Below are 142,923 nucleotides of genomic sequence, written 5' to 3' on the forward strand. Positions count from 1 at the left end.
ATGGGTCTTTCGCAGCCTTGAAATGGAGATACTGTATATTCTGTATACTCACTAGATACAAATAAGCCCACATAGTTAACTGACTAGATTTTTTTATATTCTGAATGATATTAACTTGAGGAATAAAAAATACATTCATTATATTGTTTTTGAACTTATTAAATTTAAAATATATCTGTGAGAAACTTTGTCATAAAATAGGAAATTAATGGAAAACTGAAAGTAAAAACAACTAACAGCCCAGAGTCAATTTGATGTCTTCCAGTTGTGTGATCTCCCTCAGTTGTGCAGGAAGCAATTCTCTCTCTCTCTCTCTCTCTCTCTCTCTCTCTCTCTCTCTCTCTCTCTCTCTCTCACACACACCTGCATCACTTCAAGACCGGTTGAGTGGAGTGTGGCAGACCGGGCTCCTGGACTGTCCCCAGCAACATCCTAGCTTCCAGGCACACACACACACACATACGTCACTCATCACTCCGGACAGCAGACAGACGCCTTAATGCCCCAATCGAGCCGTCTGCGGTACTGCTCCCAGAACCGTTTCCGAATTTTGACAGGTCCCTGACCCATGCCAGAAGAGTTCAGCAGGATTGGGACTGAGGGTGGAAGGGAGGCAGAGTGGGTAGTCCAGGGGAAGGGAGGCAGACTGGGAAGTCCAGGGGAAGGGAGGGAGACTGGGTAGTCCAGGGGAAGGGAGGCAGACTGGGTAGTCCAGGGGAAGGGAGGGAGACTGGGTAGTCCAGGGGAAGGGAGGGAGACTGGGTAGTCCAGGGGAAGGGAGGGAGACTGGGTAGTCCAGGGGAAGGGAGGGAGACTTGGTAGTCCAGGGGAAGGGAGGGAGGCTGGGTAGTCCAGGGGAAGGGAGGGAGACTGGGTAGTCCAGGGGAAGGGAGGGAGGCTGGGTAGTCCAGGGGAAGGGAGGGAGACTGGGTAGTCCAGGGGAAGGGAGGGAGACTGGGTAGTCCAGGGGAAGGGAGGGAGACTGGGTAGTCCAGGGGAAGGGAGGGAGGCTGGGTAGTCCAGGGGAAGGGAGGGAGACTGGGTAGTCCAGGGGAAGGGAGGGAGGCTGGGTAGTCCAGGGGAAGGGAGGGAGACTGGGTAGTCCAGGGGAAGGGAGGGAGATTGGGTACTCCAGGGGAAGGGAGGGAGGCTGGGGGAGGCTGTGTAGTCCAGGGGAAGGGAGGGAGGCTGGGTACTCCAGGGGAAGGGAGGGAGGCTGGGGGAGGCTGTGTAGTCCAAGGGAAGGGAGGGAGGCGGTGAAGGGTGTTTTCGTCATTAATAATATTTTGGAACTGAGGAGGGAGTCCAAAAGAGAATAATGACAATAAGATGGTGCAGCTCTAAGACTGGTTAGACTATCTGGCTAGATGTGGCCCTCGTCAGTGATATGTTTAAAGATGTTTCCCTCATCAGTGACACGTTTAAAGATGAGTCCCTCATCAGTGACACCATTAAATATGTTTCCCTCATCAGTGGCACGTTTAAAGATGTGTCCCTCATCAGTGACACCATTAAATATGTTTCCCTCATCAGTGACACGTTTAAAGATGTGTCCCTCATCAGTGACACCATTAAATATGTTTCCCTCATCAGTGGCACGTTTAAAGATGTGTCCCTCATCAGTGACACCATTAAATATGTTTCCCTCATCAGTGACACATTTAAAGATGTCCCTCGTTAGTGACATGTTTTAAGATGTTTCCCTCATCAATGACACCATTAAATATGTTTCCCTCATCAGTGACAGGGTTAAAGATGTGTCCCTCATCAGTGACACGTTTAAAGATGTGTCCCTCATCAGTGACACGTTTAAAGATGTGTCCCTCATCAGTGACACGTTTAAAGATGTGTCCCTCATCAGTGACACCATTAAAGATGTGACCCTCATCAGTGACACGTTTAAAGATGTGTCCCTCATCAGTGACACGTTTAAAGATGTGTCCCTCATCGGTGACACCATGAAATATGTTTCCCTCATCAGTGACAGGGTTAAATATGTTTCCCTCATCAGTGACACGTTTAAAGATGGTTCCCTCATCAGTGACACCATGAAATATGTTTCCCTCATCAGTGACAGGGTTAAATATGTTTCCCTCATCAGTGACACCATTAAATATGTTTCCCTCATCAGTGACACCATTAAATATGTTTCCCTCATAAGTGATATGTTTAAAGATGTGTCCCTCATCAGTGACACGTTTAAAGATGTGTCCCTCATCAGTGACACGTTTAAAGATGGTTCCCTCATCAGTGACACCATGAAATATGTTTCCCTCATCAGTGACAGGGTTAAATATGTTTCCCTCATCAGTGACACCATGAAATATGTTTCCCTCATCAGTGACACCATTAAATTTGTGTCCCTCATCAGTGACACCATTAAATAGGTTTCCCTCATCGGTGACATGTTAAAGATGTGTCCCTCATCAGTGACACCATTAAATATGTTTCCCTCATCAGTGGCACATTTAAAGATGTGTCCCTCATAAGTGACACCATTAAATGTGTTTCCCTCATCAGTGACACATTTAAAGATGTGTTCCTCATAAGTGACATGTTTAAAGATGTGTTCCTCATAAGTGACATGTTAAAGATGTGTCCCTAATCAGTGACACATTTAAAGATGTGTCCCTCATCAGTGACACTTTTAAAGATGTGTCCCTCATCAGTGACATGTTTAAACATGTGTCCCTCATCAGTGACACTGGATATTAGGTAATGAATTCATGTTGAGATGTTATGCCAATGGACAGAACACATAGAAGGACGTTAGCTGATGATGTAGCAAGAAAAGGAAGCCGTGTCTGTTGTACACTTTTTTTTCGCTATTTTCACTTTGCAATTGAAATGTGGCCATATTTTGCAATGTAGAAATGTTGCCATGGAAAGCAGTATATTATTTCCTATGTTGACGACATTTTCTTGGCAACTACGACCATTTGGCAGTATATCTGATTATTGTTCAGAAAGAAAATGTTTTCTCCCCTGAAGCAGTTGATTAGGACGGTGAAAGTAATACTGTGTCGAGCTGCCCGCATGGTCCTGTGAGATATGTAAAGCGGAGGGAAAATCCTGCTACTGCATGTCTATGTAATAGTAGCATAGGCATTCTGTCAGGTCCACCTGGCTGCAGTATTCTCCCGTCCGTCCACTTCCTCCTCCCAACTTTATTGCCTCTAGCACTTCCTGTTAATCAACCATGGCGCTGACTGTTGGCTACTTTTCCACTGTCAATTTCACAGAATAAATATTATGAATAAATAAGAAAGATGAAGGTTGACTGAAACATTGTGTAACTTGACAAATTATACATTTGTGATATTACCTTTCAACAGCCGTCTCGTGTTGCCCTAACCTCACGTTAGTGCCACCCTCGTCAGATCAGTCAAGGCAGTGCTTTCTCATACCGTAGAACACTGAGAGATGAAGACAATAGTCCAGAACTGTGCTGTTGTGTTATTTGAGAACGAGAGGTGTGAAACAGTTGACATGAAATCAATAGGCTTCTGTGTAGATGGTGAAGTGGAGGAGAAGGCTTGAAGAGAGAGAGAAGAATGCAGAGAGAGAGAAAAAGCGAAAGAGAGAGAGAGAGAAAGTGAGAGAGAGAAGAAAAGGGCTACCAGTGAAGAACAAACACCATTGTAAATACAACCTATATTTATGTTTATTTATTTTCCCTTTTGCACTTTACCTATTTGCACATGATTACAACACTGTATATATATATATATACCATATGACATTTGAAATGTCTTTATTCTTTTGGAACTTTTGTGAGTGTAATGTTTACTGTTCATTTTTTATTTCACTTTTCTTTATTATCTATTTCACTTGCTTTGGCAATGTAAACCTATTTTTCCCATGCCAATAAAGCCCCTTAAATTGAGAGCGAGAGAGAGAGAGAGAGAGAGAGAGAGAGAGAGAGAGAGAGAGAGAGAGAGAGAGAGAGAGAGAGAGAGAGATACAGAGAGAGAGAGATACAGAGAGAGAGAGATACAGAGAGATACAGAGAGGGAGAGGTACAGAGAGCGGGAGGTACAGAGAGATACAGAGAGGGAGAGGTACAGAGAACGGGAGGTACAGAGAGGGAGAGAGAGAGAGAGGTAAAGAGAGGGAGAGGTAGCGAGAGAGAGAGGTAAAGAGAGGGAGAGAGAGAGAGAGAGAGAGACAGAGAGAGGTAAAGAGAGGGAGAGAGAGAGAGGTAAAGAGAGAGAGAGAGAGAGAGACAGAGAGAGGTAAAGAGAGAGAGAGAGAGAGAGAGGTAAAGAGAGGGAGAGAGAGAGAGGGGTAAAGAGAGGGAGAGAGAGAGAGGGGTAAAGAGAGAGAGAGAGGTAAAGAGAGGGAGAGAGAGAGAGAGAGGTAAAGAGAGGGAGAGAGACAGAGAGGGAGAGAGAGACAGAGAGAGAGAGGTAAAGAGAGGTAAAGAGAGGTAAAGAGAGAGAGCTAGAGAGAGAGGTAAAGAGAGAGAGAGAGAGAGGTAAAGAGAGAGAGAGAGAGAGAGGTAAAGAGAGGGAGAGAGAGAGAGAGAGAGAGACAGAGAGACAGAGACAGAGAGAGAGGGAGAGGGAGAGAGAGAGGAGAGAGGTAAAGAGAGGGAGAGAGAGAGAGAGGTAGAGAGGGAGAGAGAGAGAGAGAGAGAGAGGGAGAGGTAAAGAGAGGGAGAGAGAGAGAGGTAAAGAGAGGGAGAGAGAGAGAGAGAGGGTAAAGAGAGGGAGAGAGAGAGAGAAAGAGTAGGAGAGAGAGAGAGAGAGGTAAAGAGAGGGAGAGAGAGAGAGAGGTAAAGAGAGGGAGAGAGAGAGAGAGAGAGAGAGAGAGAGAGGTAAAGAGAGGGAGAGAGAGAGAGAGGTAAAGAGAGGGAGAGAGAGAGAGGAGAGAGAGGTAAAGAGAGGTAAAGAGAGGGAGAGAGCGAGAGAGAGGTAAAGAGAGGGAGAGAGAGGTAAAGAGAGGGAGAGAGAGAGAGAGGTAAAGAGAGAGAGAGAGAGAGAGAGAGAGGGAAGAGAGAGAGAGAGAGAGAGAGAGGTAAAGAGAGGTAAAGAGAGGTAGAGAGAGAGAGAGAGAGAGAGAGAGAGGTAAAGAGAGAGAGAGAGAGAGAGGTAAAGAGAGGGAGAGAGAGAGAGAGAGAGAGAGGTAAAGAGAGAGAGAGAGAGACGAGAGGAGAGAGAGAGAGAGAGAGAGAGGTAAAGAGAGGGAGAGAGAGAGAGAGGTAAAGAGAGGGAGAGAAAGAGAGAGAGGTAAAGAGAGGGAGAGAGAGAGAGAGAGAGAGGTAAAGAGAGGGAGAGAGAGAGAGGTAGAGAGAGGGAGAGGTAAAGAGAGAGGAGAGAGAGAGGTAAGAGAGAGAGAGAGAGAGAGAGTAAAGAGAGGTAAAGAGAGGGAGAGAGAGAGAGAGCGGTAAAGAGAGGGAGAGAGAGAGAGAGGTAAAGAGAGGGAGAGAGAGAGAGAGAGAGGTAAAGAGAGGTAAAGAGAGGGAGGGAGAGAGAGAGAGAGAGAGAGAGAGAGGTAAAGAGAGGTAGAGAGAGAGAGAGAGAGAGAGAGAGAGAGAGAGAGGTAAAGAGAGGGAGAGAGAGAGAGAGAGTAAAGAGAGGGAGAGAGAGAGAGAGGGAGAGAGAGGACAGAGAGAGAGAGAGAGAGAGAGAGGTAAAGAGAGGGAGAGAGAGAGAGGAGAGAGAGAGAGAGAGGTAAAGAGAGGGAGAGAGAGAGAGGTAAAGAGAGGGAGAGAGAGAGAGAGAGGGAGAGAGAGGAAAGAGAGGAGAGAGAGAGAGAGAGGTAAAGAGAGGGAGAGAGAGAGAGAGGAGAGAGAGAGAGAGAGAGAGAGACAGAGAGAGAGGGAGAGAGAGAGAGGTAAAGAGAGGGAGAGAGAGAGAGGTAAAGAGAGGGAGAGAGAGAGAGGTAAAGAGAGGCAGAGAGAGAGGTAAAGAGAAGTGGAGAGAGAGAGAGAGGTAAAGAGAGGGAGAGAGAGAGAGAGAGGTAAAGAGAGGTAAGAGAGAGAGAGAGAGGTAAAGAGAGGGAGGTAAAGAGAGGTAAAGAGAGGAAGCGAGAGAGAGAGAGACAGAGGGAGGTAAAGAGAGGGAGAGAGAGAGAGAGAGACAGAGAGAGACAGAGAGAGAGAGAGAGAGAGAGAGAGAGAGAGAGAGAGAGAGAAAGAGAGGGAGAGAGAGAGAGAGAGGTAAAGAGAGGGAGAGAGAGAGAGAGGTAAAGAGAGGGAGAGAGAGAGAGAGAGAGAGAGAGAGAGAGAGAGAGGTAAAGAGAGGTAAAGAGATGGAGAGAGAGAGAGAGAGAGAGGTAAAGAGAGGGAGAGAGAGGGGTAAAGAGAGGGAGAGAGAGAGAGAGAGGTAAAGAGAGGGAGAGAGAGAGAGAGAGAGGTAAAGAGAGGTAAAGAGAGGGAGAGAGAGAGGTAAAGAGAGGGAGAGAGAGAGAGGGGGGTAAAGAGAGGGAGAGAGAGAGAGAGAGAGGTAAAGAGAGAGAGAGAGAGACAGAGAGAGAGAGAAAGAGAGAGAGAGAGAGAGAGAGAGAGAGAGGGGTAAAGAGAGGGAGAGAGAGCGAGCTCATAAAGTAGTGGACCCTGCCATCCGGCATTCAGTGACTGTCTATCACATGTATTTGTTTTCATCATCATACAGACCAAGTTTATTTTCATCTTCCCAGTGAAAAGCCCCAGTCCAGCCCAGACACTGAGAGAGTCTAACTCTATCTCTGAGATTTCTATAGAGCAGAGGGGGGAGTAGAGCAGAGCAGGAGGCCCTCTCACCGCCTACATAGAGCAGAGGGGGAGTAGAGCAGAGCAGCAGGCCCTCCCACCGCCTATAAAGGACAGCCATACGGAGACACTCAGACAGAAATCAGACGTGTATCTGTGTAGAGGCAGAGGGAGGCTAACATCACACTGAGGGGAACTCAGAGGAAACAGACGCTCACAATATAACAGCCAGCCAGGAGTGAAGGAGGGGTCCACCGTGAGAGAGACAGACAGACAGAGAAAGAGAGAGAGGTGAGAGAGTGAGACAGAGAAAGAGAGAGAAAGAGGAAGAGAGAAGGGGAGAGAGAGAGAGAGAGAGAGAGAGGAGAGAGAGGTGAGAGAGATAGGTGAGAGATAGGTGAGAAAGGCGAGAAAGAGAGAGATATCAAAGAGTGATTTAATCTGAGTGTCTTGATCTCTTTTGTCCTCATGTCCAAGGATTAAGTAGAGGATCTACAGTACTGGGGGGATCTGGTCTTTCAGTCTCCCACCTGTCTTGTAGATCTGGACTGATGTCTTTTACGATGGTGCATACGGCTCCCCCAAGCCGCTTCCTCTTCTCCGACATCAGCATGATGTCAGAGGACGAGGAGGAGGAGAACGGCGGCAGCGAGAGCTCGGGCTCCGACTCCCAGAAGTCCTCCTTCCGTCTCCACGGCGGCTCCAATGGATTTCAGATCAAGGTGGGAAGCAGGAAGAGGAAGTTATGCGGAGTTGCCGGCAGGCTGGCGGGGCCCCCGATGGTGGCAGGGGCCCCGGTGGTGGAGGTGCGGCAGCGGAACGTGGCAAACGCTCGAGAGAGGGACCGCACCAACAGCGTGAACACGGCCTTCACTGCTCTGAGGACCCTCATCCCCACCGAGCCAGCCGACAGGAAGCTGTCCAAGATCGAGACTCTGCGGCTGGCATCCAGCTACATCTCCCACCTGGGTAATGTGCTGCTGGTGGGCGAGGCGTGTGGGGATGGGCAGCCGTGCCACACCTCCACACCCCCATTCCACCACCACACCCTCCACAGTCTCAGCCCCTCGCCCGGCCGGGGCTCAGAGAACCAGCCCAAACACATCTGTACTTTCTGCCTCAGCAAGCAGAGGAAAATGGTGAGTGCCACTGGAGGAGCAGAGCTACTGTATGACTGACAGGAGAGTGGTATGGTCTGGATGCTAAGGGTCAAGGGTCTTATTGGTTGAAATCCTCCCAGAGAAAAATAACTCAACTAGGCGTTCATGAAGTCCCTTTAAGTGGCCTTTCAACTTCCAAACACAAACTATTTTAGAGCTAGGTCTGGGTTCTTATTTCAGCATTTCATAACTGTGGGCTGAGTCTTGTGGCCAAACTCCTCATGGCTAAAAGGCTGGGTTTTGGCCCCACGTTATTTGGATAGTCCCCTATAGATAGTCTATATTGGTTCAAACTGTCACCAAACTATCATTAGTTTGATCACAAGAATATGTTAAATTAATAAGGTAGGTTACGGAAAAAAGTTAGGGAAACACTTGGATATATTCACCCTCTTCAATGTTGCCTTTTCATTCAAATCAGTGTAATACTGTAGTTAAAACTATTAATAAGGAGCCAATTTCATCCTAACCTGACCGTTGCCCATCTAAGCTAATCTATGTGGGAATGGTTGACATGGCAGACTTCCAGCAGTGTGAAATCTACACCTCTGTTCCCTACCACTGGTGGAGTCGATGGGATCAGTCAGAGCAGAAACACTGAAGTACAATCTCATCTCTCATTACTTTAGACCTGCATAATATATTCCATTTAGCAGGCGCTTTTTTCCAAAAATTCCGTAAGAATTCATCCATGCAGTACTCACAAATTTGCCTGACGATTCATCCTGAATTTAGTTACGCTGCTCTGTCGACAACTGCATACGTTCATCTTGGAGCAGAAACGATAGTAAGCGTGGCGTTTGGCCGGAGCAATGTGAATGAGTAGTCAGGCAAGTCACAAATACCCTGGGCAAAATAACTACTACAAGCATACAGTCAGCCAAAATAGTCAAATCTGGAGATAGTATTTAACTGTCTTGAGGACTGCTGGAGACATGAATCTCAGTGCTGGGTGAATGATGTAGATGTGCATCATGTCTTAATCTGAGGCTGTTCTCTTCCTCATTCGTTCTGCTGTTAACCACCTTGCCGTTACAACTCTGAGTCCATGTCTCAAATGGAACCCTATTCCCAGTGGTGGAAAAGTACCCAATTGTGATACTTGAGTAAAGGTATGATAATAGAAACCTTAATAGAAAGTCACCCAGTAAAATACTACCTGAGTAAAAATCTAACATTATTTGGTTCTAAATATACTTAAGTATCAAAAGTAAAAGTAGAAATATAAATTATTTCAAATTCCTTCTTTTAAGCAAAACAGATGGCACCATTTTCTTGTTTTTTAAATGTATGGATAGCCAACGGCACACTCCAATACTCAGACATTATTTACAAAAGATGCATTTGTGTTTAGTGAGTCCACCAGATCAGAGGCAGTAGGGAGGACCAGGGATGTTCTATTTATAAGTGTGTGAATTGGACCATTTTCCTGTCCTGTTAAGCATTCAAAATGTAATGACTACTTTTGGGTGTCAGGGTAATGTATGGAGTAAAAAGTACATTATTTTCTTTAGGAATGTAGTGAAGTAAAAGTAAAAGTACAGATACTCCCAAAAACTACTTAAGTAGTACTTTAAAGTATTTGTACTTAAGTACTTTACACGACTGCCTATGGTCAACGGTAGTGCATTATATAGGGAACAGGGTGCCAGAGTCCATAGTGCTCTGGTCGACAGTAGTGCATTATATAGGGAACAGGGTGCCAGAGTCCATAGTGCTCTGGTCGACAGTAGTGCATTATATAGGGAACAGGGTGCCAGAGTCCATAGTGCTCTGGTCGACAGTAGTGCATTATATAGGGAACAGGGTGCCAGAGTCCATAGAGCTCTGGTCAACAGTAGTGCATTATATAGGGAACAGGGTGCCAGAGTCCATAGTGCTCTGGTCGACAGTAGTGCATTATATAGGGAACAGGGTGCCAGAGTCCATAGTGCTCTGGTCAACAGTAGTGCATTATATAGAGAACAGGGTGCCAGAGTCCATAGAGCTCTGGTCAACAGTAGTGCATTATATAGGGAACAGGGTGCCAGAGTCCATAGTGCTCTGGTCGACAGTAGTGCATTATATAGGGAACAGGGTGCCAGAGTCCATAGAGCTCTGGTCAACAGTAGTGCATTATATAGGGAACAGGGTGCCAGAGTCCATAGTGCTCTGGTCAACAGTAGTGCATTATATAGGGAACAGGGTGCCAGAGTCCATAGAGCTCTGGTCAACAGTAGTGCATTATATAGAGAACAGGGTGCCAGAGTCCATAGAGCTCTGGTCAACAGTAGTGCATTATATAGGGAACAGGGTGCCAGAGTCCATAGTGCTCTGGTCGACAGTAGTGCATTATATAGGGAACAGGGTGCCAGAGTCCATAGTGCTCTGGTCGACAGTAGTGCATTATATAGGGAACAGGGTGCCAGAGTCCATAGAGCTCTGGTCAACAGTAGTGCATTATATAGGGAACAGGGTGCCAGAGTCCATAGTGCTCTGGTCGACAGTAGTGCATTATATAGGGAACAGGGTGCCAGAGTCCATAGTGCTCTGGTCAACAGTAGTGCATTATATAGGGAACAGGGTGCCAGAGTCCATAGAGCTCTGGTCAACAGTAGTGCATTATATAGAGAACAGGGTGCCAGAGTCCATAGAGCTCTGGTCAACAGTAGTGCATTATATAGGGAACAGGGTGCCAGAGTCCATAGTGCTCTGGTCAACAGTAGTGCATTATATAGAGAACAGGGTGCCAGAGTCCATAGTGCTCTGGTCAACAGTAGTGCATTATATAGAGAACAGGGTGCCAGAGTCCATAGAGCTCTGGTCAACAGTAGTGCATTATATAGGGAACAGGGTGCCAGAGTCCATAGAGCTCTGGTCAACAGTAGTGCATTATATAGGGAACAGGGTGCCAGAGTCCATAGTGCTCTGGTCAACAGTAGTGCATTATATAGAGAACAGGGTGCCAGAGTCCATAGTGCTCTGGTCAACAGTAGTGCATTATATAGGGAACAGGGTGCCAGAGTCCATAGAGCTCTGGTCAACAGTAGTGCATTATATAGAGAACAGGGTGCCAGAGTCCATAGTGCTCTGGTCAACAGTAGTGCATTATATAGAGAACAGGGTGCCAGAGTCCATAGTGCTCTGGTCGACAGTAGTGCATTATATAGGGAACAGGGTGGCAGAGTCCATAGTGCTCTGGTCAACAGTAGTGCATTATATAGGGAACAGGGTGCCAGAGTCCATAGAGCTCTGGTCAACAGTAGTGCATTATATAGGGAACAGGGTGCCAGAGTCCATAGTGCTCTGGTCGACAGTAGTGCATTATATAGGGAACAGGGTGCCAGAGTCCATAGTGCTCTGGTCAACAGTAGTGCATTATATAGAGAACAGGGTGCCAGAGTCCATAGAGCTCTGGTCAACAGTAGTGCATTATATAGGGAACAGGGTGCCAGAGTCCATAGAGCTCTGGTCAACAGTAGTGCATTATATAGAGAACAGGGTGCCAGAGTCCATAGAGCTCTGGTCAACAGTAGTGCATTATATAGGGAACAGGGTGCCAGAGTCCATAGAGCTCTGGTCAACAGTAGTGCATTATATAGGGAACAGGGTGCCAGAGTCCATAGAGCTCTGGTCAACAGTAGTGCATTATATAGGGAACAGGGTGCCAGAGTCCATAGTGCTCTGGTCAACAGTAGTGCATTATATAGGGAACAGGGTGCCAGAGTCCATAGTGCTCTGGTCAACAGTAGTGCATTATATAGAGAACAGGGTGCCAGAGTCCATAGTGCTCTGGTCAACAGTAGTGCATTATATAGGGAACAGGGTGCCAGGGTCCATTCACAGCATTTATAATGCTGTGAATGGTTTTAATTCAAAGCTCAGTGACTATAAAAATTTTACAACAGTATAATTGGTCATTGGATTTGGACTTTTGGAAACATAGACACATGAAAACATATTCTGACCATATATCACAATAATGAATCCAGAATAAATGTATCCTGGAAGTAATTGGACATTGTTAGAATCATACAGAATAAACCAGCTAATGAGATAATTGCCCTTTAAATGATTGATCCAGTGCTGAAGCCTGTATTCATTCTGCTGCTGGTATTTGAACCAGATTGAGCTAGCTCTTTTAGCTCTTTGATGTTATGTTTAAAGCAAAACTGGTCTCCATAACCGCTCTCACTCCTTTCTCCCATTAAGGCAGTCCCAAATGGCACCCCATTTCCTTTAAAGTGCTTTACTTTGAACCAGGATTCATAGGGCTCTGGTCAAAAGTAGTGCACTACATAGGGAATAGGGTGCCATTTGGGATGCAAACCCAGTGCTCATTACTCCCAGAAAAACACCCCTCAGCCGCCACTCGTTTCTTTGTTTCTAAAGAAGAAGAAAATAATGAAATGAAGCATATGTGAGCTATACAGTATGTAATACGAGTGCAGTTTTGTCTTTTCAACACATTTCAAGACCTGCAGAGTGGGCTGATGAGCTATCGTAGACTGTAGAGAGAGAACACTGTATGTATAAAGTAAAAAATCCTTGTCTCTTCAAGGTTTTCACCAATGTTGTTACCCTCATCTGAGGCAGAAAATGTATGAAAATAAAGTCATACATGCTTAAGCTATAGCGATGACTTACGTGTAGGAGACTTCATGCCTCAACCATATCATGCCTATCGAGTGTACTTTATCAAACTTCATACTAAACTCTCTATTCCATTTGGCAAATGTGCATTTGTCTTGGACAGAGCATAGCCAGCATTTATGAATAGCGTATATTCTAGCTGTAGATTTATAGAATTAGAAAGTGGAAAAACACAGTAAATCTATAGTCTCCATATCAAGGTTAGAATGCCAGGGACCTTGGCTCCATGGGATCTGGGGATGATGCTTGGCAGTGAACACTCCCATTACAAACCAGGCTTCCCCTAAGGGTCCAAAACATTACAGCAGCATTGGTCCAGCCCAGTACCTTTAGTTAAATGGATACTGGATATTGAGTATTAAACTAAATGCAAACTCATAAGAAGCGCTGGTAACACTTTATAAAAACGTTTGAGTAAGCCATTATAAATAATTATATATTTTTACCAATATTGAAATACTTATTTATGAATAGTTAATTCAATCGTTAAATAATCATCCTTATTCATGAAAGTTATGATAAAATGTTACCAATCGAAAAAAACTTGAAGTGAATGTTTTGTGTTCAGAGGAAGCTTGTTGTTGACTGTTGCGTTCCCTCTCTGCTGTGAGCAGTACTAATAGTATGCACTCTAAATGGCACCCTTTTCCCATAGTGCACTACTTCTGACCAGAGCCCTATGGGTCCGTGCACCATAAAGTAAATAGGGTACCATTTGTGACGCAGTATAGAGTTGAGTGCTGTGCAGTGCTGCTGCTCCTGCGACTGTATTCCCATCATGCCTTGTATTGTATTCCAATGATCTTCACTGGGTATTTTATCATGGACAGACATACGCAAGTAGTTAAAGACTAATCCAACAGGAGTCAGTCCTAAATTGCACATTAAATAAATGAGCGTATTTAAATGAATCATTATATTCATGTAATTAGATTATCAGCAACAGGATTGTTGTAAAGATAAATGAAATTGAATAGAGATAAAACATGTAGATGTATGACACTGAGCATGATGAATTTGTTTGAATGAATTTTTCCAACTAGAAAGTCATGTTGTAGTAGTGCCGTCCTATTCAGGACAATGGCCAGGTGTAATCATTTATTTGATTTATTTGACAGAATAGCCAGGACACAACTATTTCATTAAGTGAAAAAGAAAGCGTGGAAAATCCATGCTTAGTAAATCAATATTTTAGATAGGCTACTGTTTCAACAAAAAAAGGGAAATGTGTATAATTGATAAGCCTCCTTGAAGGGCGTATTTAATAACTAATGCAGATGAAACCTCCTTAACCTTAACATAACAATAATATTTATTCAACAAATGATGTCCACATCGAAAGAAAACAGAAATAGATTACAGGAATTTAGCAGATGTTCTTATCCAGAGCGACTAACAGTAGTGAGTGCATACATTTTCATTCTGGACCCCCGTGGGATTTGAACCCACAACCCTGGTGTTGCAAGTACTATGCTCTACCAACTGAGTTACACAGAACCACAATACAGAATTGTATTAGTGTGTAAATCACCCCCAGGAACTTTTATTCTGAACAGAAATATAAGCGCAACATGTAAAGTGTTGGTTCCATGTTTCATGAGCTGAAATAAAAGATCACAGAAATGTTCAATACACCCAAAAAACGTATTTTTCTAAAATTTTGTGCACAAATTTGTTTACATTCCTGTTAGTGAGCATTTCTTCTTTGCCAACATAGTCCATCCACCTGACAGGTATGGCAAATCAAGAAGCTGATTAAACAGCATGATTACACAGGTGCACCTTGTGCTGGGGACAATAAAAGGCCACTAAAATGTGCAGTTTTGTCACACAATACAATGCCAGAAATGTCTCAAGTTTTGAGGGAGCGTGCAATTGGCATGCTGACTGCAGGAATGTCCGGCAGAGCTATTGCCATGAAAATCTAATGTTAATTTCTCTACCATAAGCCAAATTTGTCAGTTCGTCCAACCGACCTCACAACCGCAGATCACATGTAACAACGACAGCCCAGGACCTCCACATCCGGCTTCTTCACATGCGGGATCGTCTGAGACCAGCCTCCGGACAGCTAAGAATTTCTGCACAAACTGTCAGAAACTGTCTCGGGGAAGCTCATCTGCATGTTCATCGTTCTCACCAGGGTCTTGACCTGACTGCAGTTCGGCATCGCAACCGACTTCGGTGGGCAAATACTCACCTTTGATGGCCACTGGAACACTGGAGAAGTGTGCTCTTCATGGACGAATCCCAGTTTGAACTGTACCGGGACAGCCATCACCTCATGACAGGCATCACCTCATGTTTCAGCTTGATAATGCATGGCCCCATGTCGCAAGGATCTGTACACAATTCCTGGAAGCTGAACATGTCCCAGTTCTTCTATGGCCTGCATACTCACCAGACATGTCACCCATTGAGCATGTTTGGGATGCTCTGGATCAATGTGTACGACAGCATGTTCCAGTTCCCACTAATATCCAGCAACTTCGCACAACCATTGAAGAGGAGTGGGAAAACATTCCACAGGCCACAATCAACAGCCTGATCAACTCTATGCAAAGGAGTTGTGTCACGCTGCATGAGGCAAATGGTGGTCACACCAGATACTGACTGGTTTTCTGATCCATGCACCAACATTTTTTTAAATGGTATCTGTGATCAACAGATGCATATCTGTATTCCCAGTCATGTGAAAACCCTAGATTATGTCCTAATGAATTTATTTAAATTGACTAATTTCCTTATATGAACTGTAATCTTTGAAATTGTTGGATGTTGCGTTTATATTTTTGTTCAGTGTATTAACATTCTGTCAGTACCCATAAGATTTCCCCAAAAGCATCAGTAAGAAAACTGACCAGAGCTTGTTTTGAAATCTGATTAGACTCCATTTGACTCCAGGAGCATGTTTTGATTAGGAGTTCCAGCTCCAGCTTAGCTCACATACGGTACGGCCGAGCTCTGACTCAAGAAACAACGCCATTCCAATATCTTACAACCTCCTCACCAAAGTGAATGGACGTAATGCAAGCCAGGTGTGTCACAAAACACAGAGAGGTGAGAAGGGAAATGAGGCTCTGCTTGCTGTTCCCTAGGCTGGCTTCCTGGCCAGACAACCTGGACCCCAAGGAAGTAACCACAGTAGAAAATCAAGGGTGCTCTGTTTTGATAGAACAGACAAATGCTAAACATCCCATTCTGATTCAAACCCTTTATTTTTCACTCTGTAGGCCTAGATTACAATGATGTCATTGTGACTGCAGACTGAAAAATAAGGTGAAATGGAGAGCTGGGCTACATCAGTTCATGCATCTAATGTGCGTCCCAATGGCACCCTATTTCCTATATAGTGCACTGCTTTTGACCAGAGTCCTATGGGCCATAGTCAAAAATAGTGCACTATAAAGGGGATAGGGAGTCATCTTCAGCATGGGTGAAAACCAGGAGGTCTGATGATGTTTTCTCTCTTTCAGAACAAAGACAGAGACAGAAAAACAACTGTAAGAAGATAACGCCTGAAGGACAGAAACATCCAGAGGATAAATATCCAACGCTTTTGTGAAGGATCAGTTCAATTAGCCTATTCTTCAAATGAAAGTTGTATTTACAGTTGTGTACTTAATAAGAATACAATATTTGTGTATATATATATATATATATATATATATATATATATATATATATATATATATATATATATATATATATATATATATACAATTATATATATATTGAAAGCACAATGGTTTATTTAAGACCATGGAGGATTTGATATGTCTGTTAAGGGATGATGTGGCAGCAAAAAGTCCATGTAACATGGGATGATAATTAGACTCATGACCATTTAGTTAATATCTATCCTTAAACTACTGGACATTATAATGAACAGGCAGAGGAGGACAGCTCTCTCAACGGCTGCAGCCCAAATGGCACTCTATTCCCTATATTGTGCACTACTTGCGCTCTGGAAACACAAATGACTCGTTACTGAACCTTCCACGGACTTCAGAGCACCCAAATATGACATAACGCAACTCTAGAACCCTCCCTGGACTGTATGCCCTTCACTCTCATCAATACGTGCTGGATTTTCGTGTTATTGATGTTAAACATGTTGTGCTATTATGCTCATGGATCTGAAGTGTACTGGCTGAATCATGGGAGAAAGGCAATCCTTTAGGAAGAATCAGCAGTAGTTCAGTACCATGCAAACCCCGACATCCCCCACCCTTTCATCAATTACCAATCAGATGGATTGATAAAGCTCTTTTTTTTTTACATCAACAGTTGTTACAGAGTGCTTTCAGAAGCACAAGCAGAAGCACAGCCCTCAGCCTCAGACAGTGGTGATGGTGACTGGCAGAGCAGAGGATCAGATCCTAGATTACATTTGCAGGTAGAGCTCTGGAAGTCTGCCTGTCCCGTCCCCTGACTGTCCTCTCGTTTACCTTTGGAATTCCATGTGCTCCCTCCGTCTCTCCTCCTCTTCTCCTGCGTTCTTCCTTCTTTTTCCCAGGAGCGCTACTGACTCACAGGATCTGTTCTGATGGCTTTACAATGTGTGCAGGGTTCACTCAGATTGCCCTCTGTCCTGCATCTATGCTGCTTCCTTTTCTATCCGCCATCCGTGGCCCCTGTTTGAAGAAGAAAAAGAGGTCCACTTTATTGTGCTATATACATGGATGTCCAACTGCTCCTTGTCTTGTGCTTTTTGTCCGACCCCTCCAAAGACTCACACACACATACTGTGGTTTGAGAGCATTGACAGATTTCAGTCCACCTCCTGAAATATAATCAAGATCTTTTCAGAAATAATTGAACATTTGGAATACTGGACCAATGTTGTGTATTGTTTATGTATTTTTGAGACATTTATTGTTTATGTATTGTTCGATAAAAATATGTTTTATGCTAATGCTCCTTTTCGTGTTATATCATGTGGTCTTCGGATCACAGTCAGTGCAAATCTTTCAAGTCAAATATCTATTGTGTTGCCATAGTAGCTGGGTGGCTAGATTGGCTGAACTGCTTGTGTGGAGCAGCTTCCTGGAACACTCCCACCATTCCCAGACCCCACACCAAACCTCTCAGATCATCACCAGTGACATCAGCTAAGAAAACACAGTCCATAAGGACATCTGGTTTGGGTTGATGATACTCTCTCTGCCCAATGGGAACCCGGTGACCTGTGGACAGTTTAATCAGACCATATAACCCACATCTTTCCCCTTCTCTTTACTTAATCTATCATCCAAAAACAACAAACAGTCATCATCTGTCTGCCCCTGGACTAGTGGAAAGAACCCCTAACTAGACTAGACCACCGGTGACAGACAGTGTTAATGGATTATTCGGACCAGCAGTGATGCTGCTGGAGTGACAGACAGTGTTAATGGGTTATTAGGACCACCGGTGATGCTGCTGGAGTGACAGACAGTGTTAATGGGTTATTAGGACCACCGGTGATGCTGCTGGAGTGACAGACAGTGTTAATGGGTTATTAGGACCACCGGTGATGCTGCTGGAGTAACAGACAGTGTTAATGGGTTATTAGGACCACCGGTGATGCTGCTGGAGTGACAGACAGTGTTAATGGGTTATTAGGACCACCGGTGATGCTGCTGGAGTGACAAACACTGTTAATGGATTATTAGGACCACCGGTGATGCTGCTGGAGTGACAAATAGTGTTAATGGGTTATTAGGACCACCGGTGATGCTGCTGGAGTGACAGACAGTGTTAATGGGTTATTAGGACCACCGGTGATGCTGCTGGAGTGACAAATAGTGTTAATGGGTTATTAGGACCAGCAGTGATGCTGCTGGAGTAACAGACAGTGTTAATGGGTTATTAGGACCACCGGTGATGCTGCTGGAGTGACAGACAGTGTTAATGGGTTATTAGGACCACCGGTGATGCTGCTGGAGTGACAGACAGTGTTAATGGGTTATTAGGACCACCGGTGATGCTGCTGGAGTGACAGACAGTGTTAATGGGTTATTAGGACCACCGGTGATGCTGCTGGAGTAACAGACAGTGTTAATGGGTTATTAGGACCACCGGTGATGCTGCTGGAGTGACAGACAGTGTTAATGGGTTATTAGGACCACCGGTGATGCTGCTGGAGTGACAAACACTGTTAATGGATTATTAGGACCACCGGTGATGCTGCTGGAGTGACAAATAGTGTTAATGGGTTATTAGGACCACCGGTGATGCTGCTGGAGTGACAGACAGTGTTAATGGGTTATTAGGACCACCGGTGATGCTGCTGGAGTGACAAATAGTGTTAATGGGTTATTAGGACCAGCAGTGATGCTGCTGGAGTAACAGACAGTGTTAATGGGTTATTAGGACCACCGGTGATGCTGCTGGAGTGACAGACAGTGTTAATGGGTTATTAGGACCACCGGTGATGCTGCTGGAGTGACAGACACTGTTAATGGGTTATTAGGACCACCGGTGATGCCGCTGGAGTGACAGACACTGTTAATGGATTATTAGGACCAGCAGTGATGCTGCTGGAGTGACAGACAGTATTAATGGGTTATTAGGACCACCGGTGATGCTGCTGGAGTGACAGACAGTGTTAATGGGCTATTAGGACCACCGGTGATGCTGCTGGAGTGACAGACACTGTTAATGGGTTATTAGGACCAGCAGTGATGCTGCTGGAGTGACAGACAGTGTTAATGGGTTATTAGGAAAACCAGTGATGCTGCTGGAGTGACAGACGGTGTTAATGGGTTATTAGGACCACCGGTGATGCTGCTGGAGTGACAGACAGTAAAAATGACTGAACATACTGTTGACGTATGCTCTTATGTCAACTATTAATTACAACTGCTACTATACTGCCTGACAACTTATGTCATATGTTATTACATACTACATAAGAGTCTACATACCAGATGTTATAGCAGGGTGTTATCATTTACCAACCTTTCTGTCACAGTGAATGGAAAGATGGGCATCATAACCATGTCATATGCTCTTATAGAGTGTGCATAGACACCTTAAGTAAAGTGGCATTAGGTGTTATCAAACTATTAATTATACCACAGAATGAGTTGATAGTATCACAAAACATTACCATTCAAAGGATCTCCAAGAAACATGAGCAAATGGGAGCATAGATGTACTTACTCACAGTAATACAAACAAGGGCCACACAGAGTGATCCTTGGTAGTCTTAAGAAAATCTACTTTGAAACAAAGTATACACCTCACACACATGGTTACGGGCTTAAAACAAATACACCTGTACCATGTCAGATACACAAATACATTTTGAGTTTGCATCCCAATATTACACATAATATACAGTACCAGTCAAAAGTTTGGACACACCTACTCATTCAAGTTTTTTTTCTTCCTATTTTCTACATTGTAGAATAATAGTGAAGACATCAAAACAACACATATGGAATAATGTAGTAACCAAAAATTGTTTCAACAAATCAAAATATATTTATATTTGAGATTCTTCAAAGTAGCCACCCTTTGCCTTGATGACAGCTTTGCACAGTCTTGGCATTCTCTCACCCAGCTTCACCTCGAAGGCTTTCCACAACAGTCTAAAAATGGTAATATTATCTTCAGCTATAGATGTTATTTTTGATAGTATTTATTCTTAATGGCGGCCAATGAAAACTATTCTGTGACTAGTACATCCTGAATAATTTCGCTAGTTAAATTTACTCAGTACTGATAGCTTATTAGTGATGTGCGATTCGCAAACAATTAGTAAATTTTTATAGTGACTAAGAATAAATATTAGTCTCTGTGACTCGCTATCGAGACAGTGAATGAGTCATTAGGAGAATTGTTTTAGGTCTAAAACATGCCGCTTTCACATGATGTTGGGAACTCGTAAATATGTCCATCCTACTGGGAAAAACGCACGTGTACACCCCTCCAACTCGTAATTACAACTAAGAAACTCTGGTATTATCTCTGGACCCCGATCTTTCCCACATGCTGAACTCTGATGTCATGCACCACTGAAAATGTCAACAAACATGGCCACGATTTCATGGTCAATGGTGAGAAGCTCTTTCCAAGCACGTGTACGCTCCAAGTCATTCCTCCGAAGTAGACATGACGTTCCTCCGATCAATCCGACATGACAACAGTCCTATTCCTGGGAGGAACAACAACGTACTACGATTGGCTCCTCCTCGGTTGCACAAGACCAGTGGCACAATAAAATAGCGATAAGCGCTTGCTAAGAGGCAGATTGGTGTGAACGGGGGTCGTAAACCACCCTCTTTTTGGAGCCAAAGGTGCTGAGTTAGATATCATCTTAGGGCGCCACTTTTGCCCAAATATCTCAACTTAAGCTAACCTTTACCTAACCTTAACCTTTACCTTAACCCAGGGTTTCCCAAACTCGGTCGGAGGGCTGAGTGTCTGTGGGTTTTCGCTCCTCCCTGTTACTTGAATGATGAATTACGATCACTAATTAGTAAATAACTCCCCTCACCTGGTTGTCTAGGTCTTAATTGAAAGGAAAAACCAAAAACCCACAGACACTAGGCCCTCCATGGAATGAGTTTGACACCCCTGCCCTAAGTAGTCATTTTACATGCCTAAACTTAAGCTAACCAACTAATGTTAGCACTTCCTGTTAACGTCACTCTCTTTTTGAGGTGGTCGTGTTTACATCTCAAGCATGTTCTTTGCAGTTCCAAACCCAGGGAATGGGACAGTTTTATCTCTCCAATTGAGCAATGCTTGAGGCCAGCGAACACTCAGTCATGCTTGAAATTGGACACTGAGTCCCTTTACAATGAACAGGAATCTTGTAAACTGAGTCCCTTTACAATGAACAAGAATCTTGTAAAACCAGCCACTCTTGAATTTCATTCCTTGGTCACCAGGGAAATCTGCCCTGCCATACCCGCACATTAGACAATTGTCACGACTCCTGCCGAGGGTGACTCCTCTCCCTGTTCGGGTGGCGCTCGGCGGTCGTCGTCACCGGCCTACTAGCTGCCACCGATCCCTTTTTCCCTTTTCTGTTGGTTTTGTCTTGATTGTTTGCACCTGTGTATGATTAGTGTTTAGTTGAGTATTTAAGCCCGTTTCCCCACCTGTTCTGTGTGCGGGCTTACTTTCTGTTGTCGACTGGTGTTTATGCAGTGGTACGTGTTATTGGATCATTGTGTTTGTTGGATCACACCCAGTTGTGTTTTTGTGGGTGTACTTTTCTTTTACGGTGCAATTCATTAAAAGCCCGTTAGTAACTACTCCTGTTTCCTGCACCTGACTCCATACCCACTACTGCAATCGTTACAACAATTGAATGAAATTAAGGAGATCAGTCAAAAGATTTGTCAAAAAAATCTTTACAAATAAGTTTAAAATAGTATTTCAAATACTGTTAAAACCGGGGTTGTTTTGGAGCTAAGTATTTATTTATAAAAAATTTAAATCAGAGAAAATAAAATGTTAAAATACAAATACCTATGTTTTATTTGACCCAGGTCTGCATAACTTAACAATAACGTGACGTTAGAGGTTGACTTTACAGCTCATTGATGTTGAAAAGTGGTATAATGCAATATTACGTGTCAATAGGAGTTTTATACTTCTAGGTGAAACTGTAGGTGAACATTTCATTGAAAATGCCTTCAGTTTGTGTACCATTGTGCTGTGTCTGTCTCTACAGGCTACGTGACATCGTGGCTATTCCTGCAGTGGCTGCATCGATTCTTTCATGATTCCGACTAACTGAAACTGCACTATTGAGCCTACCAATGATTGTAGTTCCCATGTTCTTGTTAACCCAAAGTAACAACTTTTTCAAATCTTTTTTTTCTGAGACTACATCCGGGGAACAGGGGCGCAACTTTCACAGGGGATGAGGGGGCATGTCCCCCAGACTATATGAAAATAATAATAATACCATAATACAATACAAAAAGTTATGTTCCCCCCTCTTCTAAAACCAAAGTTGCACCCCTGCCAGGGACATCCCGGCTTTGTTTGGGATGGATCAACCTGCTTGCTGCTGCGAGTGTAGACTGGGGGTCAAAGCCACAGTACTTAAAGGGTTAGTTCATGATTTGAATTATCATATCTGATTTACTACTAGACGAGACTCCTTTCAGCCCATTGGTTATTGAGAAACTGGCAGTATTCTCTTGGTTGCATTTACTTTGCCTAGTCCCTTAATCGTTTATCATTATTTTTGGACTTAGCTGCGAATATGGAGTTTTTGCCCCGGCCCTCTGGAAACCTCTTTCTCAAAGCTACAGATCCGGATCACATTCTACATGTGTTATTTTAAGCATCATTTTGCAAAGTAGCTGCCGCCCACACTCCACCTCCCTTCACGTTTCTCTCTTTCCTTACCCTCTTCTGAACCACGATGATGTAGCCTGTGTCTCTGCCTCTTATTTCGGAACAGCTGAAATAAAAACCCTGTGGATATTTGAACCAACATTCAAGTCCATTATGAAGGCTACAACCTTCTCTGTCTGTTTTAATGGATGTTGCAGTTGTACAAGCAGGACGCAGTCCTTACACAATGCATTGGAGCAAGAAACAATTAGCGTTTTGTGTGATGATGCAGGCTAATCTTTTTAGTTGCTGCCTTATCGTAGCAACTAGCCAGAGTTGCTGAAAAAGAACACTACTACTTTACCCGTCTTCCTCCTGCTTAGCCAATATTTGCAATGATGATGAAAAAATAACATTAAATCTCTAACTAGACTGTGTCTCTGCCTTACTTCTGTATCATATGCTGCCTAGATAGCTGCATGTAACTATCTTCTTGTTTGTAGGAATATGTTGAGCATGTCTTTTGTGTACGACATGTAAATAATTACATGTAGCCTAACTCCCCTCCTAAAAAACAACAACATGAAATCGTGCTTAATGCTTAACAGTGTACTGAGACATGGAATGCAGTAGCTGGAACATGTCCTATGTGTTCAGCATGACGTTTGTAGGCCACACCAGACAAAGGCCTTCATCACTGATAAAAATAACACAGGCAAGACACAGACATGCAGTCTAATTAGCGGTTTAATGTTCTTTTTTCATCATCAAATCCCTCACGTGCAGAAATCCAGAAAATCTGGAAACACAAACACTTTGATTATTTTTCTCAGCTATTCAGGGGGAGGAAGTCAGAGGTTTTGAGAAGGAGGTGAGGAGAGAGGACACGAGGAGTATGCAATTGAGATTCTCCCAGGGTTTGGCAGCGCTTCAAACGCAGACCCGATCAGGTCAATCAGAATCCTTTTAGAAACCAATGGGATGGTCTAACCTATGTGGGTTAAGTGGTTGGGAGGTTCAGCTTCATGAAACATTCTCATTTAACCATGCGTCATTTGTTTATTTTGCACCCAAAATACAACAGGCCCCTCTGCCTCCATGCCCTCAAATTCTTTTGTAGTAACCTTGTGATCTTTTTTTTATCATTAGGGTCTACATGAACATGAACATAAGACCCTTGCAGCCTACTGTGGGATCCTCAAAAAGAGACATCAGCACGTTCACCAAGACCTCTGACACAGCAAAGGGAGCCGTTGGTGTTTTCACCTATGAGATGTTCAGTCCCTCCAAGAAGAAGCACACTGAGATAATAGCTGTCATGTTCTCTGTGCCCTATGACTAGAATTGGTACTCAAACTGGTTTGCAGTGGGAATCTTCAACAAGGACAAAAGCTGTGATGACACTCTTTGTGATGAGATGTATAACTGTGGGCAGAGGAAATGTGTCAGAGCAAATGGCTCCAGTATCGCTTATAAAAGCCATCATGTGACCATCAAGGCCTCAACGTCAAACAGTGGCTGTGCAGTCGTGAAGGTGGAGGTGTGTGACAATTGACAGCGCAGACATTACTAAAGTTAAATCACTGATGTGTCCAACTGTTTCTACACAATTTCTATGGGATTTTTCCAGAATAACTTCAACTCTAATCAATAAACGGCAAACTAAGCTGAGCTTGTGTTTGGTTCTGAGTTTCCAAAAACAAAGCAAACATTGTATTGAACTTTTGAAATGTGTTCATTTCTAGAGTATGTTGTTTTTATTGCCACTCAATAGCTGACATGACTCCTATGTTAAAATGAATCCAGTTATCCAGTTCCGATGTACAATTCTGCATTTTGGTGCTTCATGAGTGTTTTTCCCCCTAGAACAAGGGTATTTAACTCTTACCCTACGAGGCCAAAGGACTGCTGGTTTTCTGTTCTACCTGATAATGAATTGTACCCACCTGAAGTCCCAGGTCTAAATCAGTCGGTGATTAGAGGGGAACAATGAAAAAAGGCAGTGGAACTGACATCCAGGTCCAGAGTTGAGTTTGAGGGTCCTAGAAGATAAAGAATATGATTGAAAGACTGGTTTGAATATACAACATCAGCGGAAGAATATAATAATTATTAAGCTAAATTAATCAGTACTGACTAAGATTTTCTCTTGTCGGCTGTAGAAAAACATTTTTTTTTTTCTATGAATGACGAGGGCATTTGGAAACGGTTGTCGTCAGATAAAGCGGACCAAGACGCAGCGGGGAAATGTGCACTCATCTTCTTTATTAAAGAAAAGAACCACGTACACAAAAGCCACAACGACAAATAACAGTCTGGTAAGTCACAAGGCTATACACAGAACAATCTCCCACAAACTCCAAACACAAACACATACCTAATTATAGGACTCTCAATCAGAGGCAACTAGAAAACACCTGCCTCCAATTGAGAGTTCAACACCCAATACCTAAACATAGAAATACTAAACTAGAAAGAACATAGAAATACAAAAACATAGAACATAACCCAAAACCCGGAAATAATAAATCAAACACCCTTCTAAACAAACCACCACCCCGAACCACATAAAACAAATACCCCCTGCCACGTCCTGACCAAACTACAATACAAATAACCCCTATTACTGGTCAGGACGTGACAGATTTAGAGATTATGCATAGGAGGGGCACATATGTACACAGAGGGGCAGTACCAATTTGTTAAATCTATTTATTTTTTACCTTGGTCAATGTGTCACGTCCTGACCAGTAAAGGGGATATTTGCTATTATAGTTTGGTCAGGACGTGGCAGGGGGCGTTTGTTTTATGTGGTTCGGGGTTTGTTGGGATATGTCCTTATGTAAGAGGGGTGTTTGTTTTATGTGTTCCGGGGTTTTTGGGTATTGTTCTATGTTTTGTATTTCTATGATTTTCTATGTTGTGTATTTCTTTGTTGGCCTGGTATGGCTCTCAATCAGGAACAGCTGTACATCGTTGTTGCTGATTGGGTGTCATACTTACGTAGCCCTTTTTTCACTTGTGTTTTGTGGGATTTTTTTAATTTTTTTAATATATTTTTATTTTTATTTTTGCATAGCTGTGTGTAGCCTGCATTACCGTGCGTGCATTCGTTTTCTTGTTTTGTTTTTTCAGTGTTCAAATAAAAGTTAAAATGAGCACTCAACCCACTGCGCCTTAGTCCACTTCATACGACGACCGTTACACAATGTGTCTATGTTTATAGTAGCTTGGCCTATAATGCTGTATTCTAGTCATCGGGGGACTACAATTATGAGTACAAAATAATTGGGAGCATATTTACATTCTGTGATTTTCCTTCATATAGGTTTGTTATTTGGGTGAAATAGCCCTTTAAGATTTCTCACAAAAGTCAAAGTGTGAAGCCATATTATTATCACATTGAAAATAGTTTAGTACCAGTATGGAGAAGACTATAGACTTTTTCTTTTAGTTTTTGCAAAGATCAGAAAGTTGAGGACTTCTCACAGGCAAGCCGGGTCTCAGTGCATAATGCTCCACAGGCAGGGACGGCATGCACCCCAAAAATCTGAGGGGGCACAAAGTATGTGGCGATGGCTGGGGGGGGTGGTTGGAAAATGTAGCATTTTTCAAACACCTGAAACAGCTTTTTCTTGCAATCTAGAGCCATAATCATTATGCTTAATTCTATGTAAACACTATGTTTATTTTTCTGCATTTCTAAGCATACCTCTCTCGCTGTCTCCTGAACGGTGGCTCTTTTTTTAAAGATGCTAAATATGCTTCTCTGTATGTTTAGTTATTGCTTGCTTTTCTAAAGTCTACCAACCTTACCAGCAGTCATGCCAGCTAAGATACTGTAGTTAGACAAGCCATTTACTCTAGCGTACTTCATTGATAGCCTGAAAGTGAAAAATGTGTTGCAGTTGATTGACGGGGAGAAGTAGCTGGGTGAACACATTTGCTTGGGGTTTTATTGCTTGCACGTGCAGGGGCACCTGATCTCGTGCACAGTGTTTGAAGTAGATCCATTTCTGGTTGTACAATTGCCAAGGAAGTCACCACAGATGGGAAGCTTAAGGCACAAACACAGTATGACTGTGCTAACTGATCCAACAAATTATTCCAACTAACTTCCTGTAAACACTGACTTTGAATCGATAAGTGATACATAGTGAAAGTTGAGTTTTGATATATCATTACCGGATAAAGACTTTGGTCCTCTCAGATGGTTTGTGTTATTTCTTTCTCCTGCCCGACTATCTAATTCACGGCCACTTCATTTTAGATTCCTCTTTTGTCAAAATAAGTACATTGTAGTGCTAGATTAAAGCAGGCTATAGTTGACTTGTCCAGCACGGGTTTAGTTAACGGTTGTAATCTGGGATTTGATCTGGGATTTACTAGTGAGCAGGATTGGACTAACATTGCCAACCCGCTGTGGCTACTAAAACTCCCCTTATGGAAGTCATTGCAGCTGACGGGAGCGTAAAGTAGGAAGTAGACTTGGTCTTGGTCCACTCCCACAAGCCACTATACACTGCTCCTTTAATATCTGCTTCTGATTTATTGAAGTTCACGTCACCCACATGCTTCTCACTCAGAATACTGTCTCTACTGCTCTTTATGAGAGGCGGAGGGCTCCATCACTTTGACTATTTTTCCCTTTGAGTCATTTTACTGGAACAATTAAAAGGAGGATGATTCATACTGTATCATTAGACTGGAACAATTAAAAGGAGGATGATTCATACTGTATCAGTAGACTGGAACAATTAAAGGAGGATGATTCATACTGTATCATTAGACTGGAACAATTACAAGGAGGATGATTCATACTGTATCAGTAGACTGGAACAATTAAAGGAGGATGATTCATACTGTATCAGTAGACTGGAACAATTACAAGGAGGATGATTCATACTGTATCATTAGACTGGAACAATTACAAGGAGGATGATTCATACTGTATCATTAGACTGGAACAATTAAAAGGAGGATGATTCATACTGTATCAGTAGACTGGAACAATTAAAAGGAGGATGATTCATACTGTATCAGTAGAGTCTCAACAAGCCAGTTTTATGAAATGTTCATGCTATTAAAACCACTGCTTTTGTTCCACTGAGCAAAATGTGTTCCTGGATTCATCAAATTAAACCACAGATGATATCACTACTATAGACTACTGTAGAGGCCCTGGACTTTTCTTCAATGACCAGACGTATTGTAAAACCCTTAAACTGTCCCTCTAAAGAGAAGGCAAGGCATTCCACCTCACATTATTGGGCTCTCTCCCCATTGACCATAGTAATATCATGTTTATTTTCATCAGAGGTTCTTGAAGATGGCCATATCTTTTAGAGAGAGCTGAAGCACCAGTGGTTATAAACTACATGCTGACCTCTGTTAAATATGAGCTATTTGAATGCGTTTCAACATCTGTCCTGGAGGCAAAGTGATACTAATGATCCAGGGTTGTGGCGACGTCCCCAAATGGCACCCTACTCCCTTTACAGTGCACTACGTCCAAACAGGGCCTATACGGCTCTGGTCAAAAGTAGTGCATTATATAGGGAATAGGATGCCATTTGGGACAGACACTCTGTGCATGCCTTGTGCTGAGAGGGAAGTGGAGCCTGCCAACTCCTGCCGTTGCCTATCATTGAGAGCACTAGGCTGGAGTCGCCTTCCCCCCCCCCAACACATTTCCTCTCCTCTTCTCCTCCTCTCTTCTCTTCTCATCTCCTCTTCTCTTTTCTCTTTTCTCTTCTCTCCCCTTCTTTCCTCTCCTCTTCTTTCCTCTTCTCCTCCTCTCCTCTCCTCTTCTCTTCCTTCCTCTCCTCTCCTCTTTTCCTCTTCTCCTCCACTACTCTCCTTTCCTCTCCTCTCATTTTCTCTCCTCTCTCCTCTTCTCCTCCTCTCCTCTTCTCCTCCTCTCTTCTTCTCCTCCTCTCTTCTTCTCTCCTCTCCTCCTTTTTTTCTCTCTCTCACACTACAGCGCTTCCAGATGTCCAGAGCTTGTGGGCTTGACTGTGTCTAGCTAAATCAAACAATTACTGCATGGGAGTTCAGTCCAGCTCTCCAGTTCACTACATATCCAAATCCAATTGATCTGTTGAGTATTTCTGTCAGTTGTGTGAATATAATGTAGTCTACAGGTATATAAATTTGTTGATATTCTGTTTGAATTACGTTTTTGTCTCTTTTTGTGAATACCTGGTCACTTCTCACTTACCAAGCCAACAATGATGTCCTTAAGTTTTCTGTTTCCCCCTGACATGACCATAACATATGATCGTCAACGTCAGAAAACGTAAAGTTCCGGGGGGATAAAAACAGAGTTTTCGCTTCACTAAGAAAACTGTGATGAGCATAGACAGACAAGTGAGACATTCTGCATGTTATTGGGCCTCCACGGCGGCATCAGCAGGAAATCTCTTTTAAATCACCAATTGAAGCCCACGCACTTGTTTTCTAAGTGGAGAAATGTTGACACAAAGGACCATCAAAGGAGATGCTGGCCAGCCCTCGTAGACAGGAAGAGAGAGGGAGGCTGGGATGTATTCCAGTGCTACTTTCCTGAAGTTGATAGGGGTCAAGTCGGTACTGTGGCGGCCGTGCGCACACAGGACACTCGCAGGTGTGCACACCACGGGGGTTAGGACGGAGACAAAGGATTAGGGGGGAGAAGGGGAGAGGGAGGGTGGGTGCTGCTGCCAAGTTAGCCACCTGTCGCTCTGTTGTTGGGAATTTGTAAGGACTTCCTTTCATCCGGCTGTAGCATGGCTCCCCGTGGGCCTGCTGAGGGTCCTGCCAGAACAGAGAGCTGTAGCATGGCACCCCGTGGGCCTGCTGAGGGTCCTGCCAGAACAGAGAGCTGTAGCATGGCTCCCCGTGGGCCCGCTGAGGGTCCTGCCAGAACAGAGAGCTGTGGCATGGCTCCCCGTGGGCCCGCTGAGGGTCCTGCCAGAACAGAGAGCTGAGGCATGGCTCCCCGTGGGCCCGCTGAGGGTCCTACCAGAACAGAGAGCTGTAGCATGGCACCCCGTGGGCCTGCTGAGGGTCCTGCCAGAACAGAGAGCTGTAGCATGGCACCCCGTGGGCCTGCTGAGGGTCCTGCCAGAACAGAGAGCTGTAGCATGGCTCCCCGTGGGCCCGCTGAGGGTCCTGCCAGAACAGAGAGCTGAGGCATGGCTCCCCGTGGGCCCGCTGAGGGTCCTACCAGAACAGAGAGCTGTAGCATGGCTCTCCGTGGGCCCGTTGAGGGTCCTGCCAGAACAGAGAGCTGTAGCATGGCTCCCCGTGGGCCCGCTGAGGGTCCTGCCAGAACAGAGAGCTGTAGCATGGCTCCCCGTGGGCCCGCTGAGGGTCCTGCCAGAACAGAGAGCTGTAGCATGGCTCCCCGTGGGCCCGCTGAGGGTCCTGCCAGAACAGAGAGCTGTAGCATGGCTCCCCGTGGGCCCGCTGAGGGTCCTGCCAGAACAGAGAGCTGTAGCATGGCTCCCCGTGGGCCCGCTGAGGGTCCTGCCAGAACAGAGAGCTGTAGCATGGCTCCCCGTGGGCCCGCTGAGGGTCCTGCCAGAACAGAGAGCTGTAGCATGGCTCCCCGTAGCGCTGAGGGTCCTGCCAGAACAGAGAGCTGTAGCATGGCTCCCCGTAGCGCTGAGGGTCCTGCCAGAACAGAGAGCTGATTGAAAGCCACTGCAGATGGACGGAGGCTGAAGCTGTGCAACAGAGTTGGATTCGTAACCTCAAGTTCTTAAAATTCGAATTGCTCGCTTTTCTAATCCCTGGTGTGACTTGGAGCCCTGTAAGGGGCAGGGGCAGGATGGAAGCCATACTGCTAAGGAAGCACAGTTACTCCTGTTACAGCTGCAGTAGCAGGAGTTTTTGGAGGAAGGCTCACACAGTACTCCCATCCTCAGGATACAGAGATCCAGGTCAGGATCCAACCGAGTGGGTAGTGCAGGAGCAGATGCCTGCCTGGGGTTCTCCAGAGAACAGACGTCTAGACCGGGGGCTGGTTTCAAGCGAGAGCAATCTGTTGCAAACTGCTATATCTGTTGAATCCTGTGGGATCATGAAGAACGCTGTGAGATCGATCATGAAGAATGAAACACAGAGAAAGAATAATCCGGCCAGTGTTCACCAAATCAATGCTGTTTTAATCAACGTCACTAAGCTGTTTTAATCAACGTCACACACGGAAGTTTGGAGGGAGAATTGTTTCTGTATCAGTTTCATGTCTGTGCATTGTTCATGTTTCTTGTTTTGTATTATGTTTCGTTCATTTATTAAATGATTCACTCCCTGAACTTGCTTCCTGACTCCCAGCGCACACGTTACAGAATAACGCCTCCCCTAAGGGAAGCATCAGGGAGTGATTTTTTTTTTTGTGGTGTTGGAAGGGATGTCGGGTCCAGGTGTCAGTACCGGAGCTACCGGGGAGTCCTCAGCCGGCTCAAGCTTCAGCCGGCTCGTCGGGCTCTCAAGCTTCAGCCGGCTCGTTGGACTCTCAAGCTTCAGCCGGCTCGTTGGACTCTCAAGCTTCAGCCGGCTCGTCGGGCTCTCAAGCTTCAGCCGGCTCGTTGGACTCTCACGCTTCAGCCGGCTCGTTGGACTCTCAAGCTTCAGCCGGCTCGTCGGGCTCTCAAGCTTCAGCCGGCTCGTTGGACTCTCACGCATCAGCTGCCTCGTCGGGCTCCTATGCCTCGGCCGGCTCGTCAGGCTCTCGTCAGGCTCTCACGTCTCAGCCGGTTCGTCTGGTTTCCGTGCCCCAGCGGAGGCTACCAGTCCGCTCCTGATCACCGGGATTGTCTCCGGCACTCTAGGTCACCAGGCTACTCGTTATGGCGCACACCTGTCACCATCGTTCTGCGCACCAGCGCGTCTTCAGACTCACCTGGACTCCATCACCTCCCTGATTACCTTCCCTATATCTGTCAGTCCCTTTGGTTCTTTCCCCAGGCGTTATTGTTTCTGTATCAGTTTCATGTCTGTGCGTTGTTCGTGTTTCTTGTTTAATATTATGTTTTGTTCATTTATTAAATTATTCACTCCCTGAACTTCCATCCTGACTCCCAGTGCACACGTTACATGTATGAATCATCTATTGATGAATTGTTCCTATTCCCAGGACAAACACATTGACACCTTCCGGGAGTGGTCAATACTCCACAGCCAATCTGCAGAGGAGTACTGTAGTCAGTTAGATAGATAGGAGACTGTTTACCGCCTGTACACAGCTGTGAGCGTTTTATCCTTTTACAAGTCCAATGAAACAGGAGGCCCTTCCCATTTTACAAGGCTCCAATCTAATATACATGTTTAACATATTCCGACATATGTGTACAAGACTTCCAATCCACCACTCCTTTGGGCCCACGACCCCTTGGCCCTGTAACCAGCTCTGCCTTGCATGTACCATTTTGGAACTGAAAGAAACTGAGCTGACATGTTTTGATTGCAAAGGAAGCATAATGCTCCTCCGGGCTAACCTGTCAGCTCCCAGTGGTTTACCACAAAGCATGGGAGGAGAGGGGAAAGGAGACAGCCGAGAGGAGAGGAGAGGAGAGGAGAGGAGAGGAGAGGAGAGGAGAGGAGAGGAGAGGAGAGGAGAGGAGAGGAGAGGAGAGGAGAGGAGAGGAGAGGAGAGGAGAGGAGACCACATTCCCTAAAGCCTGCCTGTGTACTACAGTCAGTAGCAGAATGCCAGGGCCCAGTGCTCCCTGTCCTCTTCAATTGGGCCTGGATTTACAGACTGGAAAAATCTCTCTGTGCTGTCAATCACTGGATTGAATAAAAACAAAGTATAACATTGCGGTCTCGCTCGCTTTCCGTCCCCTCTGAGAGTTTGAACACGAGGGAGGGTGTCTGCATGCCGAACTGTGAAAATCTATGGCTTTTATTACCCCTCCTCCACTAACGCTTTGGAAAATTGGGATCGTTGCAACAAACCCCCATCTGGTCCACATTAGCTAAACCACCTTGAGTTTTCCTGATCATGAAATGAAACGTTGGTATATTAGAATTAGAAAATAACTCAATAGCTCAAAGCTCCTTCTTCAATCCAGACATGGTGCCACTACCTTTTCAATGATGTTTAAACAGATTTCCTTAAGAAAAATAGTCTTAACCCCCCACATGAAATCACCTCCACTTCACTGAGCCTACAGACTGTGTTTGCTTGGCTTTGTGATGGAAAGTCAAACATGCGGTGGGTCAGTTGTATATTTAGCCAGCATCTTCCTGAGCCAGCCAGGGATATTGTTTACATCCCAAATAGCACCCTATTACCCATGTAGTGCACTATTCTTTTGTCATGGCCCCATCCTATTCCCTATGTAGTGCAGTACCTATAGGGCTCTGGTCAAAAGTAGTGCACTATGAAGGGGAATAGTGTGCCGTTTTGGACACAGACATTGAGAGGTGTGAGGAGGAAGGGAACATTATAGACAGAGTGGTCTGCCTATATCATCCCCTATGTCTAACGGAGGTTTGAGCTTGAGGTATTTCTTCATGATCCTTTAAATGATGCTGTATTTGTAATGTTTCTGAATGAATAGGTGAAGGGAAGACAGAATGTAAATGACTTGTGATATGGGACCAATAGGGACATGATAACTGTAATTATAAACTGGGTGGTTCGAGCCCTGAATGCTAATTGGCTGACAGCTGTGGTATATCAGACCGAATATCACACCCTTCTGGCCTTATTCTGGCCTTATTACCTACTATCCACCAAATTACTATTTACATTTACATTTACATTTAAGTCATTTAGCAGACGCTCTTATCCAGAGCGACTTACAAATTGGTGCATTGGTGCATTTCCTTTATTGCTATCAGGGTCAGTATGATCATTTCAAAACCTCATATTCCAAACCCCAGGGTCCATAATACTGATATTTGAAATTTTTCAATGACATGTCAAAGAAAAATACTATTTCGGAAATACACTGTGTACTAGGTTTAAATCAATGAAAATATATTCTAACCTCACTCTTGGTATTTGGCATTCCCACAAAACCCAGGTATGCACCACAACAGACCAAAATGTCATAGGAAACATTGGCATTGGTATAAGACAAAAGCCACATATTCAGAGAACAGGAATGATCCCAATATCGCCGGAGGTGCCTATTACCCAAAACCCAGGTCCAGGTTGCACGTCTCTCTCTACCCAGACATATTAGGCCTGTCTGTGAATTGTCAAACACAGGGGCCAATGACTAATCTAATAGCACTGCCGTCCTGTGCCTCATTTCAAGCCAAAGCGCCTTCAAAAAGCACAGAGAGAGAGAGAGAGAGAGAGAGACCATTTCTGCTCTGACAAATCTACTCAGGACTTGGCCAGCTGGAGTGTGTACTCTTGTGATTTCCCCTTGAACCCCCACCTTCCCTTTTTCTCTCCTACAGCTACTGAATAAAACTCTAAGACTAAGAGGTCTGAGGAGAAGGTGAGGAGGAGGAGTGGTGAGGAGGAGGGGGAGGAGGAGGAGAAGGGATGAAGAGTAGGAGGAGGAGGAGGAAGGAGGAAGGAGGAGGAGGGGTGAGGAAGAGAAGGGATAAGTAGGAGGAGGGGTGAGGAAGAGAAGGGATAAGTAGGAGGAGGGGTGAGGAGGAGGGAGGAGGAGGAAGAGGAGGAGGAGAGATGAGGAAGACAGGTGAGGAAGAGGAGGAGGAAGCAGGCTTCCTACAGAAGCCCAGGCAGCCTTTTCATATCCCTCAATGTGTCTTCATTTATGTAACCCTCCACCTGGAAAAGTAATTGGAGAGAGAAACGTCTTCCTCCCCAAGAGACCTGACTACAGACATATGTTCTCTTTCAGTCTACAGTAGAGGAAACGTGTGTTTATTCCAGAGACACACAGGCTGATTCCATGTTCTCTTTCAGTCTACAGTTGAGGAAACGTCTGTTTATTCCAGAGACACACAGGCTGATTCCATGTTCTCTTTCAGTCTACAGTAGAGGGAACGTCTGTTTATTCCAGAGACACACAGGCTGATTCCATGTTCTCTTTCAGTCTACAGTTGAGGAAACGTGTGTTTATTCCAGAGACACACAGGCTGATTCCATGTTCTCTTTCAGTCTACAGTAGAGGAAACGTCTGTTTATTCCAGAGACACACAGGCTGATTCCATGTTCTCTTTCAGTCTACAGTAGAGGAAACGTCTGTTTATTCCAGAGACACACAGGCTGATTCCATGTTCTCTTTCAGTCTACAGTTGAGGAAACGTGTGTTTATTCCAGAGACACACAGGCTGATTCCATGTTCTCTTTCAGTCTACAGTAGAGGAAACGTCTGTTTATTCCAGAGACACACAGGCTGATTCCATGCTTGGTGCTGTAGTTGTAGACAGGTTGTGTTAAGAACCAAAGGTTCAGATGTAACTCTATCCAGTGCCCACAGTTAAGAGGGGAAAGTGGGGGAGGACCAAAGCACTAGACACCAGCCCCCATACTAACGACATTACAGTGACCACAGACAGCTATGAGCTGAAACACCAGACACCAGCCCCCATACTAACGACATTACAGTGACCACAGACAGCTATGAGCTGAAACCTAACCACACACAGTTTAAGAATAGGGATTGGATAGGATAAATCTTCATCAAGTTCAGAATGAGATTTATAAACCCATTAAATGAACACATTAAGATCAGCTGACAAATCACCACAATTGACTGCAAGATAAAACAATGATTTTTCTTGTCATTCTGTATTTGTAACTGGATACATGGATAGCAACACAGCACACACATACAGTCCAATAGGTGACGAGATCTACACAACATTAGACTAGCACATGTTTATTTATTGAACCTTTATTTAACTAGACAAGTCAGTTAAGAACTAATTCTTATTTACAATGACAGCCTACCCCGACCAAACCCGGGCGACACTTGGCCAATTGTACGCCTCCCTATGTGACTCCCAATCACGGCCGGATGTGATACAGCCTGGATACGAACCAGGGACTGTAGTAACGCCTCTTGCACTGAGATGCAGTGCCTTAGACCGCTGCGTCACTCGGGAGCCCACATCAGTCAAGTCAGCGTCATAATATGTTCCCTTCAATGTATTCAAAATTATTTCAACATGTTTCCAATCCAAAGAAAACACCCAGAAACCAATTAGGATGGCTGCCATTTAAGGTAGCATGGCCTGGCAAATGATCCCAACCACAGTTAAGCATGGGTCAAGGGTTTTCGATAAACCTTGTAAATTAAACCAGACGGGGAATGAGTTTAATATTCAACAACGCAAAATAGGATGCTTTGGCGACTGCATTTTGATTGGCTGTTACTTAGCTCTGCACCAGAAATGTCCAGTTGTTCACTAAATCAACTAACTCCTTATTACGGTCATTACAGCAGAGGCTGAAAGACTAAATCTGTCACCTCTCAGGAAAGTCACCTCTCATCCAGGAAGGAGGACAATTCTGTCCTCCTTCAAAGGGGTAATTGGTACATTCATTTTGGGACATTTAATGAATGATATCTACCCATTATATTTTGGAGTATATAACTGTATAAACTGCAGATTTCCCCTTTAAGGAGTGACTTTGAAATTGATTTTAAACTGCAGACACAAATGGCTTCAAAGGAATTATAGTACATTAATAGCTCAAATCCTAATGTAATCTTAATCCAGACAGTGCGTAATAATGGTAAAAACAGATGGATTGACCAGATTGTGTGAGAACAGCCAAAGCCTGATCTTGCATAGTTCCATTGGACATTGAGAACAAGAGTGCTACCCATTACCTGACCACAACCACCAGGAAAATGAAGTGTGACCGTACGTGGTCAAACCTTACCCCTGTTTTATGCAATCAGTCCATTGATGTTTCCTCGTCTTCTTGGGTCTATTGAATACTAAGACCATGAGGTCTGGATAAATCCACAAATGTGTGTGTGTTACAAACGAAGCCTAGAGGGCGGACACGGTGCAGTCCTGTCTTCCACCCAGCAGAGCAGTTGGCCCAGGGACACCAGTTCCCCTTGTCTGTTAACCCTCCTCTGACCACATTCACCTCTGATTACAACACTACCTGACAGAATCTACGGTCCAAGTCCACCCATTTAGTGTTAAAGCCATATTGTGTAATAACCAATGGCAATAACCCATAAACCAAATATCAAGGTTAACCTCTGTTTAACTTGTTAAGAGAAGGAGCAGCCTGATCTTTCATCTTAGCAGTTTAAGTAGTATGACATGATGCATGGAGGAGAGCCTCCTGTCTGGCCCACTAATGACTGCCTCAGCAGAGGAGAAATCAGACCCGGCAGCGGCTCACAGAGGAACTCAACTGTCAGACACCATCACTTCTCCCATTTAGCACTGGGTTGTAATTCATCCTTCCCAACAATCTGACGACTCCGTTTGGATTTTGTTTAGTCTGCCTGTTCAGGTCCTGTCTGAACAATACAAGTGGGATACGTTACGTTTTGTTAAGTTTGTGTTTGTCGAGGTCTTTCTCTCTCTATCTACTCGTGTGTGTGTGTGTGTGTGTGTGTGTGTGTGTGTGTGTGTGTGTGTGTGTGTGTGTGTGTGTGTGTGTATATGTTATTTTCCAGTGATCGTCATGTAAAATCAGTTTCATAAGAGAGATAAAGAGATGTCGTACTGTTTTGGACTTCAGAGAAATCCATTCCACTCACTCATTCCCCAAGATGCTGTCCTTTAGATGAGGGGATGGGATATTTCTGTCTGAACATTTGTCTAAGGATTCTTCTTCCTCTCCATAAACCCCAGAGCAGCTGACCATTTGGGACTTCTCTGTCCAGGCACCACACTGTTTCTGGCAGGTGCCAGGTTCAGTTGGGACTTCTCTGTCCAGGCACCACTGTTTCTGGCAGGTGCCAGGTTCAGTTGGGACTTCTCTGTCCAGGCAACGTACTGTTCCTGGCAGGTGCCAGGTTCTAGGACAGCACAGATAGAAGAGCTAGCTTCCTGTGCAGACTGCTTTTTACAGAAACAGAGTTTTATAAGCGTCAGAGCCAGTACATGGAGGTCTGGAAAGGACCACTGAGGATGTGATAGTGGAGGATCTCCGTGGTTGGTATCCACCACAAAATGAAGCCATATTGGAGTGTCACTTCAGATTCCAACTTGTGGTGTGTTTACTATATAAGTAAACAGTGACTACTCTTACAGCTGGAATCCTTATTGGTGAAACAACCAGGTCCGTTTGGGATATTACAACAACATAGAAGTTACTGGAAACAACCAACACAGTTTTTTCCCCTCAGACATTGCAGGTGCGATAGAAAAGCACAATATGTATTGCAATTGTTTTTACCATGATGATCCTCAGCTGGGCAACAGAAACAATAACGGTGTTGGGGCGGCCAGTGGCGCTGTTTCCCCTTACTGGGGATTCCATCTTTAAGGTCCAGTGAATTTACTTTCTACCAATCGTGACACAAGACTATGGTAGCCTGCTAAGCTAAAGCCTAGACATCAGCTCAGGGAGCTACAAGTCTTCAGGTCTCAGACAAGGTAACTCATCATGAGAGGGTCATAAGCCACCATGTATATATATATTTTGTAATCAGCTGCTCCTCATTCTGTGGCACTGGTTTTGCTCAGCACAGCACAGTTGATGTTGAAGCTGTGCCTCAGGCCACAGTACATGTGTTAGCAACAACTGCCTGTGTGCAAACAGCAAGGCTGATGTGTCAGGGCAGTCACCCCATGTCAACTCCAACACATGGGAGAGATCACTATAAAACACTGTTGGATGAGAGAAGCGTTTATGTCTGGAAAATTGCTGCAGCAGCAAAAGGTAACAGTGACATGTTCTGTCAACATATTTTTCTTCCGTTGTTGAATCACTGCCATATTATATTTTATACAAAGTTACCAAATGTTGTTTGTATGGGCCAAGTTGACAGTTGAATGATTGGGTGAAGTTGAAATGTAGAAAATGTTTTGTGTAGAATGGTCATGTAGTCCAAGCAGTTGTGTAACACTGTAAGACATTCTGCCTTCAAACAATGCATCGTCTTTCCTTACAATTGTGAATTTGCATGTATATACAGCCTTTTATTGAATTACCTCTAATTAGTACAACAAACAATGCTTTTTGAGAAACCTTTATTTCATCAGATTGATCAGATTGGAGCCAAACATCTTATTTCCATTCACCCACAACTCAAATGTACTACCGGCAGTAAGACCAGGGGGCACAGCTGCTGTCAGAATACCATTTATTTCAAGATCACTTGAAGTGAAAAATTGGTGGTAAATATCCACAGATGTACTGACGTCTCTGTCATGAATATAAGTGTGAGAGGGACTCTCTGCGGTCTGGTAGAGTCGGTGGAGCTTGAGGGAGACGACACACGAGTGAGAGGCAGGGAGATTTACAGGCCCTGCAGGGTAGAGCTGAGCCAACTCTACCTGGAGGAAGCCTCTGGCACTGACAGGCTCCTGGCTGGAGCTCCTGGCTGGGGCTCCTGGAGGCTAACCAATCACTAGAACACAGAGCAGACAACATGGAGAACACTCAGTATGATTTAAACAATTTGCCTGTGAGTGGTAAGATAAGAAGTCTGAAAACAGTGGTTGTATGTGTAATATGGATGTAAGTTGACTCCGGTAGGTAACACCTCTGGTCTGTTTCTACTTAGGTCTTAGAAGCAGTGGTCTTATTTGTAACAGAAATTGTTATACAAAGTATTCACTGGGGTAATGTTTCTGATTCACCACATCAATTTAAATATTTTTGCAAAACAGGAAATATTTTTAGACCTGCTAGAGAACATTTGTGGGTTTCGCAATAGGAGAAAGTGATATTTTCCTCACCAAAGTGTTTCCAGCACATATTTAGGTGGATATAAATCATCTGCTGTTTCTCTGTATCTTTCCCTTACCAGAACACATAACCCTACTTACCATCTGAACAGAAGTGCTCAGTGACCTCAGTGTTTTTACTGGGATTGTTTTATTGTTCATGGTGTGTTTTCTCTAAACCTACCTACTGGGTTCGTCTCAGTGCTGACCTCATCTCTGGTTTCTGTTAGGAAAGAAAGCAATCATTCAGATATTTTTCAATAATATAGGTTCAGTAGTTAAAGAATTCTGCTGTGGATCTTCTTTTTTGTAAAGCCATAGTTTGGAATCATGGTAGAATAGAAGCCAGACGAACCTCTACTGTTGGCTTCATCAGTACCATTGAGTCTACCATTGACATGCTCCATACTGTCCAAGTCCTGCTGTTCTCTGGCTGTGTCCAACACTCCATTCACTACACCCCTACAACTATCCCTACGTAGGGCCTGCTCCGTGGCTGTGCCTGTGACCTCTTGGCTTTGGATATCTCTATCTCTACTGTTTAGACTGGTATTCTCGTCATTTTCACCTCCATTGACTGTAGTCCCCTGCTCTCCGGGCACACAGACAGTACCCTGGCAGCCCACCATCACATCCTCTTCACTGTTGAGATCAATGAGCACTCTGCTGGTTCTCTCTCTCCCCCCTGTGGGGTCCCGCTGAGTCTCTCTATCCAGCTCCTCGCTCCCATTGGTTGTATCCTGCCTGGTGGTTGTCTGCATGCTGTCCACATGGTCTGGGTTTATGGTTTTCCTTCCTGGAGGTTGTTTGTATTTTCTCACATCACTTGGAGGAGAACTGTCAGTCTCGTCGCTGCTGCTGTCGTCTGTCACTGTATTGAGGATTAAGAGTCAGTTAGAACTGTCAACAGATTCCATTTAGAATTTACTCTTGGTATGAAAATCTATGGATATGAATAAGTGCTATTGGTTTAATAGGTTTTTATTCTAAGTATGTTAATTCTATGTTTGTTTAAATACACTGTTGGCCAAGGACTTCATCGAGTAGATTATGACATATCTTGAATCTCAGTAGAGGGTTTGGCGGCTGCTACAACCACGACCACATCATTTTTTTCATCTCTGTTGCTGTCCTACAACAAGACAAGGCCAGGTGATGTCATGTTCAGTCTCTTACATAGTGTTAGTTACATGTCTATGGGATGTAATTATAATAGGCTGGAATTCTGACCAGCAGAATTAGAATCCTGTGCTACCTTCTGCATTTCTGTCTGGAATGAAAAACAGTGACGCTACATCAATTATCTAGCTACCATTTCTTTACATTACATTGATGTAAAACATGACATACCAGTTTGTGTAATCTTTGTATTAGATCCCAGAGAGTCATCATCATCCTCTGAAGAAAGAAAGAAAGAAAGAAAGAAAGAAAGAAAGAAAGAAAGAAAGAAAGAAAGAAAGAAAGAAAGAAAGAAAGAAAGAAAGAAAGAGAGAGAGAGAGAGAGAGAGAAAGAGAGAGAGAGGGAGAGAGAGTGAAAGAGAGAGAGTGAGAGAGAGAGAGAGAGAGAGAGAGAGAGAGAGAGAGAGAGAAAGAGAGAGAGAGAAAGAAAGAGAGAGAAAGAAAGATAGAGAGAGAGGGAGAGACAGAATCAGAATTGGTGTGGCCGTAACAGTCTATGACATCAATATTACAGATTACTTTTCCCCTACGGATATTTCAGTGATAGATTATTTTGATATTTAATATACCTCTGCTTTCTGCTGAGTTACTTTCAGATCGTCCTGCATCTGTGGGACATTGAATAAAACAACTCTGAAAATGATATTGAAACTTCCTATATAACATTATTTTCAAACCATATTCCACACACCTGTAAGATCATCGGAGTTGCAATTCTCTTTGGATCTGGCATCTGAGTCTACAATATCTGATACATGATCAGACAATGATCAATAACACAAAAAACACATGATCAAGCACATATCAATAACACTAACTACTGACTATTGATAACTTCCCAGCTCAACCTTCCCCACACTAACCTGTTAAATAAGCAGAGTTTGCAGCCTGGGTAACATTTGAGATTTCTGGAAGACAAATGATTGCGGAGTAATGATACACGTAATGTAACATTGATTTCATTATATTTCACAACAAAGTTTGACCGTTTGATTAGAAACTAAAGGTAATAAAAAACTACCTGCAGAGTTCTCTGTTGGTCTTAAAGGACTTGGGCGTGCTGTTGAACACGGTAATAAATTAGGTCAACATGGCAATAACAGATGCTAGTTAGAAACATTTCCCTCAAACATCCAAATCTACTTTCACTAACCTGGGGTTGGATCTGGTTTACCAAAGGTATTCTCAGGACCTGGGGAAAGTAGAACAGAAAGACGGCAGATTGGGTTAATGATTTTAAAAGTAACAAAATGAGGAGAGATACAAAATGTATATATAAAGTGTGAAGAACCGACCTTTGATTTTCCCTGAGGTGCTTTGAGTTGGGGGAGCAACGTCAAGGGCACCTGTAACAACATCTGAAAATGAGGTACCTTACCAACAGCTTATTAGAATCTCACCACCTGTGATCAATTTTTGAAAATGTGATTTCTCCATCAAGACTAACAACTGTTTGTGTCTCATCATCACAAGAAAATAAACAAGTGCATTAGCATGTAGCCAACCATCTCACCATTCAAAAAGCTTAACACATCCTCACTTCTGTCTGAAAAGGAAACAGTAGTATTATTAATGTATTGAATCTCCATAACCTCAATAATATAATGTCATATACTGTATCATACCTTTTTATCACAGCAATAAAAGCAAGCTCATTGTTTTTGGCCAGTGTATGACACGCTGAACAATTCACTGGAAAAGCTTACTGGAGCAAATCGATATAGGCTGATATATGATCCTTGTTTAGGGTAAATGAGGCTTACCTTTCATTGGTACCATGAACACAACAGCCACTAGCATCAGAACTGACAGAGAACACAGGGAGCTACGAGAAAAATAAAGAGCATTGGCCTTTTCAGTTGAATGCATTCAGTTGTACAGTTGACTAGGTATCCTCCCTTTCCCTTCCCTTTTATAAAGATAGTTGTACAGTGTTAAATCTAATGCTTTGTAAGACTAAGCCAAGACAACGCACAACATTTAAATTAAATGTTACATGACCTAAATGTTACATTGTTATAAAGAATATATCAATCAAAGAGGCCATGATGCAATAAAAAAAGTGACTTACAGCTTCATTGCGGGTGGAAGTCATCACACGAGTCCTCTATCTCTTTGTTAAAAGACCCATCAGAGGTTTTATACCTTTCCTTCTAGCTGATTGGCTGGAACCACAGAGACAATAGACACAGACCCACTTTTATGAGATAGAATGGGGGCTGTGTCAGGTGTCTCTGCAGGAAACAGTGCATGACCGCGGGAATGGTTTAAGATTGAGGAATCAGATGAGCATTTAAACAAAAAGGTTTACAGTTTACAAATGACTAATTATAATATCAGTCGACAAACAACTGACTGACTTAGAAGACAAAGACTCCCAAGATGTGACTGTTCATTCAAGAGGTGTACAAAACAAAGATCTTCTCTTTCTACACTATGTTGATTATAGGTGACTGGTTCCTGTGGTCAGTGATGCAAACAAAACATGCCTCTGGCATTTCCTTGTCATTGTTACAGCAATTTAGAAGAGGGTAGGCCTACACAATGAGTGGATTAATTGATACCGCACTCTGAAAGTGTAGCATGAGCATATACAGTGAGTGTACGAAACATTAGGAACACCTGGTCTTTCTATGACATAGACTGAGCAGGGGAATCAAGGTGAAAGCTATGATCTCTTATTGATGTCACCTGTTAAATCCACTTCAATCAGTTTAGATGAAGGGGACGAGACAGGTTAAATAAAAAAATGTAAGCCTTGAGACAATTGAGACATTGATTGTGTATGTGTACCATTCAGAGGGTGAATGGTCAACACAAAATATTTAAGTGCCTTTGAACGGGGTATGCTGGGTTTTTCAGTTTCCCATGTGTATCAAGAATGGTCCACCACCCAAAGGACATCCAGCCAACTTGACATAACTGTGGGAAGCATTGGAGTCAACATGGGCCAGCATCCCTGTGGAATGCTTTCGACACCTTGTAGAGTCCATGCCCGACAAATTGAGGCTGTTCAGAGGGCAAGATGGGGTGCAACTCAAAATTAGGAAGCGTTCCTAATGTTTTGTCCACTCAGTGTACGTTGTCCCTTAGCCATAACGACCAAAGAGAAAGTATGTTCATTCTGTATTCAATATTTCTCTTATCAAAGGCATTCTTCTTTGGTCGTTCAATATTTCTCTATTTTCTAATTCTTCTTTGGTCGTTCAAAACAGCACTGTTTAATTGAACGTTGCAAAACCCTCTGATATTGCCGACTACTTTCATGACTTTTTCATTGGCAAGATTAGCAAACTTAGGCATGACATGCCAATAACAAACTCTAAACCTTAATTTTCATGGATAACTGAATTTGAATTCTGTAAAGTGTGTGTGTTAGAGGTGAAAAAGGTATTGCTGTCTATCAATAATGACAAACCGCGTGGTACTGACAACTTGGATGGTAGCGGACTATTCCCACTCCTATCTATCTAAGCCTACAGGACAGTGTGTGTCTCAGGGCTGCAGGAAAGTAAAAGTACTTCCGATACCCAAGAATAGCAAAGCACCCTTTACTGATTCAAACAGCCGACCAATCAGCCTGCTACCAACCCTTAGTAAACTTTTGGAAAAAAGTGTGTTTGACCAGGTACAATGCTATTTCACAGTAAACAAATTAACAACAGACTTTCAGCTTACATATAGGGAAGGGCCCTCAACATGTACGGCCTTGACACAAATGACTGATGATTGGCTGAAAGAAACTGATAATAAGAAGATTGTAGGAGCTGTTTTGCTAGACTTCAGTGCAGCTTTTGACATTATTGATCATAATATGCTGCTGAAAAAAATATACACTACCGTTCAAAAGTTTGGGGTCACTTAGAAATGTCCTTGTTTTTGAAAGAAAAGCAATTTTTTTGTCCATTAAAATAACATAACATTTATCAGAAATACAGTGTCGACATTGTTAATGTTGTAAATGACTATTGTAGCTGGAAATGGCAGATTCTTTATGGAATATCTACATAGGCGTACAGAGGCCCATTATCAGCAACCATCACTCCTGTGTTCCAATGGTACGTTGTGTTAGCTAATCCAAGTTTATAATTTTAAAAGGCTAATTGATCATTAGAAAACCCTTTTGCAATTATGTTAGCACAGCTGAAAACTGTTGTGCTAATTAAAGAAGCAATAAAACTGGCCTTCTTTAGACTAGTTGAGTATCTGGAGCATCAGCATTTGTGGGTTCGATTACAGGCTCAAAATGGCCAGACACAAAGAACTTTCTTCTGAAACTCGTCAGTCTATTCTTGTTCTGAGAAATGAAGGCTATTCCATGTGAGAAATTGCCAAGAAACTGAAGATCTCACACAAAGCTGTGTACTACTCCCTTCACAGAACAGTGCAAACTGGCCCTAACCAGAATAGAAAGAGGAGTTGGAGGCCTCGGGGCACAACTGAGCAAGAGGACAAGTACATTAGTGTCTAGTTTGAGAAACAGACGCCTCTCAAGTCCTCAACTGGCAGCTTCATTAAATAGTACCCGCAAAACACCAATCTCAACGTCAACAGTGAAGAGGCGACTCCTGGAGTTGCAAAGAAAAAGCTATATCTCGGACTGGCCAATAAAAATAAAAGATTAAGATGGGCAAAATAACACAGACACTGGACAGAAGAACACTGCCTAGAAGGCCAGCTTCCCAGAGTCGCCTCTTCACTGTTGACTTGAGACTGGTGTTTTGCGGGTACTATTTAATGAAGCTGCCAGTTGAGGACTTGTGAGGCGTCTGCGGCGCCGTTGTTTTGGGTCGCCTACTGGGTTCCGATCCATTGTCCTGGGTGGTGGTCCAAACAGAGGATCCGCTTCGGGAGTCGTATTCCTGGTTGTAATGTTGGTAAGTTGATGTTGCTCTTATATCCAATAGTTCCTCCCGGCTGTATGTAATAAGACTTAAGATTTCCTGTGGTAACAGTGTAAGAAATAATACGTAAAAAAACGAAATACTGCATAGTTTCCTAAGAACGCGAAGCGAAGCGTCCATCTCTGTCAGCGCCAAACACATAGCCATGCAACATTTCCTGTTGCTGCAAGATTAATTTCCTGCTGTAGCAAACGGGCTCAAATTAAGATCATACATCTGTGTTTTTATCACACCTGGACTACTGCCGAGTTATATGATCAAATGCTGCAAAGACGGACATAGGCAATTGACCAAAAACAGAGCAGCACGGTTGGCCCTTAAATGTACACTGAGGGCTAATATCAAGAAAATCAACGTGAATCTCTCCTGGCACAAAGCGGAGGAGAGATTGTATTCATCACTACTTGATTTTGTGAGAGGTATTGACGTGCTGAAAGTTCTGAACTGTCTGGTCAAGCAGCTAACACACCTCAGACAGCCATACATACCCCACATGAAATGTCACCAGTGGTCTCTTCACAGTCCCTAAGTCCAGAACAGAGGCTGGGAAACACACAGTACTACATAGAGCCATGACTACATGGAACTCTATTCCAAATCAGGTAATTCAAGCTAGCAGTAAAATCAGATAAAAAAAAACCCAGATAAAACAACACGTCATGGCACAACGCAGACTGTGAAGAGACACACACTCTACACACACCCACACATTGTAATATTGTACATTTTGTACTGTACATTTGTAAAGGTGGAGCAGATAGGCAAATGTGTATAGTGCACAATGTATTGTGTGATGTGTTTTATTTATGATGTAGACTATTGTTGTGATGTTTTGTGCATGTTTGGACCCCTGGAAGAGTAATGGCTGCCTTGGCAGAAGCTAATGTAGATTCTAATAAAATACTAATGTTTTGGAGTTATGCATTATCAAATCAACAATAGTTACGCATTAGAGTTAGATGTCCATGGGTCCGGAACGTCATACATACCTGGGGTGCATTCAGTTCGATTAAACAGTAGCTAGGTAGTGTGACGGTTTGTACTGAACAACACGTTTCCTCAAAACGTGTTTCAACATTCTTGAACAGACGTTGAGGTACGTTTTCTCCGCTTAGTGGGCGTAGTACGGTGTGGCTTGAAGCAATGAGTGATGAAAGGGCAGTGGAGCGTTCCCCAACCCACAACCCAACCCCTCCCCGGTTTTCAATTGGTCAATCAGAACAGCACCGTTTCCGTTGTGCGTTGTCCCTGTCTGGAACATCATTGGTCTTGTCCCAGTGAGAACATAGATTTATATTGTGGAAAATAACTAAGGAGGATGTACTACCATAGTCAATCAATCAACAATATAATAATAACTTTAGTAAGAAAATGTATCTTTAACTTACAATCTATGAGATTAGATAGGTTCAGAATTTATGTGAAACAGCACAAATATATGGCACACGGAAATCACAAGAGGGTGGTTTACGGTGAGAGGTGGGATGGACTGAGAGTAGCTGAGTGGTGGGGTTAAAAACTCATGTTCTATAATAGTTATGACTATAAAAAAAAAATATGAATAAGTACTATCTATCTAGATGTAATTTATATCAAAATATCGGATTACTTTATTTTTGCTATGTAACTACTGTAAAAAATGTGTGCATGATTTACATGTAACAACAAAAGAAAAGCTGTAAAAACAAAGTTTGTTTTTGTCCTTTGAAGAGGGGGGGTGGAGGGCCCCCCCAAAAATACATTAAAAGTACGATGTGGATGTGGACTCACATACACCACCCCTATCTATTGTCGAAACTTCTGGCATGTGGCGCACAGTGAAAAATATATATATAATATGTATAATATACTTAGGATTGAATTGTGAGACAGAGGTTCTCAAATTTAACCACTAGGTGTCAGTACAGGTTTTCAGAGAAGTAGAGCCTCGTGTTTTCTCTCTCCCATTTTCCACACAAAGACAGCACAGCGCCCCTCACAGGAATGGAGGTGCACATTGCCGCTAAACCAAGCATCGCCATATTGATGTCCCAACAACGTCGAGAGGTAATACACATTAGCTTATTTACCTACGTGAGATGGCCATTGTTTTCAGTCAACTTTGCATGTTATTGCATATAAGACAAATACTCTTAAAGCATACATAAGTATGTATAGCTTTACTACCATTAGCTATCAAGGTAGCCCACAAAATGTTAGCTAAGGCGTTGTCAGCCAGTTACCTCGCTTAATGCACTCCGTTGTCACTTTTTTAATTCTGAAAACAAATAATATTTTGTAGCTTGTTGTAGCTAGCAATCTTCAACGTATGTACGTCAGCTAATACTATTTAGTAACATTTATAGATAAATACCTGCCCAGCAATTCATGTTTCGTGAATATAACTATTGCTAACATTTGCTTGTTAGCTAGCTAACGTAGTGTTCCCATCCGGCTTTTGATGCGGTGCAGTTCATCATGGAAGCAGCTAGCGCGAGCTAGTTGGCTACATGTGCAGGCCATGGCTCGTGCGTGTGTGACTGTCTCGAGGGAGTTTCACCACAGATGATTAAACCGTGTGGGTCCCAGCCGGACACTGTGTATCATAATGAAACTGCTTTGTGTACCACAGATGTTTCTGATCGGTTTCATCATACAGTGAATGATTTTCAGCATTGTTGACACTTGACAGACCGTTACACAATACCATAGAAATAAAGCTCGTAAGCAGTGACAGGTTTATGAGTCAAGTCAGAGAGGTTGAGTTGAGACTCTTTGGCCAAGTATTGTACTAAATCAATCACATGTATGTCTTCCAACAGGGCATATGACAGTGGGAATCCTAGTGATGACTCTACTGAGCCCGGTGCCCCCTGATTAGACTGGTTGGATGTCCTCCTTAACAACTACAACAATCAGGTTTGTTGATTTTAGCAAACTATCTTGACCAGTATAACTTTGACCACTACATCAGCGATTTCCCAAACACAGATTAAGCTTAGTCCTGTACTTAATTCATTTCCATAGAGCATGCTTTATAGTCCAGGACTGGTCTTAAATTGTGTCTGGAAAACCTGCCCATATCATGATGGCTACCTGACCAAAATATGTAGCTAGCAAACTAACATCTTGTGTGTTTTATCCTGCAGCCTCTACCAAACCAACGTAGCATCAGCTCTGCAGCGACCCCACCTGTCACCTGCAGCTTGGAGGAAACCTCCAAGGTACCATTCACACGGTGATCAATCACACTCTTATAGGCCTACTGTGCCAAGTCAAGCGAAACAGCAGTCAAATACCTGATGCAAACAGTATGCAAAATAGAATGATTCATTAGTCTACATTACTTTCAATCAGTCACTTAATTCTCCTTATAGATATTTCTTATATATGGATCTTCCTTGATATCGATTAGATAGGTTCAGAATTTATTAGAAACAGCAAAGTTGACAAATATATGGCACATGGAAATCATCAGAGGGTGGTTTACGGGGATAGGTGGGATGGACTGAGAGTAGCTGAGGGGTGGGGTTAGGGAGACAGGTGGGATGGACTGAGAGTAGCTGAGGAGTGGGGTTAGGGAGACAGGTAGGATGGACTGAGAGTAGCTGAGGGGTGGGGTTAGGGAGACAGGTGGGATGGACTGAGAGTAGCTGAGGGGTGGGGTTAGGGAGACAGGTGGGATGGACTGAGAGAAGCTGAGGGGTGGGGTTAGGGAGACAGGTGGGATGGACTGAGAGTAGCTGAGGGGTGGTGTTAGGGAGACAGGTGGGATGGACTGAGAGAAGCAGAGGGGTGGTGTTAGGGAGACAGGTGGGATGGACTGAGAGAAGCTGAGGGGTGGGGTTAGGGAGACAGGTGGGATGGACTGAGAATAGCTGAGGGGTGGTGTTAGGGAGACAGGTGGGATGGACTGAGAGTAGCTGAGGGGTGGGGTTAGGGAGACAGGTGGGATGGACTGAGAGTAGCTGAGGGGTGGGGTTAGGGAGACAGGTGGGATGGACTGAGAGAAGCTGAGGGGTGGGGTTAGGGAGACAGGTGGGATGGACTGAGAGTAGCTGAGGGGTGGGGTTAGGGAGACAGGTGGGATGGACTGAGAGTAGCTGAGGGGTGGGGTTAGGGAGACAGGTGGGATGGACTGAGAGTAGCTGAGGGGTGGGGTTAGGGAGACAGGTGGGATGGACTGAGAGTAGCTGAGGGGTGGGGTTAGGGAGACAGGTGGGATGGACTGAGAGAAGCTGAGGGGTGGGGTTAGGGAGACAGGTGGGATGGACTGAGAGTAGCTGAGGGGTGGGGTTAGGGAGACAGGTGGGATGGACTGAGAGTAGCTGAGGGGTGGGGTTAGGGAGACAGGTGGGATGGACTGAGAGTAGCTGAGGGGTGGGTTTAAAAGCTCATGTTATATAATAGTTATGACTATAAAACACAATTTATATTGTATAAGTACTATCTATCTATATATAATGTATATCAATTATCACATTTTATTTTTGCTATGTATCTACTGTAAAAAAAATAAAAAATAATTGTGAATGATTTACATGTAACAACAAAAGAAAAAGCTGTAAAACCAAATTAGTTTTTGTCCTTCAGGGGGTTGGAGGGGCCACAATTAATGACATTATAAGTGCGATGTGGACTCAAATACACCACCCCTATCATGTTTGTTTTTATTATAATAGGTGCATCTATTTTCTATGTCCCAGGTGATCCAGAGAACATCCTGTGTATAATATGTCCGGCTCTGTCCCAAGCCGCTCTCGAGTTTACTCTGATGTAAACACACAGAGGCCTCGGGAATACTGGGACTACGAGTCCCATGTGGTGGAATGGGGGTACGTAGAGCGTGTGTGGTTCAAAAGCTGAACACATTGTTTTCTGTTGCATGTTCTGGTATGTGTGTTAGTAAGTCGCTCTGGATAAGAGCGTCTGCTAAATGACGTAAATGAACTTGTCAAGCCATCACATTGCTTGCCTCTTCTCTGACTATGTAGGAACCAAGATGACTACCAGCTGGTGCGCAAACTAGGACGAGGCAAATACAGTGAGGTGTTTGAAGCCATAAATATCACCAACAATGAGAAGGTTGTTGTCAAAATACTCAAGGTTGGTACCATATTCATTTTAATTTAATTTAGTATTGGCATTTTATCCCCTAACTCAAATTTCGCTCCTCGCCAAAGAGACGTACTGTATGAAGTCCTAATGGTATTTTGTTATGTTTGTCAATAGCCTGTCAAAAAGAAGAAAATCAAGAGAGAAATCAAGATTCTGGAGAACTTGCGAGGCGGTCCCAACATCATCTCACTTTTAGACATCGTCAAGGATCCTGTGGTGAGTAGAGCTCATAATCCTAATTTCTATAAATCTGCCCTAGTAAAGTGTAAATCATAACACAACCACATGCTCGTTTTGTTGTGCCTTTTTTACAATGGCTGTTGCTCAATCACTAAGCAGAAACAATGTGCTTCATAATCAGCTACCTCCATCCAGAGTTTCCCCCTGGATTTTTTTTCAGCAGCTGTGGCAAAGTTAGCGGGGGCGTGGCCAATTGCGCAATTTTAGAGGCCCTCTTAGCCGCAGAGACAAAATGTTGCTGTTTTAAATAGGGATGCACGATATATCAGTGAACGTATCGGAATCGGCCGATATTAGCTAAAAATGCCAACATCGGTATCGGCCCGATGTCTAGTTTAAAGCCGATGTTAAAAACAGATGTCAAAGCTACCGTGCATACCTATATAACGTAGGTACATGACGTAATAACGCCATGTAAATTGTTGCACTACACGTGCAACACATCATTCCTAACCTAGCCCACAATGTCTGCTGTGTGGATCGAGCAGTCAACAAGTCAAGCAGTCATTTGAAAGAGTAAGAAAATTTCAGCGAGACAACTCAAAGGCGAAATCCATGAAAGCCAAGATAATGGAATTCATTGCCCTTGACAATCAACCGTTCTCTGTTGTGGGTGATGTTGGCTTTTGCTGACTGGTCGAGCACCGGTACACACTACCAATTGCTCTGTTTTTCAGATGTTGCCCTACCGGAGTTACACAGTAATAGCTTCACGACATGCATACTATGGAACGGCGTTTGGCTCTTTGTGTGTCAAAAAAGATACAGTAGCACTGTCAAAGCTGTACAAAAAAGTCTGCAAACACCGGCCACGAACAATGTGTTTACAATACCGTGTTGGTAATAAAGCATCATTTGTTCGACCGCAACTTCTGGGGTAGCTAGCTTTAGCTTGGTATCTAGCTAGCACCAATACAACCAGCCTGAAAACAATGACCAGTAGAAACTGCAGTCATTTTCATTGTTCTTAGCAATGATTTAGGAATCCTTGTGAGTAAGTATTAGCTAGGTTGCCACTTGTTGTTCGCCTATTGAAATTGAACTTCAGTTCATGAAAATAAATAGCTAGCCAGCTACTTTACCCTGTTGCCCAAAGCTAACGTTATAAGCAGCCAACTAGCTTCATCTGGCTAGTGAGACTTGACCGGACCGGCTTATGTGTTGTGAAGCTAGCCACAATAAGGATTAGGCACAATAGTGGAATTTGCATTTTGCCTTCAAAATAAAAGTATGTAATTTACAGTGATGCAAATGAATACAAATATAATTATGCCATACTTTTATTTTGAAGGCTAACTGCAAAGTTCACTTTTGTGGCTAATTATTGTGGCTAGCTTCACATAGATGGGTCTGACTAATCAAATAAGAACTGTCTGATAAATTAGGGTTATTTTAGATGGTGACACCTAGCTATATAGTTAGCTAGTTAACGGTAGCTACTGAAACAGATTATGTCGTTTTGCTATGTTTTTGGGGAAGAATTACATTGTTTGCATCTATGAGCTAGCTAGCTTTTTTTTTATGACCAGCACTGTAGGTGCACGAGACAACTTTACCAGCATTGAGCATACGTATTGATGAATCGTTGTGATATATCAAATACGAGTGATAGTGTAATAACTACGTAAAAAATGTATAAGCTCGTTAAATTATTATTTGACTTGCAGTCATATTCAGGTCCTGATTGGTCAACAAGCTTATTTGACACGCAAAGACCCAAACGGCGTTCCATAGAAATCCTGGTTGAGAATGAAACGACTGAACAACGCTGCTTCTGTGTGTGTGTGTGTGTGTGTGTGTGTGTGTGTGTTAACTTTTTAACTGTACTGGAATGCTTAAAAGGTCGCTACAATTTTAAATATCAGTTATCGTTATTGTTTTTTTTGGCAAGGAAAATATCGGCCAAAAAATGTCATATTGGTGCATCACTAGTTTTAAAGCTAATTTCCTGTAATTCTACACATTTTGCCATGGCTTATGCCATGTTCTTATGCCTTGTTCTTATGCTATCTGAGTGACTCAAACATTATAACAAAATCAATGCCATGACATTTTTTTTATTCTCCCTGACTGTCTACCGTAATTTCCGGACTATTAAGCGCACCTGAATATAAGCCGCACCCACTGAATAAAAAAAAATATATATATTTTGAACATAAATAAGCCGCACATGTCTATAAGCCACAGGTGCCTACCGGTACATTGAAACAAATGAACTTTGCACAGGCTTTAACGAAACACGGCGTGTAACAAAAATAAATAGGCTTTAACGAAACACGGCTTGTAACAAAATATTTGCAGTAAGCATTAGTTGTCTTTTTGCACTGAGTCAATTCCTCACGCTGCTGTTTCCAACGTCTTATCATCGACTCATTAAGACCAAGCTCCCGTGCAGCAGCTCTATTTCCTTTTCCAACAGCCAGATCAATCGCCTTCAACTTGAAAGCTGCATCATATGCATTTCTCCGTGTCTTTGCCATGATGAGGGTGACAAAATGACTACCGTAATCAGAATGATGGGAAGTTTGAGAACGCTCGATTTAATCTAAACAGTAAACAAAAACGTTGTTTGACCTTAACCCGTTCGGCAATTTCGTTGGTCTAATGAAAGCTTCATGCCGCCAAAAAACTGAGCGGGAAAAATCCATATATTAGCCGCGTCATTGTTTAAGCCGCAAGGTTCAAAGCGTGAGAAAAAAGTTGCGGCTTATAGTCCGGAATTTATGGTAGTTTTTATTTTGGTGGTTGTCAAAGATTATCTTATTTAAAAATATATCGCTTTTCTACTTTATACCTGGTTTTAATCATTTGAGTTTACATTGAAAACGTTTTACCATCCCGATTATTATTCTTATTTTTTTCAAATGTATTTTTTGTGTTCTGGTTGAGTGAGTGATTGTAGTTATTGTAGCTCCTCATGCCTTTTCTTATGTCTTCTCAGTCTCGAACTCCCGCGCTGGTTTTTGAGCATGTAAACAACACTGATTTCAAGGTGAGGAGAGAGACAATGTTCATCTGTCTGTACAGAATTCTAATTAACGTTACATTCTGAACCAATGTCCAGCCATCTCATTTTGATAGATTTTCTTTCTCTGTATTTCAGCAACTGTATCAAACTTTATCAGACTTCGACATACGGTTCTACATGTTTGAAATATTGAAGGTAAGGGATGGTTTCAAAAAACAAACACCTCACGGCACAACGCCTCTCCCCCATGTGACCTACTTGTTGTGTGTATGTACTGACATGTATGTAGAACTGGTAGATGTACACACACTACCTGTTAATGCTTTTAAATGTATGTTTTTTTGTCTGTAATGTATTTGTTGTTATGTCGGACCCCAGTAAGACTGTCTCCATTGGTGTCGACTAATGGGGATCCTAATAAATCAAATCTCAGATGCCAATGATACATCTCGTATTTAGACTACTATTAGTTTAAACCGTTACCTAATTTTTTCTTCCCAGGCCCTTGACTACTGTCACAGTATGGGGATCATGCACAGAGATGTCAAGCCACACAATGTGATGATTGATCATGAACACAGAAAGGTATGAATTCAGTCTCCTACTTTCATTCATTCTGTTACTATAGCTTGTATCAGTACCATAATTAACCAGACGACTTTGTTAGACGTTTTTGTTTCCTTATTGTAAAGCGTCTTTGGGTTTTAGAAAAGCTCTATATAAGGCCTGTGTATTAATAGTGTTATTATCATAGAACTAGAAATTTATTATTAACTTACGTTCTCTTGTAGCTCCGTCTGATCGACTGGGGCTTGGCAGAGTTCTACCACCCTAACCAGGAGTACAATGTGAGAGTGGCCTCGCGCTACTTCAAAGGACCTGAGCTGCTGGTAGACTATCAGGTGAGACCACTCAATACAGTCTGACCAGACTAGTTATAAACATGAAACTAACTAGTATAGTTGGCCACAAATATATAGTAGCATGTTAATGTAGTTCTAATAAGTTGGTATAGTAATGTAGTCGTTGTTTTAAGCACAGCTCTCACTCTCTCCCCCTCTCCTCTCTCTCTTTATTTCAGATGTATGACTACAGTTTAGACATGTGGAGTTTGGGCTGTATGTTGGCCAGCATGATCTTCAGGAAGGAGCCTTTCTTCCATGGACACGACAACTACGACCAGGTAGAATTGTCTCATGGTGCTGATCACAATGTGTTGATATTGAATCCTGATGCTGCAGTCTCTACTACAACAGCACTGATTTTAACTATCAAGTGGATGTCTTGTTGCTCTCTTAGTTGACTGCCAGTTGAATTGCAACTTTCTGTAGGATTACAAGTAAGTATTTTGGTTGAGTCTTTTGGTTTGTCTACAATCAGGTGAGAAGAATTGAGTCTCTCAGTGCTGATGAACAAACCTCAAACAATGTGTTGATCATGATGAGACTACAGTCTTTACAACAAGGCTGATGGTTGATATTTACTGCATACTTCTAGCCCTCTTACTTGACTGCCAGTTGAATTCCAGATTTAGGCCTTAGGCTTTTGATTTAGTTTGTTTTCCCTCTGAAATGTTTTGTTTCTGTTTTACAGCTCGTACGGATTGCTAAAGTCCTCGGCACAGAGGACTTGTATGACTACATCGACAAGTACAACATTGAACTAGACCCACGGTTTAATGACATTCTGGGCAGGTAAGAATATCCAACATTTCATCGTCAGATTACTTCAACAGAACTGGGCTTCAGAATGTATTACTAAATGGTCCAAATACACAATGTGAATGTAAGTTTACACCTGACCCCTGCCTTGAGTAATTCAGGTTAGTAATGCCCAATATATTGACCCATAGAAACAGAAAGAGTTGAATGGCGAAAGCCCCTCAGACATGACAATTTAAGAGTACTCATGGGTACAGTCAATTTGGCCACCAGTCTCTTTCCATATATTGATATGACTTGTTCCTATTTTTTTGTCTCCTTTTTCCCTAAACTTCTTTGTCAAGTGTATTGAGAGAACTTTGTGAATCTACACTCTGAATGAATGTTGACTTGATTTTATGTATTGACCTCTCTCTCCTGGTCCATTCTCCAGACACTCCCGTAAGAGGTGGGAGAGGTTTGTGCACAGTGAGAACCAGCACCTGGTGAGCACAGAGGCACTGGACTTCCTGGACAAGCTGCTGCGTTACGACCACAACGCTCGCCTCACGGCCCGGGAGGCCATGGAACACCCATACTTCTGTGAGTTTCCCCTCCGCCTCCACTCAGACTTCTAGATATACGTGCTACAGGTGTTCCCTGTAGCTCAGTTGGTAGAGCATGGTGTTTGCAATGCATGGTGTTTGCAACGCCAGGGTTGTGGGTTCGATTCCCACGGGGGCGCCAGTACGGGGGGGAAAAAAATGTATGAAATGTAAGTCGCTCTGGATAAGAGCGTCTGCTAAATGACTAAAAATGTTTAAAAAAAAATTAAATATAGGCCTGCTGCATTAGACACCTAACTGAATGTTTAAGTACTAGAACCCTTGCTAGATATTAAGATTATGGTGCTAAATTATGCCTCAATACAATACTTTTAAAGTACTTCTTGTTAAAAAAGGTTCATATTCAGTGGATTCTCTTGCAGCCATTGAACACATTGACGCAGAAGGCTTTTTAACAGATATTTACAGTTTCTTCAGGGGAGTTCATGTGACTACAGTATACATTTTAGCCCTTTAGCAGATGCTCTTATCCACATCGACTTAAAATTAGTGCATTCATCTTAAGATAGCTTGGTGAGACAACAATACATCACAATCATATCAAGTTCACTTTCCCTCAAAGTATGGGTGGGAGGGCCAATAGACCAGTGGTGGTGGAACGAAGGGCTCAGGTTGGGATGTAGGGTTTTCAAATAAGCCTGATTGTAGGGAGGGACGGTTCCTCTTACTGCTGCGTAGGCAAGCATCAGGGTCTTGGAGATGATGCCAGCTTCGACTGGAAGCAAGTGGCGTGTGCAGAGGAACAGGGTGACATGGGAGAACTAGGGCAGAGATGACACGCTCAAGTGTTTTGGGGAAAAAAAGAAAGAAGGCATACCGGTCTGTTGTTCTTGACGTCAGAGAGTTTGAGTCTTGCTATCATAGCTGTCGGTGGATTGGGTTAATGAGTGTTGCTATCATAGCTGTCGGTGGATTAGGTTAATGAGTGTTGCTATCATAGCTGTCGGTGGATTAGGTTAATGAGTGTTGCTATCATAGCTGTCGGTGGATTAGGTTAATGAGTGCTGCTATCATAGCTGTCGGTGGATTGGGTTAATGAGTGTTGCTATCATAGCTGTCGGTGGATTGGGTTAATGAGTGTTGCTATCATAGCTGTCGGTGGATTGGGTTAATGAGTGTTGCTATCATAGCTGTCGGTGGATTGGGTTAATGAGTGTTGCTATCATAGCTGTCGGTGGATTAGGTTAATGAGTGTTGCTATCATAGCTGTCGGTGGATTAGGTTAATGAGTGTTGCTATCATAGCTGTCGGTGGATTGGGTTAATGAGTGTTGCTATCATAGCTGTCGGTGGATTGGGTTAATGAGTGTTGCTATCATAGCTGTCGGTGGATTGGGTTAATGAGTGTTGCTATCATAGCTGTCGGTGGATTGGGTTAATGAGTGTTGCTATCATAGCTGTCGGTGGATTGGGTTAATGCATGTTGATTTAGAAGATATCTGATTGTCTCTCTCTCTGATGCCAGACCCCGTTGTTAAAGATCAGGGAAGGGGCAGCACTCCTGGAGGAATGGTTACCAGCTCCACTCCAGTCAGCTCTTCCAGTATGATGGCAGGTAAGTCATCCAACACTGTGTTCTGAGGACCGTAGGGCTTTGGTCAAAAGTAGTGCACTATTTAGGGTATAGGGTGCCATTCGGGACGGAACCTCTGTCTCAACTCCCTGGGAAGATGTGCTGTTATCATTACTCTTTGAACTTTGTACGTTGATTGAATGGTTTCCCAACACCACTGTTTTATTTGTGATCTATGGTGAGTACTCCTCCTGACTAGGGCTGTTGCAGTGACCGAATTACCGCCATACCGGCAGTCACGTGTCATGAAGGCAGTCAAATTCCACATGACCGTTTAGTCACAGTAATTAGACTTCTCCAAGCTATAATGTTGCTGCTGGTCATTAGTAGCCTACCAAACTTGCTAACTGCCTGGTACTCAGCACTCTATTGTCCCTCTAATTACTCTGACATCAATGTAATCTAAAATCTAATGAGAGCCCATGAGCTCATGTTGCGCAACATTTCTATAGGCTATTTAATTGCGCTAGAAAACAGAGTGATGGCCTCTACTAAATAGAGGAGGATCCCATCAGCTTTCTATAGGCTAGACCTACTATATTTATTTCTCAACTTTCCTAGTATTAAGCACATTGCTTATATTTACAACAGGAGTACAGCCAACCTGGCTGGCATGAAAATGAATCACGGAAAACCGTCCTCCATCCGCTATTTAAGTGCATAGATGCCGTGTGCATTGCTGCCCTTATAATGTGAAGAAATAGCCTAATAGTTTATCAATATTTTAAGCTAAACGTTTTGATCTATTGTGTCAGCCACATTGCGTTAAAATAGTTTTTTTGATGCTAGTAATTATATTAATTTGGGATCTATTGCATCCCACAACTGTCCCAGACTATGTTTGGAATATTTATATCTGCACAGAATAGAATAGGTCAACTTTTGTACTATGGGGGATAGTAGATTGACAGGTTAGTGCTTTTGCTGTTCGTTAGACCGACTAAACTTGTTGGCTGATTTTAAAAGTAAATGTGGGCAGTTCTTCTAATATCTTCACCTCTGAATTGGATAAGGATACGCGCAGTTGCGTCCACGATGTGTTTGTCTTAACTTGTAGCCTGTGAGAAAGACCCGATCACGTGATTGAGAATAGATTTTTTTTTAGGGTACATTATGGCCACAAAGGGGATGCCGCCGTGAAATTCGAGGTGTTATCAAGTGCTTGTCAAATTGTGAATGAGAGACTGATGAAGTGTGTATAGCCTGCGCAAAAAACAAAGCAGAGCTCAAGCTTTTTCAAGCGACTTTTTTCAAATCATCATTAGTCGCATCATGCAGCCTTACAATGTATTAAAAATCTAAACATATAGCATTTGTAGAACTAAAGTTACATTAATAACTCTAAATTAAGCAAATAAGAGTACCTATTTCTTTGTTAACCGCTCAACACAGAATAGCCGCATGTGCACACTCCCTCAAATCATTTGGAGAAAATATTAATATTTTATTCAGCTTTGTTCAATTGTATTCTTCATACTATAAAATAATGCCACGGAATTCTAAGCAAATATTGTCTGCTAAATGAACTAGTGTAGCCCACAGCCATTTGTCATAGCCACATCAGGATCTAACGTAAGGACAACTCAGAGTATGCTAATCTGTTCTTCTGAAATAGTCTACATTTTCTTCATATCATGTTTCTTTAGACCTAAAATAAATCATGGATTTATTGTGATGGTGTAGGCTATATTTATTAGACTTTTTACAATGTAAATGTTCCTACGGTCTGCATCAGTGTCCTGAAGGTTCAATTACCGTGAGGCCAACAGTTATTTGCTTGACAATCACCGGCTGATGAAATTTCGTGACCACCACAGCCCTACTACTGACCATAGATCACACTGCTCTCTTCTTTTACTTCATGTCAATAAGTGTACTGACAGTAGGAGTCATTGGTGAGAATGTGTCCACTATCTCTTCTAGGTATCACCTCCACAAAGGCACTGGCTAACAACGCTGGATCACCTGTCATTTCTGCCCCCAACACTCTGGCCCCACAAGTCCCAGCGGCCGGGGCACAGCCCTGAAACCTCCACCACCTCCTCCCAGCGGCCGCCGTGGCACAGCCCTGAAACCTCCACCACCACCACCTCCCAGTGGCCACCGGGGCACAGCCCTGAAACCTCCACCACGTCCTCCCAGTGGCCACCGGGGCACAGCCCTGAAACCTCCATCTCCTCCTCCTAGTGGCCGCTGGGGCACAGCCCTGAAAACTCCTCCCAGCGGTTGCCGGGGCACAGCCCTGAAACCTCCACCTCCTCCTCCCATCTGCCACCGGGGCACAGCCCTGAAACCACCACCTCCTCATGGGACCTCCTCACCTATGTTTGTGTGGGCCCGTGGTTCGGTTCAGCCCACCCCACTCTCTACTATGTGTTGGCCTGGCCCGTGGGTTTCCTTTTTATTACGTTGAGAAGAATGATGGAGAAAAGATGTTGAAATTGCTTTTCCCTGTTCAGTTATATTTTGAGATCTGGACTTGACATCATTTTTTATTGTCGCACCTGTCTGGATGATTGAAAGTAGTAAATAACATACATGGGGTGTGTTACTTCACAAAATGCCAGTGGTCTAGGAATTCTAATACAATGTAGACATGATGAAGAAGAAGAGAATGGATAATAACATTTATTTTGTATGTCCCAAATATACAGTCTAGCTTGAAACAGTTTGTTTGGGGATTCCTGCTGTTGCAATACACTGAACCTGTAGACAACTTCACAAAACGAGACAGGATTCTCTGATGTAGCCTCCACTTGACAGTGGTGGATAGTTGCTCACACACTACTGTTAAGTGCAGGAGTTACCGGTGTTTTGAAGTTGTTAGAAGCTATGGTACTTGGATTGGACATCTGTAGATACTCTACAGTAACTGTTAGGTTGCATGCACCAAATGCTGACTATCACAGGGTCAATAGTTTGCCAATTTGGTGTTACTTTTACTTCGTGTATACATGTTTGTTTTTTAATGCGGTCTCTTACACATGATTTTGAATACATAGGCAATTTTGTAACTTTTTGTTTTTAATTTGGGAGGAGTCTTATCACTTGCAAAAAAAATCGACTTCATAAATAAACAATTTTAAACAGGCAGGTATGAATATTTATTTATCATTGTATGTTTTCTGTTCTTTCTGTGAAATGTACCGACATTGATGCTGTAGAAACCCTGGCAAATATATGCATGGTTAGATTGGTGTAAAAGCAACACAGACAGATGAATTTATTTCAATTAGCCCAGCCTAATGTATTATGTAATGGAGTCTAAACAACAAATGTTTTCTATTTTATTTAACTAGGCAAGTCAGTTAAGAACAAATTCTTATTTACAATGACGGCCTACCCCCAGCCAAACCCTCCCCTAACCCGGACGATGCAGTGCCAATTGTGCGCCACCCTATGGGACTCCCGATCACAGCCGGGATCGAACCAGGGTCTGTAGTGATGCCTCTAGCACTCTGGAGCTTAAATTCACTGGCACTAATGCCAATGGAATTTGTAAAATATCAAATAGTTTGGACCTTGCAAACAGATGGAACTGAGAATGAGTACTTTGGTGTTAAAGTTCAAGAAGGGGTAATTAATTGGGTTACTCAGCGTTTTATTTGTCTCAAGGAAAAAAGCCAAAAATGTTTCCCACACAACAGTATTACACATTGAGCATTGTTGCATGGTGACCTATCGCCAACTTCCTACTGCGTTGATACCAGGATATATTATTGATGTCCACTACTGCATTGATACCAGGATATATTATGATTGATGTCCACTACTGTATTGATACCAGGATATGTTGTATTCTGTTCTATGAGTGATTTCAACTGTTCATGTGCAGATTGAGATTTTAAAATCAAATTCACTATTGTCCTAAAATATAATCTATTGGTTCTGGGGAGAGAGTCTGTAATTGATTGAATAGCCTATAATGGAAGGTAATTGCCTAAATATTCTGGTACCAAGGAAAAGTCTACTATATCACTGACATCAGTACAGTGTATGCACCAATAATGTATCTCAGCCCTGGATTGCAGACTCTCTGTATTGGCCATTGAGAGGCTTTGAAGCCACCAGGCGGCCATATTGGCACTCCCCAGTGGGAGTGGTCCTCCATAGGAATGAATGGAATTCTACAGTATTTCAATTCAATGTTTCAAGGAAAAAATTGCATGTATTTAAGTTTTTTTCTTGTAGTGTGGACAGTACCAGTACTTTAAAAAAAAAACTTTATGGAAATGCTTTAATATTTTTTTTACATTTTGTATTTTTATGTTTAGCTCACATATTATTTAAAAGTATGCATGAAGGTGTCTGTAATAGAATAAACATGTCACAAACGAATGTAGACATTAATACATGCATTTCTATAGCTACCAAAATACATTTTTTTACAACGGAGAAGGAATACCAAGATGGCTTCAATAAAGCGCTCCCTGTTAGGCATCCAGAGTTTATACACAACATTGGAATGCACATCGCACACATTCAGTGGCAACATTTGACATCAGCCGCTGCTCATGTTAACATTTTACGTCAACTACAGTTGCGTTGTTGCCGCTCAGTGAGTCTGCGGGAGATAGGGGTCGTCTCCGGGGCAGGGCGCTCAGTGAGTCTGCGGGAGATAGGGGTCGTCTCCGGGGCAGGGCGTCACTGGCTGAGACTTGCAGATCTTCAACAGAACGTGAAGTTATCTAGAAAGTTGCTCAATTTACTACTATCTAATTATTGAACATGGGGAAGCTGGTTGTCATATCACTTTTTGTTGCTGCTTTATCAGCATTTGTTGGAGAGAGAGTTATTAACTTAAGGTAGGCGGTGTTTATGTAGTTGTAGCTTTTTTAGCTGTAATATAATTGCATGCTAACGTTAGCTGTTATAGTAGCTAGCTAGCCAATTTAGTATTTTTGCTAGCAACCTCAAAAAGTTGTTTTGTTGACAACAAGCAATATAAGCAAACTAACCTGTTTTTCTATTTAGATTTCCTTTATTAGCCAGTGCTTTATTACTGAGTAATAATGGTTTGGGTTCTTCTCACTTTTCTGAATGTATAAATTGAGAGATTGAGGGTCACTACATGTTGTTGACAAACAGCAATGCTGTGTGCCAAGCATGGCCTTTTCTGTCAGCCTATGAAGACATACATCTGATCTCAATGCTCAAGTTACAGTAGTCTGAGGCTATACAAGATGTGATAGCTGACTAGGCTATATTTATGATTGTTTGTACATAGACACATAAAAATGCCCTAAGTCATAACTACAGTGTTGAAATTGCAGTGTTATTCTGGAGTTTGAACCATTTGAAGGGATGTAACTATGAACCTTATTTTACATTGCAGGAGAAGGACTCTTGCTTCCAGAAAGCTTGTCCAAACTCACCTCCCAAACTGCCATCCAATCAAAAGCCTTGGTGCGTACAGTACACATATGTACAGGACATTGGGAACTTTAACAGTGCTGGCATGGATATAAAAGGCATGCCTTTCCATAAACTCTATGCCACATGTTCAATGGTATTAAATGAAGTAACTGTACAACGTTATTTGCCTGTAAAGCCATATCTGAACACATGTGATTTGATTTCTGACAGAGTACGGATCAGAGGACCTCACAATACTTCCCAATGGACTTGCTATTATTAGCACTGTGAGTTACAACATTGACTTGACCCTATATGAAACACGCAACATAAAAAATATAGTCTCAAACAAATGTATTAGGCTATCTATTAACATATCCTAATATTAATCTTAATATTATTGGAATTAATAGGGCTTGAAGGATCCAGTATTGCCATCCTATTCAGATGCCCCTGGAAAGATGTACACCCTTGATATGAGTGAAGATTCTAGGATGAAACCAGTGGAGCTCCGCATGGGGAGAGGCTTTGACCTGGAATCCTTCAATCCTCATGGGATCAGTGTATACACAGATGAGACGGGTAAATAAAACCCAGAAGCTGTGTCACAAATGGCACCCTATTCCCTAAATGGCACACTATTCCCTACAGGGCGCTGGTCAAAAGTAGTGCGCTATATAGGGAATAGGGTGCCATTTTGGGACGCAAACAGATTTGGAATGCTTCTGCTGCTCTTCCCACTCTTCTCTTATGTGAAAAGAGAACTGTCAAAAACACAAGACGGATCAATTGATTGAGCTGAATGTTTTCTCCACTTTCCAGATAATTCAGTATACCTGTTTGTGGTCAATCACCCTCAACAAAAAACCCAAGTGGAGATCTTTCTTTTTGTTGAGGAGGACCACTCCCTTGTCTATGTGAAAACCATAAAGCATGAATTCCTTCACAGGTATGCAAGAGCTAAAGTCACGTCATTGCTTCAAACCAATTTGGTTTATTACCTAGATTGTCGGTAGAGTTTCATATTACAGCAGTGCTAAAAGTGTTAATTACATGGTAACAACATGGAAATGTAGCCTATCCTCTTAAACTTGGCTACTCTCAAGACTGGAGAGTTTGGAGAAATTAGGGACATTTGAACTGAGCACCAACTAGTGCTCATTTTTGTTTTGTAATGTTGTTATGCATCCAACAGTTCTTTAATATGCCATTTAGAGTAAATCGTGTTTTAAGTTGATCTGTGGTTTTCTCTTAGTGTGAATGACATTGTGGCTGTAGGAGTGGAGAGCTTCTATGCCACCAACGATCACTATTTCGGTGGAGGTACTCTGAATACCCTGGAGATACTTCTGGCTCAGCCCTGGTCTAACGTTGTGTATTACAGCCCTGAAGAGGTCAAAGTAGTGGCTGAGGGATTCTACATGGCCAATGGCATCAACATCTCACCTGACAAAAGGTACAATAATTGGATGAATAATGTATTCAACCTCTATAGCGCTATTCAAGTATTCAGTCCCGTGTAGCTCAGTTGGTAGAGCATGGCGCCAGGGTTGTGGGTTCGATTCCCACGAGTGACCTGTATGTTCACTAATCCTGTCCATATGGGCAGTCAAACCTGTTAAGTGTTTGATTATAGAGTGGATATCACATGTTGACATGATGAGACCTGTTGGTGTAACTAACTAGCGACGTAACATATATGTAACATATAACTATTTATGCTTTCATGTAGGCACATATATGTGGCAGACTTATTTGACCACAACATACATGTTTTGGAGCGACTGGAAAGCAATGGTTTGGCCCCAGTGAAGGTAAAATATAAGAAATGGCAGATTTGTTTTACATCTGGTAAGTAGTCAAATGGACTATTGAAACATGCTGCTTTGTCGAAAGCCTTCTAAATCTGATGTGTTTATTCTCTCCCATTGCTTGTGTATCTGAATCCAGAATAGGCTCTTTAAAACTCATTTCATGATATTATTATTTTAAAAAGCATGAGCTGGCGCACACCCAAAGAAATTGATTTAGTGTAGAGGTGCTGACTAATAGCGAATAAACTATAAGTCTAAAAATAAAAAGAGTCGCACACCGAATATATATAAACTCCCAGTAATTTATTGGGTAAAAAAACAAAGTTTCAGCATTCACTGTGTCCTGAAGAAGGCACCCTGAAGAAGGCACCCTCTGCTCTCAGGCACCCTGAAGAAGGCACCCTCTGCTCTCAGGCACCCTGAAGAAGGCACCCTCTGCTCTCAGGCACCCTGAAGAAGGCACCCTCTGCTCTCAGGCACCCTGAAGAAGGCACAGTGATGCCGAAACGTTGGGTGTTTTACCCAATAAATTACTGGGAGTTTATATATATATATATATATATATATATAAAAAAATAAAGAGAGTCACACACTCTATATATATATATATATATATATATATATATATATATATATATATATATATATATATAAATATATATATATATATATATATATAGAGTGTGTGACTCTCTTTATTTTTATAGCTTAAGTGATATTATTCTTTGTCAGCAGGTCGTGGAAGTGGGCTCTCTTGTTGACAACATTTATGTTGACCCTGAGACTGGCGACTTGTGGATAGGTTGTCACCCTAATGGCTGGAAACTATTTCAAAATGATCCTGAGGATCTACCTGGATCTGAGGTTCGTACACCTGCCGTGTGCTATTGAAAATTCCTGAGTGAACTGCTTTCTGGGTCATATACCAGCAGTGTATCTCTATACTATACACCAACATTGTTTTCACATGTTCACGCCTCTACTATGCTATAGGTAAAAGCTGCTGGACTACAGTACATTCCAACTACTGTACGAGAGGAAACACACCAGAGCAATGGACTTAGAGTGGACTTAGAGTTAACTTAGAGTGGACTTAGAGTGGACATGGACTGGACTTAAAGTGGTCTTAGAGTGGTCTTGGAGTGGACTTAGAGTTAACTTAGAGTGGACTTAGAGTGGACATGGACTGGACTTAAAGTGGTCTTAGAGTGGTCTTAGAGCGGACTTAGAGTGGACATGGACTGGACTTAAAGTGGTCTAAGAGTGGACTTGGGGTGGATTTGGAGTGGACTTAGAGTGTACTCAGGGTGTACTCAGAATGAACTTAGAGTGGACTCGGAGTGGACTTGGAGTGGACTCAGGGTGGACATGGACTGGGCTTAAAGTGGACTTGGAGAGGACATGGACTGGGCTTAAAGTGGACTTGGAGTGTACTCAGAGTGGATTTAAAGTGGACTTGGGGTGGATTTCAAGTGGACTTGGAGTGGACATGGACTGGACTTAAAGTGGTCTTAGAGTGGACTTAGAGTGGACATGGAGTGAACTTTGGGTGGACTTGGAGTGGACTTACAGTGGTCTTAGAGTTGACTTAGAGGGGACTTAGAGTGGACTTGGGGTGGATTTGGAGTGGACATGGACTGGACTTAAAGTGGTCTTAGAGTGTTCTCAGAGTGGACTCGGAGTGGACTTGGACTGGACTTAAAGTGGTCTTAGAGTGGACTCGGAGTGGACTCGGAGTGGACTTGGAGTGGACTCAGAGTGGACTCAGAGTGGACATGGACTGGGCTTAAAGTGGACTTAGAGTGGACTTGGACTGGGCTTAAAGTGGACTTGGAGTGGACTTGGAGTGGACTCATAGTGGACATGGACTGGGCTTAAAGTGGACTTAGAGTGGACTTGGAGTGGACTTGGACTGGGCTTAAAGTGGACTTGGAGTGTACTCAGAGTGGACTCAGAGTGGACTCAGAGTGGACTTAAAGTGGACTTAGAGTGGACTCAGAGTGGACTTAAAGTGGACTTAGAGTGGACTTAGAGTAGACTTGGGGTGGACTTGGAGTGGACATGGAGTGAACTTGGGGTGGACTTGGAGTGGACTCAGAGTGGACAGTGGACTTAAAGTGGACTTGGAGTGGATTTAGACTGGACCTGGGGTGGACGTCTTTCTATTGCGTATGCCCTATGTAATGCTCAGTGTCTGGTATACATCTACATTTCATGATATTGTTTTCACAGGTGATTCAGATTAAAGACATCCACTCTGAGAAGCCAGTGGTGACCCAGGTGTATGCTGATGACGGCAGTGTGCTCATAGGATCCTCTGTAGCAGCTCCCTACGGAGGAAAGCTTCTCATTGGAACAATCTACCAGAAAGCCTTGGTCTGTGATCTAGCCAAGGTAGACCAGTAGCCAATGCTCTATGTAGAAAACAGCCATCTGACGTGGGTTGTGGTCGGAAGAGTGCAAGTGTGCAACGTACTGAACATTGCAGATAGAAATAGATAGGTCATTTGAAATGCAAATGAAAGGCCAATATCTCACTTAGGAGTCTAGGTGCAATTCAGATTTTGGCCACTAGATGGCAGCAGTGTATGTGCAACATTTTAGACTGATCCAATGAACTGTTGCATTACTGTTCAAAATGTTGTTTCAAGTCTGCCCAAATGTGCAGAATTGGTCAACTGAAACATTTTCAAATACATAACTATAGAGAACATACAAAAATGATATGGTAATAAAAAATGTAAGTTTACACACTTCCAGGAATGTAATAAATTATGGATAATTAGCTTCCCTACAGAAGATACACTAACCTTCACACATCTAGATGTGTGAAGGTTTTTTAAATATAAAAATTGATTTTATCAAACAAAACTAAGCTACATTTTATCTCTGGGACCCTCAGGATGACAAATCAGAGCAAGATTACTGAATGTAAGAACATTATTTACCTTCAGAGGTGATTATATCAAACCAGTTGCTGTGATTCATTTTTTGTTGTTGTTGTGCATTCTCCTCAAACATTAGCATGGTATTTTCTCACTGTAATAGCTATTGTAAATTGGACAATGCAGTTAGATTAACAAGGATTTAAGCTTTCTGCCCATATAAGACATGTCTATGTCCTGGGAAATGTTCTTGTTACTTATGAAGAGGGTTAAACCAAGGCCTTATACCTTTTTAAGGGGTTAATAAATTATGTTATGATAAACTGAAAGGTCTCCTCTTCAGGAGACCTCTGTGTGTGTGTTAAAACCTGTTTTTGAGTGTTGTGACCTTCAGACACTATCAGAAGGCTTCTACGTTCAGACTCCTGTCTGGATCCCACCATGGTTGTCTGGTTTTCTGAGAACACAAGGCTGTCACAGACCTGATAAAACCAGCCACCTTTCAGAAGATGCTTACACTCGTTCACCTTGTTATGACCCTATACTTGTGACGAAAGGTCAAGTTTCGGTCAAACCCATTTCTGAGCTTCTAATTGCTGATAAGATGGTTACTGCTGTCAGGGGGAGGTTAGATTTATTAAAATGTTGTTACCAGGGAAACTCACGCAAGGATGACTGGGAGAGGCTATATGAGTTGCACGATGTCTTAGACATTTTGCAGAACTTGGGGAGAACTATCATGTACTGTTATACTGTACTCTGTACCAACTTCTGCCTACAATTGTATTACTAAAAGGAGTATTTTAATACTTAAACAAAGAGTCTGTGTTTCCTTTCCATTACTAATGTATGTTTGATAATTATATAGACCTGATCATTTGTTGAAGAAATTGACCAACACTTACAATGTCATGCTAATATCATTATCGCTCTTTATTTCAACCATCCCGTGGGGGGGATACCGATCCCATGGAGGCAGTGGTGGAAAAAGTATCCAATTGTCATACTTGAGTAAAAGTATAGATACATTAATAGAAAGTTACTCAAGTAAAAGTAAAAGTCACCCAGTAAAATACTACTTGAGTAAAAGTCTAAAAGTATTTGGTACTAAATATACTTAAGTATCCAAAGTAAATGTAATTGCAAAATTATACTTAAGTATCGAAAGTAGAAGTGTAAATCATTTCAAATTCCTTCTTTTAAGCAAAGCAGATGGCACCATTTTCTTGTTTTTAAAATGTATGGATAGCCAGGGGCACACTCCAACACTCAGACATCATTTACGAAAGATGCATTTGTGTTTAGTGAGTCCGCCAAATCAAATTTCAAATCAAATTTATTTTTATATAGCCCTTCGTACATCAGCTGATATTCTCAAAGTGCTATACAGAAACCCAGCCTAAAACCCCAAACAGCAAGCAAAGCATGTGAAAGAAGCACGGTGGCTAGGAAAAACTCCCTAGGAAAAACTCCCTAGAAAGGCCAAAAACCTAGGAAGAAACCTAGAGAGGAACCAGGCTATGAGGGGTGGCCAGTCCTCTTCTGGCTGTGCAGGGTGGATATTATAACAGAACATGGTCAAAATGTTAAAATGTTCATAAATGACCAGCATGGTCAAATAATAATAATCATAGTAGTTGTCGAGGGTGCAACAAGCACGTCCGGTGAACAGGTCAGGGTTCCATAGCCGCAGGCAGAACAGTTGAAACTGGAGCAGCAGCACGGCCAGGTGGACTGGGGACAGCAAGGAGTCATCATACCAGGTAGTCCTGAGGCATGGTCCTAGGGCTCAGGTCCTCCGAGAGAAAGACAGAAAGAGAGAAAGAGAGAATTAGAGAGAGCATATTTAAATACACACAGGACACCGGATAAGACAAGAGAAATACTCCAGATGTAACAGACTGATCCTAGCCCCCCGACACATAAACTACTGCAGCATAAATACTGGAGGCTGAGACAGGAGGGATCAGAAGACACTGTGGCCCCATCCGATGATACCCCCGGACAGGGCCAAACAGGCAGGATATAACCCCACCCACTTTGCCAAAGCACAGCCCCCACACCACTAGAGGGATGTCTCCAACCACCAACTTACCGTCCTAAGACAAGGCCGAGTATAGCCCACAACGATCTCCGCCATGGCACAACCCAAGGGGGGGGGGGGGGCGCCAACCCAGACAGGAAGACCACGTCAGTGACTCAACCCACTCAAGTGACGCACCCCTCCCATGGACGGCATGGAAGAACACCAGTAGGCCAGTGACTCAGCCTCTGTAAAAGGGTTAGAGGCAGAGAATCCCAGTGGAAAGAGGGGAACCGGCAAGGCAGAGACAGCAAGGGCGGTTCGTTGCTCCAGCCTTTCCGTTCACCTTCACACTCCTGGGCCAGACTATACTTAATCATAGGACCTACTGAAGAGATAAGTCTTCAGTAAAGACTTAAAAGTTGAGACTGAGTCTGCGTCTCTCACATTGGTAGGCAGACCATTCCATAAAAATGGAGCTCTATAGGAGAAAGCCCTACCTCCAGCCGTTTGCTTAGAAATTCTAGGGACAATTAGGAGGCCTGCGTCTTGTGACCGTAGCGTACGTGTAGGTATGTACGGCAGGACCAAATCGGAAAGATAGGTAGGAGCAAGCCCATGTAATGCTTTGTAGGTTAGCAGTAAAACCTTGAAATCAGCCCTTGCCTTAACAGGAAGCCAGTGTAGGGAGGCTAACACTGGAGTAATATGATCAAATTTTTTGGTTCTAGTCAGGATTCTAGCAGCCGTATTTAGCACTAACTGAAGTTTATTTAGTGCTTTATCCGGGTAGCCGGAAAGTAGAGCATTGCAGTAGTCCAGCCTAGAAGTAACAAAAGCATGGATTAATTTTTCTGCGTCATTTTTGGACAGAAAATTTCTGATTTTTGCAATGTTACGTAGATGGAAAAAAGCTGTCCTTGAAACAGTCTTGATATGTTCTTCAAAAGAGAGATCAGGGTCCAGAGTAACGCCGAGGTCCTTCACAGTTTTATTTGAGACGACTGTACAACCATCCAGATTAATTGTCAGATTCAACAGAAGATCTCTTTGTTTCTTGGGACCTAGAACAAGCATCTCTGTTTTGTCCGAGTTTAAAAGTAGAAAGTTTGCAGCCATCCACTTCTTTATGTCTGAAACACAGGCTTCTAGCGAGGGCAATTTTGGGGCTTCACCATGTTTCATTGAAATGTACAGCTGTGTGTCGTCTGCATAACAGTGAAATTTAACATTATGTTTTCGAATGACATCCCCAAGAGGTAAAATATATAGTGAAAACAATAGTGGTCCTAAAACGGAACCTTGAGGAACACCGAAATTTACAATTGATTTGTCAGAGGACAAACCATTCACAGAGACAAACTGATATCTTTCCGACAGATAAGATCTAAACCAGGCCAGAACTTGTCCATGTAGACCAATTTGGGTTTCCAATCTCTCCAAAAGAATGTGGTGATCGATGGTATCAAAAGCGGCACTAAGATCTAGGAGCACGAGGACAGATGCAGAGCCTCGGTCTGACGTCATTAAAAGGTCATTTACCACCTTCACAAATCAGAGGCAGAAGGGATGACCATGTGTTGTCTTGATAAGTGCGTGAATTGGTCATTTTCCTGTCCTGCTAAGCACTCAAAATGTAACTTTTGGGTGTCAGGTAAAATGTACTGAGTAAAAAGTACATTCTTTTCTTTAGGAATGTAGTGAAGTAAAAGTAAAGTTGTCAAAAAACGTAGTACTGTAAAGTATTTTTACTTAAGTACTTTATACCACTGCGTAGAGTTTAAAGTTATGTTTAAATTACAGGTACGTCTCACTGATTTGACATGGAAAACAAGTATTTTAAAAGCTTTTTTACCCTCTTTGTAAAGTGAACTAGAGTCAGTTGTGATATAACTGAATATTGTTTTCTTCACAAGTGTGTTAACTTCTTTACATTAAATGTGGGCTGCTAATTTGGCGTGCAAGTCTTAACTGTTGTTTAGTTGTCAACTCATTTGTCTTAAAAGCAGCAAACAATAGATGTGGACAATATCATCATCATGAACCCTGGGATCACAGTTTTGGGACTGCAGGTTTGACCTCCCTCTAGGAATTGCTGAACTACAGCGCGCCCCATGGTTCAACTGTGCAATTGCACTCTGCTTGTACACTGCACCCACATTTTGCACACTGCTTTCATAACCTTTGACCAAGGGAAAGAGTTTGTCTGCCATGAAGTGGGTGCTTGTAACCATCTGCATTGCTGCCTTGGCAGCTCTTTTGGGGCAAAGACTTCTTCAATTGAGGTAGGCTGCATGGTTGCTGAACATTTTAACATTATAGGGCATGTGTATCTTCTTTGGAATGTCTTCTTTGGAATCATGCTACATTTCCCTGATCAGAGTTTACAATATTGACATTGTCAACAGAGGCCTCAGACATTAAAAGTGATATTTGAAAAATAGGCTTTTAGCAACTTTGAAGTGAACTACTTTAGGTGAATTGAGCAGTGGTGTGACAGTGTTAAAAGCTGAATTCAGAATGATCTGTGTTGCTTTTGCTTTCACTCCAAAGTAATATTAACCGGGTTCTATTTGCAGTGAAATAGCCCTTGCCAACAGAGAAGTGCCTGTAAAACGCCTCCCCAACTGTCACCTATTAAAGAATATAGGTATGTCTGAACCAGTCCATTAAATTGTAATCATACATTGACATTATAACAGTTCATGCTTTAATTAATACATATAGTATAGTTCTTCTGTGTTTCACATCGGTGTGAGATAGATACTAATGTAATGTTGAAATAGCCTGTTCTACTTTGAGCCTATTCCAGTTATTCCAGTAGGCTCAAAATAATGAGTCTTCTCAGTATATGTGATGAGATCAGGCTGTATAACCGCTAGTTGGGCAAGTGTCAGGGCTGAAGTCCATTAGACTAATAGACCAAGTATCAACGTGTCCCAGCATGCTTTGTTTGGTGTCATAATGATGATGTTATGTTCAATGAAGGCCTTTGGCCTATGGGATAAAAAGAATAGGCTATTGCTAATGGTTTGTGGACAATCCTATATGTACAGAATATGGAGCAGAGGACTTAACCATACTTCGAGATGGACTGGCCATCATAAGCACCGTAAGTAATATCCATTGTCATGATGCGATCCTTAATGGCAAGCATATTCTGGTAAGGCACACTGAATAATTAAAATATTGTCCTCAATTCATAATATTACATGTTGAACATACCTCCCTCACACTGATGATAAAATAACTATTTTTACAGAATAAAACGACTGTTTTTAACAATACAATACATACACCCTGTTTGTATCCCAAATGGCACCCTATTCCCTACGTAGTGCACTAATTTGGTCAAAAGTAGTGCACTATATAGGGAATAGGGTGCCGTTTAGGACTTAACATTGTCACGCATGTCAAATCAAATCAAATTCAAATCAAATTTATTTTTATATAGCCCTTCGTACATCAGCTGATATTCTCAAAGTGCTGTACAGAAACCCAGCCTAAAACCCCAAACAGCAAGCAAAGCATGTGAAAGAAGCACGGTGGCTAGGAAAAACTCCCTAGGAAAAACTCCCTAGAAAGGCCAAAAACCTAGGAAGAAACCTAGAGAGGAACCAGGCTATGAGGGGTGGCCAGTCCTCTTCTGGCTGTGCAGGGTGGATATTATAACAGAACATGGTCAAGATGTTAAAATGTTCATAAATGACCAGCATGGTCAAATAATAATAATCATAGTAGTTGTCGAGGGTGCAACAAGCACGTCCGGTGAACAGGTCAGGGTTCCATAGCCGCAGGCAGAACAGTTGAAACTGGAGCAGCAGCACGGCCAGGTGGACTGGGGACAGCAAGGAGTCATCATACCAGGCAGCCTGAGGCATGGTCCTAGGGCCCAGGTCCTCCGAGAGAAAGACAGAAAAAGAGAAAGAGAGAATTAGAGAGAGCATATTTAAATTCACACAGGACACCGGATAAGACAAGAGAAATACTCCAGATGTAACAGACTGACCCTAGCCCCCCGACACATAAACTACTGCAGCATAAATACTGGAGGCTGAGACAGGAGGGATCAGAAGACACTGTGGCCCCATCCGATGATACCCCCGGACAGGGCCAAACAGGCAGGATATAACCCCACCCACTTTGCCAAAGCACAGCCCCCACACCACTAGAGGGATGTCTCCAACCACCAACTTACCGTCCTAAGACAAGGCAGAGTATAGCCCACAACGATCTCCGCCATGGCACAACCCAAGGGGGGGGCGCCAACCCAGACAGGAAGACCACGTCAGTGACTCAACCCACTCAAGTGACACACCCCTCCCATGGACGGCATGGAAGAACACCAGTAGGCCAGTGACCCCTGTAAAAGGGTTAGAGGCAGAGAATCCCAGTGGAAAGAGGGGAACCAGCAAGGCAGAGACAGCAAGGGCGGTTCGTTGCTCCAGCCTTTCCGTTCACCTTCACACTCCTGGGCCAGGCTATACTTAATCATAGGACCTACTGAAGAGATAAGTCTTCAGTAAAGACTTAAAGGTTGAGACTGAGTCTGCGTCTCTCACATTGGTAGGCAGACCATTCCATAAAAATGGAGCTCTATAGGAGAAAGCCCTACCTCCAGCCGTTTGCTTAGAAATTCTAGGGACAATTAGGAGGCCTGCGTCTTGTGACCGTAGCGTACGTGTAGGTATGTACGGCAGGACCAAATCGGAAAGATAGGTAGGAGCAAGCCCATGTAATGCTTTGTAGGTTAGCAGTAAAACCTTGAAATCAGCCCTTGCCTTAACAGGAAGCCAGTGTAGGGAGGCTAGCACTGGAGTAATATGATCAAATTTTTTGGTTCTAGTCAGGATTCTAGCAGCCGTATTTAGCACTAACTGAAGTTTATTTAGTGCTTTATCCGGGTAGCCGGAAAGTAGAGCATTGCAGTAGTCCAGCCTAGAAGTAACAAAAGCATGGATTAATTTTTCTGCGTCATTTTTGGACAGAAAATTTCTGATTTTTGCAATGTTACGTAGATGGAAAAAAGCTGTCCTTGAAACAGTCTTGATATGTTCTTCAAAAGAGAGATCAGGGTCCAGAGTAACGCCGAGGTCCTTCACAGTTTTATTTGAGACGACTGTACAACCATCCAGATTAATTGTCAGATTCAACAGAAGATCTCTTTGTTTCTTGGGACCTAGAACAAGCATCTTTGTTTTGTCCGAGTTTAAAAGTAGAAAGTTTGCAGCCATCCACTTCTTTATGTCTGAAACACAGGCTTCTAGCGAGGGCAATTTTGGGGCTTCACCATGTTTCATTGAAATGTACAGCTGTACGCATGTCAAATCATTACCCCCCCACCCAGGGCTTGAAATATCCTGGAATGCCCTCGTTCTCTGATGACCCAGGGAAGATCTATACCCTGGACCTGTTGGACCCCAGACTGATCCCTGTGGAACTGACAATCAAAGGAGACCTGGACCGGGACTCCTTCAACCCCCATGGAATCAGTGTCTACATTGACGAGACAGGTGAAGTATGGGATATTTAGCTCTCACATATGAAATTAGTTTGTTTCAAAAACAGGACAGGGAGTAGTACAGTACAATATACAGTACCAGTCAAAAGTTTGGACACACCTGCTCATTCAAGGGTTTTTCTGAATGTTTGACTATTTTCTACATTGTAGAGTAATAGCGAAGACATCACAACTATGAAATAACACATATGGAATCATGAGGAAACCAATTTTTTTTTAAACAAATCAAAATATATTTTTGATTCTTCAAATTAGCCACCCTTTGCCTTGACGACAGCTTTGCACACTCTTGGCATAAAGAAAAACCCTTGAATGAGTAGGTGTGTCCAAACATTTGACTCGTACTGTATAGCAAAACAGTACAGTATACAGTAAAACAATAGTGTACAGTATACAGTAAAACAATACAGTACAACAGCACAGTATACAGTAAAACAATACAGTATACAGTACAGTATACAGTAAAACAATACAGTATACAATAAAACATCTGTCAGCAATTATTCTAGTTACTCAAGTCAGAAATCGCAGCAAATCTCTCCATTCCAGACCAGATTATCCCAAATTGGGAACACCCTTCAGACCATTGTCTATGGAATTATGAACACTACTGTGTGTGTGTGTGTGTGTGTGTGTGTGTGTGTGTGTGTGTGTGTGTCTTCCCTGTCAAGCAATAGAGAGCCTTAGACACCAGAGGGGACAGTAGAGACCATATTTTTCACTGCTGAACTCCCATCTCCTTCCAGATAAAACCATTCATCTGTTTGTTGTCAATCATCCTCAACATTACACCAGCCAGGTAGAGATCTTTCTATTTGTCGAAGAGGACAACACCATTGTGCACCTGAAAACTATAAAGCATGATCTCCTTCATAGGTAGGTGTGAGATGTTTACATTTACATGATGTGGATGAACCACATTGGCTATGTACTGTACAGTATGACCAGTGAGAGTTCCACAGTGGTGTTTTTCTGCTTGGCTAACTCTGTATGTTTTTGCCCTTTACTCTCTCAGTGTGAATGACATTGTGGCTGTGGGAGTGGAGAGCTTCTATGCCACCAACGATCACTCCTATCCCAGTGAAGCGCTACACATGCTGGCTGTCTTCTTGGGTCTACCCTGGGCTGATGTGGTTTACTACAGCCCTGGAGGAGTGAAGGCAGTGGGCGATGGCTTCCTATCTGCAAACGGCATCAACATGTCACCCGACAAAAGGTGCCTTCTTTGTTTCCACAATTGTAGTAAAGTCTACACAATTGAAAATCGAACCGTTTAGAATGTACAAATCTGTTGTGCTCTTTGAAAGTGTGTTATGCAGTAAAACAATAAATGTGCTTTTCCCCCCAGGTATCTATACGTGTCCGCTATTTTGGACCATGAGATTGCTGTTTTTGAGATAAAGAAAAACAAAGACTTGGTACATGTCAAGGTAAAACTTTTTCACTACATCAAATATGAACGCAAACTTCTTTACGGGCACAATATTATATTTTGTATTGTTTCTAGAGATGGTTCAACTGCTGTATTACAATCAGCCATCACATTCCTATTGATGTCTGTCTCCAACCAGTCTGTAGCCGTTGGGTCTCTCTGTGACAACATCGAGGTGGACCATGTAACAGGTGACATATGGCTGGGTTGTCACCCTAATGGAGTAAAGGTAGCAGCATGTGACCCTGAGGATCCACCTGGATCGGAGGTTAGTGCCTCATTTACCATGTCCTCTAGTTGTATTATATTATAGGAATAAATTCACTCTGATCTCAGTTCCAAATGGCACCCTATTCCCTATAGCAGTGGTTCCTAAATCTTTTTATAGTCCCGTACCCCTTCAAACATTCAACCTCCAGCTGCGTACCCCCTCTAGCACCAGGGTCAGCACACTCTCAAATGTTGTTTTTTTGCCATCATTGTAAACCTGCCACACACACACTATACAATACATTTATTAAACATAAGAATGAGTGTGAGTTTTTGTCACAACGCGGCTCGTGGGAAGTGACAAAGAGCTCTTATAGGACCAGGGCAGAAATAACAATATAATCAATAATTTTGCTCTTTATTTAACCATCTTAGATATAAAACCTTATTTGTTCATTGAAAATTGTGAATGACTCACCACAGGTTAATGAGAAGGGTGTGCTTGAAAGGATGCACATAACTCTGCAATGTTGGGATGTATTGGAGAGAGTCTCAGTCGTAAATAATTTTCGACACAGTCTGTGCCTGTATTTAGTTTTCATGCTAGCGAGGGCTGAGAATCCACTCTCACATAGGTATGTGGTTGCAAAGGGCATCAGTGTCTTAACAGCGCGATTTGGCAAGGCAGGATACTCTGAGCCCAGCCCAATCCAGAAATCTGGCAGTGGCTTCTGATTAAATACAATTTTCACAGAACCGCTTATTACAATTTTGATGAAGCTCTCTTGTTCAGATATCAGTAAGTGAACTGGAGGCAGGGCATGAAAGGGATAACGAATCCAGTTGTTTGTGTCATCCGTTTCTGGAATGTATCTGCGTAATTGCGCACCCAGCTCACTCAGGTGCTTCACTATATCACATTTGAAATTGTCCGTAAGCTTGAGTTCATTTGCACACAAAAAAATCATAGAATAATGGAAAGACCTGTGTGTTGTCCTTGTTAATACAGACAGAGAAGAGCTCCAACTTCTTAATCATAGCCTCAATTTTGTCCAACACACTGAATATAGTTGCGGAGAAAGAAAAGAAACATCACCCAGATAGGCCAGTCGTGTGAGAAACTCATCAGACAAGTGAAAATTATGGTCACTAAAGAAAACTTGTCAATACTTTGCCCCTTGATAACCAGCGCACTTCTGTATGTTGTAAAAGTGTTACATGGTCGCTGCCCATATCATTGCATAGTGCAGAAAATACACAAGAGTTCAGGGACCTTGCTTTAACAAAGTTAACCATTTTCACTGTAGTGTCCAAAACGTCTTTCAAGCTGTCAGGCATTCCCTTGGCAGCAAGAGCCTCTCGGTGGATGCTGCAGTGTACCCAAGTGGCGTCGGGAGCAACTGCTTGCACACATGTTATCACTCCACTATGTCTCCCGGTCATGGCTTTTGCGCCATCAGTACAGATACCAACATGAGTAGCAGATACATTTGGCTACATACGGACCGTTAGTGGAATCCCCGCGAGAGAACAACGGTGAAAGTGATTGGATGTTAATTATTTGACTAGGCTACCTGTATTTGACATTGTGTTGTTGTTTCGCTGAACACCAGATGGTTTAATTTGACCCCAGTTTGGGAATACCTGCCCTGTAGAGTATACTCCCTATGGGCCTTGGTCAAAAGTAGCGTAGTGCACTGTATAAGGAATAGACTGCCATTTGGGACACAGCCCATGTACCAAAAGCTTTAATTGGTTTTCTTTATCATAATTTGTTTTATAGGTCATTAGGATTCGGGACATCCACTATGAGAAGCCAGTTGTGACCCAGGTGTATGCTGATGATGGCAGTGTGCTCCTAGGATCCTCTGTAGCAGCTCCCTATGAAGGAAAGCTTCTCATAGGAACAGTCTACCACAAAGCCTTGGTCTGTGATCTGAAGTAGCCAATGATTCCTTTCAGACTTCTGATTTCCAAAGTCTGTGTGTGTATATATAGATGCAGTAATGACACTCAAACTGTATTGTGCTCAAAGTCTGTGCTGTTTCTGTATAGTACATCTTGTCTGGTATAGTATGATTGAAAAGTATAAATATTCCACATGGTTGCCACAATATAACACTGCAATTGCTGTGATGCATGGCATGTGTTATTATGTTAAACGATAAGAGGCCGTCTGCGCTCTTAAGTTCCTTAGTACTCAATAGTGTCTGTTCCGGGTGCGTAGGAATCAAAATAACAATACTGGAAAAGATGAAAGACCTGCACACTGTCAAAAAAATGAATCAATCCAAAACTGAGGCTTGATGTGTTATTATGTTTACATGTATCTTGATGGACTATTTGTATTGATTAAACAGTTATATTCCATTCTCTGACATTGACAAATTGTTGATAATTGATCTTTGGGGGATTTTTTTTGTGTGTGTGGGGGTAATGACAAAGCAAAAAATACATGTTTCTATATCTTACATCTCCTTTTTCAAGTCCACAACCACTACATCTACTCATATAAAAAACATGGAAATTGCATAGAAACTCATGTAAACTTTATTTCTGAAGGCAGTTTGTAACAATAGACAAACTACGTTGCTTTCAGTTCTCATTTTAGAGTCAGGTAAATCACCCTGGCAACTCTGAGTCCATTGTTTGCTATATTTTCCTTTCTTTACTTTTCCCACAGACCAAAATGTGTGTTTAACATCGAGATAAACATTACATAGAAGACAGTAAGTTGTCTAGACTGTGTATTCATGGTCTTAGGCCGTGATAATCCTGGGTCATACATTTCACTGATCACTATGTTAAGGAAAACCGTAGAAGATTTGGACCCACTCCTCACCACAGGGGAATATGACCAATCCTAACTCTGCCATTGTCTCTGGTTGTCCCAGGACCTTGTTATGATGCTTCTACATCATTCAGTTCACATGGATAAAAAGGTGTGATGGGTGTGATACATGAAAAGGTGTGATATGGTGATAAATAAAAAGGGGTGGGGTGATGGTGTGATGGGGTGATAAATTAAAAGGTGTGATGGGTACAATAAATAAAAAGTTGTGATGATCCGCGGACCCATCACAGACCCATCATACCTTTTTATTTATCTGAATTCACAGATTTTATGCACGAACCAAACCTCTAGAGGTCCCCTTTTGATTACATCATTCAGTTCTCCATGAAGAGGATGGATCCAAGGCTTCAGCCTTTCTCATCATTCTCCTCTCCCGAATCCCCCTCCACTACCTTTGATACAGTAAACCTATTCTCTCTACCATCTTGATTCTGAACATTCTCGTCTTTGTTGATGTTAGGACCTAGATCGGCGGAGTTTAGGTTCTCTTTTGAGTTGGACACATTAACAGCCTTCGCTCTAGTGTCCCTATCCAGACAGTTCTCCTCAAACACAGGGTCTTTCATAAAGACAGGGTCTCCCATAAAGACCGGGTCATCCTCGATAAGCCTCTGCCCCTCCTCTCCCATCCCAAAGCTGCTTAGTAACATATTGTGACTGATGCTGAGGTGGCGCCTCAGGCGGCGTGGGGAATGCTCCAGGGTTTGGATATTCGTTCCCAGGATGTCACTACAGCTCTTTGAACGACTCAACTCCTTGAATTCCGTCTTTGGCTTCGGCTTCGCGGCAGCGCCAATCTGCCTGATGGCGGTGCTGTAGTCCTCATGCTTCTCAGACAGGAAGTTGAAGATGTCGACGGCGGTGGGGAGGCGGCGAGGGCTGCGGATGTCGTCCTTCTCGGACTGCCATCGATGGTCCAGGTGGTCCATCCTGTGTCTCTGCCTTCTCTTCTTCAGGACCTTGTGGGCCGACACAACCATGTGGACGTTCCAGCTGAAGAACAGAGACAGCCAGGCCAGACCCATGTAGATCCACACCTCTGCAAACACCCGGTACAGCCTTGGGTAGTCTATGTTCGGATTGATACCTGTGGAGTCAAAAAGAGAACATAGTTTAATTAAGTATATGTCACCCTTTCTTCAGCATGGACCAAGCAGGATTGCACCAGGCAATGAATCCACCTCCAAATAACTTCATGATCCTCTAACGTGAATTAGGTGATATCATTCTTCACATATCTCTTTAACATAAACTAATATTTTCTGAGGAATTCCATCTACTTCATGAAAAGCCTATGTAACTACCTGCGACGTAGTCCCCGAAGCCGACAGTGGTGAGGGTGATGAAGGAAAAGTAGAAGCCCTCCAGGTACGACCATCCCTCCAGGGACATGAACACAAACGGGGGGATCACCAGATGTACCAGCAGACCCCACAGGAGGAAGATGGCCGTGCAGATCAACTGGACCTTTTTCTGCAGACGTCACACAGGGACAATCAATCGATCATTCAAATGTATTTTTATAAAGAACTTTGTGACAACTGCTGATGTAAAAAGGGCTTTACAGTGAGCCGGCCTAGACCCCAGAGAGCAACCAAAGCAGAAGCTAAAGCACAGTGAGAAGAACAAGCAATGGCATGTGACACAAGTGACAATGTTAGACCAATCCCTTTGATTTGACCATGTCAATTGTCATTGTGAGTGTTCCACCAGATCTGGTGATAAAGCTAACATGTCTTGTAGGCTAACACTTCTCCATTAGTTGGACCATACAGGATTCAGTAATTAGTACGCAGCTACAGTGGCTAAACGTGGCTTGTCATTGGCTAATCCGCTGTTAATAAATGTTTAAGTCATGTATTGCACCTCCCCCAAAGTCATTGATAGAAATCCAAATCAGCACATTAAACGTGCTGAGAGATTCCCAGTGAGTCTTACCACACTAAGGCCTTTGAGTACCAGGACCTGTCCCAGGCGCTTGGCTCTGTCTCCGAAGAACGAGCCCAGCTCACTAATCCAGGTGAGGCAGAGAGGGATCCCACACAGGCCATACAGGATGCAGAATATACGGCCGCCAGCCGTCTTTGGGGCAACATTACCATAACCTGCAAATCACAAACGTATAGACTTTCAGACAGGGGTGGCAGCTTCCTTTCTGCTATGGTTAGACATTGGGCAACTGAGTTGGCAGCAGTTATCGGAGAGAGATGTACATGATTCATTGTTTCCAGTGTTGTATTCAAGATATTGCCCACCTATGGTAGTGACAATAGTGGCAGCAAAGACAACCGAATTGGTCCAGTCCCAGTTGTTGTAGGTATTCTCTCCAGTGATGGTCACACCTTGTCCAGCAGCGTCTGACACCACCTAGGGAACAGAGTGGCTTATCACACCGTACAAACAGAGCTGATTGGGGTTATCTTAAAAGTTAACGGGTTCCAGTGGGATGAATTTCAGGAGTCTTCACACTCTGGGAAAACACAGCTCTAAAGTTACTTTGGGAATCTAAGTTCACTGAGATTGAGCAAATAAAAATATAAACTGTTCCCACTTTGATTTGTTTGAAAAGAATATTTTAGTCATTACACACAAACAATAGACCCCTCTTATATACTTCCAGAACCTTCAAATAGAAGCACACAGCCGTAATTTATGGACTGAAAACGCCCTCTGTAGTCTCCTAAACACGATCCTAGACAGGAGTGGCATTGAAACATCGGAGGCAACCCGGATATCTAGAGAGACTACGCCCTCTGAAAATATGCTGCCCCTTGGCTATTCCATGATAGCAGAGTGGCACTGAGACTCTGATTTTTCACTATAAAATGTATGTCAAAACAAAAACCAATAATTGCAAAGTTAAACAAAACATACAACTCTGCACAAGGACTACTTTTAACAATTTCCACTGAAAACATATTGGCTTGAAGAACAGTGCAGACGCAAAGTTTGGTAACAGAATGACTGTGCAGTTTTCTGACGTCATTCTGTTACCAAACTTGGCATCTGCACTGTTATCCGAGCAAAGAAAATAACAAACCCGTTCTTCTGAACTGTCCCAGCATGCTGGCTTGACTCCTTTGGTTAAAGAGCAGAGAGATTATGAAAATGCATGCAGGCTCATCACTGGTGTGTTCTGTTGCTATAATCGAAACTTGATTCATAAGCATAGTAGTACTCCAAACTTTTACTGCAACAGTGAAAATAATATATTCAATGCATAACAACATATAACAATAACACAGCCATTTCAGTGCTGCCAAGGACTGAAATGTCCTAACTTGACAAGCTTTGTTTAGATGAAATCATTTCAGATGATCTACAATGTTATTTTTTTCATGTAAAATTACCAACAAAGCATTTGACATCAGGCAGTCCGGACCAAATCTGAACCAATCGGCCTATATTTGGCCCAAACATAGACATTCAGATTTGGTCTGGTCCAGACCGGCCTTGATTTAGCCCAAACACAGACATGGATCTGGCCCACACGGAACAAATGTGTACTTATTTGGGGGCATAGCTCATTAGAATAATACCCAGCAAGTGTTTGTTTTTACATTTATATTTTGGACATTCAGTAGATGCTCTTATCCAGAGTGACTTACAGTCAGTATATTCAACTAAGGTAGATAAACAACAACATATCACAGTCATAGCAAGATTTTTTTTTATCTGTAAATGTTACTCTGAATGTTATTGTAGTTAAAGTGGTCTGTTGGTTCATTCTGTATGCTGGCCTAGTTTGATCATCATTCCTGCCAGTTTTAAAGCATTTGAAAAAGCTTACATAACTGCATGTGATAGATGGGAGCAATAATACATATTTTGTTTCTTACTTAATAGAGCATAGCATGCATTGCATTGAACATTTTGCCATAGAATCAATGGCTGAAAAATACATATTTTCAACGTCTGGAAAATACATATTTTTACCATTCATTCAGCCCCTAAAATGCACCTGATTTCAACGTCCAGAAACTAAGTATTTTCGACATCCATATAACACTTATTTTTATATTTTCGCGGTCTAAGCTTTCATTCAGCACCTGAAATGCACGTGATGTCAACTTCTGGAAAATAGGTATTTTCAACATAATTCTGCTTACTGGGTATGTTTATTATCCAGGGACAACATCCATGGGCCTAAATAGTTGTAGAACAGTAGGCCTAAAACATAGTGGCAATTATACGGTAACAGAGGGATTCTGAGACTCGGATTTCTTCACTTTAAAATAAACAAAAAACAATGATTGCAAAAAAGTTCAACAAACCATACAACTCCACGCACAAGGACTACTTTTAACAATTTTCACTGAAATGTTTACAATACATTTGCTTGAAGAACAAAAGTGCATAGAGTGGTGTGGTTTGTTTAACTTTGCAATTATCGGTTTTGGTTTGACATACATTTTAAAGTGAAAAATCCGACTTTCAATAACTGTTACACCTTGGAATTTCCCATAGTGTAAAATACAATTTTAGAGATATAATAAAGTTCCAATGCAGACCAAGCTGACAACACAGTAATGATAATCATTAAAACACAGATTGGGAATATAATACATGCATTCTTAATTGAATCCCTACATACCCCCAAAATATAGTTCAGATCTTCTTTAGTCAAGCACGGATATGTTTTAAGAATGTTTTCCTTTTGACGGGAATATTCGGATTTGGCCAGTTTCCAATTGGGTTCTTCAAGTATTTGAAATATTGCTGCCCCGATCGATAGGTAAAAAATTATACCTGACGTTAATACAGGACCCTTATCAGACATTGCCGATCACTTAAACATACTCCTCATTATAAAACGCGCATCAAAATTGTTGCCCAAAACAAAAAAATAGGACGCGTGTTGCATTCAAACTTCTCTTCCTGGTTCCTGTGCTGGGTAATTACAAACGTGGGAGACTGGGATTGTGATAATATAATGGAGGACACATTCAATCCAGTCCACATACAAGACATCGTTTCAGGTGTGCGCCATTGTTTAGCCTATAGTATAATTTTCAAAGAGACATAAAAACGTTATAAGTGACTTTGTGATTTGTACAACCTAGCTATATGGGTTTAAAGCTGGAATCCGTAGCTGTGAAACTGCCACGTTAGCCCAGCTACTTCAAACAACGAACACTGTTTTTCCCCCCTCGAACATCATTGCACGTCATTGCAGCGCGATAGAACAGCAGATGATGTACTTCTCAAACTTCATAAACCAAGATAAATCAATAAGAAATGCGACCAGTGGCACTGTTCACTGTATGCTGATCTCAGATGTAATGCTGTGTGGATTAAAGGTCTCAAATGAAATATCTTTATTGAGTTTTGACTGATTGAAAGTCTGACTGGGGATGTGTTTCTGAAAAGCAGCCAAATAGACGTCTACCCTTAGGAAAAAAGATTGCAGTATAACTGTAGTATGCTGCAAAGACTGCGCCCCAAATAACACCGTTTTTTTTACTGCGGTAATTTTGCAGTGTAACTGCAGTTCAACTTCGGTACACTGCGTCCAAAATACCACAGTTGACTGTTGTTACTGAACTTTTACTGATGTTTCAAAAATGTACAATTTTTTTTGTAAGGGTGTAATTGGTTTAGATTTGGTCTGGTCCATTTGGCCCAAACATTGATGTCTATGTTTTGTTTGGACAGCACAGTAGAGTAGAGAGCTATACAGTAACCGACTACATGACATTAACAAAAGTAGAGTACAGTACAATACAGTATAGTTCAGTACAGTAGAGTATAGTACTGTAGTAGAGTTAAAATGGTTATTCCAGCGAACTTCTAATTATTAGAATAGTACACAACGCAGAACAGAACAATCAGGTTGAGGGTCAGTGGCCAAAAGCCCGCGAACAGGAATATTCCAAGTTCAGACAGAAGGGGGGAGTCAGATCGCCAGGAACTTTACTTTTGGTTTCTAATTTTAATTGTTGCGCTACTGGTGATGCCTGTTGATGTTAGGTAGGCAGCTACAGTAGCTGAATGATGTTAACATCTTCAGGTTTTGTTTCATTAAATGTATTTTACTTTATCTGGGTGCTTACGTCACCTACTAACACCCTGGTACTACCCATAGCTCCCGCTCTCCTCAGTCTGAGAAAACACTGAGAGAGAAAGAACAACTTGTCAGGTGGTGCATTGGAGACTGATGTGTTCCTGTCCTGTCTTTTCACAATACTATTGCAGATCAACATAAAAGCCTAAAAGACAGCCGTGGTGTCGCTCTTCATTTCTTGGTTCTCCTGTGGTGCACAAGAAACCCGCTACAGTACAGTACAATATAATGTACTGAATTGTATCCTACTCTACTCTAATGTACTCTACTGAATCAAACTGTACTGTACTGTATTATCCTGTGCTCTCCTGTACTGAACTGTGCCATACTGTGCTGTTCAAACTTGTGAAGCATAGCCTAGACGTCTATGATTCGTTCAGATTTGGTCTGGTCCGGAGCAACCACATTTGTACTTATTTGGGGGCCGAAGCTCATTAGTATAATCTCCAGTTTGCAAGTGTTTGTTTTTTACATTTACATTTTGGTCATTCAGCAGATGCTCTTATTCAGAGCGACATACAGTCAGTGCATTCAACTAAGGTAGATAAACAACATATCACAGTCATAGCGAGACAGAAAATATGACAGAGAATTTTACTGAGAATGTTATTGTAGTTGACGTGGTCTGATGGTTTATTCTGTAGGTTGGACTACTTTGAACATCATTGCTGCCAGTTTGAAAGCTTTTGAAAGGCTAACATTAGTGCATGTTTACAGATGGGAGCAATAATACATATTCTATGTTGCAATCTTCCCCCGGCTCCTCTTTCCTATATTAAATGGATTTAAAATGTATTATTGTGATATTGTGTTTACGTCATTGAGAATGTATGTACAGTTTAAATTTGGCCATAGAATTAATTACCAAAAAAAAAAGTCTGTCAATGACGTCTTTTTACCTTTCATTCAGAACTGAAAACGGACCTGATTTCAATGTCCGGAAAATATATTTTCAACTTTCATTGAGAACTGAAAATGAATTTGATTTCAACATCCGGAAAATATGTATTTGCAGCTTTCATTCAGAACCTAAAATTAACCTAACTTCAACGTCAGGAAAATACGTGTTTACAACGTAATTGTGCTTACTGGGCATGTATAATGTTATTAGTGTCACGGTTGTCGTAAGTAGAAGCGGACCAAAGTGCAGTGTGTGTCGTTCCACATTTTATTTACACTGTGAAACTATGCAATACATAAACTAAAGAACAAAACAACAAACTGTGACGCAGCGGTGAAACATACACTACTCAAAAACAATCTCCCACAAACCCAGGAAGAAAAACCCCTACTTAAGTATGATCTCCAATTAGAGACAACGAGGACCAGCTGCCTCTAATTGGAGATCATCCCAAACAAAACCCAACATAGAAATACAAAACTAGAACCTGACAACATAGAAAAACTAAACTAGAAAAAAAAACTGTCACACCCTGACCTACTCTACCATAGAAAATAACATCTTTCTATGGTCAGGACGTGACAATTAGCCTATATGTAGGCTACATTATTGACATATAATAACATTATATGTAGGCTATAATAACTTAATAGCCTACATTATTGCCTTTCATAAAATACAGGTACACACACACACATTTACTTGCCGGCATTGCCTACACACAAGTGCATAATAGAGGCACTAATAGAGTTTGCCAGCTTGGAGTCCCAAAAAACAGAAATGAGTTACCTCTGGTTCATTTAGCCATTCTTTTGCAGGGAAATTAATCGGGAAAGAATGGGGTTTTGGGACAAACGGCAAAAATAAGGTTTGAGGCTAACACAGGCTCAGGAGATCTTATACATTTTGTTTTATGAGATATCAGTCAGTTAACATGACTATGAATTATGAAGCCTTTATGTGCTTGTTAAGATTACATAAATGCTTCAAAATTCACAAAAGGTGATGTTAGCTGAGATGATCTCATGGAACAAAAGGTATAAGAGCTCCTAAACTTGTGTTTACCACAGACGTTATTTTCGGCGTTTATCCAACCCCCCCCCCCCCAAAAAAAACATGAATTTCCACATAGACTTTGGCCAACGAGTTAGTGCCTACAAAAAGACACCATTTACTATTGCTCTCTATAGAATACCACAGTATGACTCATAATACCCATAACAAACAGGGAAATGGTTCCAATCATTTTTACACCATTCATTTTCCCCATAAGGGATTTTAGAAACACTTAAAATAAGGCATGTGTTTTGTGTAGGCTTACCCTGGTGTGATGTTTTGATAACAGTGTAAATCTCTCTAGGACAAAGTGACTTTCATCAATATATTTGCCTGTATTTACCCTCCCCCAAAATGAAATGTTAATTAGCTGCTAATGTGGCTATCATAAAGAACTACAAATCCCATGATGATCTGGACGAGCCTGCCGAATCGAGGCAAAGGTAAAAAATCTCTGGATTAACTATCTAATGTTAGCTAAATGGAGTAATTCATAAATTGGCAAAATGTCTTTAAATTGACAACTCTGTGAACTGTCTTTTGCAAGTTTGAAATTGACACAATACCAGTTAGCAAAGATGTCAGCTACAGATGACATGCAGGAGCTTGCAGGGATTTGTAGTCTTGCATGATTACTAATTTGATGCTAATTAGCATTTTAGAATCTGAGTGTAAATAAAGCTGAAAAGTCACCTTGTCTGAAAAAGATTTACATGCTTATCAAAACATCACGCCAGGGTTAGCCTGACTTGCCTAGGTCAATAAAGGTTAAATAAAATGTTTAAAAGCCTACATGAAACACAGGCCTTATTTTAAGTGTTTCTAAAATCCCCTATGGTAAAAATTAATGGTTGAAAAATTATTGGAACCATTTCCTGGGCGCCGAAGACGTGGATGTCGATTACGGCAGCCCCCCGCACCTCTCTGATTCAGAGGGATTGGGTTAAATGCGGAAGACACTTTTAAGTTGAATGCATTCAGTTTTACAACTGACTAGGTGTCCCCCTTTCCCTGTTTGATCGCTAGGTTTTATGGGTATTATGACACCTCCGCTGTGGGGCTCAATAGACAGGCGGTAGAATCAGCATCCACAATTTTACATTCACAACATTACAATATTACTCACTCTGGAGTCAATGGGAGGGACTGCCCCTTTCACCATTATCGTGTTGAGCAGGGGGGAATTGCCCTTGTGTTGGGTAGATTAGCTTCTAAACTGACCAGCCCTTTTGGAGCTCACACACACACACAAACACACACACAATCACACACACAATCACACACACACACACACAGAGATAAGAGCAACCGTCATGACACACACACACATTTTCTCCCTGTGCTGAAAAACAAGTGAGAGAGGTGTATCTTCTCTAATGAGGGCTTTATGACATCTTTCCTGTTAGTCTAAGAAAAAACAACTAATGTAACCTATACCGGAAACCTCTGAAAACTCAAATTAGAAAATGTATATCTTATTTTATGAAACTATAACAGTAATCAACAGTTGATAATATATGCGCATATATACTATGCATATTACTAGTAGTATATTTCTAAACGATAGCATTCTCAAAGAGTTGTGGAAAATAAGATAATTCTTAGAGAAAACGAGAAGGTTTAGGACAAAATCAGATGAGGGGGAAAGGATGTATTAATGTGGTCAGGTGGGGAAAAGAGAGCATTTCTGTGGTCAGGTGGGGAAAAGAAAGCATTTCTGTGGTCAGGTGGGGAAAAGAGAGCATTTCTGTGGTCAGGTGGGGAAAAGAGAGCATTTCTGTGGTCAGGTGGGGAAAAGAGAGCATTTCTGTGGTCAGGTGGGGAAAAGAGAGCATTTCTGTGGTCAGGTGGGGAAAAGAGAGCATTTCTGTGGTCAGGTGGGGAAAAGAGAGCATTTCTGTGGTCAGGTGGGGAAAAGAGAGCATTAATGTGGTCACTCAGGTCAGATTAAATACCATATACTATGGTGCTGAACCAGGCAGATAGGCTATGTCATTGTGTTATTTTTGTACCAAGAGAATGTGCCAGGAATGGCCATTGGGTCTAAGTAGTACTATTGGGACAGATGCTCAGACAGCACAGCTGTTTAAATGAAATGTCCCTAAAGCTGCTTCATGCTCAGTCAGGGGTGAATGAACTGTGCTTAGTGCTCACTGCTTTACCCACAGAGACAGGGCTTTCAAATGCATACATCTTTGAGGGCTTTCAAATGCATACATCTTTGAGGAGGAGTGCGTCTTACTGTCATACATGTTTCATATTAATTGTGAATTAAAAAAGTTAACATTTTATTTTAGATGAATAAACTAGCCTTATTACGAAGGTTAAAAGATACGAGGGTAACGGCATCCAGGATAGTTTGAAGTCAAAAAGTATTGTCTCCTCCTTGACATGTAGATTCGTGCAAATTCGTTATACCCTTTATACACAGCGGGATTATAACTGCAGATCCCACAACAGAGAGAGAAATCACGCTGGCACAAGGCCCAGTTGAACAAAGCGTTCTGACCACACATTCCAAACATGTTACGCACTCCACTGCATCAACCTGACGGCACCGTGGTCAGGTAAATAGTATCCCAGCATTGACAAGAAAAGCTGCCTGCTCCAATGCTACCATCCAGCAACATTAGGCTACCATCTATTTTATTTACCCCGCAAGTAGAGCGCATATCATCTACTATCGCTCAAGGTTTGGTTTCTATTGGAGTGAGCACCTGACCTAGTCCGCAGGGGTATCCCCACCCACCCTCAGCTGCCTGCGAGCAGCAGAGACGTGCTTCGTCATTGCAAGACGCGTCACTGGAATACTCGGATCAATATGCTTTAACTTCTGAAGGCGTCGGGAAACACTTGAATTATGATGGCGGAATAATACCAGGAAGAAAACAGGAAGAAACGTCTCACCTCTCAGGTAAATAAAAACGAGCAGTGCCATGTTAGGGAAACATCGAATCTAATATAGAAGGCAAAAATAGGTTTCTTTTTTTTTGCGCAGCAGTCAGTTCAATTCGCTTGAAGTTCAAATTGCGCGGTGTTTGTGGGAATGGGGGGGTTAGACTATGTCAAACACTATAGGGATATTGCAGTTTATTTTCTAAATGTAAGGAAATGAAAAATATATGGACATTAAACGTATAAATGATCGAATGCTATTCCCATCCAAAGAATGGTGGACTGCTGTTCTGGGATTTTATTCGTTGTTTGGACTATGTTTGGACTGATCGTGTTTGACATCTGGCCCATAGACCCCTACAGAGACAACAACAATGTTAACAATTAGTGTAATAATCGGTGTTCAAACGTGTCGTTGGTGGGATACAATTGGAATGGTGTCTGACTACAGCCGTTTAGTCAAAATAACTCGCTTTGCTTCACAAACAGCGTTGCAATTGATCCAAATATAGCCCTAGACTTTGTTATTTCAATAATAGCTATTCCATTTATAAGACTTGCCTCCTTTTGAGATCCGATTTTTGCTTTACTAGCCTATTTCTGCATTGATGTTGAACAGGTGTTTCTGAGCCTACCACAGAAAGCCAGCTTTTGCGCATGGCCTTGTCAAGACAGTCCACTTGCTTATATTTGGAATACCTCCGTTTAATACAATAATACCTGTTATTATTGTTATTTCATATATTTCCTGATTTGTATTAGTCTATTTGATTTAAAAATGATAATATAGGCCTCTTTGGTGTTTCTGTATTTTTACCCTACCCAGAGGCCAGTACCCACCGAGCACAGGAGCCATAGACTTTATTTCTTCACAGTTTTACAATTTAATTAAAAATTAAAAGCTGAAATGTCTTGAGTCAATAACTATTCAACCCCTTTGTTATGGTAAGCCAAAATGCGTTCAGAAGTCAACATTTGCTTAGCATGGACTTTAGCTTACACTAATAGTGTTTAACATGATATTTGGAATGACTCATCTCTGTACCCCACACATACAATTATCTGTAAGGTCCCTCAGTCGAGCAGTGAATTTCAAACACAAATTCAACCACAAAGACCAGGGAGGTTTTCCAATGCTTTGCAAAGAAGGGTACCTATTGGTGGATGGGTAAAACATAAAACTGACATTGAATGTCTGTTTGAACATGGTGAATTTATTAATTTCACTTAGGATGTTGTATCAAAACACTGAGTCACTACAAAGATACAGGCATCCTTCCTAACTCAGTTGCCAGAGAGGAAGGAAACCGCTCAGGGATTTCCCATGAGGCCAATGGTGACGTTTAAACAGTTACAGAGTTTAATGGCTGTGATAGGAGAAAACTGAGGATGGATCTACAACATTGTAGTTACTCCACCATTCTAACCTAATTGACAGAGTGTAAAGAAAGAAACATGTACAGAATAAGAATATTCCAAAACATGCATCCTGTTTGCAACAAGGCACTAAAGTAATACTGCAAAAAAATGTGGCAAAGCAATTCACTTTTCTCTCCTGAATACAAAGTGTTATGTTTGGGGCAAATCCAATACAACACATTACTGAGTGCCACTCCATATTTTCAAGCATAGTGGTGGCTTCATCATGTTATGGGTATGCCTGTAATTGTTAAAGACTGTAGTTTTTCAGGATAAAAAATAAACAAAATTGAGGAAATTCCTAGAGGAAAACCTGGTTGTCTGCTTTCCACCAGACCAAGATTAATACACCTTTCATCAGGACAATAACCTAAAACACAAGGCCAAATTTACACTGAAGTGGCTTAAGAAGACAGTGAATGTTCCTGAGTGGCTGAGTTACAGTTTTGACTTAAATATGCTTGAAAATCTATGGCTAGACCTGGAAATGGTTGTCTAGAAATGATCAACAACCAATTTGACATAGCTTGAAGAATTTTGAAAAGAATAATGGGCAAATGTTACACAATCCAGGCGTGGAAAGCTCTTAGTGACTTATCCAGAAAGACTGTAATCGTTTGTTGTAATGATTGTTGTAATCATTACCAAAGGTGATTCTAACTTGTATTGACTCAGGGGGTTGAATACTTATCAAATCAAGATATATTAGTGTTTTATTTTTCATTAATTTGTTACAAATGACAGAATTTTTCTTCCACTTTGACATTACAGAGTATTTTGTTTAGATCGTCAACAAAAAATGACAATTAAATACATTTTAAGGCCGTCATTGTAAAATAAGAATTTGTTCTTAACTAACTTGCCTAGTTAAATAAAGGTTAAAAAACAAACAAAAAAAAGAATCCCACTATGTAACACAACAAAATGTGAAAAGTCCAGGGGTGTGAATACTTTCTGAAGGCACTGTAGTTTCACAGAGAAAAGCTGACCAATACAACTATGCAATGCAAGATGGCCAGTTTTGTAACATTATATGTATTTCATACATACATTTGTGAAATAGAATTCATGGGGAAGGAATATGCCGAATATGTCCCAAATTGCACCTTATTACCTATATAGTTACTACTTTTGACCAGGGCCCATAGCTCTGGTAGTGCACAGGGAATAGGGAGCTATAATCTATATATTTCAACCCTCCCTGATCTATTTTACTGATGCTATTCCTTTCTCTCACTCGTCTGGAGTGGAGCCCTGTACCTCGTCATGTCTGGGATGTCTCCTGTGTTTCCATGCTGATGTTTGGTGAGTATCCAATTCTATTTTCAGTGCTGCTAAAAGCTGCTCTTTAGAATCATTGGAGTAGGCTGTTTCATGTGTTTATTTAACATCATGTGCTAAATGTTTTACTTGTAGGCAGACAGGAACATGACTGAGGGGCCTGTATTTTGGTCTATGGGAGTCAGAAATACAATATCCCCTTGTTTGAATATTTGAGCTCTAATCACACCAAGCATAGAGCTACATATGTAGGATCTTAATTTGAGCCAGTTTGATACAACTGGAAAATAGAAAATGAGACAGTTGATCTGATGTGTGAGTATGTCTTCTGGCATGCCTGTGCTTTGGTGCTGCTCACCCAGGCTGAAGTAGGGAGTGGTGGCATCACGTCTGGCTGAGACCCTTCTGGCTTCTTTATCTCTCTCAAACACTTGCCGTCCCAACATGCATTGCGGCATCGTGGCGCAATGGAAAAAGTGTTCCCCTCTATGGGTTTCCCCTATGACTCTCAACTGGTGCTGTTAGCACACAACGTGCCAGAATGTTGGTCTTTATCTAACGTGGATTTCATCTAAATAACTGTGTGTTCTAGAGTAGTAATAACTATCACATATAACTGACCAGAACAACCTGCAATGGAGCATTTCTGCTGAAGAACACCACTTTCAAAGACAATCCTGTCAGGAATACTCCTGGGGGAAGCTTTCTGTATGTGGAGGTTGAGCCAAGAACTGTAGTTGTCTCTTTAGCCACCAGGTGGAAGCACAAACTCAGGGATGATTCTACTGGCACAGATACAGGAGGATGAACACTGAATACTGTAAGAACATGAACAGATATAAACACAAAGGCTGTGGTGCACATAGCTTCATAATGCCTATAAAGTGGATCAAGCTGTTTCATAATAGATGGAGCAATGCCTTGACACAGGCCCGTGTCTTTGACTGCTGGTGAATCTGAGAGCGTGCATCATCACCAAGGTTTTACAAACCCTCTGATCTCAGTGATGCAGACAGGGCAGACATTCTCATTGGCGTGGCTATTTTCACAGTCATCTCACTCGTCTGTATTAAATGTTTAGCTCTGTAAGAAAACCTCGGGTGCGTTCAGTGGGTGTGAAACGGGAGAAAATGTACTGAAACAGAGAAGATGCTACCTGAGCTTGTTCAATAACAATTTATTTTCCTTTTCCCCCTTCAAATGTTTTTTTTCTCTCATTGGTTCCTACTGAACATGATGACCCTGATGTTGTGCAACTAGACTAGCACATCTCCCTGAAGCATCCAAACTGGGCATGAGCGGGGAGGGGCAACACAGCTACTGCTCCTATAGTATGCTATCTACTGGGAGAATACTGCAGAAACATGGAACATTCCTGCTTCATAAATACTTGATACCATAATGCTGCACTATGAATATTAATGTGCGGTTAGCCTACCATCCATCCATGCCCTTAGTGCTTTCTAGAGCTTAGATCTCCAATCACAAACTAAGTCTCCTAACCCATGCTACAGACAGTACTATATTTGCCGACTGGCGTTATTTTATTTATACCAGATGTTCACAGCCGCAAATATTGTTTTACATATTATAGATATATTGTGTGATGCAAAACAAGGTGTAAGATGGCTCTACCCATGATGCAGTAGCTAACAGAACAGAGGAAAGAAGGCAACGGGAGAGGAGTGGGGGGTGGGGGGGGTGGGGTATTGGGGCCGTTATGTAATCAGTGTTGGAGCCAAAGAGAGGGATGAAGATGAGAGAAATAAACACACTCCGTGTGTGTGTGTGTGTGTGTGTGTGTGTGTGTGTGTGTGTGTGTGTGTGTGTGTTGCTGACTTTCTTAGAGTGAGAGGTTTTGTGTCTTGGCTGTCTGTGTCTGTCTGTCAGAGTCTCTGGGGAGGGTGCATCTGTGAGTGGTGCCGTCCCCTCTCCTCATCTCTCTGGGGTCCAGCCCAGCACCTGCTCCCTGCATTAGGGAGAGGGGAAGGGAGGGGTTTCTAGGCAACTGGAGGGTGGAGGGAGGGGTGTGTGTAGTAAAACACACCTATCTGTCTGTCTACATTCCTTCTGCCCTTGTTTGCTGTCATGTTGTGACCATGTCCAGTAGTTCTTTTGGATTATGTTACAGTACGACATCAGAGTAAAAAATAACAATATTCTTGTATACTGTATCCGTATATACACCAGAGGCTTGTTAATGCCATTTCAACGTTCCCCCTTGTTTCCAGCTCTGCACCTGAGATCAGTAACAACGTTATAATGATAGATACAGAAACTGATTTGCCCCATATTTGGTCAATCTCAATACTGTAAAAACAGGAACAGACCTGTAGTATTTCCAGATGCCATGGCCCAGTTTGACAGTCGTCTGTGATCTCATGCCACATGAAGTTGGTCTGGAGAGTCAAAGGTGACAGTGGTTAACCCTGTACCCTAACCCTGTACCCTGTACCCTAACCCTGAACCATAACCCTGTACCCTAACCATGTACTCTGTACCCTAACCCTGTACCCTAACCCTGTACCCTAACCCTGTACCCTGTACCCTGTACCCTGAACCCTAACCCTGTACCCTAACCCTGTACCCTAACCCTGTACCCTGTACCCTAACCCTGAACTTAACCCTGTACCCTGTACCCTAACCCTGTACCCTAACCATGTACTCTGTACCCTGTACCCTAACCCTGTACCCTAACCCTGTACCCTAACCCTGAACCATAACCCTGTACCCTAACCCTGTACCCTGAACCATAACCCTGTACCCTAACCATGTACTCTGTACCCTAATCCTGTACCCTAACCATGTAGTCTGTACCCTGTACCCTAACCATGTACTCTGTACACTAACCCTGTACACTAACCATGTACTCTGTACCCTAACCCTGTACCCTAACCCTGTATCCTGTACCCTAACTCGAATCCAGGCTGCATCACATCCGGCCGTAATTGGGAGTCCCATAGGGCGGTGCACAGCGTCGTCCAGGTTTGGTTGGGGTAGGCCGTCATTGTAAATAAGAATTTGTTCTTAACTGACTTGCCTAGTTAAATAAATGTTAAAGGTTATATATATATATATATATATATATATATACACACACACACACACACAGTATCTCACAAAAGTGAGTACACCCCTCACATTTTTGTAAATATTTGAGTATATCTTTTCATGTGACAGCACTGAAGAAATTACACTTTGCTACAATGTAAAGTACTGAGTGTACAGCTTGTATAACAGTGTAAATTTGCTGTCCCCTCAAAATAACACAACACACAGCCATTAATGTCTAAACCGCTGGCAACAAAAGTGAGTACACCCCTTAGTGAAAATCTCCAAAATACATTCAACTATGTAAAGAAAAAAGTATTTAATAAGATTATTTATTTCATTCAGATCTAGGATGTGTTGTTTAAGTGTTCCCTTTATTTTTTTGAGCAATATATATATATAGGTTGTTTAGAGAATAATGAACCCGACTACCCCTTCCACTCCCCCTGCCTCCCCAACCCCAGCCTCTCCATGAGCCGTATGGCACTAATGGGGTCAGGCAGATGGGTGGGGACCATGTCATCCCCAATAAAGAGAGTCTGTGTGTGTGTAGCGGGGGGGCACTACATAAAATGAGCAGTGGTGGCCCATTGCACTTGAAAATGGGGAGACCCTTCTGAGGATTGGTTGGAGGCAGATCCTATGTGTCTCTGTCTCACACAGCATGGTAGCCAATAGCAGAGGGAGTTCTAGGGGAAACTCCCTCACACAGCTAGATAGCCAATAGCAGAGGGAGTTCTAGGGCGCGACTCCCTCACACAGCATGGTAGCGTACAGCAGAGGGAGTTCTAGGGGGCGACTCCCTCACACAGCATGGTAGCCAATAGCAGAGGGAGTTCTAGGGGGAAACTCCCTCACACAGCTAGATAGCCAATAGCAGAGGGAGTTCTAGGGGGCGACTCCCTCACACAGCATGGTAGCCAATAGCAGAGGGAGTTCTAGGGGGAAACTCCCTCACACAGCTAGATAGCCAATAGCAGAGGGAGTTCTAGGGGGCGACTCCCTCACACAGCATGGTAGCGTACAGCAGAGGGAGTTCTAGGGGGAGACTCCCTCACACAGCTAGATAGCCAATAGCAGAGGGAGTTCTAGGGGGTGACGCCCTCACACAGCATGGTAGCCAATAGCTGAGGGAGTTCTAGGGGGTGACGCCCTCACACAGCATGGTAGCCAATAGCAGAGGGAGTTCTAGGGGGCGACTCTCTCACACAGCATGGTAGCCAATAGCAGAGGGAGTTCTAGGGCGCGACTCCCTCACACAGCATGGTAGCGTACAGCAGAGGGAGTTCTAGGGGGCGACTCCCTCACACAGCATGGTAGCCAATAGCAGAGGGAGTTCTAGGGGGAAACTCCCTCACACAGCTAGATAGCCAATAGCAGAGGGAGTTCTAGGGGGCGACTCTCACACAGCATGGTAACCAATAGCAGAGGGAGTTCTAGGAGGCGACTCCCTCACACAGCATGGTAGCCAATAGCAGAGGGAGTTCTAGGGGGCGACTCCCTCACACAGCATGGTAGCCAATAGCAGAGGGAGTTCTAGGCGGAGACTCCCTCACACAGCATGGTAGCCAATAGCAGAGGGAGTTCTAGGGGGTGACTCTCACACAGCATGGTAGCCAATAGCAGAGGGAGTTCTAGGGGGAAACTCCCTCACACAGCTATGTAGCCAATAGCAGAGGGAGTTCTAGGGGGAAACTCCCTCACACAGCATGGTAACTCCCTCACACAGCATGGTAGCCAATAGCAGAGGGAGTTCTAGGGGGAAACTCCCTCACACAGCATGGTAGCCAATAGCAGAGGGAGTTCTAGGGGGCGACTCCCTCACACAGCATGGTAGCCAATAGCAGAGGGAGTTCTAGGGGGCGACTCTCACACAGCATGGTAGCCAATAGCAGAGGGAGTTCTAGGGGGCGCCTCTCACACAGCATGGTAGCCAATAGCAGAGGGAGTTCTAGGGGGCGACTCTCACACAGCATGGTAGCCAATAGCAGAGGGAGTTCTAGGGGGCGACTCTCACACAGCATGGTAGCCTACAGCAGAAAGAAAAGCGCTGGGGCGCTGCCTGAAAAGGGCTTGGATGGAGGGTTGTGTAGTGTAGACCAGTTCTCCTGATGCTTCTCTATCTGCCTCCCTCCTGTTCTTGGGCTGCATGCTGTGCCTAATGACACAGCACTAACCTAGGACGGCTCATTCATTGGCCAGCCCTGCCTAGTGGTAGGATGGTGGATACATGTGCTGCTGTGGATTCATTTGGTAGTGTAATTGATTTACTGCAAATTAAAATGAGGTGATTAATTGAGAAGTGACAGGCTGGGAGGACACTGCTGATGAATTATCGCTATAGGCCTTTTATTTAACTAGGCAAGTCAGTTAAGAACAAATTCTTATTTACAATGAAGGCCTACCCCCCCCCTCCCCCCCGCCAAACCCTCCCTTAACCTGGACGATGTTGGGCCAATTGTGCACCGCCCTATGGGACTCCCGATCACGGCCGGTTGTGATTCAGCCTGGGATTGGACCAGGGTCTGTAGTGACGCCTCTAGCCTTAGACCGCTGCGCCACTCCGGAGCACAATAGGCTATTCATTATATGGTGTTACAATGAATTGTTGTTCATCAATGGGAAATTTTGTAGGACAATGATAAATCATTTCTTTATGCTTAGGCTCTAAGTCTATTTCAATCGTCTGTAGTTTCAAAAGTTGATTTGTCACGTTCACAAGATACAGCAGGTGTAAAACAGTAAATGATTACTTACGAGCTCTTTCCCAACAATGCAGTAATAAAATAATATAGATAAGAAAAACCCGAGAAATAGAATAGGTTATTGTTTCGGCGCTTCATCCTGTCATAGGTGTTGGACCAAGCTCTCAGGATCATTTCAGAGAATTTGGTGATGAATTATGAAGCACTCAATTCAAACATCTTTATCGAGATGGACCATAGGGTTCTTATCACACATTCAACATCTCCCCCACTTCCCATTGGTTAATCTAGAATTTAGCCGTGTTCAATTGGTGCATACGGTTAACAATGTCCGATACTTCAGTATGGTGACTCCACCCCTTTACTAGCGCAGATAAGCATCTCCAGCACAACAAAGCATGCGTCCGGCTTCTGCAACATTGTAACTTGATTATTGTAACTTCACTGGAGGTACGGAATATTCGGTTGCGTTGGATTTAACTAATTATAGTTCTTCATTGATGGTATTTCTATTTTAGGTAAGCGCACTTTTGAATGTATTTCTGGCGGCTGATAGAATTTAGAGTTGGTGTTTATTTGTTTTCTACATTCGGCGCCATTTTCATACTAAGATGATTTAAATGCCTGCGCTATAGGCATCGCGGTGTAGCTGACGCGCACACGGGAAATAGTGTAAAAAAAAATCACACCTTAAATAAATCAATGTTTTGGAAAAGTTGAAAGAGATCTGTGTTTGGACTACCTCCCAAATTCCAATATGTTGAGTTAAAAACAAGTGAATGAATGGTCATGATGATTAGAATGGGCACGCCAGGGTATTTCATTTGCCTGGCCGCTCACTGCTCCAGGGTCTTTTATCCGAATCGTTTGGCATTTCTTTGTGGCCCAATGAATGTGAAATAAATAACTCGACCTAATTCCAAATTTTTCTTACAATAATTGAATACAATTTCCTAACATTTTTAGATGGCTATTTGTAGTGCAGTGTTTTTTTTATTAAAATCAGGACAATGAGGACATTATTAATTTATTCAAATATTACAATGTTACAAACACTTATGGTTCCTTTTCTTCTTTTGACTTTTCTTTAGCAAGATGGAGTGATCTACTACTGTATGTTAACTATGTCAATAGTCATTCATCCCATTGGCCAACACTAGCCTACTATCAATCTCCTGATGGGAAGATAAATGGCTTTTGTGTGTGCAGATTTTCAACACAAAAACATGGGCAGGAAAACGTCCTATGTAAAGCTCAGAAGCAGTCCTGGCCATGCTGATAATCATCACACCTTTCCATTGAACTTGACATCATTTTGTGTAAAAAAATATCAGACTAAAGACTTTGAAACTTTCCTCCATTTTCCCTGTAGTTGTAAAAGATTGAGCCTGGCCTTGCTGCTAAAGTGTCAAGAACAGTAATAGGTTTATTCTGTGTCTAGGAAAGTGTCCCACATCCTTAGTGTCTTTTGTTTTAACACAGTAGCCAATACCATCCACCATGTTGTTCTCTGTGTGCTCTGCCGGCAATCGTCTTTCAGAACACAACTATGTCTGAGAAGACCTCTGCTCTGTTAGCGTTCATGCTGTCAGTTATTTGAGCCGCTTTTGGTTTAAATGTGATTGACATGATTCGTTCTTCGGTGTGTTAAGTATACATTTTACATTTTAGTCATTTAGCATATATATAAATCCATCTCTGCAGGAGCCAGGAGGCTAGCCTGAGTACAGTAATGTGTATCTGCTGCTGCTGCCTGTAACACACTTAAAGGGGTTCATCCAGTAAGCCCCTCCTCCATTGATACTGCTGGGATATATATAGCAAGATAATCTGTTATGAAGGGATGAAAACATGATGTGGGAGGGGCAAGAGAACACTGAGAGAGAGACCTGAAAGAGAGCAGGGTGTGTGTGTGTGTGTGTGTGTGTGTGTGTGTGTGTGAGAGAGAGAGAGAGAAAGAAAGTGTTAGTGTATTAGTGTGACTGGACTGGTGAAGGAGAGTTAGGAAGGAGAAAGAGTGACGTTGCATTAGTTTAGTAAATTACTACTGTGTTGTTTGTACACTGTACAGTGCCAAGTAGGGTCGGGCGCTATCTAGATTTTCATATCGTCATACCTTCCTTCTGTCATCCTGGGATATATGGTATTACTGGTTTAGTACACAAGGGGGCGCCAAAACAAACCTATTGGGTGTCTATTACCAGAATGCTATCAAAATTAGCACTAGTAAAAGCACATTTCCATGGATGCTGTTAGCTAAATATGCTAAAATGCACAAATGAAAATAAACTAATTGCAAAGACAGGCAATCCAGCTCATAAAGTTATATGTATATAGGTAGGAGCTACCAAATGACATTTTTGGTGAGTTTGTACATTTACAAGCAAATGTGAACGAGAGACAATGTGCAGATGAACAAAGTTTTGACACATGCTTGTCTGAAGGAAGAATAGTACTGGCTCTGGAGCAGCATGTGTAGGCTACATGCTGTGTCTGTGTGGAGTCTGGAATCGCTAGGGCAACGGCATGCCTGCTCTGCTCGGAGAATAGGGGGTAGGAGGATACGGCTGAGAACGGAGGAGAAAAAAACGCAAGGAAATATCTCATCCAAAGGGATTTTAATTCTCAAACACGGCAGAAAACTAACACAATATGAGGACCTGTTGCCTTATTAAATCAGCCACTTACTTACATAACTAGCAAGTTAAACTTAGGGGTTGCATTAATGCAGAAATCTTTGTTTTTCACATAGGAAAAAGAGAAAACGCACAAGAAATAACTTTACATTTTGTAAACGCATATCTTAAATGCTTCTTATTGTAATTTCTACTCAGAATTAGACACATTTTGTGCTTCAGTTGCACTTCTCCACTCGGATGAGAATTCACGAATGGCCATTCTATCAGCAGACAGCTACTGTATAGCTTCTTATCTCAGGTACTTTTTACAGTGTAGCCAGCTTACTTTTCTCTTGGAAAATGGAAGATTAACTTTAAGTAAAACATTAGGAAATGTAGCAGGCTACATTCTATGATAAACATTAAAAATATATGATGGCCATGCATTGTTTTTCAATAAATACCTTGCTTTTTCATTGTAAGCTCATTTGCCAAATAGCGTTGCACTTCTGTTGTCATCTGGTGAAAATCAATGTATTTTCTGCCGAATGTGTTGCACTAATGTATTTCCTATGAAGGAAAGCTATAGTTGCATGTCCCTGATCACTCTATTGAAGCAAAAAAAGACTTGACTTAATATAAAACGCAACCCTTGTCAATACGCAGCTGGACTCACATGCTCCCGCTTCATAATGTAAAATAATGTGAAAGGAGAAATGAAGAGCGCAAGCTGCTTTATCTCCTAACACATTGCACAAGTTGACTGCAGGTATCTACTTAAAGTAGCCACCAATATTACAACTTTCAAAGAGGTATTGAAAAACCATTCCATGGCTATTTCCAAATACCCTGGTATACAGTGTATACAGTCTAACGCCCAAGTCTAGTGCCAAGGTCCAATACTCTGCACACAGTACAAGATAAGATGTCAATTGCTCTGTTTTTTTAAGAGTGATGTCTGTTTTTTTCTCTGATAAGATCTAGAGTTTCAAATTGTACAGTGGCAAGAAAAAAGTATGTGAACCCCTTGGAATTACCTGGATTTCTGCATAAATTGGTCATTAAATTTGATCTGATCTTCATCTAAATCACAACAACAGACAAACACAGTGTGCTTAAATAAATAACACAATTTATTGTATTTTTCTTGTCTATATTGAATACATAATTTAAACATTCACAGTGTAGGTTGGGAAAAGTATGTGAACCCCTAGGCTAATGACTTCTCCTAAAGCGAATTGGAGTCAGGAGTCAGCTAACCTGGAATCCGATCAATGAGACGAGATTGGAGATGTTGCTTATAGCTAGCTGCCTTCTATAAAAAACACTCACAAAATTTGAGTTTGCTATTCACAAGAAGCATTGCCTGGTGTGAACCATGCCTCGAACAAAAGAGATCTCAGAAGACCTAAGATTAAGAATTGTTGACTTGCATAAAGCTGGAAAGGGTTACAAAAGTATCTCTAAAAGCCTTGATGTTCATCAGCCCACGGTAAGAAAAATTGTCTATAAATGGGGAAAGTTCAGCACTGTTGCTACTCCCTAGGAGTTGCCGTCCTGCAAATGTGACTGCAAGAGAACAGTGCAGAATGATCAATGAGGTTAAGAAGAATCCTAGTGTCAGCTAAAGACTTACAGAAATCTCTGGAACATGCTAACATCTCTGTTGATGAGTCTACGATACGTAAAACACTGAACAAGAACGGTGTTCAAGGGAGGACACCACGGAAGAAGCCACTGCTGTCCAAAAAAACCATTGCTACACATCTGAAGTTTGCAAAAGTGCACCTGTATGTTCCACAGTGCTACTGGCAACATATTCTGTGGACAGATGAAACTACAGATGAGTTGTTTGGAAGGAACACACAACACAACGGGTGGAGGGAAAAAAGGCACAGCACACCAACATCAAAACCTCATCCCAAGTATGGTGGAGGGAGCATCATAGTTTGGGGTTGCTTTCCTGGGGCTGCTTTGCTGCCTCAGAGCCTGAACAGCTTGCTATCATCGACAGAAAAATGAATTCCCAAGTTTATCAAGACACTTTGCAGGAGAATATTAGGCTATCTGTCGGCCAATTGAATCAGAAGTTGGCTGATGCAACAGGACAATGACCCAAAACACAGAAGTAAATCAACAGAATGGCTTCAACAGAAGAAAATACGCCTTCTGGAGTGGCCCAGTCAGAGTCCTGACCTCAACCCGATTGAGATGCAGTGGCATAACCTCAACAGAGTGGTTCACACCAGACATCCCAAGAATATTGCTGAACTGAAACAGTTTTGTAAAGAGGAATGGTCGAAAATTCCTCCTCACCGTTGTGCAGTTCTGATCCGCAACTACAGAAAACTTTTGGTTGAGGGTATTGCTGCCAAAGGAGGGTCGACCAGTTATTAAATCCAAGGGTTCACATACTTTTCCCACCCTGCACTGTGAATGTTTACACAGTGTGTTCAATAAAGACATGACAACATATAATTGTTTGTGTGTTACTAGTTTAAGCAGACTGTGTTTGTCTATTGTTGTGACCTAGATGAAGATCAGATCACATTTTATGACCAATTTATGCAGAAATCCAGGTATTTCTGTTTCTTGCCACTGTATGTCTTTATTCCAAATGTGACTGGAGTGGACTGTCAACTTATTGTATATCCACAGCATGTCTAGATACTCTAGTTATAGGCACGATCATTGACAGACATGTCATCGATACTTTCCATTTACAGTAATGTATTATTGACAAACACATCGTCGATATTATCCATTGACAATTACAGTATGTAACAAAATAATAAAATGTTGTATTGTCACATAAGCCTGGAAAGGTGCAGTGAAATGTGTTGTTTTACACGGTCAGCCATAGTAGTACGGCACCCCTGGAGCAAATTAGGATTAAATGCCTTGCTCAAGGGCACATTGACAGATTTTTCACCTTGTCCGCTCAGGTATTCAAACCAGCGACCCTTTGCTTACTACCCAACACTTTAACCGCCTGCTACCTGTCGCCCTATTGACAGACACATCATGGATACTATTCATTTACAAATATGGATTCTCTCCGGTACCATAAAACACACAGACATGAACACTTCTGCAGTAATGTTCCACTAATGTACAGATTTCACCTTCAATCAATTGGCTTTGGCTGAAGTTCAGTTTAAACTGGATTGAATTTAAGTGTAGGCTTGGTCTGCTCCTTCAGCCCAACCACAGTCGATCAATGGGATGACTCCATTCAGCCTGGTCCCCAAGCTGTTCAAGTTACAACATCAGAACCATCTGTGGGGATATTGATTAGGTTGAAACAGAGAGCTGGAGATAAAGTTACACACTAGAAGACCAACAGACCTACGTGGACAGTACCCATTATAGCTGAGAGTTGAATTCAGTTTAAGAACTAACCAGTGTAAAGCCCTTTGCACAGCTTTTTTGTTTTAAATCAATGGGTTAGTGTTAGAGGTTTGAAAATATCAACGTTGCTGAGAGCATTGTGAACGTTCTTTTGAAACTATTTGCATATTCCATTTTTGTGTGTGTCTATGTGAATGACTACAGCCATGAATCGGTGAGTATCTGTGTGGGCATGTGATAGGATGCATGTTTGTTTGTAAATGTGTTTGTGCGTGGGCATGTGTGAGCCTGCCTGTATACCGCTGTGCAAGCGCGTGTGTTTACTGATATCTTTGGCATTCATTTCCTTTAATTTGGACTTTTGGCCAGGTGGGAGGGGCTAATAGGTGGGAGGGACTTAGCATAAACCATGAATCAGCACAGCTGATCACAACCTGCCAGATCTCCTCTGAGAGAGAGGAGAGAGATAAAGAGGGAGTGCGAGAACAGAAGGAGAGAGCGAAGAGGGGGGAAAAGAGGAGATGGGGAGAGAGAAAAGAAAGAGGAGAGGGAGGGAGGAGAGGAAGAGAGATAATCTCACTTGGAGCCTGATTAACACTAAACTCCAAGCTAAATCCCACTCACTAAACTCACTCTCAGCACCTACCAAGCATGTTTCTGTTTCTCAGTTCCCCTGTAGGGAAAATATGATCCAATGTGCTTAAGGGCCGGTGGTATTAGTGTTGGTGCTGGGGATGTGGTTGAGATGGGGATGGCTGCTACTCAGATTCACACCAACTATGAATGAATGAATGAAGAAATGTCCTCAGCCTGATACCACCGATTAGATTACACTGCTTAGTGTGTGTGTGTCCGTGTGAGGGAATACGTGTGTGTGCACTGCAGTCAGTGACTTGAGATATCCTAATGAGTCTACAACATCCTGAGAACCTGCTGCTCTAATACCCCTTCTCCACAAGCTCTGCTCGACACACACAGTTGCACACACCCATGTTCACTCCAATGCTTCCCACAGTTGTCAAGTAGGCTGGATGTCCTTTGGGTGGTGGACCATTCTTGATACACACAGGAAACTGTTGAGTGTATAAAAAAAAAAACAGCAGTGTTGCAGTTCTTGACTCAAACCGGAGTGCCTGGCACCTACTACCATACCCTGTTCAAAGGCACTTACATTTTTTGTCTTGCCATTTCGTCCTCTGCATGGCACACATACAAAGTCTCATTGAATTTGAAGTGAATTTAACAAGTGACATCAATAAGGGATCTTAGCTTTCCTGTCCTACAGTATCTTATCCAACCCCCCCTTCCCTTTCCTGTCCTACAGTATCTTATCCAACCCCCTTCCCTTTCCTGTCCTACAGTATCTTATCCAAACCCCCTTCCCTTTCCTGTCCTACAGCATCTTATCCAACCCCTCTTCTCCTGTCCTGTAGCATCTTATCCAACTCCCTCTTTCCTGTCCTACAGCATCTTATCCAACCCCCCTTCCCTTTCCTGTCCTACAGCATCTTATCCAACCCCCCTTTCCTGTCCTACAGCATCTTATCCAACTCCCCCTTCCCTTCCCTCTCCTGTCCTACAGCATCTTATCCAACCCCCCTTCCCTCTCCTGTCCTACAGCATCTTATCCAACCCCCCTTCCCTTTCCTGTCCTACAGCATCTTATCCAACCCCCCTTTCCTGTCCTGTCCTACAGCATCTTATCCAATCCCCCTTCCCTTTCCTGTCCTACAGCATTGTATCCAACCCCCCCTTCCCTTCCCTGTCCCACAGTATCTTATCCAACCCCCCCTTAACTTTCCTGTCCTACAGTATCTTATCCAACCCCCCCTTCCCTTCCCTGTCCTACAGTATCTTATCCAACCCCCCCTTCCCTTCCCTGTCCTACAGTATCTTATCCAACTCCCCCTTCCCTTTCCTGTCCTACAGCATCTTATCCAACCCCCCTTCCCTTTCCTGTCCTATAGCATCTTATCCAACTCCCCCTATAGCATCTTATCCAACCCCCCCTTCCCTTTCCTGTCCTATAGCATCTTATCCAACTCCCCTTATAGCATCATTTCCAACCCCCTTTCCTTATCCTGTCCTACAGCAACTTATCCAACCCCCCTTCCCTTTCCTGTCCTACAGCATCTTATCCAACTCCCAGTTTCCTGTCCTACAGCATCTTATCCAACACCACTTCCCATTCCTTTCCTATACCGTGTTATTCAAACCCCCCCTTCTCATTCAAGTCAAGTTTTATTGGTCATACGCGCCAAATACAACAGGTATAGACCTTACAGTGAAATGCTTACTTACCAGCCCCTACCCAACAATGCAGTTAAAAAAATATGAATAAGAAATAGAAATAACAAGTAATTAAAGAGCAGCAGTAAAATAACAATAGTGAGACTATATACAGGGGGGTACCGGTACAGAGTCAATGTGCGGGAGCACCGGTTAGTCGAGGTAATTGAGGTAATGTGTATATGTAGGTAGAGTTATTAAAGTGACTATGCATAAATGATAACAACAGAGAGTAGCAGCGGGGTAAAAGAGGAAGGGGGGGCAATGCAAATAGTCTAGGCAGTCATTTGATTAGATGTTCAGGAGTCTTATGGCTTGGGGGTAGAAGCTGTTTAGAAGCCTATTGTACCTAGACTTGGCACTTTGGTACCGCTTGCCGTGTGGTAGCAGAGAGAACAGTCTATGACCATGGGTGGCTGGAGTCTTTGACAATTTTTAGGGTCTTCCTCTGACACCGCCTGGTATAGAGGTCCTGGATGGCAGGAAGCTTGGCCCCAGTGATGTACTGGGCTGTACACACTACCCCCTGTAGTGCCTTGCGGTCGGAGGCCAAGCAGTTGCCATACCAGGCAGTGATGCAACCAGTCAGGATGCTCTCGATGGTGCAGCTGTAGAACTTTTTGATGATCTGAGGACCCATGCCAAATCTTTTCAGTCACCTGAGGGGAAATAGGCTTTGTCATGCCCTCTTCACGACTGTCTTGATGTGCTTGGACCATGTTAGTTTGTTGGTGATGTGGACACCAAGGAACTTGTAGCTCTCAACCTGCTCCACTACAGCCTCGTCGATGAGAATGTGCTCGGTCCTCTTTTTCCTGTAGTCCACAATCATCTCCTTTGTTTTGATCACATTGAGGAAGAGGTTGTCCTGGCACCACACGGCCAGGTCTCTGACCTCCTCCCTATAGGCTGTCTCGTCGTTGTCGGTGATCAGGCCTACCACTGTTGTCATCGGCAAACTTAATGATGGTGTTGGAGTCGTGCCTGGCCGTGCAGTCATGAGTGAACAGGGAGTACAGAAGGGGACTGAGCACACACCCCTAAGGGGTGTTGAGGATCAGCATGGCGGATGTGTTGTTACCTACCCTTACCACCTGGGGGTGGCCCGTCAGGATGTCCAGGATCCAGTTGCAGAGGGAGGTGTTTAGTTCCAGGTTCCTTAGCTTATTGATGAAATTTGAGGGCACTATGGTGTTGAACGCTGAGATGTAGTCAATGAATAGCATTCTCACAGGTGTTCCTTTTGTCCAGGTGGGAAAGTGCAGTGGGAGTGCAAAAGAGATTGCATCATCTGTGGATCTGTTAGGGCGGTATGCAAATTGGAGTGGGTCTAGGGTTTATGGGATAATGGTATTGATGTGAGCCATGACCAGCCTTTCAAAGCACTTCATGGCTACAGACGTGAGTGCTACGGGTCGGTAGTCATTTAGGCAGGTTACCTTAGTGTTCTTGGGCACAGGCACTATGGTTTTCTGCTTAAAACATGTTGGTATTACAGACTTGGACAGGGAGAGGTTGAAAATGTCAGTGAAGACATTTGCTAGTTGGTCAGTGCATGCTCGCAGTACACGTCCTGGTAATCCTTCTGGCCCTGCAGCCTTGTGTATGTTGACCTGTTTAAAGTGCTTACTCACATCATGAGCGTGATCTCACAGTCTTCCGGAACAGCTGGTGCTCTCATGCATGTTTCAGGGTTATTTGCCTCGAAGTGAGCATAGAAGTAGTTTAGCTCATCTGGGAGGCTCGTGTCACTGGGTAGCCCTCGGCTGTGCTTCCCTTTGTAGTCTGTAATGGTTTGCAAGCCCTGCCACATCCGACGAGCGTCAGAGCAGGTGTAGTACGATTCGATCTTAGTCCTGTATTGACGCTTTGCCTCTTTGATGGTTCGTCGGAGGGCATAGCGGGATTTCTTATAAGCTTCCGGGTTATAGAGTCCCGTTCCTCTAGCCTTTAGCTCAGTGCGGATGTTGCCTGTAATCCATGGCTTCTGGTTGGGGTATGTACGTACGGTCAGTGTGGGGGTGACGTCATAGATGCACTTATTGATGAAACCAATGACAGATTTGGTGTACACCTCAATGCCATCGGAGGAACCCCGGAACATATTCCAGTCTGTGCTAGCAAAACAGTCCTGTAGTTTAGCATCTGCTTGTAATCAGGAATCAGGAGGATAGAATTATGGTCAGATTTGCCAAATGGAGGGTGAGGGAGAGCATTGTATGCATCTCTGTGTGTGGAGTAAATGTGGTCCAGAGGTTTTTTTTTCTCCTCTGGTTGCACATTTAACATGCTGATAGAAACATGCTGATAAAAAAGACAGATTTTAGTTTCCCTGCATTAAAGTCCCCGGCCACTAGGAGTGCCGCCTCTGGGTGAGCGTTTTCTTGTTTGCTTATGGCGACTACAGCTAATTTATTGCGGTCTTAGTGCCAGCATCAGTCTGTGGTGTTACGTAGACAGCTAAGAAAAATACGGATTAAAACTCTGGTGTGGTCTACAGCTTATCATGAGATACTCTACCTCAGGCGAGCAAAACCTTAAGACTGCCTTAGATATCGTGCACCAGCTGTTATTTACAAAAATACATAGTCCGCCGCCCCTTGTCTTACCAGACACCGCTGTTCTATCCTGCCGATACAGCGTATACCCAGCCAGCCACGACTCCATGAAGCATAAGATATTACAGTTCTGAATGTCCCGTTGGTAGTTTAATCTTCCGCGTAGGTCATCGATTTTATTTTCCAAAGATTGCACGTTTGCTAGCAGAATGGAAGGCAGTGGGGGTTTATTCGATCGCCTACTAATTCTCAGAAGGCTGCCCGCCCTCCAGCCCCTTTTTCTCAGTGTCACAAGCATCGTAAGGGACAGACCAAGGCACAGCGTGTTGAGTGCTCATCTTCTTTTATATTATTAAAGAGAACACTTAAACAAAATAAACAAAATGACAATCGACAGTTCCGTAAGGTACACAGACTATACGAAAAACAACCTCCCACAAACCCAAAGGAAAAAACAGGCTGCCTAAGTATGGCTTCCAATCAGAGACACCGAAAGACACCTGCCTCTGTTTGGAAGCCATACCTGGCCACACATAGAAAAAGAAACATAGAAAACTAGAACCAAAATCCCTTAGAACCAAAAAACCCCAAAACAAACACCCCCTGCCACGCCCTGACCATACTACTATTACAAATGACCCCTTTACTGGTCAGGACGTGACAGTACCCCCCCCCCCCCCCCAAAACAAAAAACCCCACAAAACCAACCCCAAACCTAAAGGGAGGGAATGGAGGGTGGCCACTGTCAACGACGGTTCCTGTGCTACACCCCCCCTTCGCCAATCCTCCCACTACGGAGGTGGCTCTGGCTCTGGGCGTAGCTCCCGTTCCGAAGACTGGGCTGAGAGGCGTCGCTGGAGGCCCCGGGCTGAGAGGCGTCGCTGGGGGCCCCGGGCTGAGAGGCGTCGCTGGGGGCCCCGGGCTGAGGGGCGTCGCTGGGGGCCCCGGGCTGAGGGGTGTCGCTGGGGGCCCCGGGCTGGGGGGCGTCGCTGGGGGCTCCGGGCTGGGGGGCGTCGCTGGGGGCTCCGGGCTGAGGAGCGTCGCTGGGGGCTCCTGACTGGGGAGCGTCGCTGGAGGCCCCGGGCTGAGGAGCGGTCTCCCCGGACTGGGAAGACTTACAGGAGACTGGGTGCGCAGAGCAGGCACAAGGCACACTGGGCCGTGGAGGCGCACCGGAGGTCTGAAGCTCAGGGCTGGCACACTCCGTCCTGGCTGGATGGTCCCTGTAGCCCTGCATGGGCGGAGCGCTGGCACAGGGCGAGCTGGGCTGTGCTGGGGAATGAGGGCTGCCGTGCGTAGAGCAGGCGCAGGATAAGCTGGACCGAGGAGACGCACTGGCGGCCAGATGCGCTGAGCAGGCACACTCCTTCCTGGCTGAGTGCCAACTCTAGCACGGCAATGCTGCGGAGCCCGTACCGACCGCACCGGACTGTGCGTGCGGATGGGCGAGAGTGCGCATCACCCCGTAATGCATCGCTCGCTCCTCTGCACGCCTGCTCAGTCGTGCCCTCTCTGCTAGTACCTCCTTCCGGAATCTTGCGTAAAGCTCGGCGCTCGACTCCTTTCTCGGCTCCGGTTTGCTCCACGGCTCTCTCCGAATAGCCCGGGAAGTTAGGTCAGGGTTCCCCCCTGACCTAGCAACACTCCCCTTATGCCCCCCCCAATTTTCTTGGGGGGGGCTGCCTCTCCACTTCCTGAATAGGAAGATACAACGCCTCGTACCTCCATCGTTCCCTCTTTGCTTCCTCCAGCTCCGCCTTCAGGCGCTGGTACTCCCCGGCCTGGCTCCATGGACCCTTGCCATCGAGGATCTCCTCCCACGTCCATTACTCCAAATACTTCTCCTGCTGCTCCTTCCTCCGCTGCTTGGTCCTTCTTTGGTGGGGGGTTCTGTCATAGGCGTCGAAAGGGACAGACCAAGGCGCAGCGGGTATAGTGCTCATCTTTGTGTATTTATTTAGACAGAGTGAACACTTAAACAAAAATAACAAACGACAATCAACAGTTCTGTAAGGTACACCAACTATACAGAAAGCAACCACTCACAAAAACACAGGAAAAACAGGCTGCCTAAGTATGGCTTCCAATCAGAGACAACAAAAGACACCTGCCTCTGATTGGAAGCCATACCTGGCCACACATAGAAAAAGAAACATAGAAAACTAGAACCAAAATCCCCTAGAACCAAAAAACCCCAAAACAAACACCCCCTGCCACGCCCTGACCATACTACTATTACAAATGACCCCTTTACTGGTCAGGACGTGACACTCAGCCTTCTCTTCATGCAAATGACAGGGATATGGGCCTGTTCCCGGGAAAGCAGTATGTCATTCACGTCGGGCTCGTCGGACTCGTTAAAGGAGAAACATAATTCTGCCGGTTCGTGGTGAGTAATCGCAGTTCTGATGTCCAGAAGCTATTTTCGGTCATAAGAGACGGTAGCAGAAACATTATGTACAAAATAAGTAAAAAAAATAAGTTAAACAAAAACACAATTGGATAGAAACACATAAAATGTCAGCCTTCTTCTCCGGCGCCATCTTAACTCCTTTCCTATAGCATCTTATTCAAACCCCCCTTCCCTTTCTTTAGTCATAGTGCACCCCAAATGGCACCCTATTCCCTACATAGTACACTACTTTTGACCAGGGCCATAGTGGACTATGAATGGAATAGGGTGCCATTTGGGAGACAGACACAGATGGTCGGAGCATCTGACGTGCACCTGACCCAACAGCTGAACACGCTGCTCACCCATTTCTGCAGGGCAATCTTTATCTTTGGCAGCTAGTTAGCCTAATGATGGTTGATGTATACAGTAGTAATAATGGTTGATGTATACAGTAGTAATGATGATGGGGATGTCAGCTGGCCTACTGGAGGTAGAACATTATAGACGTGAGAAATGATAGGACCTCTATGCACTATGGAAAAGTGTTTTGAAAAGGGCACCAATTTGATCAAGATTGGCAGAACTACCGTTATTTCCTATATATTGCTCTACTTTTGACTGGTCACTATGGCCCTGACTGGTCAAAAGTAGTTGGGCCCTGGTCAAAGGTAGTTGGGCCCTGGTCAAAAGTAGTGCACTACATAGTGGATAGGGTACAATTTGGGACATAGTGTGGTTGTGAGAGTCCCTGTTACTTCCCCAGGTTAGCAGCCGGACCAGAGCTGCTCAGCTGGCCTTTAGCAGAGAATCTAGATGTTACCTAGTGAAGACAATGGAGGAGGCAGTCAGGCAGGAGGCAGCAGCAGACACAAGCCGTCTCATCTGGTCCATTAACACCATGTCTGTTCCCTGACTATTACCATTGAGATTACGCTACATTAAAAGACCCAGAGGAGATCCTGAGGACTGAGGCGTACACCACGCTGCTCAGTGTGTGTGTGTGTGTGTGTTTGGGCTGACCTAGGGAACAGGCCTATGGGGGGTTGTTGCGGTGGGGGAAGGGAAGGGCTGGATTAGTAAGAGTGCACCACAGTTATTGGTCACTGGACACAAACAATGGGAGGACTAAAGAGGATTTGGTCTCTGTGGTCTCCCCTCCTCTCCTCTCCATACCCCTGCTGTCCCTATAGCGATGGAGCAGTGTGTGTGTGTGTGTGCGTGTGCGTGTGTGTGTGCGCGTGTGTGCGTGTGCGCGTGTGTGTGTGTGTGTGTGTGTGTCAGGCACCCTCTGGGGTAAGGACAGCAGTGTGTGTGCAGCTGGAAGATCTGCCATCCTGTCTAGCTAAGTGTCTCCCTGCCCCCCACTGTATGGCAGACCTAGACATATAATGAACTACTAGCCTAGATGTTGAGCAATGACAACAACTAGCAGCATCAGACTAGCCTAGATGCTAAGTAGATGCAATCTCTCTTAACACTGCATGGAGGGCTACTAGATATATGATGATGAACTGCTGTGATCTAACACAAGTACGTTGATGCTGCTGCAACTCTTTCAATGACAGCCTCACAACTGCAAGCCAAGTTCACACAGTGAAGTGAACACAGTAACTGGCCATTTACTTCTCAGAAGCCCGGTATATCCTGTGAATTTCTAAACCAATTTAGCGATGCATTGTCATGCACTGTTACATTGGGACATCTTGGCCCACCGTATGAAGCCGGCAGGGCCACAACGGACGGATGAAAGAGCCGTGTTGGGTTAGTGCTGAGGATGATACTGACTGGAGCTGTACTAATAGACTTCCAGGCTGCTACGGAGCAGAAAGACTCCATTGTGTGTGTGTTTCTAATGAGCCTCTGATAGACACACACTGTCGTGAGCTGCCTGTCTCTCAAGAGGTCCTCCCAGACACACACACACACACACTCATTCAACAAGAGGTGCCATTGTGGAGTGGGATACACTCATAACTCCATATGAAAAAGTGTGTGTGGGTGTGTGTGTGTGGCATATTTGATCGAGTACTCCAGTCTGAGAAAACGTAGTAGTAGCTCATGCTATAGAATGGTACCAGTGCATCACTGTTGACTGTCCATAATCATGTCTTGCATGTGTGTATATTGCTGTGCATCATCCAACATGACAACACACACAAGCTTTCTCTTTCCTATCGCTGACTCCTCCATGTCATGTTCTGCAGTGTGTACCATGACAACAGAGGCTAGCGCGGTGGGCGAGGCGGACACAGAGGGCAAGCCGAAGCCCAGCGTAGCAGAGGCAGAGAGAAAACCGGAGAACAAGCAGAGCTCAGAGGCAGAGATACAACTGGAGAACAAGCAGAGCTCAGAGGCAGAGAGAGAACCGGAGAACAAGCAGATCCCAGAGCCAGAAGCAGAGAGAGAACCAGAGAACAAGCAGAGCCCAGAGGCAGCAGCAGCGGAGCCAGAGGGGGAGAAGCCCAGCCAGAAGACCCAGGAGCAGGCCTCAGAGCCTGGCTCTACAGAGAGCCCTATCTTCCCCACCACCACCACCACCACTGAGGAGGAGCAGCTAGTGAAGCCCCGCCAGCGCACCTCAGCCAGCCGGGGCCTCTCACGCCTCTTCTCCTCCTTCCTCAAGCGGCGCTCGCAGTGCACAGACGTAGAGTGGGCCGAGGTCGAGAAGGCGGAGAAGGACAGGAAAGAGAAAGAGAAGGCAGAGGCTGGAACAAAGGAGGAAAAGTTAGAGCAGGCCAAGGGAGAGGAGAAGAAAGAGGCAGAGGAAAGGGGGGAGAAGAAAGAGGAGGAAGAAGCAGCAAAGAAAGCAGAGAAGAAGAAAGAGGACGAAGAAGCAGCAAAGAAAGCAGAGAAGAAGAAGAAGAAAGAAGAGGAAGAAGCAGCAAAGAAAGAGGCAGTGAAGAAGAAGAAAGAAGAGAAAGAGGCAGCAAAGAAAGCAGAGAAGAAGAAGAAAGAGGAGGAAGAGGCAGCAAAGAAAGCAGAGAAGAAGAAGAAAGAGGAGGAAGAAGCAGCAAGGAAAGCGAAGAAGAAAGAGGAGGAAGAGGCAGCAAAGAAAGCAGAGAAGAAGAAAAAAGAAGAGGAAGGGGTAACGAAGAAAGAGGCAGAGCAGCAGAATCAAGAGGAAGAGGCAGCAAAGAAAGAGGAGGAGAAGAAGAAAGAGGAGAGAGAGGCAGCAAAGAAAGCAGAGAAGAAGAAAAAAGAGGAGGAAGAGGCAGCAAAGAAAGAGGAGGAGAAGAAGAAGAAAGAGGAGGGAGAGGCAGCAAAGAAAGAGGAGAAGAAGAAAGAGGAGGAAGAGGCAGCAAAGAAAGCAGAGGAGAAGAAAGAGGAGGAAGAGGCAGCAAAGAAAGAGGAGGAGAAGAAGAAGAAAGAGGAGGGAGAGGCAGCAAAGAAAGAGGAGAAGAAGAAAGAGGAGGGAGAGGCAGCAAAGAAAGCAGAGGAGAAGAAAGAGGAGGAAGAGGCAGCAAAGAAAGCAGAGAAGAAGAAGAAAGACGAGGAGGAGGCAGCAAAGAAAGCAGAGAAGAAGAAGAAAGAGGAGGAAGGGGCAGCAAAGAAAGAGGAGAAGAAGAAAGGGGAGGAAAAGACAACGAAAAAAACGCAAAAGGGGAAGAAGAAAGAGAAAGAAAATAAAGAGGAGGAGAAGGGGAAGAAGAACGAGGCGAATAAAGAGGTAAAGAAGAACGAGGAGAATAAAGAGGTAAAGAAGAAAAAACGGAAGGGTAAAAAGAAAGCAGGGGAGGAGCACAAAGCAGGGGAGCAGTCCACAACAGAGGTGCAGGTGAAAGCCCCCATCGCGGCCCCGGAGCCAGAGCTCAGAGCAGAGGGGGAGGCTGAACAGGAGAGGCAGGAGGAGCTGGTAGAGGCCCAGGACTATCACTCCATCAGCAGCGCAGAGACACAGGTGAGTGAGGGAGACAGACACAGTGAACTTCTCAGCTAGGGCATGGGTGCACAACTCTGTTCCTTGGGGAATGCTATCCTGCAGTTTTTTTTGTTCTGATTTAGATTGTGGGAGACAGCTTTTGCAGTGCGCAAAAAACAAAAATGCAGAATTATCATACCTACACTGAACAAAAATATAAACGCAACATGTGAAGTGTTGGTCCCATGTTTCATGAGCTGAAATAAAAGATCACAGAAATGTTCCATATGCACAAAAAGCTAATTTCTCTCAAATGGTATGCACAAATGTATTTACATCCCTGATAGTGAGCATTTCTCCTTTGTCAAGATAATTCATCCACCTGACAGGTGTGGTATAATCAACAAGTTGATTAAAGAGCACGATCATTACACAGGTGCACCTTGTGCTGGGGACAATAAAAGGCCCCTCTAAAATGTGCAGTTTTGTCACACAACACGAAGCCACAGATGTCTCAAGTTATGAGGGAGTGTGCAGTTGCCATGCTGAATTGACTTTATTTTAATTTACTGATTTCCTTATATGAACTGTAACTGAAATTGTTGCATGCTGTGTTTATATTTTTGTTCAGTATATTATTAAATGTGTCAATGAGTTGCCTTCCCATTTTTTACAATGCTGCTATTATTTTGCACATTGAGGGGCTGCATTGCAGCAGACTGAAGATGTAGGCCAATGAGTCTCAAGTGAGAGACTGGAGTAAAAATAAGTGAAGTGAACATCAAGCACAGAAACTGAAGGAACATCTTACCCAGAGTCTGATCAACAACATAGCATTCAGAGAATAGCTACACTGAAGACACTCAGCGTAGCAGGAGAGAGAGGTACAGGACAAAACATCAACTCATTTGGTGCTTGACTGGGGTGGGCTGCTGACTCAGCAGAACTGACTAGGCTGGTCTGTGCTGGTCTAGAGCCGCCTAGATCTAGTCTGTGTTAGGAAAAGTACCGCTTCAAGTAATTATTTAATAACTTAAGTAACGTTGCTGTTACATAGTAATCTAGTACTACTAATCTAGTAGTGCTGAGCGAAAATTTATTATTTTTTTTTTAGCTTGATGCTCAGTTTGTGTAGAGAAAAATCAGATCAAGTCTGAACTGTGCGATGTAGTAGGGAGTTGAAGTTTCCAACAGACCAAAATTCGACATAGTTTACAGCAGAAAATGTGCTAATTAACTACAATGAACATAATCCATTGCTTGTCCGGTCTCGGTCTGTGTGGAGCAGAGATGAGAGAACAAGAGAGAGGGATAGAGAGCAGTTGCTTTGCGAGGTATCTCTACCTGGAAATACATCATCTAAGTGATTGATAGTTGGTATTCAGCATAAAAGTATGTCTTATTTACTACTAAAATAGTGATTTTATCAGACAGCATAGGCAGCAGCTCTGTACAGATGAGTTGATGACTTGGAATGAAATAATAAAGTCATCAAATAAAACAAATATTTTATTAAAGTAAAGTACTGTGAAGAAATGGTTAATAAGTGATAAGTAATGGTCAGTCATTATCATCATGGGACTTTTATTAATGGTTTGATTCTGTGTTGTTACAGCCTTTAACCCACATAATGCATGCTGCATTTATTGTTAAAAAAATGTTTTATAGAAACCGAAATCAAAAACTTAGATTATTTTTTTAATAATCGAACCGAAACCGAACCGACATAAAAAAAAATCTCTCAGCACTATAATCAAGGACAAGAGTTCAAGTGTAGTTGGAAGAGAGAAGAGCATGGCGGTATGAAAGTTGTTTGTTATAACACAAGTGGAAGAAGGACTGCAGTGCGTGCCATGCTCTTCTCTCTAACAACTACACTGGAAGTCACTTGTCCTTATTTCCTGAGGATAATGACTGCATTATATTTTGAGTCACTCTATTGCATAAATGTAACTGTCTTTAATTAGAAATGAAACATCCTGACAACATGTCTGTCATATGACCTTTCCGTGACCCCCTAGCCAGCACAGGCGGAGAAGAAGGCGAACGCCGAGGTAGAGAAGGAGGCGGTAGAGGAGGAAGAGAAGGAGGCGGGAGTAGAGGAGAAAGAGAAGAAAGAAGAAACAGAGGAAGAGCCGGCCGAGCAGATGGAGGAGGGAGAGGCGAATGGAGGGGAGGGGGAGAACACTAATGGAGAAGAGGAGAAGACGGCTTTAGCGAGGAGGCCAAACCCTCCAAGCGCCCGCGGATCATGCAGTGTAAAGTCACCCTCCTGGACGACACTCTGTTTGAGTGTGAGCTCGGTGTAAGACACTTCTCAAATACACCGTTGTCTTTTCAGCCTTGTTCTAGTCTTTTCTACTCTTCAAATAATTGCCCATCAACTCTGTTTCTGACTTAATTTTTTTGAATGCATAGTTGTGATTGTTTGTGAGTACAACCAGTAATATTTCTTCCTTACTGAATGCTTATTTGTGATTGGTTGTGAGTACAACCAGTAATATTTCTTTCTTACTGAATGTTTATTTGTGATTGGTCTCCTCTCCGTCTCCCTGTGTAGAAACATGCGACGGGCTCGGATCTGTTTGTGAAGGTGTGTGACCACCTCAACCTGCTGGAGAGAGACTACTGTGGCCTGGCCGTCTGGGATACCCCCACCTCCAGGGTACACTACACTTTGCCTGGTTTAACAATGGGGTGCTAATCTAGGGTGAAGTGGTGAACAGTCATTTTAACCTTCCAAGTGAAATGAGGGTAGATTGCATCTCAACTGTGGAGATTTTCTTTGGCAGAGAAAGATATGTTCAGTGGGTTGTTTTGAGTGTAGTTTGACTGCATGTTCTTGCCCACTAGAGAAACAGTACCTATAGGATGGAAGGTGCAGTTTCACCACATAGGGCAACATTACTTTCTTACAGTACGATGGCGTTCATTGAGTCTGTTCTCCCGCTGTCATTTACAGACATGGCTGGACGCCTCCAAAGAGATCCGGAAACAGGTGGCAGGTGGGTGATGTCAATATGATGACATACAGTAAATACATTTTTCTAACTCAAATTGCCAACAGTACTCACTCTGTATTTTCATCTCCAGATTATACATACGAGTTCACTTTCAACGTGAAGTTCTACCCTCCTGATCCAGCTCAGCTCACAGAAGACCTCACCAGGTTAATCTACACACATCTACAATATCTGCTGTTAACTCAATTTCAGGCTGTCAGTGGTTAACTCCCATTCCCCTCGCTCTCCCTCTCTCTCTCCCTCTCTCTCTTCACTCTCCCTCTCTCTCTTCACTCTCCATCTCTCTCTCTCTCTCCCTCTCTCTCTTCGCTCTCCCTCTCTCTCTTCACTCTCCCATTCCCCTCCCTCCCTCTCTCTCTTCACTCTCCCTCTCTCTCCCATTCCCCTCCCTCCCTCTCCCTCTCTCTCTCACTCTCCCATTCCTCTCTCTCTTCACTCTCCCATTCCCCTCCCTCTCCCTCTCTCTCTTCACTCTCCCATTCCCTCCCTCCCTCTCCCTCTCTCTCTTCACTCTCCCATTCCCCTCCCTCCCTCTCCTCTCTCTCTTCACTCTCCCATTCCCCTCCTCTCTCTCTTCACTCTCCCATTCCCCTCCCTCTCCCTCTCTCTCTTCACTCTCCCCTCTCCATTCCCCCCTCTCCTCTCTCTCTTCACTCTCCCATTCCCCTCCCTCTTCCTCTCTCTCTTCACTCTCCCCTCTCCCATTCCCCTCCCTCTCCCTCTCTCTCTTCACTCTCTCTCTCTCTCCCCATTCCCCTCCCTCTCTCTCTTCACTCTCTCTCTCTCTCTTTCTTCACCCTCGCCCCCTCTCTCTCTCTTTCCCTTACCCCCCTTCCTCTTTCTCTTCCTCCCTCCCTCCTCCGCAATATCTCTCTCTCCCTTCACCCCTCCTCTCTCCTCTCTCTCTTCACCCCCCCTCTGTCTCACCCACCACCCCCTTTCTCTCTCCCTTCACCCTGTCTCTCTTTTTATCCCTCTACCCCTCCCTCTCTCTCTCTCTCTCCCTCCCTCTCCCAGGTACTACCTGTGTCTACAGCTGCGTAAAGACATCCTGAGTGGCCTGCTGCCATGCTCCTTTGTAACTCTGGCCATGCTAGGCTCCTACACGGCCCAGTCTGAGCTGGGGGAGTATGATCCAGAGGTCCACGGCTCTCACTACACCAAGGAGCTGAGGCTGGCCCCGGGACAGGGCAAAGAGCTGGAGGACAAGGTCATGGAGTTGCACCGCACATACAGGTAAGAACCAGGGGAGGACTGACTATATACTGGAACTATCATGTACAAAAGACCAGGGAGGACCAGACTATATACTGGAACTATCATGTACAAAAGACCAGGGAGGACCAGACTATATACTGGAACTATCATGTAGAAAAGACCAGGGAGGACCAGACTCTATACTGGAGTAATGTAGAAAAGACCAGGGAGGACCAGACTATATACTGGAACTATCATGTAGAAAAGACCAGGGAGGACCGGACTATATACTGGAACTATCATGTAGAAAAGACCAGGGAGGACCAGACTCTATACTGGAGTAATGTAGAAAAGACCAGGGTGGACCAGACTCAATCCTGGAGTAATGTAGAAAAGACCAGGGAGGACCAGACTCAATCCTGGAGCTAGATGTAGAAAAGACCAGGGAGGACCGGACTATATACTGGAACTGTGATGTACAAAAGACCAGGGAGGACCAGACTATATACTGGAACTATCATGTAGAAAAGACCAGGGAGGACCAGACTATATACTGGAGTAATGTAGAAAAGACCAGGGAGGACCTGACTATATACTGGAGTAATGTAGAAAAGACCAGGGAGGACCTGACTATATACTGGAGTAATGTAGAAAAGACCAGGGAGGACCTGACTCTATACTGGAGTAATGTAGAAAAGACCAGGGAGGACCTGACTATATACTGGAGTAATGTAGAAAAGACCAGGGAGGACTGACTATATACTGGAGTAATGTAGAAAAGACCAGGGAGGACCTGACTCTATACTGGAGTAATGTAGAAAAGACCAGGGAGGACCTGACTATATACTGGAGTAATGTAGAAAAGACCAGGGAGGACCGACTATATACTGGAGTAATGTAGAAAAGACCAGGGAGGACTGACTATATACTGGAGTAATGTAGAAAAGACCAGGGAGGACCAGACTCTATACTGGAGTAATGTAGAAAAGACCAGGGAGGACCTGACTATATACTGGAGTAATGTAGAAAAGACCAGGGAGGACCGGACTATATACTGGAGTAATGTAGAAAAGACCAGGGAGGACCGGACTATATACTGGACTAATGAAGAAAAGACCAGGGAGGACCAGACTATATACTGGAGTAATGTAGAAAAGACCAGGGAGGACCGGACTATATACTGGAGTAATGAAGAAAAGACCAGGGAGGACCGGACTATATACTGGAGTAATGTAGAAAAGACCAGGGAGGACCGGACTATATACTGGAGTAATGTAGAAAAGACCAGGGAGGACCGGACTATATACTGGAGTAATGTAGAAAAGACCAGGGAGGACCAGACTATATACTGGAGTAATGTACAAAAGACCAGGGAGTACCAGACTATATACTGGAGTAATGTAGAAAAGACCAGGGAGGACTGACTATATACTGGAGTAATGAAGAAAAGACCAGGGAGGACTGACTATATACTGGAGTAATGTAGAAAAGACCAGGGAGGACCGGACTATATACTGGAGTAATGAAGAAAAGACCAGGGAGGACCGGACTATATACTGGAGTAATGAAGAAAAGACCAGGGAGGACTGACTATATACTGGAGTAATGTACAAAAGACCAGGGAGTACCAGACTATATACTGGAGTAATGTAGAAAAGACCAGGGAGGACTGACTATATACTGGAGTAATGAAGAAAAGACCAGGGAGGACCGGACTATATACTGGAGTAATGAAGAAAAGACCAGGGAGGACCGGACTATATACTGGAGTAATGTAGAAAAGACCAGGGAGGACCGGACTATATACTGGAGTAATGAAGAAAAGACCAGGGAGGACTGACTATATACTGGAGTAATGTAGAAAAGACCAGGGAGGACCGGACTATATACTGGAGTAATGAAGAAAAGACCAGGGAGGACCGGACTATATACTGGAGTAATGTAGAAAAGACCAGGGAGGACCAGACTATATACTGGAGTAATGTAGAAAAGACCAGGGAGGACCAGACTATGTACTGGAGTAATGTAGAAAAGACCAGGGAGGACCTGACTCTATACTGGAGTAATGTACAAAAGACCAGGGAGGACTGACTATATACAGGAGTAATGTAGAAAAGACCAGGGAGGACCAGACTCTATACTGGAGTAATGTAGAAAAGACCAGGGAGGACCAGACTATATACTGGAGCTATGATAAAGAATGGAGCGGCAGAATGTCACATACAGGTCAGATGTGGGGTTTTAGGAGGAAAGAGCAGCAGCCTTTACATATATGCTAGCTTTATACATGTGCACTGTATGCACAGATGACACGCACCATAAACGTGTTATCATATAGCTGCTAACTTGCACAGGTGTGGTAACTTACACTTATATAGTTGCTAACTTGCACCCTTACATGTTTACTTTTGAGTAATTTAGGAGACGCTCTTATCCAGAGAGACTTACAGTAGTTGTGAGTGCAAACATTATTGTACTTGTCCCCTGTGGGAATCAAACCCACAACCCTGGCGTTGCAAGCACCATGCTCTACACGGGACCTGTTTACATTTTTTTTTATGTAACCTTTATTTAACTACTGGGGAACAGTGGGCCATCATTGTAAATAAGAATTTGTTCTTAACTGACTTGCCTAGTTAAATAAAGGTTACATAGAAGAATAAAAACTGTAAACAGGTCCCGTGTAGAGCATGGTGCTTGCCTCGCCAGGGTTGTGGGTTCCATTCCTGCCTTGTTCAGGGGCAGAACGACACATTTTTACCTTGTCAGCTCAGGGATTCCATCCAGCAACCTTTCAATTACTGGCCCAACTCTCTGACCACCAGGCTACCTGCTGTACCCATCTCTGTGTTTGTCTCCAGGTCCATGAGTCCAGCCCAGGCAGACATGTTGTTTCTGGAGAATGCCAAGAAGCTGTCCATGTATGGAGTGGATCTGCACCAAGCCAAGGTACAATTTAGAATGTTCTGGAATCAAGGATTGGAACACTTCTATCTATAGAAGGAAAAATGTTTTATATATATTTTTAAGAGCGGTCAGAAAAAGTAGAAAACTATCAAATCGAAGTGCATGATTTGGGAATAACAAGGTTAGGCAACTCTAGCAACCACAGATTTTGAATTACAAAATCGCTGTCATCATCAAACAAGAGATGAATCTGTGCTGCTGAAAGTGTAGCAGAGTCTGTCTCCTAGTGGCATGTTGCTGTAAATGCAGGAATAACAGTGACGGAAGATGCCTATAGTGTCTATGATGAGGATATATACAACATATTGATCATCTTTACTGAATATACTTTTCCTACATGCTCTCAGGATCTTGAGGGTGTGGACATCACACTAGGGGTGTGTTCTGGTGGTCTCATGGTATACAAGGACAAGCTGAGAATCAATCGTTTCCCCTGGCCCAAAGTCCTCAAGATCTCCTACAAGCGAAGCAGCTTCTTCATCAAGATCCGTCCCTCTGAACAAGAACAGTACGAGAGCACAATCGGCTTCAAGCTGCCCAACTACAAGGCCTCCAAGAAGCTGTGGAAGGCCTCAGTGGAACACCATACCTTCTTCAGGTGAGAAACTCACTCACCCTCAGTGATAAATAGGTGAATAAATAGGTGGTGGGTAAACCGTGATCGCCGATCACGGTGAGTAAAATCATTTCCCTATACTTTAAGTTGAGAAAATGAATGGAACTATATATTGAGAGTGTTTAGGGGTTAAATACATGTTAAAAAAAAATGTTTCCTGGTCTATCTTCTATCTCTCAGATATAGGACAGAAACTTCAGAACAAACTTCCTTTAGATGTTTTGGGGGGGACTATCTGTTGTTCCATGTATCTGTTATTCTATGTGTTGTATGGGCTAATAGCAGTAAGGCCAAATACACATTTTCATCAAATAATTAATTAATAATAAAAAATATATGTATACTTCAAGGGGTCTTAGAATTCAAAGTCAAATAGCTAAATGATCCTTGGTATGACCTTCTTAAAACAATTCCATATAGCTTAGTAGAACCCCCCCTCCCCCGGCTTAGACAGGGCTTCGACTGTAATGGCCTAATAATATTATCTTTGAGAACTAACAATCAGCAAAACAAAAACTAGACAGTCAGGGAGAATTGAAAAATCCCAAAACAATAAATTTAACAGTAGAGATTTTGTTATGTTTAAGCAAAAGAACACAGCATTAGCCATGGCAAAATGCTTAGAATTGCAGGAAATTTGCTTTTAAACGGCAAAATATTGTCTCTGTTCCATGGCAGAATATGTAGAATCGCAGGAAATCTGCTTTAAAACTGCAACCTTTTTAGCTGCATGGCAGAATGTGTAGAATTGCAGGAAGCAAAAATGTCTCTTAGCTCCATGGAGAAATTTGTAGAATTTAAGGAAATTGGCTTATAAATGCAAAAGTTTCTCTACACCGCCAAGATGGGGGCTTCCAAAATGTTCAGCCGAGCCAACGTGCATTTACCCTCCGCTACACCACACTGCTTCCAACTAACAAGTTACCTTTAACCACAGATCTAGGATCAGATTATCCTACCCCCCAATCCTGACCTTAACCATTAGGACGTTAAAGCAATATCTGATCCCATATCAGTGGTTACGGGCGGGCAACTTCTACCTACTCCACTTCCTGGATCATCTGCTCCATAGAGATACAATGAAAGTGTTCTATTTAATTCTGTCATCTGCCCCCACTACTGCCCGGCAACAGGGGGCCATTCTCAGGTTACCAATCCCTTGTGCCTTCTAATTGGCCCCTGCAGCATAACGTTTCTGAGAGTAACTCTATTAGCCCCGGTGGTAGTCTAACTCCAGCTACAGTGCTGTGAAAAATATTTGCCCCCTTAATGATTTTCTCTATTTCTGCATATTTTTGATACTGAATGTCATCAGATCTTCAACCACATCTCGCTGTGGAGGAATTTTGTTGTTTAGCTCGGCAACATTTGTGGGTTTTCAAAGCATGAACTGCTCATTTCAAGTCCTTCCAGAACATCTCAATTTGGATTAGGTCTGGACTTTGAGTAGGCCATTACAAAACTTCAAATTTGTTGCTTTTTAACCATTTTCATGTAGACTTGATTGTGTGTTTTGGATCATTGTCTTGCTGCATGACTCAGCTGCGCTTCAGCTCACAGACAGATGGCCTGACATTCTCCTGTAGATTTCTCTGATACAGAGCAGAGGTCATGGTTCCTACTATTAAGGCATGTTGTCCAGGTCCTGAGGCAGTAAAGCATCCCAAACCATCACACTACCACCACCATGCTTGACCGTTGTATGAGGTTCTTACTGTGGAATGCAGTGTTTGGTTTTCGCCAGACATAATGGGACCCATCTCGTCCAAAAAGATGACTCAAATTTGCCAAGATGCACCTGGATGATCATCAAGACTCTTGGAAAAATGTTTTATGGACAGATGAGTCAAAGTCCCATTATGCCTGGCGAAAACCAAACACTGCATTCCACAGTAAGAACCTTGTACCAACGGTCAAGCATGGTGGTGGTAGTGTGATGGTTTGAGGGGGGGGGGCAACATTTCTCCACAGAGACGGGAGAGACTGATCAACAACTATAGGAGCGTTTGGTTGGAGTCATTGCAACTTAAGGTGGAAGAACCAGTTATTGAGTATAAAGGGGCAATTACTTTTTCACACGGACATTGGGTGTTGCACAACTTTGTTCACGAAATAAATGAAATAAGTATGTAATTGTTGTGTTATTTGTTCACTCAAATTACCTTTATCTAATATTATGTTTTGTTTGAAGATCTGATAACATTCAGTAACAAAAATATACAAAAGTAGAGAATTAGAAAGGGGGCAAAAACTTTTTCACAGCACTGTGACAAGTCAGTCATACAGGAGGAACTCTGGATTAAGCTGGTTAAGGTAACATGTGATTGGTCTAAATCACCTGGCAGTATGCCATTGGAGGAACATGACTAAGCTTTTATTAAAGCTGGAGTTTGGCTGGCCCTGTGATGTGATTTATTGATTCATCACATCACTGGGCAAGCTATTGTGAACTATGAAACCAAATCATTATAATAAGCACATAGTAGCGTGTCTAGAAACTGTGAGTGACTGTGTGATTCTCCTCCCCCAGGGTGTCGTCCGTGGAGCCCCCGTCGTCCCGCTCCCGGTTCCTGGCGCTGGGGTCAAAGTTCAGGTACAGCGGCCGAACCCAGGCCCAGACCCGCCAGGCCAGTTCCATGATCGCCCGGCCCGCCCCACGCTTCACACGGTCCGCCAGCAAGAGGCTGTCCCGCACCATCGATGAAGGTGTGTGTGTGTGTGTGTGTGTGTGTGTGTGTGTGTGTGTGTGTGTGTGTGTGTGTGTGTGTGTGTGTGTGTGTGTGTGTGTGTGTGTGTGTGTGTGTGTGTGTGTGTGTGTGTGTGTTACAGTATGTGGTATTTGGTGTGTGTGTGTGTGTGTGTGTGTTACAGTATGTGGTATTTGGTGTGTGGGTGTGGGTGTTACAGTATTTGGTGTGTGTGTGTATTACAGTATGTGGTTTTTGGTGTGTGGGTGTGTGTGTGTATTACAGTATGTGGTTTTTGGTGTGTGTGTGTGTGTGTGTATTACAGTATGTGGTTTTTGGTGTGTGGGTGTATGTGTGTATGTATTACAGTATGTGGTTTTTGGTGTGTGGGTGTATGTGTGTATGTATTACAGTATGTGGTTTTTGTGTGTGTGTGTGTGTGTGTGTGTGTGTGTGTGTGGTGTGTGTGTGTGTGTGTGTGTGTGTGTGTGTGTGTGTGTGTGTGTGTGTGTGTGTGTGTGTGTGGTATGTGTGTGTGTATTACAGTGTGTGTATGTGTGTGTGTATTACAGTGTGTGTGTGTATGTGTGTATTACAGTATGTGGTTTGTGTGTGTGTGTGTATTACAGTATGGGGTTTGTGTGTGGGGGAATGTGTGTGTTGGTGCCAGCGTGCAGGACTTCAAGATCAGTCTTTCACCAACTTGTCCCACTCTTGTAGCTGGAGATGATGATCTCCAAGCCTCGCAGCTCTCTGCTAGTCCAAACAAGACTGAGGATGACGATTGGTTCTTCATGCTGGGATCTGACCAACCCCAGACCTTTTTTTCACCAGGTAGCCAATCAGGAACCATGTGGACCATCATTGAAGTTTTGACTCAGCTTACATAGAGCAACCTCAGTTCAGCCTTGCTAGAGAACTATATACTGTAGCTTTGAGTCAGCTTGATCTAACCCTGCACTCTGTCAGTCCTGTCATCATCTCATTAGCTCCAACCCTTATGCTGAGGCCTAATCTCAGGCCAGTTTGGGTCAACGCTGGTGACTCACCAAGGGCAGCTCAGAATGGCCTGCCAATCAATCACAGCTACAGTTACATTGATGCTCCATTCACTTCTAACAGCTTATGACTGACTAACAGCAGCTTCAGAGCTCTTGAGTCTTTGGTCCATGTTGTGTTGCTTGTTAAAGAGAGCCTTCAGTTCTTTGGTCCATGTTGTGTTGCTTGTTAAAGAGAGCATTCAGTTCTTTGGTCCATGTTGTGTTGCTTGTTAAAGAGAGCCTTCAGTTATTTGGTCCATGTTGTGTTGCTTGTTAAAGAGAGGCTTCAGTTCTTTGGTCCATGTTGGGTTGCTTGTTAAAGAGAGCATTCAGTTCTTTGGTCCGTGTTGTGTTGTTTGTTAAAGAGAGCCTTCAGTTCTTTGGTCCATGTTGTGTTGCTTGTTAAAGAGAGCATTCAGTTCTTTGGTCCATGTTGTTTTGCTTGTTAAAGAGAGCCTTCAGTTCTTTGGTCCGTGCTTGATGATGGACATCATTGTGTCCAGGAGACTGCCGTTCTTGTGCTTGGAACTAAACGACAAGCTCTGCAGATCTCAGAATTGTGTGGTAGTCTCGTACTAACTTAATTTGCTATCTACCTGCCAGATACATTGAATTCCATTTGCTTACTAAATAAGTGAGCTTTGCTCTGAAAGCCCCTGAAATGCAGACCTGTGGAGGGGAGCTTTGCCTTACTCTCTCCTCCGTCTAACCTCACCATTAACTCCTGCAGTAACACCATTACCTCATGTTCTATCAACAGCCAGAGGGGGGGAGACTTTCTCTGTGGAGACTTCCACTCAGAGCTGGGATGATGGCAAGTCCGTCCAGACAGTCAGACAGGCATGGCAGGAGACTGAGACAGGCCAGACGGTCAGTCGGACTGTCAGTCAGACATGGCAGGGACGGGTGTCTGATGAACAGCAGCAGGGGAGACTGGAGGAGGAGAAAGAGAAGGATTGGTTTATCCTGCTGGGAAGACAACCCTCCCTTCTTTATGTCCCCTACCCCACGATGAAACCGCCAGGTATCTGTTGTTAACCTCATTCTGTACCTGGTGTAGCTGTGGTATACCTTATGTCACTGTGTGCATCCTGGCTTTGACTATAAATCCGTTGAGGTGTGCTTTAGAAGTTGACAGTGATGGAAGGTGAACCTGCTAAGCTCGCCACCGACCGTGATGACTTCTTTAAAGATGTTGCTCTGTCATGTACTGGCTTATATTTAATGTTGCTATCTTATCAATGGTGCTTGGCCCTCACTGTGATACTGTGGTAAGTATACTTTGCTGAAGATCCTCTGTTTGCAGTGTGCTCACGCGCTACGTTATTCTTCTATATGTAAGGGATCCGCTCCGTTCTAAACGTTTCTGTGATATCCTCAGTTAAATACCGCTCTGCCAAGGTGGCAAAGGTGGCCACGGCCAACATTCTGGAGAGGCTGCTACAGCCAAGGCAGGAACAAAGTGATGACTGGGTCATGCAGTTCGACCGCAGCTTTGAGTTTGCAGACACACCTCCATGTGAGTCGTCATACTATATACATTCACTAGCTGTTGTTCATTAGTACAGAAATATAGAGTTTTGCAGAACAGACATGATTGTCTGTCTGATAGAACAGGGAATCATAATTTCTGTCTGTAACATTCTGAACGTTTCACCTTACTGAATAGGCTACACTCCTGTTCTTCCTATACTGATAACCCCAATATGCCCCTCCCCAGTCTCTCCCCCAGTCTCCCTGGAGAAGGAGGAGACTAGGCAGGAGAGGAGGGAGGTGATCAAGAGGCTCCAGGGAGGAGTGTTCCTGGTGGAGAAGCTGAGGGAGGTAGAGGTGTTGGAGGAGAGACTGAGGGAGGTGAAGGTTCTGGAAGAACGGCTGCAGGAGGTGGAGGAGCTGGAGGAGAGGATACAGGAGGAGGTAGAGGCCAGGCAGCAGCAGGAGGAGGGGGAGGTAGAGGAGGAGGAGGTGGAGGTCCGGCAGCAGCAGGAGGGAGGGGTAGAACAGGAGGAGGGGGCGGTAGAGGAGGATGTGGAAGAAGTAGATGAGTTGGAGGAGCAGATAAAGGAGGTGTTTCTCAAAGGATTGCTGCCAGATGAGTCAGGGGAAGATGAGGGAGTAAAAGAGGAGAGTATGGAAGAGGCAGAGGAATCTGAAGAAGGGTGGTCAAATGTGCCGAGCACCTCCACTGTGGTACGGAGCGTAGAGTGGAGGACCCAGAATAGGGTGACTATAGTGAAAGAGATGAGGCAACAAGAAGGAGAGATGGAGGAGGAGACGGTGGAACAGGTTGAGGTTTCAGACGAGGGATTGAAAGAGGATGAAGGATGGTTAGAGGAGAGGAAGCGTCAGGCTTTGGAGGAAGGGTTGCCAGAGGGGCTTGAGGAAAGGAGAGGAGAGATAAGAGTGGAAAGGAGGAGGAAGAAGAAGGTGACTATAGTGACACAGGATGAGAGTCTTCCAGATGAACTAGAGAAGAAAGCATCTGAGAAGTTGTCAGAGGACCAGATAGGAGGCCATTTTTATAAAGAGGGACAACTTATGGTGAAATTCAATGAACTATTTGCGGCAGAGAAGTTAGGGTTACCGATAGTTACAATTCAGCAGAAGATCGCGTACAAGGAATGGCTCCAAGAACAGGAGATGGTCAGGGAGGAGAAACAGGAGGAGAGAGTGGAACAGGTGAAGGTTTCAGGCGAGGGATTGATAGAGGTGAAAGGAGGTCTAGAGGATAGGATGCAGCAGATGTCAGAGGAAAGGTTGCCAGAGGCAGAGCAGACTGTGAAGAAAACCAAGAAAACGGTGAGAATAGTGGAAGAAATGAGGAGAACACAAAAGACACTCGAGGAAAAGTCATCAGAGGACATTTTATCAGAGGAAAGGCTGGGAGATGGTTTTTATACAGAGGGGGAAGTTTTGGTGAAATTCAGAAAGGATGTGGAGAGGGTTCCACATAGAGTCAGACAAATGGAGAAGCCCCAAGAAGAAGAAGAAGAAGAAGAAGAGGTAGTGGAAGTGAATATGCAGCCATCCCAGCCAGAAGACAAGGACGATTGGGTTGTGCTGCTGGACAGCCTCCCACACAAGACTCTTTATAAGCCTCCAGGTACGTCCCATCAACCAATCAACTTTGCTTCTCCCCGTCACCATTGAAACCGTAATGGAAGCGCTTGCTTTACCACCACCCACACAATTACCGACAATTCCATCTCTAACATTCGCTTTGCAAAGCTAACCAGCTCTTGTGTGTTTTACAACAATTGCCATTTCAATTGAAAGATAAACCTTTGGTGCAGCATGGATTTGTGTGGCTGAGAGAACTGCTGTCTCTACTTTGTCAGTCATGCCAGTCGACACCGCTCTGGTGCCTGTGGTCTCCACAAGATTCTCTTTGGTGTTAGTAGACACGGTCGAGCAGAGAGCACCAGAGAGGGAATGCATAGAAGTGGAGGCCACACAGCAACATCCTGAAAGGGGATTGGTGGAAGGACGGAGACCGTGGCAAATGCAGGAAGATGATTGGTTTATGCTCTTGGACCTGGCTGATCGTGTTTCTTCAGGTGTACCAACCACACCAGTTTCAGGTATGAAGAACTTTCATCAAAGCCCTGCTGCTTGTGCTATGCCTCAATTATTGGTATTTTAGGGATTGAAACAACTGGGCTACAATGACTGATTAATCATCGAACTAGGCTTTGAACTTCATATCTCTCACGGTTCATTGTGTCTTTATGTATCAGCTTCTTTGCAAGAGCAAGTTCAGGTGTACGTAGAGGAAACCATCTCTTCCATGGTTAAAGTGATGACAGTAGTGCAGAGAGAGGAGACCAGGGTGACTGTAGTGGAGGAGATGGAGTTACAGGAAGACCAGAGCCATCTGGAACAGAAACCGTCAAAATCACAGAGAGAGATGGAAGATGAGTGGTTTGTTCTGCTGGACATTGTTCCCAGAGAACCATCTGTGATTCCGTCAGGTATTTCCATGATTTTCATGCACTGCTTCCCAGTCCCAACACAATATTAACAACATGTCCCCTGAGCCTTGTGCTTCATACGCTGCAGAATACTTTCAAATAAGAATAACTAACAAGGTATTTGACTATCCACCAAGAGAAGGGCTTCAGCTACATTGCTTTGTGTAGTAATTTCAATTATCTTCCAGTATCTGAGGAATGTGTGTTTGTATCAGCTTCTGTGGAAGAGCGTATTCCGGTATACCCCAAGGAAAGCATCTCCTCTGTGGTTGAGTTGATGACAGTAGAGCAGAGAGAGGAGATAAGTGTGACTGTAATGGAAGAGAAGCAAGGGGAGCGACGTCAAGAAGAAGTTATTCTTCCACCACAGCCATCAAGAGAGATGGACGATGACTGGTTTGTGCAACTGGATGTCGTGCCCAGAGAACCATCCTGTATAGCACCAGGTACCCCATACAATCCAAGGCTTTGCGCCTCAGCCCCTGATCCCATCAAAATATACCCAACCCACCTCGCCAAACTCGCAGACTAACCATAGTACTTTTCCCATATGAACTTTAGAATGTTTATCTGGGAATATGATCTTTGATGACATGGCTTTTTGTGAGCCCACATATCTAGCTGATTCTGAAGGGTATGTACTATGTGTGTTTGTATCAGTCGCTCCAGCAGAGCCAACACCGGTTTCTCCAGATGTGATCAGCCCTGTGGTTGAGGTAAAGGCTGAAAAGCAGAAGCCAGTGGTGGTCCTGGTGGAGGAGACGAGGCCACAACAGAAACGGGAAGTAGAGGAGTGGCAGCGACAACCAGAGGGAGATGATGATTGGTTTACACTGTTTGCTGATGTCCGTGAGGAGCCGATCATTGTACCACCAGGTACCGTTCCTGCTTAATTGCCACAATCTTTGTACATTTGCAGCTGTGTACATTTCACAGCTTTGACTGAGAATAAACTATGGTTTTTGTAACTTTGGAGAACATCGTAAAGTCCCTAAACTAAAGGACTTTCCCCTGTCTGTATCAGTTGCTCTTGGTGAGCGTACTCCGGTATATCCAGATTTAAGCCAGACCACCTCTGTGGTTGATGTGACGACCATAGAAAAAATTATGAAGAAGAGGGTGACTATTGTTGAAGAGAGGTGGGGACAGCAAGAGGAGATACTCCAGTCAGAGATGATCATCTCAGAGCAGAGACCACCAGCAGAGAGAGAGGAGGGAGATGGCTGGTTTGTTCTGTTGGATGCCGTCCGTGAAGAACCTGCTGGGGTTCCACCAGGTACCTCAGACATACAGTACTGCCAACAAGCTAACTAACCACCAGAAACCTTAGACATACAGTACTGCCAACAAGCTAACTAACCACCAGAAACCTTAGACATACAGTACTGCCAACAAGCTAACTAACCACCAGAAACCTTAGACATACAGTACTGCCAACAAGCTAACTAACCACCAGGTACCTCAGACATACAGTACTGCCAACAAGCTAACTAACCACCAGGTACCTCAGACATACAGTACTGCCAACAAGCTAACTAACCACCAGGTACCTCAGACATACAGTACTGCCAACAAGCTAACTAACCACCAGGTACTTTAGACATACAGTACTGCCAACAAGCTAACTAACCAAACCTACGCTTTTTTTGTTTTGTGAATTAGGAATATGATATCTCTTGGGTTATGACTGGTCAATCATCAACAGGACCCTCTAATAGTAGTTGTGGTATATCAAGCTCTCTGTGTGTCTTTTTGCTCCAGTTTCTCTGGCTGTTAGCGATAGGGTATACCCAGAGGTTGTGCCAGCCAAACATCTGACCATTGAGCCTGAACCAAGAGTGTTTGTGGTGGAAGCAGTCAGATCACTTTCTGAAGACGTTTCCCTGGAGGGTAAAGCAACACAACCACAGAGAGAGCTGGATGATGATTGGTTTTTGCAGCTGGATGTTGCCCCTAAAGTAGCAGGTACTTTGACCATTCTAAGCTTGCTGTTGGCCACTCGAAATACAAATACCAACCCTTCTCTTGCTTCCAAAGGCTCTCAATTGTTGTGTGAGCCTGTTGACTATCCACAAAAGCTTTTGGCAAGGAATACACTATCATATTTACATGTTCTAGTAAAAGGCTTGATACCTTGTGGACTGTTGGGCTGTGTTTCTGTCTCTATCAGCTGCACCAGTGGTGGTGATTTACCCTGATGTGAGCACCACAGCTATTATGGTGGTGAAGGAGACAGTGGAACAGAACCCACCAAAGACCGTGAGGATCATGGAAGAGACTGTTAAGATGGAGGAGGGGCCTGTGGTAACACCTAAAGAAGTGGATGATGATTGGTTTGTGCTTTGGGACCACGCTCCCTCCAAGATACTGACCACACCCAAGGGTATTGCTGCTTGACCACCGTCTGCCCCTTTTGTCTTTTTCTTTGGTAAAACGCTGAACCCAGATTGTGGATTACTTGACATTGACAAGCCTGTTATCCTTGTTTTATTTCAGCGTTTCACGTAGACAGAGAGGTTATAGAGCTGGTACCCCGGAGAACAGTGGTTGTGGTGGAGGAAACTAGGAAACCACATAGAGTGGTGGAGGGCAGACGTCAACCGGAGGTTGAACTGGTGAAAACACTGCCTCCCCAAGAGAGAGGGGAGGGTGATGATTGGTTCACGTTCTTTGAAGCCTCTCGTCAAGAGCCTGTGAAGATGCCAACAGGTACCCACTGACCGCATCATCCTGAGCTCGGTTGTGCTTCACACATTCCCCTGTATCTTTTTTATAATGATGTGTGGTAAAGGGTCTCTAATCAGATATGCGCAGCTTTGGCCACAATCAGATTCTGTGTTCTAATTTGTGAATGGTAAGAGTATCATAGTCGAGTCTCCTGGGTACTCTGTGTCTGTCTGTATCAGTTGCTGTGGTAACTAGACCTGCCCCTGTGGTTGACGTGATGGTGACGAGCACAGAGCAGAGAACCCAGAAAAGGGTGACTGTAATGGAGGAGAGGTGGAGAGAGGAGAGGACTCTGCAGCAGAGACTGCCTCAGAGACATAGAGAGTTGGACGATGACTGGTTTGTCCTGCTGGATGCTGCCCCTAAAGAATTAGGTACCCCCCATCTCTTCATTCCCCTATCCCCCTGCTTTTCCTGCTAATTTTAGCTGCAGACTGAGACTACCAAAAGACTGAAACTACCAAAAATATCAGTTCATTTTGTCCGGCATATCTATTTGGAATAATTGTATAGCAGATCGAGATCACTATTGCTTGTTTGAATTTTTTGGAGAATTACAAAATGGTCTTCTACTGATACTTTAACGATGCCTGTAAGCTGTGTCTTAGATAAGAGCTCTGTTTGTGTGTTTGTATCAGTTGCTCTCCGTGAGCGTCTCCAGGACTATACTGACATTACTGTTGTCAAAGGTCCAGACGCTCAGCCCAAACCCAGAGTGGTGGTTGCTGAGGAGAAGAGACCACTGTTTGAGAGGAGGGTTCTGGAGAAGAGACCAGCACAACCCCAAAGAGATGTGGATGACGATTGGTTTGTGTTGCGGGATAAAAAATCGGGTGCAGGTACTTTGCGTCTTGAGTTTTTGCGTGCTGCCCTAAAACAATATGTTGATCTCACACCCGCTCTCCAACCTCAACTTACCAGAAAAGCTCGCAGACTAACATCCGTCCAACACTTTTACAACGTGGCTGTGCTTTGTCATGGGATTTTCCGCCGGAAAAATACATTGTTTGACGAACCAATGGGTCTTTTGGTTATGCTTTGCTTTATAGAAGAAATACAGTTGAAGTCGGAAGTTTACATTACACTTAGGTTGGAGTCATTAAAACTCGTTTTTCAACCACTCCACAAATTTCTTGTTAACAAACTATAGTTTTGGCAAGTCGGTTAGGACATCTACTTTGTGCATGACAAGTAATTTTTCCAACAATTGTTTACAGACATATTATTTCACTTATAATTCACTGTATCACAATTCCAGTGGGTCAAAAGTTTATACATACACTAAGTTGACTGTGCCTTTAAACAGATTGTAAAATTCCAGAAAATTATGCTTTAGAAGCTTCTGATTGACTCAAATGATGTCAATTAGCCTATTGGATGTGTACCTGTGGATGTATTTCATGACCTACCTTCAAACTCAGTGCCTCTTCAGCTATTTGCATCGTTGGTTATTAACCCAATGAGTCAGGACAACTTCTGCTATTTGCATCGCTGGTTATTAACCCAATGAGTCAGGACAACTTCTGCTATTTGCATCGCTGGTTATTAACCCAATGAGTCAGGACAACTTCTGCTATTTGCATCGTTGGTTATTAACCCAATGAGTCAGGACAACTTCTGCTATTTGCATCGCTGGTTATTAACCCAATGAGTCAGGACAACTTCTGCTATTTGCATCGTTGGTTATTAACCCAATGAGTCAGGACAACTTCTGCTATTTGCATCGTTGGTTATTAACCCAATGAGTCAGGACAACTTCTGCTATTTGCATCGTTGGTTATTAACCCAATGAGTCAGGACAACTTCTGCCATTTGCATCGTTGGCTATGGTTGAGAAGTACTGGCCATGCTTTGCTGCCCGTTCTATATTGTAGACAGTTGCTTCCTACAACTCATCCAAGCTTTTCCCCTTGCTAGTATCATTCCAGACTAGAATGAGCTGGCCCATGAAGGTACAGTGTGGACGTGAAGTCTGTGTGCCCTGGCCTCAGTGTGTGTGTGTGTGTGTGTGTGTGTGTGTGTGTGTGTGTGTGGAGTTGATTATGAGTTTGTTTTGTGGATGTTCAAGATGTTCTTCTGCGCTCTGTCAGTGTGTTTACCTCTCACTACACTGGGTTTGATGGCCTCAAAGCACGCAGACCATCTCTCTCCTGCCCTCTATACAACCCACTATCTAAATACTAACACTCCCTCTGTCCTGTCTCTCTCCTGCCCTCTATACAACCCACTATCTAAATACTAACACTCCCTCTGTCCTGTCTCTCTCCTGCCCTCTATACAACCCACTATCTAAATACTAACACTCCCTCTGTCCTGTCTCTCTCCTGCCCTCTATACAACCCACTATCTAAATACTAACACTCCCTCTGTCCTGTCTCTCTCCTGCCCTCTATACAACCCACTATCTAAATACTAACACTCCCTCTGTCCTGTCTCTCTCCCGCCAGTGGTGGCCACCCACAAGGCCGCCCGTCCGGTCAGCGCCCCAGTCTTCTCCCAGGCAGCCCTGATGGAGGCAGGGATCCCCACGGCCCCCCTGGACCTCCAGCAGCCCCAGACCTCCACCCCCATCAGGCTGCCAGCCCGCCAGGACGACAGGAAGCTAGAGGTCACCGTGGAGGCGGTGGACGAGGGCTCAGCCGAGGTCAAGGTACTGCACCTAGGAACTACAACTCCCACAATCCCCAGCCGTACAGGGATCATCATCATTCTCCCCTCACACACAGATACACTGGTCATAGAAGTTACAGATAGACTGGTCTCAGCAGTGATATTGCTATATTCATCACATAGTATTATTTATAAGAGAAGTATAATATGATGATTTTTCTATAGTTAGAAAATAGAATAGCTGTGCATCATCATTTTTGCCCTCCATTGGTCACAGTAATGATAGTGTAACATAGTGTGACACAGACACCTCAGATCACAAGTTCCTCAGATGGCTCTGCTATGGACGGGGACGAGGCTCCTAGTGGAGGATTCTAACATCATTATGCCTTCTCTCCTCCTCCATGCCTGGGGTAACTCCAGTCTGAGCAGACGGACACTGAGGAGCCGGTGCAAATGAGGAAGGTCAGACCTTTGACCTTGTCCCGACTCCTGCTTGTGCATTATATTAGTATTGTAGTCAGTCCACTCCCATTCTAACTTACACCACTGCCAAGTCTCCCATCCATAAGACTAACTTCACCCTCTCCTCATTTTATTCTCCTGGTTTCATTTGAATACTGCTCACAAACGACAAGGTCTTTGAGTTGACCTCATGTTCAAGTCAGACATTGTCTATGACAACAGCATTGGTATTGGTCATGTGCACAGACTGAGATGACGTATATGAGATACATTACATATGCTTTTGGTTTGTACATCAGTCCAGACAGGAAGAAAAGTTAGGGCCTTTGAAGAATGAACGTTGAAAGAAGATCCCTCATTGGCTGCTGCATTTACATGCATGACACAGGACTAGGTTTTCATGATGACTAGTGTTTCTATCGAGTACTGTATTCCTGCCTGACCCTTCACCTTTACCCCCCACCCCTTCAAGACACCCACTCTAATAGCCCTGTCTTGGGTCCCCTGCTTTGCACATCTGGGATTCCAGGGCCCTTGTGGCCCCCAGAGGCTCCAGGCCACTCTGCATGCAGACCCCTCACCACACCCACTCCTCTAGAACCCCCCCATGCAACAATGCATGTCCACGTTGTGACATCTGCCATGATGTCACGTGGAACCTGTGTAACCCACACCTTTCTCTTTTTTTGTTCCTTCACAGAAAAGAGCTAAGAGAACTGAGGGTGACTCAATTTATATCAGACATAGTCTTTTAATGTTGGAGGTTTGTTTCCCCGTCTTCTGGAGATCTGTCTCTATACACTGTGTTTTCTTGCTCTTTGGCTACTGGCTGCTGTAATACAACAGGCTGCTTTGCATGTGACATTACTGATTCACATCTTGTGTTTTACATAGACGTCTTTGCTTTTGCTAGTAGATGATTTTGACTGTGTAACCTCTAATTTGCTTTGTGTGTGGCGATATGAACTCAACACAGCCAGCTACTTGTTTCAGGGGATTGTTGTTGAGTACTAGATATCTCCTGATTGCTTCTCGCAAAGTATATGATTGGGATCGTGGTCTCTTCTCCCCAGACGTCACACCATACACGTTGCATGAAAGGGAACCAGGAGTGTTTGATTTGTGGTGTTTGTAGATAGCGTTACTGATCGGCCACGTTATGCAGCTGAGATGTTGTTCCGTCTCCTAGCTAGGCCATTAGAGTGTTAGTAGAAGCATTACCATTACATTCCTGACATCTTGTTTCAGCTTTGTCTCTCCTCGGTATACAGTAGAAAAGTGCTTCGTCTCCACATAGGGCAGACGACCACCAACCTTCCCTCTCCACCGCTCTGCCATCACATATCTTTCCACTCACCAGCTCGTCCACTATTTGTGGCCCTGTCTGAATCTAGTTTATGATGTCTTCCCAGTCATATATTTCTGTCATTCTGAATAAATGACTTCTAAGAGTACGCTCCACTGCTCTCATCACCATAAGATTCATCCAGCCACAGAAACAGGATGCCATGCTGCTGTCGCTGCATAGTGACCACCTGCGTCTGTGTCCAAAAGCAATGTGTGCTAACATCACCTCGCTCTCATCACCTGTGATTTGTAACCTGATCAGATTCTATGTAGTGCTGCTCACTAATTGAACAGGTTGATTTATCAATGAGCGCTCAGAGAATCAATTTTTATTTAGAATCCATCTGATGACCTGAGTTCCGGCCTGCTTTAACGTTGTAGCTTGGAGTCAAATAGAACAGCAAAGTAACCTGCTGCTTGGTTGACATTGTTTATTAATTAAACATGTTCATATGAGTGACATTGTTTCTGACACACCTGTTTTCTCTCTCCACCTTCTACACATCTACTCTGTCACTCCTCTTCTCCACACCTATTTTCCAAACCAAATGTTTGTCATTTTCCACTTTACCTCTCTCTCTACCTCTCTCTCACTCTACCTCTCTCTCTCTTTTTCTCTCACTCTTTTTTCTCACTCTCTCTTCTCCCTCCTCTCTTCTCCCTCCCTCTCTCTCTCTCTCTCTCCTTCCTCCCTTTTCCTCCCTCTCTCTCCTCTCCCTACCTCTCTCCCACCCCCCCTCTCCTTCCTCCCTCCCTCTCCACTTCTCCCTCCCTCCCTCCAGGACTTTGATAAGCCCCAGGAGGATCTCATCAGGCATCATACTAGTATCAGTGAGCTGAAGAGGAACTTCATGGCGTCTGTCCCAGAGTCCCGGGGGCCCAGCGAATGGGACAAGCGCCTGTCCACTCACTCCCCCCTCCGCAGCCTGGGCATCAACGGACAGCCTTTGCTCGATGCCGACGGGGTGAGTACCATCTCAGACCAGACACTGTGCCGTACCCCACCACACACCCCTCCCCTCAGTTCTCTGTAGTTCACACCAGCTTCCCAGCTCTCCCATTCCACAGAGAAGGAATGGATGCTAGCACACAATGTTGGGGTCAGTTCCATTTCAATGCAAGTCAATTTGGGAGATGAGGAGAAATTGAAATGTGTGAATATATTCCTGAATTGACTGAATGGAAGTACCTCACCACACGTTTCCCTCTGTATGGCTGTCTGTTGTGTTCTCTACGTTGATGTGTTGGGGTGGAGTACCACAACACCATCCCGTGGTTCTCCTTTCTGTTCCTCTTGGTTTGTGTTGATGCGATGCAAACACTTATTGCATGTCTTTGAGCAAGGCCTTTTGTCTTCAAGCAGACCCATCTAGTCTATGAAAGGATTTCTGTCATTACTACACTACTAAAATGGAAAGACTTCTGTTTGCATGGGCCAACTGAAGAACACCTTGTCAAGACTGATTGGAACAGATCAGTCTGTCTGTTCACCTTGTGGCCCAGTCTGTCTGAATGTTCAGCTGTTTGTTGTGAGGAAGGGACTTATGGTTTGGGCATGTGGTGTCTGAGCCTATTGGTCAGGTTTCTAAGCCCAGCTCTGTCTTTACCTCCTCATTGGGTGTCCCTTAGTCTGACCCTCCCCTCAGTGCATGACAACCAGACCTGATTGGACAGAGAAACTGCATGACCCTGTGACTTGAAGATCATGACCTTGGAGTAGAAGAGTTGACCTGTGTGCTCGTCCTCCTGTCTCCTCTTTCCTTCAGTGATGTGCTTGTTTTCTGCTTCATCTCCTCCATCCTGCCTCCGTCTCCCAAATACTGCCCCTCTTTCCCTAAGTCTGCTTTCCCACACTTCCTTTTTTCTCACTTTGCTTTGTTATTCCGTGCACTGATACTCCTGTCCCCAAGCCCACAACTGAAGAGTCTGAAGGCCCACAGGTTACCCATAACCACCTAATCCAACTCAGACAAATGCGTTCTCCATTCTTCCTCTCTTAGACCATGACACAGCTTTGCATCGCCTTCCTATCCATTACCCTACATCAGACATTTCAACATCCCCTACCTCTCTCATCTCTCTCCCCCTCTCCACCCTCACCCTTCTCCCCTCAGTTCGCCATCCGCCTTCCGCGTGGCCCCCTGCAAGACTTCTACTCTAAACGCAGCTGAGGTGGCATCCTAGGGGCCTCTCGAGCCGGCCCAGAGGGAGAGGACCAGAGAGAGGGATGTGTGTAGGCAGGCCATCAACCTCTAGCTCCTTCTTCTTCTCTTCTTCATCACAGCTCTTCATCATCATCTTCTTCTACTTCAGAAGCTGCTTCCTGTCATGTGACTCTTACTTCCTGTGTATCTTGCTCAGTCCCCCCCTCCCCAACTCTTCCTGACTGTTGCTCCTTCCTAAAAAGTTGAAAGACTTGACGATGAACCCACTTCTGTTTTTGTATATCTGATTATCTGGACTAGACGAGGTACGTCTGACAAGGACAGTTGACTGGTGGCTTTTTACAGTAGGAACAGTTTTGATATGTGCAGGTTCCACTAATAGGTGTTTTTGTACACATCCAGACAGACATCAATGTTGTCATATGTGATAGTAGGATTAGTTAGTGGTGTGTTGTCGTATTTCATGTATGAAGTCTTCTATAGAAGCACATTAACCCAGCACTAGTGGACAGCTACAGTGTATATTTGAGTATACAGTGTATACCTCATCACAATTCACTTTTGTTTTTTGGATGCACATCTAACACTGACGAGGTAACTTTGGGGCAGCTTGTTCAAATGTTATAGTATATATTACCTATGTTTCGTTCACTGGTATTTGGTAAAACACTCTTGTCAACTGCAATATATTTTGTCCTGCTGCATGCCCTTTTAACAATCAATTTTGACCCCCCAAAAAATGCAATAAATTCTTGCTAAACATGTATGGTGGAAAACATTGTTTCATTCCCTGCTGTTGTTCACACAGTGGAAATATGTGTGCTGTGTCTTTCCTCTAGAGTGTGTGTATTACTCCTATAAGGGAAGAGTTGGACACTAAGGCAGCGCGACAACAGGACGAGTCCAGCAGCACTGTAAGGCCATCGGGGGGGCCCAGCCCCAGCCCTGCTAGCACAGAAACTGGGCCTGATAGGGTTGACTCCAAATCCCATGATGCACCTGGGGTGGCAGGGCCATGTGATCAGGAGGGTGAGCATGTTAGCTCTGGGACCACCACCAGCCACGTACCCATCGTTGAGGTGGAGAGGGCACAGCTGCCCCACTCCTATCAGCTCCAGGGTACAGTGCTGGAGGAGGAGGAGCCGGCAGACCCAGGGTCGAGGGGGGAGCAGTCTGGGAGGATAACAGGAGCCTCCCACACCTCCTATTTCGTGAGCGGTGTTCCCCATGTCATACGCTGTTTCCAGGTAGCCCTCCCTCTGCCCTGACCAGCTCCTGTTGATTGACTCCTCTGCCTGTCCTCTACCTGTACTCTGCCTGTCCTCTGTCTGGGTGATTCCATGGGGGACAGTGTACACTCACCCTTCTGCAGCATGGCTACAAGGAATCTAAACAGTGAATCTGTAGTCATACTGGTGTTGGTCAGGATGGTTGAGTTCTGCTAGAGCCAGCTGCAGAGGCGGTGCACAGTGATGGTGTTGGGGGTGATGGGAAGAGATAAGGACCATGTCGCTAATCCTCTCTTTCAAGCGCTCTCTCTGACACACTAGATGAATTGTCTTTCTCTCTCTGACACACTAGATGAATTGTCTTTCTCTCTCTGACACACACTCGATGAATTGTCTTTCTCTCTCTGACACACTAGATGAATTGTCTTTCTCTCTCTGACACACTAGATGAATTGTCTTTCTCTCTCTGACACACTAGATGAATTGTCTTTCTCTCTCTGACACACTAGATGAATTGTCTTTCTCTCTCTAACACACTAGATGAATTGTC

The 142,923-nt window shown here is 43.6% G+C and overlaps 6 protein-coding genes and 1 long non-coding RNA gene across 37 annotated transcripts in view; 5 read left to right on the plus strand and 2 right to left on the minus strand.

Moving 5' to 3' along the window:
• Positions 1-6,749: 6,749 nt before the first annotated feature.
• LOC106606049 (basic helix-loop-helix transcription factor scleraxis-like) lies at positions 6,750-16,122 on the plus strand. Its single transcript, XM_045713569.2, has 2 exons — positions 6,750-7,833; positions 15,963-16,122. The coding sequence occupies exons 1-2, from the start codon at positions 7,246-7,248 to the stop codon at positions 15,999-16,001; spliced, it is 627 nt and encodes a 208-aa protein (XP_045569525.1). The 5' UTR covers positions 6,750-7,245; the 3' UTR covers positions 16,002-16,122.
• A 22,731-nt stretch (positions 16,123-38,853) lies between these two features.
• Positions 38,854-46,981, minus strand: LOC106600078 (uncharacterized). 7 transcript variants are annotated; one of them, XR_006759804.2, is made up of 14 exons: positions 46,640-46,981; positions 42,818-42,911; positions 42,510-42,571; positions 42,260-42,292; positions 42,042-42,092; positions 41,900-41,938; positions 41,768-41,806; positions 41,610-41,654; positions 41,438-41,494; positions 41,316-41,354; positions 40,918-40,965; positions 39,923-40,438; positions 39,752-39,790; positions 38,854-39,248 (listed from the first exon to the last, which is right to left on the minus strand). It is a non-coding gene; the product is annotated as an uncharacterized LOC106600078 (long non-coding RNA). The 7 variants fall into 7 exon arrangements; XR_014392437.1 differs by having other exon boundaries at positions 42,818-45,689; XR_006759802.2 differs by lacking the exon at positions 42,818-42,911.
• A 608-nt stretch (positions 46,982-47,589) lies between these two features.
• Positions 47,590-60,886, plus strand: LOC106598535 (casein kinase II subunit alpha). 3 transcript variants are annotated; one of them, XR_014392439.1, is made up of 16 exons: positions 47,590-47,696; positions 48,452-48,548; positions 48,779-48,853; positions 50,336-50,464; positions 50,624-50,735; positions 50,862-50,963; positions 53,929-53,979; positions 54,091-54,150; positions 54,457-54,540; positions 54,747-54,857; positions 55,037-55,138; positions 55,549-55,649; positions 56,050-56,198; positions 57,686-57,775; positions 59,717-59,916; positions 60,043-60,886. XR_014392439.1 is itself a non-coding variant. In XM_045697590.2 (15 exons), exons 4-15 carry the CDS (start codon positions 50,364-50,366, stop codon positions 59,818-59,820), a joined length of 1,167 nt encoding a protein of 388 aa, XP_045553546.1. In that variant the 5' UTR covers positions 47,590-47,696; positions 48,452-48,548; positions 48,779-48,867; positions 50,336-50,363; the 3' UTR covers positions 59,821-60,886. The 3 variants fall into 3 exon arrangements, 2 of the variants coding, with proteins under 2 accessions (XP_045553546.1, XP_045553543.1); XM_045697590.2 differs by having other exon boundaries at positions 48,779-48,867; positions 59,717-60,886; XM_045697587.2 differs by having other exon boundaries at positions 59,717-60,886.
• A 1,307-nt stretch (positions 60,887-62,193) lies between these two features.
• On the plus strand, positions 62,194-68,666 carry LOC123727864 (serum paraoxonase/arylesterase 2). Of its 2 annotated transcripts, none has more exons than XM_082975758.1 (9): positions 62,194-62,598; positions 63,129-63,199; positions 63,380-63,435; positions 63,562-63,730; positions 63,971-64,097; positions 64,404-64,604; positions 64,881-64,962; positions 65,695-65,826; positions 67,195-68,666. In XM_082975758.1, the coding sequence occupies exons 1-9, from the start codon at positions 62,522-62,524 to the stop codon at positions 67,366-67,368; spliced, it is 1,089 nt and encodes a 362-aa protein (XP_082831884.1). In that variant the 5' UTR covers positions 62,194-62,521; the 3' UTR covers positions 67,369-68,666. The 2 variants fall into 2 exon arrangements, with proteins under 2 accessions (XP_082831884.1, XP_082831885.1); XM_082975759.1 differs by having other exon boundaries at positions 62,196-62,598; positions 65,698-65,826.
• A 3,353-nt stretch (positions 68,667-72,019) lies between these two features.
• LOC106598067 (serum paraoxonase/arylesterase 2) lies at positions 72,020-79,411 on the plus strand. The gene is made up of 9 exons (XM_045697593.2): positions 72,020-72,155; positions 72,450-72,520; positions 72,927-72,982; positions 75,218-75,383; positions 76,138-76,267; positions 76,407-76,607; positions 76,740-76,821; positions 76,963-77,091; positions 78,817-79,411. The coding sequence occupies exons 1-9, from the start codon at positions 72,082-72,084 to the stop codon at positions 78,976-78,978; spliced, it is 1,071 nt and encodes a 356-aa protein (XP_045553549.1). The 5' UTR covers positions 72,020-72,081; the 3' UTR covers positions 78,979-79,411.
• Positions 79,412-79,565: 154 nt separating this feature from the next.
• LOC106605982 (potassium channel subfamily K member 5) lies at positions 79,566-85,054 on the minus strand. The gene is made up of 5 exons (XM_014202017.3): positions 84,482-85,054; positions 82,143-82,254; positions 81,826-81,992; positions 81,192-81,360; positions 79,566-80,974 (listed from the first exon to the last, which is right to left on the minus strand). The coding sequence occupies exons 1-5, from the start codon at positions 84,665-84,667 to the stop codon at positions 80,235-80,237; spliced, it is 1,374 nt and encodes a 457-aa protein (XP_014057492.3). The 5' UTR covers positions 84,668-85,054; the 3' UTR covers positions 79,566-80,234.
• A 31,026-nt stretch (positions 85,055-116,080) lies between these two features.
• LOC106593477 (uncharacterized) overlaps positions 116,081-142,923 on the plus strand; it is a 31,020-nt gene continuing 4,177 nt past the window's right edge. For 2 of the 22 annotated variants that reach the window (XM_082975766.1, XM_082975769.1), the window contains exons 1-27: positions 116,081-116,368; positions 118,351-118,634; positions 118,890-118,994; positions 119,292-119,334; positions 119,423-119,498; positions 120,370-120,588; positions 123,411-123,498; positions 123,864-124,114; positions 126,663-126,838; positions 127,540-127,653; positions 128,620-128,883; positions 129,241-129,378; positions 129,580-130,962; positions 131,198-131,440; positions 131,597-131,830; positions 132,046-132,276; positions 132,491-132,706; positions 132,855-133,106; positions 133,592-133,795; positions 134,001-134,213; positions 134,327-134,539; positions 134,737-134,931; positions 135,196-135,396; positions 137,005-137,207; positions 137,591-137,632; positions 138,333-138,395; positions 139,762-139,944. In XM_082975766.1, coding sequence (XP_082831892.1) covers positions 118,581-118,634; positions 118,890-118,994; positions 119,292-119,334; positions 119,423-119,498; positions 120,370-120,588; positions 123,411-123,498; positions 123,864-124,114; positions 126,663-126,838; positions 127,540-127,653; positions 128,620-128,883; positions 129,241-129,378; positions 129,580-130,962; positions 131,198-131,440; positions 131,597-131,830; positions 132,046-132,276; positions 132,491-132,706; positions 132,855-133,106; positions 133,592-133,795; positions 134,001-134,213; positions 134,327-134,539; positions 134,737-134,931; positions 135,196-135,396; positions 137,005-137,207; positions 137,591-137,632; positions 138,333-138,395; positions 139,762-139,944 — 5,604 coding nt within the window. In that variant the 5' untranslated portion in view covers positions 116,081-116,368; positions 118,351-118,580. Of the gene's footprint in view, positions 116,369-118,350; positions 118,635-118,889; positions 118,995-119,291; positions 119,335-119,422; positions 119,499-120,369; positions 120,589-123,410; positions 123,499-123,863; positions 124,115-126,662; positions 126,839-127,539; positions 127,654-128,619; positions 128,884-129,240; positions 129,379-129,579; positions 130,963-131,197; positions 131,441-131,596; positions 131,831-132,045; positions 132,277-132,490; positions 132,707-132,854; positions 133,107-133,591; positions 133,796-134,000; positions 134,214-134,326; positions 134,540-134,736; positions 134,932-135,195; positions 135,397-137,004; positions 137,208-137,590; positions 137,633-138,332; positions 138,396-139,761; positions 139,945-141,093; positions 141,909-141,983; positions 142,059-142,923 lie in introns of those variants that run through there. The other 20 variants (XM_082975760.1, XM_082975762.1, XM_082975767.1 and 17 more) reach the window with 20 other exon arrangements.

Source organism: Salmo salar, chromosome 05 (genome assembly GCF_965601325.2).
Source record: "Salmo salar chromosome 05, fSalSal1, whole genome shotgun sequence".
In the NCBI taxonomy this organism is placed as follows: Eukaryota; Metazoa; Chordata; class Actinopteri; order Salmoniformes; family Salmonidae; genus Salmo; species Salmo salar.

Coding starts and splice junctions, on each gene's coding strand:
- LOC106606049 (XM_045713569.2), top strand. CDS start 7,246: ATGTCTTTTACGATGGTGCATACGGCTCCCCCAAGCCGCTTCCTCTTC. Junction 7,834..15,962: donor TCAGCAAGCAGAGGAAAATG/GTGAGTGCCACT, acceptor TCTCTCTTTCAG/AACAAAGACAGAGACAGAAA.
- LOC106598535 (XM_045697590.2), top strand. CDS start 50,364: ATGTCCGGCTCTGTCCCAAGCCGCTCTCGAGTTTACTCTGATGTAAAC. Junction 54,541..54,746: donor TTGATCATGAACACAGAAAG/GTATGAATTCAG, acceptor GTTCTCTTGTAG/CTCCGTCTGATCGACTGGGG. Junction 56,199..57,685: donor CATGGAACACCCATACTTCT/GTGAGTTTCCCC, acceptor CTCTGATGCCAG/ACCCCGTTGTTAAAGATCAG.
- LOC123727864 (XM_082975758.1), top strand. CDS start 62,522: ATGGGGAAGCTGGTTGTCATATCACTTTTTGTTGCTGCTTTATCAGCA. Junction 63,436..63,561: donor GACTTGCTATTATTAGCACT/GTGAGTTACAAC, acceptor TGGAATTAATAG/GGCTTGAAGGATCCAGTATT. Junction 64,963..65,694: donor ATGGTTTGGCCCCAGTGAAG/GTAAAATATAAG, acceptor ATTCTTTGTCAG/CAGGTCGTGGAAGTGGGCTC.
- LOC106598067 (XM_045697593.2), top strand. CDS start 72,082: ATGAAGTGGGTGCTTGTAACCATCTGCATTGCTGCCTTGGCAGCTCTT. Junction 72,156..72,449: donor CAAAGACTTCTTCAATTGAG/GTAGGCTGCATG, acceptor TTCTATTTGCAG/TGAAATAGCCCTTGCCAACA. Junction 75,384..76,137: donor TGTCTACATTGACGAGACAG/GTGAAGTATGGG, acceptor ATCTCCTTCCAG/ATAAAACCATTCATCTGTTT.
- LOC106605982 (XM_014202017.3), bottom strand. CDS start 84,667: ATGTCTGATAAGGGTCCTGTATTAACGTCAGGTATAATTTTTTACCTA. Junction 82,255..84,481: donor ATCTGAACTATATTTTGGGG/GTATGTAGGGAT, acceptor TCTGTTCCCTAG/GTGGTGTCAGACGCTGCTGG. Junction 81,993..82,142: donor CACTATTGTCACTACCATAG/GTGGGCAATATC, acceptor TGTGATTTGCAG/GTTATGGTAATGTTGCCCCA.